Raw genomic sequence first — 113,919 nt, 5'->3', positions numbered from 1 at the left:
ATTCTAATTTTTCGAGTTTCATGTATTACACTTGTCTATGCACACTCCACATTTTTTTCTCACACTTTCATCAATTTTACTCCCTATTGTCCTTTACTATGGGAATATTAATAAAACTAGGAAACACAATAGACCATATACAGTATCAAGTTTTGGTTTAATTCCACGGTGATTAATCACTATTTGGATGCAAATTCGCTTTCACTATTGTCATGTAATTATCTGGCTTGTGATACTCTCGATAGCCAATTCATAATTTATTAAAGGAAAAAAAAAACCGAGGTAACTCAAAAATCACTTTTCCACAGGTGTTATGTTGCTGAAACGCTCTTAGTGTAAAAGCATCACGCGTGCCTGTCGTTGCAGTTGAGCTACTGCATCATTTACGTGCTGGTTAGGCATGCAGTGTGAAACAGATTCATGTGGGATTCATGCACAGCTGCTCTTTGCATAGTGTGCTGAACTCACAGGAGAACTGAAGAGGAGACAGTGGCATCTGAAAATCTTTCCAGTTTGCTGAATTTGCATAATTTTCTACCTCACTTCTTCTGACTCCCACTCTCATACAAGTATTACCTCTACCTTTATTACTGCTAAAGGGATAAAGTAAAACCGTTAGGTTTATCATTTAGTTTAGCCATTTAGTTTGACAATTTTGTTGTTCTGCCTCTGAAGTAATTGCTTCTGTGCCTTTAAGACTGCTATTTAATCAGCTCTCAGCTATGACAGATTCACAGTACAATCTGCTCGGAAATGTGCCACACAATCCGTTAAGATCAGTAATGTAAAAAAGTAAAAGTAAAAAGCAAATTTCAGCTGCTTGGTTCCAATCTTAGGAACCTTCAGAAGAATACGCAGAGCTGTAGGTGCTACACATAGCAAGGAACGGCACAGCATTTTCCAACTTTTCACAATTTTACTTGTCAATTCAGTTTTTTTTAAGAATAACAGTATCTTTCCTAATCCAAATGTGACTGTGGGTGGGCCAAGTTTCCAGACATCAAAGTTGACGTGGAATTGTGGACGGTTGTATGTTAATGTATTTTAATAGGTTTCTGACATCAGAAATAAATGAATAAATAGAGTTGATTGTTTTTGGAGTGAATCGGCCATTACGATGAAGTTTTGAGTTCATAAAATCACAGTATGAGTTCAGTAAAATCACCATAAGTGAGGATTGATGGATTCGACACATACACAGTGAGCCTTACTTTTCAGTTGCACTTACACGGATGTCCATGTGGACATGAAAACTGAGCGGATATTAATGGCGAAAATATACTCAAATTAAATAAAGAAAACATCTAAATGGTAGTTGGACAAGCCCACTGTTTCTAATTTAATATTTTTTACACCGCCTGCTGTGGAGGCGTGCCTTGTAAGAAAAATGGAAACAGATTGCAACTTGGCAGGCGCAAACAACAACAACAACCGCAGCAGCATCTGTAGCCCGGGGCCTCATCTGTCCAACTGAATACGGTTGCTTTTTATTCATCCTTCCGCTGTCTTCCATTTCTTCTCTTCTGCCACCTCACCTTTCAGCCCTTCATGTCACGGAGCTCTTCCTGACTGACGTCTCTCCTCAGGACGGCTGACACCAAACAGGAGCTAGATTCTCTTCCCGAGGCAGTCGAGAGGAGCTCGGCTCATCCTGCTGCGGCATATCTCCAATTACATTACAGATGCAGTTTAGAGAAAGAATACTGAGCGCACAGGCTTTTACACAAACTTTTCACTACAGAATGCAGCCATTAGCAACCAATGGAAGAAAAAGATGAAACTTGAAAATGGTAAAGTTTGATGTTTATTTACTCTTGTTTTCCACAAATGAAAAGAAAGTACTCATGCTGAATCATCACAGGAAAGAAAATAAAGGCTCAGTTCAAGTCCATATACCAGTACCAACCTCGCTCTCCTTCAGAACATTAGATGAATAATAGCACTCTATGAAGTTTGGAATGCAGTAAAAAAGTCTAAGCTTTAGTCATGTCCTCCTCCACATTAATGTTTTGTATAAGTGTGAGATTTGTGTGGGCATATCAGTGTGTGTACATTTGTGTATGAGCAAATGTGTTTGTAAGGTCTACACGACCTAGTCCTCGGCTGTTTTAATGACCTGGAACAATGTGACGTTGTAGAGGACTTGATGTCCGTTGTTCCAAGTGTAGAGCACTCTTTCTCGGGGGTTGTAGTCCATCATGGAGATGTGGGAGTATTGGTTATGGAAGGGGATGTCTGTGTACTCATAGGTTGAGGTGTTGGTGTAATATGCGAAGTAGATCTTAGCACCAGCCAGATGGGAGTTGGTGACGTAGAGTGTGCCACAGATCATGAACGACTCGCCGGCACTCCGTTTGGGGAAGCCTGTGTCCCACGTCTGAAGCACTTCCAGGCTTTGAGGCTCCAGGCGGCTAATGACGATGTTTCCAGCATTGGGAATGGTGGTGTAGACGGCCCACAGCCCGTTCTCGTCGGCCATGAGGTCGATGTCGGATGATCCGCCCCAGGAGTAGGGGAAGGTGTTGTTGTAGCCTGCGCCGCTAAGGCTGCGCTGCACCAGGACGCTTCGAGATCGGAAGTGGTACTTGATGAGGATGTTACTCTGGTATTTATTGTAGTAGAGGGAGCCGTTGTAGACCACGTGGCCCGTACCGGCCCAAGGGTGAGGGAGGAGATGCTGCACGAAATTCTGGCCCTTCATGAAGTCATTCATTGTGCGGTACTCCAGCACACGACGTCCCTTAAAGTAACCATCCATTGACCACACCTGAGACAGAATAAAATATACAAATGTAAAATGCATGATGGTTAAAATGTATATCCTTCAGTGTTATTATATGCAGTAATTAAAATTTTATTATATGAGTGTAACTAAAATACATTTTCATGACTCCAAAACTACTTTAAAATAAAACAAATTGATACATGGTATACTATAAGACTTGAAACCTTTACAACCTGCTTGAATTAAACATGAAAGTGCCAGTAAATAACAACACGTTTTTTTTTTCATGCTGTTAAACATATTTTTAAACACTACCTCAGCACTGCTTAGCACATTAACTTTGGCAGCCCTAAAACAGAAATTAAAAACAGAAATAAAATTTTAATTAAAATAAAATGAAGAAGTTTTATTTTGTTAACAAACATGCATTCATTACTACTTCCATGAGCTTATTGTGTCTGCCTTAAATTAATACATTGTTTAAATTAATACATTATTAGCTAACTATGTGATTTGTATATGTACATTTCTGAAATACATAAGTGGGACATGGATTTTCTGCTTTGAAACCATATGTATTGTGAAAAGCGCTATACAAAAAAAGTTGAAAACTAATTTAAAAAGGTTATATAATTTAATAACGCAACTACGAAAAACGTTTTACACAAACTCTTAATTTTAAGGAATTTCCAGGTCAATCCATGTTCCATGACAAAGAACTCCTTTGTACTAAAGCACCGATGTTCTTGTTTCCAAGATGCACAAGATGCTCTTTGGATTATTTGCAAATTATGCTGGAGGATAATCAGGTTTATCCTGGATAAACTTGTGGCGTTCATGCAGCTGGTGACATTAAAGCTAAAAGGGGATATATGAGATATTAAGACATATGAATTACAAATAATCAAATTGCAAAAGCATTTTCACAAGTGGTCCCAGACTTATGGTATGTATAAGAATGAACCAGGTTAGAAATGAAAGCTGAGGTTTGTGTGCAGAGAATGGAGTAGAGAAATCATATACCTGGATGAAAGTACAGCACATCAAAAGAGACGCCATCTCCTGACTTACTTTTGAGAGAGTGAAAGCAGAGCCTTTCTTCCTGTGTAACCAGCAGTGACTGTCACTGTGCACAGTCAGTGTGCGTGTGTGTGTGTGTGTGTGTGTGTGTTGTCAAATCTATTGATCTGCTCTCTGTGTGGGAGTGGAGAGGCTGTATGTGCTCTGCACTCGGCTGCAGCAGTTGTTCCCTGCCCTTTTCCACTCCACATTCACAGGAAATCAATCCTGTTAGCAGTTCTCCATCTCTCTCTGCCTCTCTTCTCCTTCCTCGCCATCACTGTATGAGCCTGAAGTATCTATCAGGCACACAATAGCCATGCTGTGCCCCCATCTTCACCAAGCCATGCTCCGGGCACTCTTTATTAACACATCGTAATGAAACTTCAGACAGTCAGCTTATTTAGGAGGGTTATTATGTTCTTTCTCCTGCATAATGAAGCCCCTCTGAGGATTTAACGCTCCCCTGCTATCTTTTGCCTCCTCTCCTCCTTCCTCCCTCCCTCTTGCATTCTCCCTCCCTGCCTCTTCCCCCATTTCTCATTCCTAAGAGAGATGCTGTGCATTTTTATTTTTAGGCTACTGTGGGGCTGTGTGGTGACTGGAGAGGAGGAGAGCAGGTGACTTATGGACAGGCAGGATAATTGGAACATTAAGTATAGCATTTCCTTTGTGGGCTCAACGAGTCCCTGTAGATCAGCGAGTGGAGCCGTGGTCACACTGTGGTCGGCCCGTCTCCGCCTCTGTGTTCTCTTCTAAATAAAATGCCATATGTTGTGCTTTGGATGCTGGTGTCTGCATCTTTAAGCTTGACCAGCAACGCCGTGTGTGACTTGGTGAATCTAAGGATTGGTGAATGCTCAGGGGATGCCTGCTTGATTTATATGACCATTAGTTCCACTGCTGTGATGTATTTGTCACTTTACATGATTGTTGATTGATATTTGGCGAGTGATGCGATCATTAAAGTCAAAGACAAAGGACTGTATCATTGGAGATGAACTTTCAGCTTTCAGTATCAATTTAGATGCCCCCATGGAAGAGAATAATTGATGATCGTTGCCTGTTGTCCTCTCTCCACGTCAGTCGTTTTATAGTGGACATTTAAAAAGACTGAAGGCTTCATGGACAGAAAAAACAATAGCTAGAAGGATCAATAGATAAAGAGATAGAACAATTGATGAAATGATAAGATAGAAATAAATTAGGTAAGAATAAATATTTTCCCAGAATTTACTATTGAATGTTTTGAATTCCTGTCATTCAAATTAAAAAGAGCCCATTTGTTTAATTTGTCAACCCTATTCTCCACCAACATTGTCAGGGTCATCACCAAAACTATGGGTTGGCCCACTCGCATCTGGACCCAATGTGTAGATCACACCTTAGAGCTTTTTCAGCCGTGCTCTTAGGGACTCACTGTCCTAGGCCCAGTTGTTCAAAAAGTTGAATCTGGATCTGAATTTGGAAATCCCATGTTTTGCTATCCGGAATCAGGCAATCCATCTTACTTTTGTGCCAGTTTATAAAGCAAAATTGGATTTGATCACTCTGATCCATATGCACACTTTTTCAGATGACCAAATCTGGATTACTAGTGCTCTACGGTGCCCATAAAGGGACATGGTGATAAAAAAACATATAAAACAGGGGAAAAAAATATTTAAATGCTTTTGTGTTCTTTCTGAAAAGATTTGCATAGCGTTCATCTGAGAAAGTCCGCATACGCTCGCAAACAACTTTTAACTTAACTGGTTCATCTCTTATGATTATGCCAATGTAGTTTACAAACAGTGATTAAAAAAAACACTTTTTAATTCAATATAATATTTTTGCTTGATATTCACAGCTGTTTGGAGATTATTTTATGGCACCAAAATCTCTTTTTTACTTTACTGTAGGCTACCAAAAGGATTAATAGGTAGTCTAATGTCTACTTCTAATTTATTACTTTAACAGTTAAACTAATCAAGAGCAAAATAAAACGTGGGTCTATATATTACATGATACAAATGTATTTTTTGACAAGTTTTAAAGTTATTACATTTTTGTACATTTAAGTAGGTATCCCAATCTTACTAAAATGTTTTGAAAAACACAAACTGATAATTTAATCCAGAACAAAACCAAGATTGGATTTTGTGATCCATTTTGTGAATGGATTTTGAACAATCCATTTTCGAGATTTGATCCAATCCGATTGCTGAAATTCGTTCAGATTACTTTTGAACAACTGGGCCCTGGAGATTTTAGCTCCAAACCCTAATCAAACACCTGAACCAGCTAATCAAGCTCTTTGGAATCGCTTGTAAAGGAAGAGTTCGAAAATCTGTAGTGTTGGTGTGCCTCCAGGAACAGGGTTTGGGAAACAAGACTTTAAGGCAGAGGTCTTCAACCTTAGAGGAACAGGACGACTCTGGCTGCTAGTAATTCCTGGCAGTGATTGGTGTTTGCCTAAAGAAGTTGTTAATATCCAATGGAGTTATTAATATGGGGACTGTGGCTCTGACAGGAGATGTGAGGATTGAGGGAAGAATGGAGTGAGAGTATGAGCATAATAGAGAAGGAAAGAGAGGGAGGGAGAAAAATGGTGGAAGAAACATCCATCAGTGACTCAGCTCTCACTGCTGAGGAGCAGCTTCACTGTACCAAAACACTGACTCAGTCACAGTGTGTGTGTGTGTGTGTGTGTCTATGGGGAGAGGCGGCTTATAGCAGTGGCAGTGATAGAGTGTTGCGGTACGGTCGTTCTTACCCTATTATCGGAGCTGGGGATCATTGTGTCAGTCATCCAGGAGCCGAACCTTGACCCTGAGGCGCGAACTGTGATGGGGTTACTAACGCCAGTTAGCTTCCCGCAACCTGGCGATAGAACACAGGGGACACCATAAATGACGGCTTCAACGAAATTCAGATGCACCAGTCAGCATTAAATTGCCAAAAGCGACTTTTACGGAGCAGAACGAATATCCGTTAGATCATCGTTTTAGATTTTCTTGTGAAGTCATCAGTTTCACCCTGAATAGAACATGAGCTTGTCTCATCATGCATCTGAAAGCCAATTACTCTTTCAGCCAAATGAACTTTGGACGTTTCGGTGCAAGGCTTGCTAGCTGGCTGTTTTTAAAGTTCCAACGTTAAATTGCTTATCTAATTGGACAGCAAGCACATTTTCACTTAATTGGGTCTAATGTGGTCTCCCCGACCATCAGACATGTCTAGTTTACTTTTGCTTTTTCAATTTAAAAGCAAATTACGGCAGCTGCTCTAAAATAACCCCGCAAATAATCATTCCAAACGAGTCCTGCACTGAGAATCCAATAAGTAAAAATTCTTTCCATTTTCTTGTTTGTCGCAGGTCACATACTGTTAGTCCACAGTCAATAGCTGCCTATTCCTGGTTATTAAAATCAGCTCAAACCCACTTCTACCAGACGTCTTACCAAGTTTCTGCATGCAGGAGTGCAGGCGAGTCTCCAGCAGTAGCACTCGCTGCCTGAGCTCCTCGTAGTCGTAGGCTCCCATCTCCTCTTGGATGGCCATGAGTACCAGGGACAGATTCCTCACCTCCTCCCTCAGCCGCAGGATCATTCTTGCATCCGCCTTGTATTGCTCCAGCACTGGCAGCAGGGGAAGCAGCTGAGTAACCTTGTCCTTTAACTCCTGAGGGAGAAGGAAGGAGTGCAACGGTGGTTAGGAGTGAAAACGAAAGATGAGAAACGGTTAATCTCCCTCTCATAGAGGTCTGGGAATTTGCAGTCGGCTCTCATAAACTATTCAGCATGTTCATCTCCAACCTTTCATCTCGCATGACCGGTCTCCGGCCCCTGGATCCGAATGCATCCTCACACGAGAGCCGATTATTGATTGTGTGCATCTGCAATCTCTGACAATCTACCACTTGTCTGACGCAGCGACACAGGCCCACTCATCAGAGAACTGCCAGCTCTCTACCTCGGTGGGCGCTATGAAAGAACTAAAACTTGTGGGCTGATCTCAGCTCAGCGAGGGCCATCAGTTACGGCACCCAGGCGAACTGGTCGGCCTGGCATAGGCTTATAGGCTGAGGTGTATCAATAAAGGGGGTCTGAACAGCAGGTGTATCAATAAAGCATGCTCACCACAGGAGGGGCTGTTTCCTCCTTGTTAAAGTTTATCGTAAATCTGGTGATGGAGCTGCTCTCAGCCCTGCAGCGCCACATCATAAATCTCATTTTCCTTTTCCGAGACACAAAAATTTAGTCTCGTTAATCTCCCACCCTGCCATAGGCGACTTTGAGCTCTCAACATTCATCAGCAGCCTCGCCGAAATAAAGCCGGGCTTTGAGACACCCACTCTTTGAAATAGTGCTTTTAACACGGGCACATCTCGCAAATATTTCACAGCGCCAGCAGTGAAGAAGGGAGGAAAAAAGGATTATGGCGCTTTGAACATGTACTGATAGATGAGGAATGATTTCTGGAAAATTTTGGAATAATTTTCTACGCAGCGTTTGGTGAGATGACTCAGACCGCAGCAGAGCGGGGTGGATGGGTAAGTGGTGGTAGTGCCTTCTGAAATGATAGTGATACCTCTGGGAAAAGTGTCTGTGGCTTCCATCCCACTCTTTTCAGCAGACGGCTACATGTTACTCATCTTAAAGCTCTTACGGTCCTCTGTATATCGTTAACGAGTCCTTCACTATTCTGAGATCATACAGAGCTACAAGCACACTATCATATTTAAAAGATGCAAGAATAAAGCAGTCTGAATCTTAGCCTTTAGAAGAGCAGCTGCTAGCTAAAAAGAACAGAAAAACATAGCCTTTTGTATGCACATACACACACTTATTACTGAAGCTCCATGTTCATTTGAGGTGAGTTTGAATTCTCTCAGAGGACCTTTGGTATGTCTCAGTTAAACACAACAATCAAGTTGTATTGAAGGTTAGTGCCAGTGTCTATGACACGTAGGGGCAGAGGCGCCAGAATGAGTTTTAGAGAAGGGTGGCTGAAGGTAGGCGGGTTGTGATGTCAATATAAAGATACTGAGGCTGTGAATACTAATTAGTGTGCACTAATGTTGCTCAATCTCCAGTCATGTTACCAAATGAATATTAATGCTAAACTTAGCCTTGGTTGATCCCAGCACACACAGGACATCCCCCTAATGATCCTATGGTTTCCATTTGTTAATTTTTTGGGAACCAAATAAGAACATTCTGGGAACGTTCTTTTTAGGTTCTTTTTTTTTTGTAATTAAAATTAAACCTTACCAGAATGGTGCAAGGTTTTTTTTCTTCTTCTTTTCTATGTAATAACCTAAAGATAATTTATACCAAACATTCTATAATGGTTAATTATTTGTAGGTTTAATTTTTTAGGCAAACCTAAAAAGAATGTTATTTCCAAAAATAAATCTTTCCTGGCTAACCCAAAACAAACCAAAGAAACGCATTTTTTAGGGAATGTTCTGAGAACATTGTTACCAGAACATTTTGGGAACCAAAAATTGTTAGCTGGGATTTGCTTGGTGTGTTAGATATTTCACATAGTTTTGACATTCATATCCAGTATGAAGGCAGTTTTACATGTCAGATTATTATTTTTAAATATTTCTTAATTAATATACTCAGTATGTGTATCAAGTATCACATTTGAATGGAACTATTTCAAATGTCATCTACACAGTTAATGTCTCGACCTTTTCTGATTGACTGATTGACCTTTTCTAGAGAAAAATAAATATACCATATATTATTTTATGCTACGAATACTACAAATACATTTACATATTTACGTAATTACCATAATATAAATACCCTGCATTTGTACTTTTAGTATAATAAATCTATATAATTTGTCTGCTATATTGGAACTGCTACTTTTGTACTTAACGCACTTAAGTTATTCAGAAAAAGTGCTGAGGTTCAACTAGTTCTCTACTCAACTAGCAAGTCTCAAGCGATATGTCAGTAAATATGTTAATAGATTTGTACTATACTTAGTATGAAATAAATATATTCTACATAAATCTGAGCTTACTTTCCAGTTTTTCTTTTTTGACTCAATCTGCATCATATTTTAATATCACTGACGTGGATCTGAACTAAACATGGAGGCGTTGTGAGAAGAAACACACCTGAAAACTCTTGGGGTTGAGGCTGCGTGGATTTTCAGAGGCAGTCTTCAGTTTGCCGTCCACTGTTTTCATGAGGTTCTCTGTGTCTCTCACGTACTGCAGGTCTCTGTACGTCCTCAGATCTAGCACCTCCATGGATTGAGTGATATTCTGAACCTGTTAAATACAACAAAACACAAAGTCAAAACAGTGTGATGCATCAGGGAATGTTTTTTGAGGGCACAACAGCGTGACGCCTTCAATTTGTTGTAGTTCAAATCAGCCTTCCTACATATTCAGACCTCCCGCCGAGCATCTTGCCCACATCAACAGACTGGGCGACGGGAGCGTGACTGTTGATCAGCAGCACACACACACACACACACACACACACAACTCGCTCCTATAAACTCCTACATACTCCCAGAGGCCACATACAAACACACACACAGAAAGATTCACACAACCTCCTCCTGGCTGCACTTAAGAGAATCAAACAGGATATGGATTGTATGCTGGTATTCTCCTCATGTCTTCACTGATGTGCACGAGGGGCCTTGTCTAATGAGCTGATCTGCATAGCTGTCAGACCCAATGGTCACACTTAGAGCTGAGGATTGTGGATGTTTGGATTTGGGCAAGGGTTAGGTGGGATCACATATTCACTGTGCATTCACTTATTGTTTGTCATGCATGTCGCTGAAAGCTTAGGAGGGCTGAGCATACTCACACTCTCACACACACACACACACACACACAAGAGGCTGGGTGGTGGTAGTTTAATTCTGTACACATCTCTTTCAGAGAGGGACTGACCCAGGTGTCCTCATTAGTCTGCGTTTTATTAAGCAGGAGCATTAGTGCCTCACAGCTGCTGCTGGCATAGCCACACACACATTTTATTGTCTGAGCGGTTGAGTTATGTTGGAGTACGGCTGTAGACAAGGTGTTTAGACCCTGACAGTGGGGCAAGGCAGGATTTAAGGTAGAGTTTGGGGCAAGATTTAAAGGGATAGTTCACCCAAAAAATGAAAAATCTGTCTCATGTCGTTCCAACGTTTTATGACTTCCTTTCTTCTGCAGAACGCAAACGAAGATATTTTGAAGATATTTCTGTCCTATGAAGGTCAATGAAGAGATCATGATTCATTTGATGAACAGATCGATCCTTAAAGGACAATTCCGGTGAAAAATGAACCTAGGGGTAATTAACACATGGTTACCGAGTCGATCGTTTTCTGGGATGCGTTTTCATGATAATCGAATGTAAAGAGTTTTATCTCTAAAAATAGATTAGCTTATAATGCTAGTATATGGGGCATATAATAGGTAAAAGTAAATCGCTAGTTAATACCACTAACAAAGCTCAAAATAGCCTCACATTAACACGGTAGCATAATGAGCGTCCCTACATGCAAACCGAAGCATTGAGAACTTTGTAAGTGTACAGACAGTTTAATAAGAAGATACTTTATAAAGACAGTACATTACGCATAAACAGGCAGGAGCCATCTTGGAAAACAGTCTCGACTAGTCGAGCCACGAACGTTGTGCTAAGTGAGCTGGTCGATAGGAATTATGTTTGTGAAATCTAACGTAGCACGGCGTTCGTGGCTCGACTAGTCGATTTACTTTAACCTATTATATGCCCCATATACTAGCGTTATAAGCTTATCTGTTTTTGGAGATAAAACTCTTTACATTCGATTATCATGAAAACGTATCCCAGTGAACGATCGACTCGGTAACCATGTGTTAATTACCCTAGGTTCATTTTTCACCGGAATTGTCCTTCAATTCACTCTCGAATCAAATCAAAACATTCATCAACTTGCATGTACACTGACTACATCAAATATCATGATGATTAAGAACCAATGAGGCTTGATGTTAGATGACTTTGAGGTTTATATTTTATGTAGTTTACGTTTGTTTTAATCAATGTTGTGATTTGATAGTGAATAAAGGCTTAAATGTTGATCTGTTCATCATGCAAATAGATTGTATCACATTAGAAGACAATATAGGGTACAACGAGGCTAAAGGCGCACTAGGGTAAAAGGCCCCTTTGACTTTTTTTTTCTTTTAAACCACTTGATGGCACAAACAATCAGCTCAGCACTTTTCTTAACAACCAATTTTTTATGATACACGTGGAAATTTGGCTGATCCTACACGGGATCGCGAACAGCAACACAAAGTTGATATGAGATTTTCTCTATTTAAAGTATTTAATCTGATTTTAAGCTATTTATGTAGCAAATAAGAATCATTAAAAAAAAATACTATATTTTGAGACAAAGTTCTTGTTAATAATTTTCAGTTTTGTTCAAGGTAATTAAAGCAACAATTTTTCTAAATTTTTCATTTTTATTTTGGGGTAAAAGGTGCATCTGCTGTTGGGGTGAAAGGCACAATAATTATTAAAATGATAGTAAATAACTGGCTGACTTTTCCATTTGTTGAGATGACATAGATGCAGATGGTAAATATCATATATTAAAGGGGTGGTTGAGTATGATTTCACTTTTCTATCTTTAGTTAGTGTGTAATGTTGCTGTTTGAGCATAAACAACATCTGCAAAGTTACAACGCTCAAAGTTCAAAGCAAAGGAAGATATTTGCTTTTAAAGAAAAGAACTACAACAAAAGGCTGGTAGGGACTACACGACATTCCTCCCGGGTCAGGCCCCGTTTACACGTACATGGTTATTTTGAAAAATGGAGACATTTCCCTTCGTTTGTGCCCTTCGTTTACACGCAAACGGAGAATTCTCCCCTGAAAACGTTTCTTTCTAAAAACTCCGGCCAGAGTGGAGATTTTGGAAAACTTCGTTTGCATGTATTTTCGGGATTCTGATTTGCTAACGTGGGCTTGAGCTTCTCGTTACACTGCCACCTACAGGTTTGGCATGCTCTTGACGGCATATGCTCGGGTTCGTGTAACGAACACTTTTCTGAAAACTGACAGGTGTGCATGATGTTATTTTTGAAAACGGAGAGGGGTGAAATGTCCGTATATGAAAAAAGCTGTCCACGTGTAAACGTAGCCTTAGTGACATCACCAACCCTAACATGTACATAAACCCCGCCACCCGTGAACACGCAGTCCATGTTGAGAAGAGGAAACGTTGTTGTAGTCGAGCACATTTGTGAGTCAGCTCAAACTTTAGCATCCGTCTTTTCACATGCAATAGAAAGTCACTCTGTGCATCTCACAACAGTTCCTATATGAGCGATTTATAGATTATCATGACAGAATATCCTAATTGAAGATAGTTAACTCCACATCAGCAACATAAATTCATCAACTAACCACTCAGAGATGTCCTGTTGCATTCTACATGTTGTCACTTCTTCTTGAGTCTCTCCATCATCTTTGTCTGACTCCGTTTTAACATTAACCCTCTGGAGTCTAAGGTGTTTTTGGGGTCCTTGAGATGTTTTGACATGACCTGATATTTGTATTTTTTTCAGTTGCTTATAAACATATTAATGGCAAAGGTGTAATTACACTCTATTTAGCACGAACATGACTATCATAATATGTGAGCAACATGTATGTACATGTTTGCATTTTTGAGAGAATATTATTTATGCGTGGTTATTCAAAAAACTCAAACTTAAATGTTCTGATATAAGACCACAAACGACAAACTTCACATATTCCCACAATACTTTTGACTAATGGATCTTGTCGGCTAGAGTATTTACTTCAAAATGATCTGAAAATCATCCGGGCTAATCGTTCACATTAAACAATAGATTGATTTAAATTTTGTAAGACACTTTTTGTTTGGAAAGGCAATATGCAGGTGGGCGTGAATGATCCAACAAGGTCATGAATAATGTCCTCATTCACACCTGGCTTGCAAATTGTATAATATCCAAGGTAAACATTTCTAGTAATTGTGCAGTTAATTCTCATTCGTATTTTCAGAAAGTTTTGGATTATGTAGGCTATCCTCTCCCCAAATTTGTCACTAATAAAACACAAAAATAATTTAAAGAGAAGGCTTATATTGACCTTTTAAGATTTTGTTTGCACCTTGGAAATTAGGTTTTGATGTGGCAGTACAAACTTTATAATCTATCCAAAACGAAATGTTGTCTTTCATATTTCGTCTGTAACATATCGTCTTTTATAATATAGCCTATATTAGGGCATAAATGTTAATTTGCAGTTTAAAATGTTGCTTATACAAAAACATTTTATTTCAACGTATTCAGTCGATTTTTACTCATCTCAGTAGGCAATAGATATTTCATTCACACACACAGACACGCGCGAGCTGTAACGTTAGTAAACAAACGCATGCACATGCGCCGTGCATTCATTCAAACAGAAACGCGATTCAAATTTAAACAGTCTTTTGCGGATTACAGACACCAGTTCATATCGCGATTAGAACAAAGCACTTACTGATGATCTGCAGCTGGACCCGTTGTTCGGCTACTCCAGCACGTTTGAGGTAAAATTTCCAGGATAATTACGATATTATTAGCAGAGCTTTTCCTCACAGCGAGTGTTTTCCAGCTGTTGTGGGCGTTGACTGGTTTGCATGTGTTGCTCCAGATTATCTGTGTTTGAATAGCGCGCGCTCTCGATGGGCGTGTCACATTAGCGGAGTAATGAGGTGCCAGAACGATAATGAGCACAGCTGATCTCTCGCTCTTTTTATATAGATTACATAAACAGAGAATATTTCTTTTAGTTTTGAATTAGATAATTTAAAACTACACACTTAAATGATTATAGAGATATATATCTCATGTCTGAGTGAATAGTATTCGCTGAGTTTTGTTTGAGTTTAGAGAAGTGCTTCAGAAAAAAAGTTCACGGAGACGGAGAGGCATAAAGCACTCCCTGTTTACTTTCTTTATTTTACAAAAGCACAATGTTTTATTTCGATTGTAAGTGGACACATAAAAAAGTAGACATTTAACAGCTTATTTTTTCATATTTCTTAAGTCTGTATGACCAAAACCGACGGAGTATTTTAGGTCTATTTTGCTGCTATGTAAAAAAAAAACGAGCAAAACGCGCCCACGCGTTTGCCGACCTCAGGGGGTTAAAGGTAGAACAGTTTCTGTCATTTTAGTGTGTCTGCGTGAGGTAATCGCAGCTGCTAACACACACAAGCTCTTGAAACCCCGCCCTCTGCAGCAGCTCATTTGCATTTAAAGGGCCAGGCACAAAATGGTGCGTTTTTGCAAACCCTCAAAAAGTGACAAATTTAACATGCTATATAAAAATATCTGTGGAGTATTTTGAGCTAAAACTTCACACACACACTCTGGGTGACATCAGAGATTTATTTTACATCTTGTGAAAAGGGCATTTTACCACCCCTTTAAGTTGAATGTCCACCTTAGAGATAACCACCATATTTATAACGAAATATATATAATAATCATATCATATAATAAACTAAAATATATTTATTGTTACAAAGCTATATTAAGTTATTATGAGATCTCATTCAATGGTTTCAGAATCTTTACTTTTTAAAATAATTTTGTTTCTGTAGCCTATTTTTAAAATGAACAAAAATGGTTTTATTTATCAAAATAAACCGTAAATAGTACATACTTTGCTAAAGTGATTGTTTTGAACAAGTATTAACTTATATATTATTAAAAACATTATTTTAGCTAAAGTATTTATATAAATAATTTGTGCCTTTCCCCGTGTGGCGCTCACCTTGCCACCTCATACATTCGAAAGATTTTAATCAAACAAACCACTTTTATAATATATATTCACACAAAGTCTGTTGCTCCATCAATTTTCAATACGAACATAAATATTTTATTTCTCTAATCATACACTCTGGGAGTAATAAAAAGCAAATTTTTCTCAAGGTGTGCTTTTAGCCCTGTTGTACACTACACTAGTTGTATGAATTCATTTCAAGCTACCTTCATTTCCTTTTTGAAACTTAAAAATGTTGGACCCCAATGACTTTCATAATATAGAAACATTCCCTGAAACATTTGTCAAAATTTCTTTTTTTTTCAAACACAGTCTAAGAAAGAGTTTAGAATGACAGGACGGTCAATAAATAATGACAGAATTTTCATTTTTAGGTGAACCATTAGAGTCACAGTATATTGAGGTCGATTGGCATTGGTGTGAGTCATGTGCCTCATTGACTCACTTTGTCTGGAGTCGCAAATTTGCCTTCTCAGGAATCCCTCTCCGAACGGTTTCATGTTCATCCTCTATTACTCTCTATCTGTCCCTCTCTTCATCTCTGCCTCCATCAGCTGTGCTCATTAACTAGTCAAACAGCTGCTTCCTATTGTAGTGTGATTCCAAAGCTCTCTCTGAGTCAGTGAGTGTAATGTTGATGGGGACGTGCGGTTCTTAATGGGCTGCTGTTCACAGATGAGGCTGGAAACCACTGAGGGGTTGGTGAGGAAGGAGGAAATGAGGGCCGGTCAGCTGGCTGAGAGTCCAACACTCTATTTATGCAGACGCTTTGCATTTAACTGCCAATCAATTGAACCGCGCATGTCAACAGACTCAATATCCAACCGTCTCTCTGTAGCAAAACACACTCTCTCTCTCTCTCTCTCTCTCTCTCTCTCTCTCTCTCTCTCTCTCTCACTCTCTCTCTCTCTCTCTCTCTCTCTCTCTCTCTCACTCTCTCTCTCTCTCTTCTCTCTCTCTCACTCTCTCTCTCTCTCTCTCTCTCTCTCTCTCTCTCTCTCTCACTCTCTCTCTCTCTCTCTCTCTCTCTCTCTCTCTCTCTCTCTCTCTCTCTCTCTCTCTCTCTCTCTCTCGATTTCTTTTTATATTGCAATTTCTCAGCCTCACCAACTATTTAAACAGTATTATAACAATCTGGCTATTGGGTTCCACCAAATAGACCAGCAAAAAAAACACCATTAGCCAAGTTAAACCATTCATTTACCAAACCATCATGGAAATTCATGCTGATCCAAGGTGGTCTTTTTTGGAGTGCTTTCCATTTTCCCTTCTCTTTCTTTCTTTCTCTTTTTCTTCACACAAGTTCAGTAGGTGAACTATTTAAGGCGAACTACATAGTTCTGGTAGTTACATAGTAGGTGAACTATGAAATAGAAATAGTGGCCAGTCAAGCATAGTTAGATGGTATTTTTCTCTCAATGCCGGATTCAGCCAATGTAATTTTCTTGTTATTTTCACCTGGGATGTTTCCATGACGACGCAGCACGGCGTCCATCAGCTGAATAGCTGTTGTTAGGACATACAATGTCTTATTATTGCTGTTAACATATAACTGTTGCAAATAAATACATTTTATACAAAAACGTTTTTATAATATGCTTTATTTATCTGTGTGAGTGTTACAATTTTACAAATGGCTGTCTCATCATTGGACCCTACATTACCTAACATTTCTTACCTATGAAACGTATTCAAACATAACATTACAAACATTTGTACAATGTTACTGATGTAGCCTATAGCCTGCATCAGTAACATTGTACAAATTTGTATTTCCATTTGCACATGCTGTATCTTACCCCTATTTTAGTTTTCAGCTCTTTGTTAACTCTAATACATTTTGTATATTGTATACAAAGTTGTAGGCTTTGTCATAAACATGTCATCTCTATATGTAAAAAAATCAGTAAAAAATAAAATTAAAAATAGATATTGATTTCTAATATCAAATTATTGCTAATAAGTATGTCCCATCCGGGTTCGTCACTTATTGGGGTCCCTGGAAAGATTTCCGCTGTGTTCTGTGCTATTTGCACCGCGTTTCTGTATTTGATTGTGTTGTGAGTATTTTGAGCACACATGTGTTGTGAAACCGATGAAGATGTTTTCTTAATTTGCGGGTGTTTTTCTGTTTGCATGTGTTTTCTGCATTTGCGGCGCGTCGAACTCTCTCGCCCACCGTACGGATGACCTACTACTTCTGGTGAGATTCTGAAGTGTGCATACGATTGACACTTTAATATCCCATGAGGCCACAGGAGAGGTTTTCTGAATGGCAGTGAAGCGAAGTAATTGACGCAGGTAGGTCACGTGATAATGACATCACGTTGAATGTACAGTAGTACGTCCGTATTACATTCGTACTACACACATTCATACCATATAAAACATACTTTTTTAGTAGTCGTTAAGTAATTAATTATTCAAAATAAGTACCTAGTCAAGAGAGTATGCGATTTTGGATGCAGCCAATGTCACGTGTGTACCTTACTTCTATTCACCGCTGATTCCTGATGGTTTAGAACAGTGGTTCCCAACCTTTTTTTGTCTGAGACCCCCTTTTTCGCAAGAAAATATTTTAGGGCCCCCTTCACATTTAATGATATTATCGCTCTTGTAAGCTTGCAGCAAGGATGATCAAATATGTTGTTTTCAAACAAACGGTATGTTTAGTGTAACCAGATATGTTTATGCACAAATAATAGCCTATAATATTGAAAATACAATAACAGAAACATCAGTAGGCCCTTTGTAATTTAAAAACGTAAGCCTAGGAGTATAGCCTATAAACTGGCCCTATTTTAAATGCAATAACAAAAATATTCACACTGGTCAAGTCAAGTCAAGTCAAGTCATCTTCATTTATATAGCGCTTTTAACAATGTAGATTGTTTCAAAGCGGCTTTACAGTGATAAACGTATAATTTAAGGTAACAGATTGTTTTGGCTGGTGTGTAATAAAAAATAAAAAAGAATATAGGCTATTACCAAATGACTGCTGTCTGGGACCTCAATACTTGCATGTTATTTGTGAGGCTTTATTTTTGACGCCTTTTGGCGCTATAGCGAGCGATAATAAACTTGCGTTTATTAACAGAATAATGCGTCTTTCGGAAGAACATTGTAGCCGGAACTACTTCTCTCTGTGTACGTCTATGACGAGTCACGCTACTGGGCTACTCCGCAGCGGCAGCGATCCGAACCAGTGTAAAATAGTCCCAATGTAAACACTTATGATAGGAGTACCAGTGGCTCAGGATAAGACAAAAACACGGATTGGAAAATGGATTCATGATGAACTCGCACATTATATAAATTTTGTAAATTTTTAACAGAAAAAAGTTAAGGACTTTTATTGCTCATTGGTCAAAACTTTTCAAAATACGACGCGACCCCCCACAGAGCACGCTGAGGCCCCCTTGGGAACCGATGGTTTAGAAGACATTACTCTGAGCCGCCCCCTGTTGTTTCAAAGAGTAGTACAATGGCGAGCGTGTCAAGTATAAATGCCTCGTCCGTTTGTGGAGGAGCGCACGCAGTCAGCGGAGGCCAGGCGAAAGTAAAAAAGGCTTAAGCCCACTTGATGTCTAGAACACATGTAAAACTTAGATAGATTGTGCTTAATATGGTATTTTGTGTTCAACAGATAAAATAAATATATGATACCGACTTCGAAATACATTCTATCTTCATTTACTTACAAATGATGACACATTTTTGTTCTCCTTTAAACAGGGTCTCTGTGTGTGAATCTCAGGCTTTTAGTAAAGCCTGTGCATTGAGTGCTCCATTTCCTGATTTAGGGGGTACTTTATTTTTTTCAGCTGTTCTTTGCCTGGTCCCCATCTAATGAGTATGATTAGGAAAAAATAAAAACCTCCTAACGGCTCAGCAGAATGAATCCAATTTCACAGCAGTATTTAGGACGTGTCCTCTTTTAGGCGGTTGTTTTGCATCATGTACTTTCACAAACTTTCTCTAATGGGCTACAGTATTATATCATGTTTGGGGTCCATGTTTAATGACTGTGTAATATGTACAAAACATTACTCTGCTAGGATTTGCTCTTGACAAGTGCGTGTCATTTAGGTCATTGTGCATGTAACAGGCTATTGTCACCTTCTCCATTAGTTGACGGAGCTGTCTGCTACGTGGGTCTCGATTACACATGTTCTGTGCTGGAGCCACAACGGTGCAGATACATTTCCCGTCTGCGTCCTGTGCCGAGCTGTAGATCTGCCAGCCCTCCTCTGGGCTCGGATACAGGGCCTGCATAGAGAAAGAGATGGAGAGATGAAAAAAAGAGATAGAGAAGGATGCATGGAGAGAGAGAGTAAAATGCATGAGCAAAATAGAATGTGGCATCTGTGAGAGGAGGAGGTTTTGATCAGCTTAGACACTTGGAGGAAATAGAGCCGCTTTGGATCGATAAAGCTGCTTTTTCATCGGGGGTGGAGTCAGGAGATGGATGTCTTGAAACAGTGTACATGCTCAAACGTACACACACACACACACACACACACACACACACACACACACACACACACACACACACACACACCTAAAACATCGCTTAATATAAGCTGTTTTCCTCATTGGGACCGAAAAAAGTCCCCACAAGGATTTCAGATATTGCCTTTAGGGATGCACCGATCACGTTTTCCGATTTTTTTACAAGGATTGGCCCATTCCGTTTCTGATTGCCCTTTTTTTTTTAAGTAAATGTATTTGTTGTTTATTTGCTCTATTTCAAGCCAAAATAACAAACAATATCTGTAGCCATTTCAAAGTAAAAGGCACCAACTTCCAATGGAAAATTGCAATCCAAACAAAGATGCTACACACATGTAGCATGAGCGATTGTTTTTGATTTAAACAGGATTGTGTAAGAATGACTTTATATTTTTCTGACTTTAGCGTTGACAGATTATGCTACATAAAACACACTTGCACAAAACAAAAACAGAATGAAAATTCACTCTCTGCCAGTAGGTGGCGCTTATGTTACAACAGCAATTTCGCTTTCCTGGTTAGCGCTGTACACAAAGCAGCGCTGCGCTTATAAACTACTTTATACGGAGGTAAGAAAGTAAATGCCATCAAACCTTTCACAGTTCCCTTCAGAGATACATTCATATAAATCCCAAAACCAATTCAATGTTTATATTTTTCTTCCTATGTTTCATGCATCGCAAACAGTGAGCTTGTTGTGCCTGGTACAGTATTTTCTCTTCTGGCGCATCTCTGTTCTCCTCTTTGTGACCGTCATACGGCATGTCCAGTCTCTGGTCGTGTTAACGTCTTAACAATATTTCCACACAAGTGACATTTTGGGAAATGATTGCAATGCAATATAGGTAATATAGTAATATAGGTTAAACAAGAACACACACAAATGACACGCATTTGTTTTTTTGTTTTTTTCATAGTGGGGACTTTCCATTTACTCCTATTGCTTGTATACTGAGTTATTTTGATTATATACTGTATATTTTCAAATCAAAACTCACACAAACCTTTCTGCTTTTTCATTGATTAAATAGTAAATGTTCAATCCACAACATTTGTGGCATAATTTTGATGACCAAAAGGACCTCGTCCATAGTTTCCTTGGCAACAGCAAACAGACATCAAGGTTATATAGAGGTATTTGAGCTGTAAAGGGGCTTAAACACCTTTTATGGTTTATGGTGTATTGTTAACTTTTCCACACATTTGTAAAATTGAATATACACAATAAGAAAGCTTTTTTTTTTTTACACTAAAATCATGTTAAGCCATTGTTTATCTCCTGTGGCTATTGAAATGGAGAGAATTTTATTCTTTACTGAAAATTAACATTTTGGCACAAATGCTTTTAATTTAGCTGATCTTGACTAAACCAGGAATATTCTTATAAGACACTATTTGGTATGTTAATGAAGGTGGTTTTCAGGTTTTACTATCCCTAAAGACTAAAAGAAGAATAAAACTAGATTGGAAAAGAACAATTGATTGTCAATAAAAAGGGATAGCGTTCACAAGAAAAAGGAGTGGCAATAAAATGTCTCCTTCTGCTCTAACCTTCCCATTTTCATTCTTTCTTACCCTCTACGGTGTTTTTCAATCTCTCTCTCTCTCTCTCTCTCTCTCTCTCCACACACACTTCCCCGATCAGATTAAATGACCGAGAGGACAGAGAGACTATGTGATTGGAGAGTAAAGCAGCAGCCGCCCCATGAGCTCACTGTCACTTCCCGTCACATCCTGCCAATCCCTGCCACTCTTCTCTCCTTCACATTTTCACTCCCTCCGCATCCTTTTCTTCCACACTCTGTCCTCTCCTCACCTTCCCGTCTGTCCCTTCTTTCCTGTGTCTTCGGCTCTGTTTGTCCCCGAGCAATCTCTCTCGCTCGCTTACTCAATTTATTTCAAATTACAGCAATTCGACTCAATAATGCTTTATTAGACTGCCAGGCAAATGTAATTTCACAAAATCAAAAGGAATTGATTTGTAAATGTAGGTGTGGAGGCAATAAAAAATACAGGTTCCACACAAGCAAATAATCACAATGAGTGTTATTCATTCAAGTCAAATGTATGTGTATATCTCCTTTCCCAATACATATTGTTTCAAAGCAGCTTTACAGATGGTCATGCTGTTATGTCTCAATAATGCTATAACATAGACAGAGTTTTAGGGCTAGGCGATATGATGATTTATATTGCGATACTATGAGTGATCCTTCAGGTTTAGATCTTGTTATATTTTATTTATAGTGTTGTCTAATATATCAGTGCCTACAGTAAGTTACTTGGGCAAGCGTATGAGCGCTCAAAGGCAATGAAGAGATTTAAATGCTGGTTGGCTTTGTTCTAAGTGAGAGTAAGCAATTCTCAAAAAGCTTTAATGAAAATACGATTAGTTGTCGCTGGTGAAAAGTCCGAAATGTTCTCCTGAAGTAAAACCGTATGCTATCCTTGTGCTCGGCTCCTTTGACAAACAACTCTGATTATATCAAGCCATCTCAATTTCTGTTTTGACAGTCAGATTTGTTTCATTCGCCAATTTCTTTGACTTCTCTCCTAGTCAAGTAACATGCACATTTTTGATCCCTTTGAAGATCTGGGGTGATTCGTTGTGGAGTTGCAATTCATTTGAACCGTCTAATGATGCTTGTCTTTTCAATTTGATCAGTTTGTTGAGTCTGAAGATGCCGGCGAAAAATGTATTGTTGTTTTGATTAATTCTGGCTTGAGAATATTTCTCTCTGTGCATCTGTTTCCCCAATTTATCCTCCATCTCCGTCTCTCCCCTTGAGCACATTTTCGTTTAGGTAGCATGGGCTCCCTATTTTCGGTAACAACCTCTCTTTTTTTCCTCTCTCTCAAAAGAAAAATAAAAGAAACAAACAAAACACACCAACACAATGAAATGACATTAAAGATTATGGCCCCTATTTTAACGTTCTGAAACGCAAGTGTCAAAGCGCAAAGCGCAAGTAACTTTGTGGGCGGGTCTTGGGCGCTGTTGCTATTATACCGGCGGGATAAATGCCTCTTGCGCCCGGCGCAAATCTAAAATGTGTTGTTCTGAAGTAGCTTCATTACTCATAGGTGTGGTTTGGGCGTAACGTGAAATAAACCAATCAGAGCGTCCTCTCACATTCCCTTTAAGAGCCGGCGCGCTTGTTATGAAGTTTTATGTAACAAAGTTTGGGAGGAGCATGTTCAGGTAATCATCCAATCAGCACAAGAAGGAGCCAGTATAAATAAAGCCTTTCCTTACCTCCTGTCTCATGACTAATTTCTCAGCATCCCACCTCCACCCCTTCACCCCACATTCGGCTGGGTCCGTTCATAGATACCTATGATCTCTAAAGTTATGGGGGGAGTACTCTGGGGTCGGGCCGAATTCTGAGCTCGGAGCCCTCCCCCCGGACAGCAAGCCAAATACGCATTATAATATTACATCAGATTTCATTAACATGTAAACTCGTGAACCAACGCGGATTGCTATTATAACGGCGGATTTGCCAGCGCACGCCAGGAGCGATTCACAGTTGAGGAGACCGACGTTCTCGTCAGGGCCGTGTTTCACATCTTCACGGACACAACAATGATTTCCCTCGTGTGTGAATATTTTTCCTTGTAATAATGTATGATTTGCAAAAATGAAAACTGCTGCGTCTGTTTAAATTAGAGAATCAAAGTGTATGCGGGTTTACACGCTACATTATGGCCAAGCACGCGCTCTTAAAATACCATATGACTAACGCGCAACGCGCCACTGTCTTTAGACTGGGTTGTTCCTGGTCAGTGGCGGAATTGCTTTCTAAAACTGCAAAATAGCACCAGAGAACTTTTGTGGCGGAACACGCCTCCTCTTTTCGCTGAACCGCCCCCGCGAGCGCATGTTAATTCCCTAATTTACCGACGTGCGTCTGTGGCGGGAAAAGTCCGCTGTGCGCGGGTGCAAAATAGGAATGATACATGCGTCGGTGTACAAAGTCAATTGCGCTGGGTGCAAAATAGGCCCTATAGGTCTAAAAATACACCAAACTGATTTTTCTTCACCCAGTAGATTAGGACACATATAAAATCTCCTATCTCATTCCAGTGAAGGTGCCTGCAAAGCCTGAAGGCATGAGACAGTTCCTTGTGGTTCAGATTCACACTCAGATTCGACACGGTTGGTCTTAGCTCAGTCATTTGCCTCATTCCTTCTGTTCATCTAACCTCTTGCTTGTTGATTTGCATAAGAATGCCACATTTATTATATTATGAGCAATTGTTATAAACTGTTATAAATGTCTCTCTGGGCATAGTGCTATTTTCCTGTCCAGTCTGGCTTTCAGCAGCTGTCAAATCTAGCAGGGTCCTCGCTTCCATTAGCAGTGACTTTCTGTGCTTCGTGTCACTGTCATCAAACACTTGCTGAAACTGCTCTGCCATCCAGGCTGGAATTTTCCCAGGTGAGCTGATGCAGAAATCCAACCGTGTCTGCGAGATCAGCACGGACAGGTCTTACTCCGAGACGGCGTGCGCTGACACTACGCTCTGTGACCGCTCATAGCCGACACGAGACCTGCCCGAGCGTCCTGAAAGAAAGCGCTATTGCTTGAGTCTTCGATTCCCAGCCCACTGTATTACCACCCTAACATTCCATCATCATTCTCATTCCCATCCCGACGGACCTGCGGCTTAGTGTCTGAGCACGTCAGATACGGTTAGCGTCGAGCTCCGACTCAATCTATACGCCAATCTGCCACCCGCAGTCCCTCAAGAGGATAAAACTGTCGCATCAATCATCAGCGCGGTACATGCACCTCACATGCTAAACATCAGCATGGCACGTGTGCCCATCCGACGGGTGGAATATATAAGCCGCATAAATATGCTTTCTGTTCATTAATGTTGCATAAATGTTGAGTTTTAATTTAAGAACTGATTAGAATCACCCCTGGACTCATTACCACCCACCAATTCATTCTGCTGTAATTTCCTCTCATCTACGGCTAATGGCAGAGTAGAGTACGGGGGGGCGCACACACACACACACACACACACACACACACATATCCATATCACTTACAGATGTGTGAAGCATCTCGCCCTTAGTCTGACGACCCCATCCCATCCAGCATCTGTATGTGGGTGCATGTTAAGGAATAGGCCAGTTATTTATGAACAAACAGGTCAGATGTAATGAGCAACGGTTTAATTAGAAACGGTTGAGCTGCCATCCGTGAACGTCAGGGTGAGTGTATCTGCATGCTTCTGTTTTTTTTACCTCTCATTTGCATTTAACACTCGGCAAACGATCAAATTACTCCGTCTGTAGTGCGCAGTCTATTTGCCGGCATTTAAGACGACACACGAGTGAATTAATTATCAGTGAAGTTGCTGATCATTCGTTTCTAATACTGTATCTTAACCAGGTGCGACACGATGAAGCAGAGAGCAATGAATGGTGCGTCTTCTATGTTTATTTTAGTTGTTGTTCTAACTTGCTGTGATCATGGTGAAGAGCAGGACATTTCATTTGGTTTCAATGTCTGTCGCATTGAGCAGGGTAACCCTGTCTGCAGTGAAATCACAATGCTCCAAAATCCATCTACACATAACTGTAGATTAAACTCTTTCCCCGACAAACACAGAATTTTCCGGGAATCCGTGTTTTAGGTGGTATGCGGTAGGGGGTGCTGTGGCACATCTTCTGAAAGAGTACTAAATCTCCTGATCAAAACACATATGAAGAACATGTAGAAACAACCAACATATGAATCAAAACAGCTTAATATTAATAAATGAAATGTCGGCCCAGGACGAGCTATTGGACTGTGCAAGCATTGGAGGTGTTAATGGACTCAAACTACTCCATCTATGTTTTGGTCATCGTTCTGAATCCGATCTAGATGTAGTCTATAACAAAAACGTGATTTTTCTCAGCGTTTTTCTCAAAATGTTGCTTTTTTAAATATAATATTTTTCATTCAAATTATAATTGTTTTGTTTAAAAGCAGAGGGTCTATTCTTTCTTTTGATATAGGCTATTGAATGTCAGATATTCATACAACAAAATATTCTGGGGGACATAAATTATTTGTGAAAATGATCAAAAACGCTGGGGGGTGGTTAAAGATGGGCTCAGTCATTTATTTATTTTTTATTTTTACACAAAGATATTAATAATAGTTTTGAAAAGAATGTTTAAAATCATGTACTCTTATAAGAGATGAAGATGCCAGTCATGTCTGAAGCCTAATAAAAGCCATTTTATTCTACGTTGAGCGGGTCGCTTCAAGGGGGCGGCCATTTTGAATCGCATGACTCACTGGGTGCATCTCAATCAGCTCCCTAGCTTCCAAGGTAGTGAATAAGTATATTGTGTACATGAATTCAGGCACTGGTAAGGACCCTCACATTGGGACACTTGCTGTTTCTATCCAAAGGTGCAAATTTAACTTGTGCGCTAAATGGGAATATCGCATAAAACATTTGCCAATAAAGCACCGTTTCCATATATATATATATATATATATATATATATATATATATATATATATGTATATATATATGTCTGTGTGTGTGTGTGTGTGTGTGTGTGTGTGTGTGTGTGTGTGTGTGTGTGTGTGTGTATGTGTAAATATATATATAAGAAAAATGGAAGTTGTTGCAGTAGGAGAAGCCACTGTATATTATAGTTTTTGTATATAATAAATTACTTGCACCGAAATGCAATAAACACGATTATGTTATCTTATCGGAGACGGATGCCTGCTGTTCGGGAACACAGTCATGTAAGACAGTTCTGGGAGGTAATTATACCAAACCACTTTGACGACAGACTTTTTTTAGGCTTTTCAGAACGACCAAAAACAGCATTTCAGATGCTTTGCAACAAAATTGGTCCGCTGGTTGGTCCAGTTATGCCGTCCCATTGCGTCAACATGACTTTGGGAGCATGACTGAGGGGCATTGAGGAATTTATTTGGTAAATGTGCATCCTTATAGTTTATGCACATGCTTTCTTTTCGGTTAAAAAAGGTATCCGAATGAATTGAGAAAGCGCAACATTTTTTATGCACATTTTTAGAATTTATGCGCATCTTGCATTTCAAGTTTGTTTTATTTAAATAGAACATTTAAAAACAGCAAACACAGCTGACCAAAGTGTTGAACAACAAAAAAACGAAGAAACACAGGGCAAACCACACATTAATGACAGAAACTCACAGTGAATTGAAAGCCAAGAAAAAAAAAAAAAAGGTTTTTAAGAGACGATTTAAAAACAGTTAAGGACTGTGCCGATCTGATATATACGCCGGAAGACTGTTCCACAGCCTAGGGCCGGCAATGGCAAAGGCTCTATCTCCTCTATGCTTTAATCACGATCTGGGGACAGAGAGAAGTGTCTTATCACCGGACCTCAGATTTCGTGTGGGATTGTATACTGTAGATAGAGCAGCTCAGCATTTCCATTCAGCGTTTTTTTTTTTTTTTTTTGCAATATCCCAAAATAGGCACATAAAAATAGGTGGATAAAAACATAGCTACTGATGACTATTTCTGGTGACATGACAACGTCCTCTTTGTACAACACCACTACTGGTATTTATGGACAACAGCAAAACTGATCGTAACTGACTGTATTTTTTGCAATGCTATTTTAAGTTCATTATACTTTATTGTAACATAACCCTTCAACATATCAGCTGTAAATGAAATCTAAATGAATGTATGAAATAAAATTAAATATCCGTTTTCTTTTTTTCTCTACGTGTCATGATATGTATTGAGTTGGTTTGTGTGATTTATGTTCTATGCTTCAGAATTTCCGTTAAGGGAGCATAGTTCACACTGTGAGCCTTAATGCTCAATTCTGATTCTTTGTTCAGATACGATTTTTTTGTATTGCTGTTCACTTTTTTGTTGCAAAATGTTGGCAAGAACTGATAAGAATGTAAAATGTGTACCTTGAAATGCAATGTAAGTCGCTTTGGATAAAAGCAGGAACCAAATGCAGAAATGTAAATGTATAGTAAATGCAATATCAAATTCCAGTACGAATAGATGGTCCTGGACTGACCCTCATGCGCAAAATAAGGATTAAAAGACGTCACGCAGCATGTTGTCATACATAAGTAAACACGGAGGACATTAAAGTAGCATGAGCGCAGAATTGTGACGAATGTTGCTGAGTGACGTCAAAGTCGTAGGAATTCCGAAATGGCTGTTCAGACTGAGGTCGCATTGCAAATATGGAAGTGGCACAAATCGGTATTGTAAAAGATCAGATTCCATGTGGTTCACACTCTCATGAGAAAAACAGATTTGAGCAACAACAACAAAAATCGAATTTAGGCTACATTTACCTGCTGTCTGAACCCTGGTTTTCACAAAGCATTGTGGGACATTTTAGGGAATGAATGTTTCAGTGCACTGGAAGGATTTTGCGATTGAGACAGCCCTTAAAATGTCCGACTCCCTGATCAGTGCCCTGAATACTGAACTAAGGAGCTGATAATGACGCACCTACTTACACCCCTATTGGATGCTTTCCAATTAATCATGGCTGACAGCAACTGTTTGCTTTTGAAATGGAGCCTGAAATTTCATAATTACAATTTTTGTGCACATGAATGACCGAGCAAAGTTGTATTTACAAGTGGAGAAACTCAGAATTCGAAATGATGCACGAGTCGCTGAGTTGTGAGGTTCAAAAGGGACGTATCGGTTTGAAACATTGCAGAGACACTGATCTATAATATTCATAATTCATATATTTATTTATTTATTTATATATAAATATCATATTTTGATACCTTGTATTAAGACGTGATTTTCATAATTTTTAATCCAGCTAGTTGGGTTTATTGTTCACAATATATTTCTGAAGTTTTGGTTTAGGCTACTTCCATGTTTTTTCCCGACTTGAAAGTGTGATGTCGTAATAATGAATCCCTGACTCAGCAGGCAGCATTAGAGCATTGCTACAATGGCATCAGTAATGAAAACATTTCACAATCAACATAAACATAAGCACAACATAAAAAAAATGATCATCACGTATCTTATGAGTTTTGGTTACTTTCTCACCTGATGGGAGATCAGAAATCAAATTGGCACATTTCACTCAATAGAGATGATGTCATTGCTGAATAGTGTATTTGGCACACGCACACACACACACACACACACACACACACACACACACACACACACACACACACACACACACACACACACACACACACACACACACACACACACACACACACACACACACACACCCTTCCCTATTTTTTTAATTACTCGATTTTTATGCCAAATTTACAAATGAGGACAGTTGATGAGGTTTTTTGAGATGTTGTCAGGTTCGGTCACTTCTGGTCACACACACACACACACACACACACACACACACACACACACACACACACACACACACACACACACAAAAATGTCAAGGCATAGAAAAGAGCACAGTGATCACTTCACCAAGAGATCCTGAGCAACAGACCAAAGAAGGATATAACCTGATGTGAGGGCAATAGATAACGAGATCCCGCAGCAACTGTTTGTGTGAGCGGAAGGGAAAACAGAGAGAGAAAGAGTGACAGCAGCGAGAGAAAGCAGAGAGCTGCTGAGGGGGAAGATGCCGAGGTCTAATTTCAGACTCAGAGTGGCAGTTTCTTACTCAGCCGAACCGCTGCCAAAGCCTGACACCAGCTCCATTACCTCACCGTGAGCCCCACAAGCTTTCCCGCACCGCTCGACCTTTACAAGCCTCGATCCCGCAGTCTGATCTTAAGTCCTGGCTTGGTTGGAAACCATCACACACATCCCACACACTCCCAGCTACCCAGGTATCAACGTCCTATTGAGAAAACGGAAGGTGATCAATAGGCGCTGAGAGCAGGAAGTTAGGGTCAACTCCTCTCTCTGGGTTTCCTCTCACTCGGTGTCGCCACTTCTGCTTGTGCTCACCAGTTAGCCTTTACTTTGAGGCCGCCATTAACACACTACGGAAAGGATTAACCAATTACAGTGGCACGCTTGGCCCCCATGGTGTCTGTGGAATTGAACTTAAGGCGGTTTTCATTAGACTGATCTCTGAGTTTGGCATTTTAAAGTCTGGACATAAATGAGATTGTAAATCTGTAAGGTCTATTTCATGGAAGCGACAGGAAGTCCATTACAGATTTCATAAGAAGCGTGTGTTATGACCAGTTGTTTTCAACAGAAAGACCTTTATTGGTGCTATGTGAACCTGAGTTTCCTCGGTAACAAGGAGAGAGAAAATTGTCTTATTTTTCTCCTTAGATGTCCTTTGGTGTGTTTTCGTGCTCACGACCCTTATTTTTTCTAATTCTCGCTCTCTCTTTTTCATCAACATAAGGCGTTGCACTCAGCTTTGTGATTATATCACCCAGAAGCCCAAAATTGACAATATTTGACCCAAAGTCTCTACTCTAAACATGGATGTGAGATGTGCCATGGCTCTGAGTGCTGCTTCTATCAAAACATACGTCCATGACACTCATGAACAGCTTTAAAGATCAAGCATCCTTGTAAAGCACAGAATCTGATGCAAATGAACATGCATGTCCTGCATGCACACGGTTACCAATGTTCCCTCACAAACTCTAAGACACAAAACTAGAGCAGGATAAAACTGGGGAACGAGATATTATTCTGTTTGTCCCCTGAGAGCATTTAGATGCTCAATTTCCTTCAGGCATTCTTAAAGAGTGCCCTGCTTTTGACTCGGAAAATAAAGGATTCAGCAAGCAATTTTGAGCATGGTATTGATAATCTGACAGAGAAGTTTGAAGTGCTTCCTCTCCTACTTCTTCAGATCTGCAAAGGTGCCATTCAAGGGACTGACGAGATCTTGCTTCACCAGTTTCTTAATATATTAATATTCATGTGAAGGTTTCTCCCAATCTTTCAGCTTGTCGTCAAAGACATCAGAGTGTTGAACAGCACGTTTCTGGGGTGGAACTATGAGGCTTATATTACACGGAGAGCTAGCATTCCCATTCATCTGAATGGTAGTTCCTGAGCTGCCATCTTATGGGATCACGGATCTTTTTAAGCCAATCAACTGAACTGTAAAAACCATGTAAATAATCACTCTGAGGCTCCAGCAAAATTGTGTCATGACTGCACTGATTGGCTAATGCACCACAACAACACACATAGCCCCAAAACATTCACTAGCAGCTATCCTGAGCTGTGACTCAAAGGCAGCAGCCTGGAAAAATATAAACTAGGAAAAAAACAGTTTAAGCTCCATTTTATGCTTTAAAGAGCGTTCAAAATCCTAACTGTCGACTGGGAAAACATTGACTATATGCATATATGCCTGTAAAAAAATATTTTTTTTAAATAATGAAGAAAAAATGCATGGTTAATTTTTAATGACCGCGGATGGAGAAACATGCTTTTCACAGTCAGATGGCGTAGTAACAGACTCTACCAGCAGGGGGTAAAGAGGGTAATCAGCGACATGTGGACAGACTAAGGTGAGTCTGATTGGATGTGTTTTCTGAGGCTGTAAATCTCAACATTGTCATCTGTGGGTGTGTGTAGCCAATGTGCCTCAACCTCACGTTCTCATTTAGAGATCCCTGGTGGGCAGCAGCAGCTGAGCAGAGCTGTGTTTTGGTGCTTTCATAACAGACAGCCGCTCCAAAAAAATAATTCCAATGCTCCATGTTTCCAATTCCCACAGAGTCAGTAGAGTTTAGTAGAGCGTTGTATCTGTTGCTCATTTATGCATGTCGGTCTCCATGACGTTCTTTTATTATTTTGGTCCCATGAAAACAAGAAACGGCGGCTGATATCAGTCACATGGGCATGTGGCTTTGTTAAGTGTTTGTGTTCATTACACGTTTGTTGCAGATTGTCCTACGGCTTCTCACTCGCATCTCATTTATTTTTCATAATCGAGGAGACAGTGTTAGACTCACCCTTGAACCAGCGATATTCATTACACACATTCGCCCACACATGCACATGCAAAAAAATAGTTACCCATCCTTCATTGCGGTACTGAGACAATCCTGTACAATTGCTCTTATGCAGCTTTGCACTTTACTGTGCATGTAAAGGTTGTTTCCTTACCTACAGTACATAACAATAAACTTCCTGACATCTATTGTCACTATCAGAAATACTTTTTCTCCTTAACTTTCAAATTTTACATTTTTATTTATTTATATACAGGAGCACATTTAAAAAGCATTTTTAAATATTACTATCTCAGATTTTCTTTCATTAACCTGAAGAAAATTATTAGACAGCCAGACTTTGACCCCATTCAGACAGGCCAACATGTACTTCAAAAGACAGATCATTTCCAGCTTTAAGACGTGAATATAACTGTGCCATCTGCATATATATGATAAGACATGTCACAGCGATGACAGATGGATCTCAGCGGGCACATATACAATAAAAACAGCATAGGACCCAGAATAGATCCTTGAGGAATACCATATTTTAAGGGAATAAAGTGTTTGCAAAATGAACAGAGAATGTTCTATCCTAGATATGAACAAAACCATTTTAGAGCTGCCGCACAAATGCCTACCTCACCAGACGTTCTCAGAGAGAATCGAATGATCAACTGTGTTGAATCCAACTGGGATCCAACTTCATTAAGACAACCGCCAGCCCAGAATCAACCGCTATCAGTAAATCAATCGCAACTGTGGTCTCTGTGCTGTGACCAGCTCTAAATCCAGATTGGAATTCATCCAGAATATCATTCCCTTCAATTTTTTGAATTTTAAAATACTTTCTCTTAGGTAAACTGTAAGCAAGTCATTAGTAGAACTTGTGACTCTGTTGTGCTTTAAATTTTTGATTGTCTTATCATATCAGCTGCATATGGAGTGAGTTTGGGGTGAGTCTACCTGTTTGAATAATGGGATAGGATCAGGGTTGGCAGTTCGGATGTTTGGAAAAAGCGTTTAAATTTTTTTTTGGTATTACGAGTAGCACAAAAATGACACACTCCACCTTTAAGTGTAGTGTTGATCTTTACACGTGACAAGTTCACATGAATAAGCAGTTGAACTGAGAAGGGCAAAAGAACAAGTGAAGCGGAGTGTGATTGTTGCTCAGAGCTGATGGAGTACGCCGTACTTAACATGTTACTGTGACATAATGGTGGACTGGACAGCCATGCAGGTCCAGATGATCATGGCAGAAGGGAAGACAGGTTGCTTTGAAGAGAAGCAAGGATATCCCTGCGGCCTGCTACGAGTCCATCAGTCACTCTGCTTCACAGACCACACCTCCATTCTGCAGCTCATTTCGCATGATCATCACCTCATCTCAAGAACAGAGGGATGCATCTCTCTTCCTGACTGAGAGCAAGCTGCTTTTGAGATTAGATTTTGAGTCTTTGCAAAGCCAGATCGCTTTGGATGGGTTCACACTTATCACAGAGAATAAATTAGTCCCCGGCATGAGAGTAACATCTGTCTAATGCCTCAAATCTAAAAATGAAGGCCTTTGCTTTGGGGGAAAGATTGTTTTTACGTATGCTAATTTCCCCTTGGTTTTTCCTTGAGGTGAAGTGAGGCAATGTTTTAAAGTGATTGCTTGAAATGAGATACGTGGGAGTTAACGAATGCTAATGTGTTTTGGGTAATGATGACTACCGATAGGGAAGCTTCAATGGGTGCCACTTTAGCTAAATAAATAAATGTTCTGAATAATTTTGGCTCATTTTCCAATAGTTTCCAGTATTACTTGATATAGGCGTTATCACATTTTTGGAGCTTGCATCCAACCTGAGCTTCAGATTTTCAGGATTGAATAGAGAACGCCTTTTAAATCCCAATTCAGTTTCAAATTCGATTCAAATTTCAGTAGCAAACAAGATGCAGACTTGCAATTCAAATTTCAATATAAGAAAGGAAAAAGGAAAGGAAATTCCAAGAAATTCATACCCAGCAAACATTGACTTAAATTGAGCTGGAAAGTTTTGAAAAAAGTCAAACAAAAAAATAAGTTTAAAGGTAGAACAATAGATTATTTTACCAGAGAACACTTCATTTACCAGAATTGCAGTTCAGTAAATTCCTCTTCCTGTCATTCTAGTTCAATTAAAGAACCTTTTACATGACAATGTTTTCAACTAAATATGGAACATTTTCTATGCGTTTTGGCCTTTTAATTTCAAAGTGCAAGTTTTTTTGAAAACCATACCGTTATCGTCATTGTGTAAACTACAAAAATGCTAATTTGTGAAAATGGTGACGTCATGTGTTTGCGTATTACGTGTTCAGTCTATAGGCTTGTAGTGGACATTGCCAACTCCGACTTGGCATTCGTTTTCGCGGATCCGTGTGAATGGGGATCGTTTTGACAGTGTTGTCGTCTGTATGCGAAAAACTCAAAGGATTTTTGTTTTGTTTTTAGCACATCGTTGTCATTTAAATGTATCCTTAAATTTATACTCATGAGTTGAAAGGGAGCCAGTTCTTCAATTCTGAACCTCACCTAATCCTGATAGGCTCTCATTTACCCACATACCAAGTGACTATACTGTATCTATGACCTGTCTTATAGCAAGACCATTGGGCAGACATGAGCACATGACTGGATGAGTAATCAGACTTGATATAAAGCAGAGTTGGTGTTGACTGTAGAGCTCTGTACATGGTAAACATCTCTGTAGGAAAGCAGCTTTTAGCTTGTGATAAGTAGTCACAGTTATCCAAAGCGAGTGTGAATGTGTTAGACAAAGCTGTGATAGACAGTTTCTGCAGACTCCATGGAAATCAGCGTAGGCATTCTGACCGACCCAAACGACCCCTACAGCGTCTCCTCTCTCATCCAGATGGAGTGTCATCCATGGCCATAAGCTGTGCCGAGTAGAGCTTTTATTGAGGGGCAGATGCTCAGATACTACACAGATACCCCAGGCAGTCTCTCAACTTTAATGATCCAGAAAACGGGGGATCACATCTCACTCTCAATCCACCTACTCGCACCTGGTCCCATTTTTCAATACCCAACATTTAGAAAACACATAAGCATGCATAAGTTTGGCAAACTCACAGATGCAAGATAATTACTCACACACTGACAGAATTGTGAAGGTTTAAATTTCAGCCTTGAAAAAGGCTTGAAAATATTTCAGAAGCACCTTGTTATATCCTAAGGTTGTTAAGTAAGCGTAACTTAACAACCTTAGGATATAACAAGGTGCTTAGCTCTAGAGTCTTACTTAGATTTTTATCTTCTCTTTCTGTGTTTTTACTTTAAATGTGGCAGCCTTGATGCTGCCAAAGGCCCGTCCTCTCTCACACAAGGCACTTAATTCAGTTATGGACAGAGACAAAGTGCACAGTTCTCACAAAGAAGTACAGTGGATTTGATTAAAAAACAGGGAGCGAGGGGGTGGGAAAAAGAGAATTGTGCCTCTTCAGAAGAAAAAAGTTGGCTCAGAAGCTACAAAAGTCTAGCCTCATGTCTCAGAACCATCAGCTCCGGCAGACGAGCCGCTGCCTCACAGAAACAATCCTGCCTCCCTTTCCTAATTTGACCTGAACATCAGTCATGAGGCACTTAACTCTTCTCTCCCTGCCAAGTGAGGATATCCTCGCAGGAGTCATGAATCTCGCCGGGTATAACTTCCTCGTCTATCATCTCCCACTGAGAATCACTCATCCACAGCAGCCATCAATTCCTCTGTAACCAACCCCCAAAGCCAGACACGCATTCAATTTACCTGCCTCTCACCCTGAAAATCCCTCTAAAAGCCTGTCTGGCAAATCTCTTGAGGATCGTAACCACAGAGGAGTGTAACTGCTCTTTAACACGAAGGTCCTGACTCTTTGGCTTATTCGGATGAGCAAACAGACACATAAAGAGATAAACAGACAGGACAAGAGTAGAAAAGCGGAGGGTTACGCACACTGACGATCCTTTCCGAGGTGCCTGCGCGGGAGATGGTGGTTCCGTTAAGCCCCACCAGCGAGGGCAGTGTCTGGGACATCCAATTGGTGACCATGGCCATGGTGCTGAGCACCGCGCCAATCTTCAGGAGCGGAACGCTCATGTCGTCCCCCCGGCCGGCCGCCTGGCCCTAGTGCCCCCCACGCTCCCTGGAGCCGGGGTCCAGATGCAGCGCGAGTGCAGACACGAACCTGATGCGTCCTCCTCCCTCTTCCTCCAGCCAAGGGACGTGTACACGAGTCTCAAAACCAGCTCACACGCACCAGCTGCTCAGATCCGACAGCATCACAGCGATGCACAACATGCGTTATTCTTCAGCTGGAGAGCGACTGCCAGTGCCTGATTCACACTCCCTCTCCCTCCCTGCCTTCTTCTCTCTCTCGCTCTCTCTCTCTCTCCTCGCGCTCATTCAAGATGCCGCGCTGCGCATTGGCTGCATCTACCTCTCTCTTTCTCTTCCCTCCCCTCCCCTGCCTCTCTCCAGCCTTGTTTCACATCCATCCCTCTGTCTTCCTCCTCTCTGGCTCCTCTGCGCCTCTTGATCCCTCTCTTTTGTGAGCGCAAAAAAATCAGAGAGGCAGGGGAGTTGCGCAGCCCCAGATCTTTGCGCAACAATCAGCTGTTTGAAGCCGTCACCGTTTGAAGGGTTTGTCTTCCCTCACAACTGCACAGAGGCGGCTCACAGCTCGAGCTAAATTAGGATCTCTCGCCATGAGTGCATTGTTTATATGTGTGTGAAGAAGAGGAGCTTTACTCCCGGAGTGTTTAATGAGGAAGAGGACGAGGCGTTCCAGTCGGCGGCTTTCCCCTGACAGCTCATCCATCACGTGTGCAGCTGACACTCCCTTAATCAAAGAGTAATGGGAAATCTGAATGCGGACGGGTATGGCTCTGGTGCTCGGCACTAACCAGAGCTGACTGCAGTCCATCAGCAGCCCAGCCATGCAGGCCACTTTCACTCTCTCTCGCTCCCATCATCCCCAGCCTAAAGCTTAAAGCCACATAAGTCACATAATTAAACAGATGAGCCGCGTGGCGGCTGTTTAACCTTGAGCGATGGCCTGTTGGAGAACTGTGTCATTCAAGCCTTAAGTAGTATGCCTACTAAGTATGCACAGAGTCTCGGTTGTTACTTACAAAAAACAAACAAATGGCTTGTTTTATCCTCACTAGTGTACCTCAGGTGTTTTTTCTCAGACATGTTGAGAGTGACTTTTGAATTGCAGAAGTATAACGACAACCAATGAAAAGTGACAGCTGCCTGAGACTGTGTGTGGTCTCAACTCACCTGATGCATCTGTACATTTTCCTGAGTTGAACTAGCTCAACACTGCCATCATGTGTTTGTGTATGAGTACTGCATCTACAGTGACATAGCCCATTAAAGATACGCTATTGTGTGTGTTTTTAGTGTTTACCAGTAAATACTTTTTTGAGCACCTCTGTGCCATGAGTTTGGAGTGGGACTACCTTGCAGATGGAAGTATTTGGCGTACCTGACTGAAAACAGTCACAAGTTTTGCAATTCTGTTTAGCACAGTAATTACACACCGCCACTTTAAGGTTTGCCTGATCAGGTGTAATGCAGCATAACTTAGATACAAATGTACGTATCTTACGCCCTCTGTGGAATATACAATTATAACTAGTCACAGCCTGTTGGATGCTAGGCTTCCAGAGCTATCTGTTTTGTTTGCTTTTGTGTCACATCAATAGAAATCCAAAGGTTACACTGAACAGCATGACCTGATTTCTCAGTGAAATAAATCACACTAAAATGGATTTTCAATGGCAAACCACCATTTAGAGAGACTGAGATGATTCAGTTTAAATTAAGTTACAGTTATGTTTTGCCTTAGCAACAATCCATTTTATACATTTTTTTTTTAAAAAGGTGAAAATGATGTCATCATTTACTTGCAGTGTTTTTCCATTCCTATATGACTTTCTATCTTCTGAAGTGGGACATGGATAAGGTTAGGGACAGGTTTGGTTACTGTAGGCTTAAGGGTGGGTTAATGGGGATGGCAAAGGTACAACAATTTGAGACACTTAACATATTAGTATATAAATTGGGAGCTGGAAGAGCATGTTAGCAATGCCAAGGTCATTGGGTATGATTGTCACAGGAAACCCATACTGATAAAATATACAGCCGGAAAGAACAGAACGTTTCTTTGGATAAAAGCATCTGCCAAATGCATCAATGTAAAAATCGGTAAAATTGATCTGCAACTGTTATGACATAAATCTAACACCTCACCCACAGCTTTCACAAGCTTTGCAATCACGCAAAGAGAGAGCAAGCAACACCGTTTCATTTAAATGACCCCAAAAACAATGCTTCTCTCTGTAGGTTTTTTAAGTAGGACGGATCATTTTCACCCACTTGAATACGCTAACCTCACAAACTGAAGGTTTTCACCACAGTGAAAACACTGAGATGCTGACAGTTCATCTGAGGCTATTTAGAAATGGAAATAAATTGAGTAGCTATCCAAATACTGTCAGATGTACTTAGCACTTGCTGTATTCTCCATTGCCACAGAATATTACTCTGGGCCTCAGCTTGATAGCCTCATAAAAATGTATCAGAGTGAGAATTGATTTTTGGAAAGAGGACAAACGACCTTCTGATTCTTCTAATCATTAAAGTAAACACAAAATGGTCCTTCTCAGTAACGAATACATTTTATGAGACCATTTGTGATAATGAGGTTTTACATTATAAAGTAGTTTGTATCTGTGCCGATGTCCACTAGAGGATGCTGTAGTTCAACAGATTGCCACTTCAACAGGTAAGGCCCCATCTCTAGTAGAGAAGCCCCATGGCAAGGAGACAAAATGCTTTTGTTCAGAGCAATCAGGATCATGACTTTGCCTAAATGAGATCAAAGGAAGACTCAACAAGGGTTACGGTCACGAAATGGTGAAATTTCCGTTCTTTTTGAAACATGAGTCTAAATGGAAAGTTAGACAACTACATTCTTTAACTGTGTTGCAGTTACAAGCCAAATGTGAAATAGTTAGGTATGTGCTGATGACAACTAGTCATAACTGGTAAATATTTATGTGGTGGACGGGGGAATAAAACAAACAACAACAATAATAAAAAAAAGCCCTGAACTGTCCAAAAATGAAATCAGAATGTTTTTGACAGATTTGTGAGGACAAAAGCATTTAGTGTCTCGAAATGGCCAGTATTTTAAAATAGTAATTAAACCTCAAAGACAATACAAAGTCTTAATAATTCTTCTAAACCAGAATCAGTCAATACATCTACTATTATAATGAAATTCAAGCTATATATACATTGAAGTAGCTTTTATAAACGTGCCTTAGAAAAAAACATTACTGGGAGACACATGGCACGGACAAATTTTAAGATATGTCAGTGCAAGTTGCTTTCAGTTAAATCAGCTCAAACATGCATTTTAGGCTTTGTCTACATAAATCCGGATACATTGGAAAACGGCGTTTTCGTTTAAAAACGTTTTCGTCCACACTAGCGTTTTCATGCGTTTTACAAAAGTTTCTCATCCACACTAAAACGTCGGAAAATGCTAAATTCACCTTGCTGCGCATGCTAAACCCTCACAAAAGCTATCAGAGATGATACAGACGGGAAAATATATACCGGTAATAAAGTTATCGTGCAATTCTTCTGGCTGGATCATTTTATTTAGCAAAATATCTCACCATTTACTGATGCGTCCAGGTCGTACAATATGCGTCACATGACTAAAGATGCGTCATCGTTTTTAAATACCTATATCTGTTTTCACAGTCCACACTACAACGTGAAAACGGGGTTTTCAAATTTATCCACTTTTTGGAGAGCATTTAAAAAAAAAAAACGTTCATAAAAACGCTGTTTCAGAGTGGACGGAAGGCCAAAATGGAGAGAAAAATATGCATTTTCAAACGAAAAAGTATTAGTGTGGACAAGGCCTAGTCTGCGACTAGCTTAAGCCTCGTCTGTGAAACTGAGGTTAGGTGTTTAAATAAGGAAATGTACTAGCAGGGCTATGCTAACCAGTTAAACACCGACCAATTGATTTATATACAAATATTCTTCAATCCGCTCCTGTTTGCTGTTGTATGCACAGAACAATTTGAGGGTTAATTTAACAATGCAGTTGTCAATCCCAAGATCTGCATGGTTGTGTATTTTGTGCTGCAGTCATAAGCTTCTGTTGAGTTTCTTCCCTTCTTGCCCCGCAGGCCTCTCAGTCTGCTATTTCTGTCCACGGCGCTCACATCCTCATTAATGATCTTACTCATATTCACACACACACACACACGTCTTCGGAATGCATTTGCACAACAACACAGGCAGTCACACACAGCACACATATACACACAAACCCGTTCAGACTCAGGATGGCGTGTTTATCGAGCACTCAATGCTAAACATCCATTTAAAGTCTGACCGTGGTGCTTGCCTTCAGGGCTTCTGGTTTAAAGGGCATTTTTAATCAGTTCACACAATTTAAATGAACTTCAACTGCAGAGTGCAGCGCTTCTGGCGGTCTGCAGGTGGCAGTAAAGATCTAGAGTTTCCCAAACGGCCTCAGAACCTCTCCAAGGACACGGATTTACTATTCAAGAACCTGTGCCATAATAAATGTGTCTGCTCGGCGTGTCCAAGACCATAGTCCCTGTCTTGTAAGCGTTTTCCTACACCTGCACATGCACACAGAATTCAACCCACAACACATCAAATATTCACCACTCTCAGTTTTGCAGGCAACAAACTTCACAAAGCATTGTTTTCTACATCAACAAGCCAGCCCTGAACTCGTTCTAAAGGGATAGTTCACCCAAAATTGAATATTCGGTCATCATTTACTCTCATATCATTAAAACCTGTATAACAATCTTCCTTCTAGGAGGTTATTTGATGTTTTCAGAAGAAGTTGTTGTACGGTGCTTGCTTGACATAGTCCACATTCAGTTCCATTATATAGAAAATTACTCTTTAAAAATGGGTGCTATCTGTTTCATGGAAGAAAGGACGTCATACAGGTTTGGAACAAAATTAGGGTGAGAGAATTTAGATTTGTTGATGAATTGAACCCTGATCACAGTAGATTTCACTTCGCACAATTGCAATGCATCTACATGCAGCTCAGGTTTGTACCGCAGCTGTCGCATACAGATCAGTACGGATTGTAAACGCTTCGTTCATGTGGGATTTTACAGCAGATCCCGCTATACCGTGGACGCTCGACATGCAACGTCCATCTCACTTTCCCTTCTGCCAGCACTTAACTCCTGCCCAAATCCCGCTAAATAATGCAGCCCGCCACCGCCAGCGCTGGATCCTGCAGCGTCACAGCACCCTGAACACATCAACTCCCATTATGTGTTCTGAGAAATATTAGTGCTGTGATGTAGGCCTGTTACACATTTATCCATGTGCTACAAACAGACAGTGACAGTGCTGAATGAGGGATGACTGAGGCCACTGGCTGGTTAAACGTGTCTCCCTGTGTTATGCCAACGTTACCTTCCCCATGATAAATGTCTAAAATGGCAGTATTATTGAGCTGGTGCTCAGCAGGGAACAGGATGTTCTGCGAGATGAAGCACTTTGGTTACAGAAGAGGTTTTGAGAGCTCATGCTGTAGGGATGCAAGTGTGTAATTTCCTTTCATGAGTGATGGGTGAGAGTATAAGCTTAAAGTTGAAGTGTGTCATTTTTTTTTAAGTTAATATAGTTTCTGCTATTGTAGGTTAATGTACAGTGTCAACTATAAGTATTTCAGTTTCAACTTTTTTCTTTTTTTTATACTTTAACTGTATTTGTTATACACTGCCTGGTCAAAAGAGGTTACCGTTTGGATTTAAATGCGTGAGAGTCTGGGTCATTATTGAAGTGATTATTGTGTTTCTAACATGGTATATGTTTGGCATCAGTTCTTCTAACTCTAATTGATGGAGTGTGTAGCTTTTCTTAAACGACCATGTATAAGGAAGACACATCATGGCCATATTCCAGGATGACAATGATTCATCAGGATCAAAGTGTGAAAGAATGGTTGGGAGGAAGCTTGAAGAATCATTTTCACACATGAATCGGCACCTCTTGAGTCCAGATCTTAAATTCACTGAAAGTCTTTGGCATGTGCCGGAGGAGACTATACAGAGTGCTGGACTCTTGCATTGACAATACAAGATCTTGGCCAAAATTTGATGCACCTCTTGATGGAAATAAATGTTGTGATGTTATTTCCATCAATTCCAATTCCAAAGAGGTGCATACATTTTTGTATCTTGTATTTAAGTAGAATTTTACTTGAATTTACACAAACTGGACACAAAAAGTGGAGCACTTTTATGATGGATGGATGTACTTTTTTCATGGATGTAGTGTAGTATCAGGGTGTTTATTAATATAACTCCGATTGTAGTCATATACACCTAGGATGGCTTGAGAGTGAGTAAATCATGGGGTGATTTTCATTTTAAAGTGAAGTACTCCTTTAATTCTGGTTCATTTGTCTACTGAAAACGCATGGTCAAGTTGAGTGCACTGCATTGTGGGATACAACATTCCCCGCAGTGTGCTCTGTGGGAGACTGCAAATGCAGTAGGTCAGCTAAGTATATATGCATACAGAAGATTAGCATGGTTTGCACATTACGCATATTGTATACACGGCAAAATAATATGGTAGCATGCTGTTCCGAATATAGCCAGTCGTTATTTTTGCAATTTCCCTTGTTGCCATGAGAGGCAGAGAAATGATTTTACCTTTAAGGAGTATAAAAACAGCACTATTATTCATCTAAGATGTTTTTTTCCCCGACGTCACATACAGTACATGCAAGCACCAGCTCACACATGCACACAGCGGTTTGGACAGAACACAACTGTAAACAAAGTCCAGCAGTCTCCTCTTCTCACATCCTTTGCCAATACGGCTCAACACTGCAGTTGTGAGGGGACACGGAGACACAAAGCCACAGCAATAGTATCCTGGCCTGCTCTATTTATGACCGGTCCCTCTTTATGCCACGATGTGTCAATGGACACAGAGACAAAGAGTTCTGTACACCGGAGCAGTGGCATGGTAGCCGAATGCTTCACTTTCTCTCTAGGTGAGAATAAGACTGCTTTGCCTCCCTATTGAGTTAATGATGCCATACACATTCATCTCACAACCGATTACAATGATCACCGTTCGCATTTTCCGCGCCTCGATGACCCAATTACACCCACAGCCACGGAGATTAATTCTGTGAATAACATTCCCCGTGAATACTGACTCGACACGCTGACCCTTTCCGCTGCTCTGAACTAATCAAACATTCGTTCTGTGGTGGGAACTGAAAAAAAATCCCCTCCGCTCTTGTAATTTGACTAATTACTGACAGAAAATTGGGTGTCTTAAGCCTGAGTGAGAGGAAGCCGAGGCCACGAGAAGGCCTGTTAATTGAGGTTACCCCACACGGTTATGTGTGTCGCCTAAATGCCTGTCTGCCGCGCTTCTGGCTTTGGCCTTGACGCTGTCTTTGAGAATAATTGGCTTTTCAATTTGAAGCTGAATGAAATCTACTCCCCATTTGAGCTGGTCTTATTCTTTTTAAATAAATTGAGCTATGTTTTAAAATGGAGGTAAACCCTTAACCTGTAAATGGTTGAGAGTTGATTTCACTGTATGTTTAGGCTTGCTAGGTATAGCTCACTGAAACATGGTGGGATTGTATTGTACTGTCAACATATTGGTACTTTTGGTAGTCCAACTCAAAACCTGGGGGAAAACCACTGAGTGTCTTTAAAAATAACAATTGGTGTAATATTGTTATATTCCCACCTGGCTGCAAGCTTTTCGAACCATTCTTTGGGGTCCATTTGTGCCTGAATAAGCCAGATCTGCCACATAGTAAGTGGATCCCCTTATATAGATATTATGCACCAGAGAAACAAGCGCATATTTCTATGGCATTGTTGGTGAAGTGAATTTACTTGATCACAAGCATTGTAATATTGGAAGCAGATGTCATAACAAATGTCTGTAGACCTGGAAGATTTTGTATTTATAGGATTCATAGATTTATAGGATTTATATATTTAGGGATGACAGAATGTTCCAAGCTAACAAACTTGTACACATTCATGTCACATTATTTAAATTTTTTTGCACTGACATACTGTACGCCTTTGTGATAAGGGAACTGAGATCTTACCGAATGCTTGTCACAAACCAAACACCATATGTCCTCTGTATTCAAACTGTGTTATGAACCATTAGACTAAGGACAAAGCACTGGCAAGCTATTACTAATACGCAACCTGTGACACCTGTACTAATAAGATTCTGGATATATAAAATGACCCAGTGGGGTTTTTATTCAATGCCTATGCTCATTTTTTTTCAGTTAATCGGTCAAACTAAGCACTTGTGCTGCATTAGCCTGGGATTTGTTGCTAATGGGGCTCAAAATGTTATTTTCAGGAGCTGCGCTTACATGGACCCTTATAATCAGATTATTAGCAGTCCAAAAAAAATGTAAACTTGTAACCACGTCAATCGGAATAAATTGGACATATTTGTGAATGTCGTTCTCAAGTTACCAGAATGATAACTTGCTTGAGGGGATTGCTTCGAGCAATGCAGAGGAAAATGTTTCTAGTAAGTTGTCATGCGAGTCATCATCATTAAAGCCAACATCCACCTCATGACGTGCAAAGTTTGCCAGTGGTTGTCCTCCCATTGTTTCATCCATAATGTTGAATCACAGTTAAGACGACGGCTTGCAAATCCATGTCGAGAGAATGCATGTATACGACATAGCACACATAAATCAGATTACATAGTGTTCATTTAAATAGTAATCGATCATGTGATACATTAGTTAACATGGAGGGTTTCTTATACCGTGGTGCAAGATTGCTTACAGCAAACACAGAACCTAAGTATTTAAAAGTAAAGCAGCAAGTAGTGATGCTCCGATTGATCGGCCGCCGATCATGATCGGCCGATATTGGCTAAAAATTGCTTGATCGGCGAACCCCAAAAGCGCCGATCAAAAAAGCCGATCATGTGACGTAAATTACTCGCGACTTTTTTCCACCTGCATGCGCGGCGCACGGGCACACAACAGCAGACCCGAGCTTGCCAGTGGCAACATTAGTTCCCATTCGCCGTCATTCGACGTAACGTCTCCGTTCCCTACTCAGGGAACGAGGGTTACATCCGTAACCGAGACGTTCTCCTTCTCCCGTCTGGAAACGCTGGCCGCAGAAAGTCATTACAAAGTAGCAAAAAAGTAGTCGTAGCCTACAAAGCGGAGCTGTAGAGCAGGGGTCTCCAACACGGCGCTCGCGAGCTGCCAGTAGCTCGTGGCCTGACTGGAGGGAGCTCGCCAAGGGGCCGTTCACATATCGCATCTTTTGCACGCTCAAGTTTGTTATTTCAAATGTAGGCGTGCGGCTCATTATAGAAGTGATGCGGCCGTTTTTTCCACGCGCAGCGAGATGAAGAAATATTAACTTCAGAATTCCGCAAAAGCGACTAAAACTTCTTTGTCATTGTGGAGAGCGCAGTGCATGGTTGCATAGCAACGACAGACGCCACGGGAAAATTGGACCGCATTTTACTATTAATAATAATTAAACAGAGCAATTCCAATAGTGTCCTCGCACAATATTAATAATAAGCTAATGTGCATTGTAAATGTCAGTAATTTATCTTTTTTTTCCCCGTCACTACACTGGGGCGTTAGGACCCACACAGACCACAGGGTGAGCGCCCCCTGCTGGCCTCACTAACACCTCTTCCAGCAGCAACCTGGTTTTCTCAGGAGGTCTCCCATCCAGGTACTAACCAGGCTCAGCCCCGCTTAGCTTCAGTGGGCAACCAGTCTTGGGCTACAGGGTGATATGGCTGCTGGCTGTCATGATAGATGATGTCATTGTTTGCAGATTTCATTATGAACTCATCGGCCAGCGCCATCCAGAGTTTCATGACTGAACTGTCACTGTGATTATGTTCTCTAAAAATGTGCGCATTTATTAAAACATAGCTTCATCATGCAGTGGATCTACTGAAATAAGCACGGTTAAACTTATGTAACAAAAGCCTGTTGTGAATTCAGTAGATCATTTACATAATTTTTTTATTTTATAAAATTTTTTACCTGAAACGCATCTCTGTGATATTTATGTGACTGATATTTGATTATGTTAAATAAAGATAATGGGTTATTGAAAAATTAAGCCTGGGTTATTGTTCACACAAGAAAAAAAATTAGATAAAAACAGAGACTCAAATATTAAATGGCGATTAACACTAGAAGTGCCAGAATTCCATAACTACTAGAACTGCCACAAGCGGTCATTTTTATGGCTAGATTCCAAACTCTATATCCTAAATAATAAATACCCATTTGAGAGATTAATGCATTTATTGTATTAGGATATCGTTTAAAAACAAAACAACACCAAACTGTACATTTAAACAAGTTTAATTATACATTTATAAATAATAATATCATTAGTAGCCTACCGTAATTATCGAATATTCACAACAGATAAGCTATATTTCCATATCCATTCAACATAACTCAGAACAAGAACAACTAAAAGTATCTTATTTAATTCTGAAACATTTTATTTTAATATAATAACAGAGAAAATAGTCTAATAACTTGCATATAATAGAGAATGTCTACGTAAATAGATAACGTAGTCAGGTATTATTAGCCTATTTCTGATCAACAAATTAAATTTAATATACTTTTTGTTTGTAGAAATTAGCATATATGCAAACACTCAGGACCGCTACTGACCTTTCTGTTGACAGTGAGAGAGACAAAGGTCAATCGGGGGAAATGTAACAAAAGAATACCGCGAAATTAGGTGCGGTCAATATGACCGTCTATGGCCAAAATAGGTAAATATGTTCATTCGTTTTTTGCCTTGTGTGTAATTTATATGAAAAAAAAAACATTTTAAATGAAAATACAGACCCTTTAAGGAAAAGTCAGGTACCAGCACGATTTTATTTATTTTTTCAATAAAGTTATTGCAGAAATAAAATTCAAATTAAACGGTCAAAATGACCACCATGGCCATTCTAGTGTTAAAATGGCTGTTGTGATTTTTGCAGTGAAGAAAAAGATGGCATGTAACACTCAAGAGACTGAAAAGGATATATTTCTGACCGGTGAACTCAATTCTCTACCTGCTATGGTGGCCATGACCCATGTTCTGAAACGGAAACATTCAGACTCTTACACCCAACCGCACAACTTAATTTACCCACTCAACATCCATTTTTAGTCATGGAACAACATTACTAGAAACCAATTATAGTCCAAACCCTTTCCCTAATCCTAACCTCCACCAAGAGGACAGTGATTGGTTGATAATAATGAATATTCAAGTTCCTAACTGCAGTTCTAAGCCTACAAGTATTGTTTTTTAATAGGAATATTGATCCTAAAAAGCAAACATGTTGACACGCCCTACCTGGTTAAACCCCATTAAACTGGCAACCACCCCCCAATTTACGTTTGCATTTATGTTTTAGCAGATGCTTTCTTACCGAAGCGGCATTCAGTTAAATGAACCAGTACAGTTAATAGCAATTAGCGCGACAGGTAACTGAAATTACACAAAGCTTGTAAGCTCTGTTCAAACCTTCAGATGTGTTATCCACAAAGCAGCTGGAATCCACAAAGCCCCAGGATCAGATGGTGTACACAGCAGAAATCCTTGTGCTGAACTGCTCAACTTACTTACACTTGCTGTGCCAGTCCTCACTGGACCAAAGGGTCTGACTGCTGTAGAAAACCTCCTGTCTCACTCTCAAACAAGAACAGGCCTCACAATCCTACTGACTACCTAGCTCTATAGCTTTCTAAACAGGTTCTAGAAGAGGTAAAGGCTTAGATTCTGTCAATCGCTCATTTAATAAACAAAGATCGTCCTCACAACTTGCCATAGACGCAGCATTGTTTGTTTCCCTTTGAATTTCATTCCTATCCATTTCTGCCAAGAACTGCATCCAAACAATACCATAGCCAGGAAATGCACCAGAATCCCTGATGTGCCCTTCCAAAGCCACCTCACATATAAGCGGAGGCAGGCACAAATACCTACAGCATTATTGGTTACAGTGTTGTGAAGAGTTAGTCCCCTGTACAGTGCTGTCTGCATCAAAAAATAATAAAAACAATAATACCATGTAAGTCCCTGTCAAGGAAAGTTTGTCCACTTGCCAACTATACATGTACTGTATTTGCAAAGCCTGCTGGCAACTATTTCCGACATACAGGACCAACTCCTATCTATCTGAATGGGGAAGCACTGAAATCTTAAAAACTATACTGGCCACACTTACATATTTCAAATCAGAAATAAATCTGACATGAAATGTCCAGGGCCCGGTTCCCCAAAACGCTCTTATCGCTAAATAGTTCTTAACCTATTCCTTAACCTCTCTCTTAACTTTATGGCACGATTCCCGACACGTTCGTACGCTAAGTATATCTTCTGTAAGTCACACTGTCGTAAGTTTGGTCTGGACCATTCGTAAGCTCTCTCTTAGCGCTGTTTGAGCTCAAGACGCTAGTCGCCGCCACTGTGCAGCAGTCTTTAGAAACCAGCGCAGCGCAGTACAAGTCAAACTATGGTATGTTGACAATGTTGTGGCTCAACAATGATTTTATGTTATGGACATTTTAAGACTAATAATAAAATATGTTTGCAATGGATACAGGCCTATTTATGAAGTTGACTTTATTTGGTATCAGAACTAATATGATGGTAATTAGCCAAGGCTATTTCGTAATGTCATTAAAGCGTTTAAATTGGCAATCACTTTTGATAATTAAAATCTGCCAAACAATTTGACTCTAAATGGCTCAGATCTATAAATGGGTAAGCATGGTGGTGTCCAGTAAGTGATCAACTATGGCAGCGATCCAACGTGTCCTTGTATTGAATCAAATGTTTTATTGAAAACATTAACCAATGGCGATCAATACCGCATTAAACAGAAGTAACTGCAGCTGCTTGCCAATCAATTCTGATTGTAAAGTACCTTACCATTAATATAAAAGTGTATTATATGATTTTTAGAAGTCGTTAAACCCATGTCAAGAAGCGGCACAAGTGGCACAACGGGATAAGGAGGGTGGATGATTAGCGAGGGATACCCGGTTCGTCTACCCGTCACAACATGTGAACATATTATTGACAATTTGATAATTTAATTAATAGTCTATATTTTACTGATAACTTAAACTATGTTAAAATAAATGTTACTGGAACCATTTGAGGAATGTTTCATTTGCATAGAACGTGTTGTCTTTCTTAACGCCGTAATGCACCTTCGCGTGAAGTGGAAAATCGATTCCTGAGCAATCGATGCCAACTAAATCAGCACCTTCACTTGGGACAGTGCCTTTGTAAAGTCGAACGTAAGAGGCAGCGTGTTAAGAAGCTTCCTAAGGGACACTTCGGGGAACACACTTAGGAACATTATCGGGGAACCGGGCCCAGATGTATGTTAGGTTGGTCATGTAATGCTCATGTACAGTCCTAAGTGCAAATCTCTGGGTTCTAGGAACTGGGAACTGGAAGCTTCTAACTGGCGCGATGACTTTACCAATTACCGATTGTCTCTTTTATTTAGAAGGTGGGACTTGCATTACTATAGAGCCACCATATTGCACGTTTCAGTTTATCCCATTCATAGCAATATGAGTGCATCATTTTGGTATATAGCCATTGCTAATACACTCTCAGGAAAAATGGTACAAAAGCTGTCACTGGGACAATACCCCCAAAATATTCTAAATATATAAAGATTCTAATATTTACAATTTATGTACTAATATGTACATTTTTGGTACCAATATGTACCTTTATGTGACTAATATGCACTCTTTAGGCACAAATATGTACATTGTAATAGGGTGCCACCTCAGTGACCGCTTTTGTACCTTTTGTTTTTGAGAGTGTATGTATAAAATGCACTTGAACATCATTACATGAAAAAACAAAACAAATACAGAGTATAGTTAAAAGCTAGAAGGCTAATCGGCTAACAGTATGCTAAGCTAACTAAAAACAAAAATCTATTTTTCAAAAAATCAAGTAATTTTCAGGCCATGAATAGAGTAACCATTAAACCAGGTATTTTTGAGCCAATGGAATTATTTTGGGGTCCTAGGTGGACTCAAATCAATAGGTGTACTGATTTTTGGCAATTGGGGCAGCACCTGCACTGCATTTGTTGCTCTACCAATGACTACTATTCCACATTTATCAATAGGCATTGTTATAAATACGTACTACTCACAGCTTGCTATAACATCAGTTGCTTGGCAGTCAATACATTTGTATAAAATCATGAATTTTTCTCATAATACCACTGTTTTGAAGCACGGTAAATTGTACCTAGAAAATGTAATTAAATGCAAAACAGACACACACATTTTAATAATAAACACCCAAATATAGCTTAATGATACTATATCTGCTAGGACTGACATATGTTGGTCACAGGTAAACAGTTTTTAAGCCTTTATAGCAGAGGGGGAAAAACATGCATCTATTTATTCTGGTTTTGTAAACCATGTCTGGATAAGTGTGTGTGATTTAGAAAAATGGGTCAGTGGCCTCTAGCATTCTATAGATGGAAAAAAAATGTTCACTCCAGGACATCAAACACGAGGACATCAATGGGCCATACAGATTGTGTGCCAATCCCTGTCTCCCGGGGACCGTTTTTCCCTCAGACCGTGCAGGGACTACAGTACATGTATTCACTCTCAAGTGCCCCAAGTGTGAAAGACTAGTGACATTTCAGGAATTAGCCATAAACTGCCACCGTTTTCTGTGGTAAAAGATAATAAAAGTGCTCGTATTACACTAATTACTAATTAGATTAGCCATGTTTTAGAGCTAAAAGGAGGCGAGCAGCTGGCACAGAAAGACCGTACTGGACCTCAGCAGACAAAAGCAAATGATTTGAGTGCTCTTTAAAGCAAGGCAAAATAAATAGATAAATCCCACTAATTAAACCGCCGTTGTTTATATTATGCTACTGTGAGAGTGCAAATGGGCATTAAGAGACCGAAAGGTGTTTGGAAGTGAGGGTCAATGCAGATTTAGAGATGCCTCTGGTGTGCAACACATGAGTGAACTTTCTTCCAGAGATTGCTTCTCTGCAGGTTATGAATGTGAATGTAGACTGTATAATTTAATGAGGAGGCTGCTGTAATTACTCGAACAGCTACGGACGTATAAATCACAACACATCCCAAGACCAGCGCCTTAATGGGAAATGTTCTTGAAGGGGAAAAAAAAAGGATTGCACATTTAATGCAGTGTAGAGTAAACTTCTATCATTTCAAAATGAATAATGTGTCCAGAGGCGGCCGTTTCTACACATATTTGTGTGTTTAGTTTGGCATTTACAGACATGTTTACTGCTACACAAGGCTTCCTTTCTGAGAAATAATTCCGGTTACCTTTAGACTAGCATGTTCTGCCGAACAGAAAATGATGGTGACTAATGAGAACATGAGTGAAATACATTAACCTGCCAGTTTTTCAGTTGTGGGCGTAAAAAAAAAAGGTGATAAAGTGATCATTTTGATAAGATGAATTTCTACAGGCAGACAGGGAGGTTACTAAACTGTTTCCATTCACTTCATTTGTCCTACTAATCTCATGGCTACTGTAGGACTCTTTTGGTCCGTGTCCCACCGGTGGCATTCAGTAATTGTGTGTACAGCCCATTGATCCGTTTCGTGATTGGGCAAACAAAAGGAAGTTGGGGAAAGTACAGGAAAAAATAAAGCAGGCAAACAAGAGGGCTGATTTTTAATGTAATGAAGAGGATAGTTTGCACAGTCATCAAAACGTGACATGCAGGATCTTTGTTCTGTGCATGATCATATTCAGTATTTGCTTGTGGGCCAATGATATGGGCCAAAGTTTTATTTTTTATTTGATGGTTTGTTCTTGTTTTGTGTGACCAGCAGTCGTCCGCGAGGGGCTGCTGGCTTATACTTTCGTTTTGTATTTGTTTTATTTTATGACTAAAGTCTTTAAATATTCACCTTCATCCTTCTTCCCATAACATATATCCTCGTTACAAACATTTATACCATTTTTAAGAAAAAAATTTAAAACATTAAAAATGCTATGTTGTGTCCACATATTCAGCCTTTTTGGGTAAGGGTGGGACAATTAATGTCCGGAATATTAGGCTTTGACATGTATGTGTCATTTCCCACTATGTTCCTCGGGTTTACTTCGGAGGGTTTGGGTAAAAGTGATATTTACCTTTTGAAGATTTTTCTGGTCGCCTGCAAAAAAGCTGTCACTAAATGTTGGCACAAGAGAAACCCTCCGTATGTGGATCTTTTTTCATGCATTGTCAGTCAGATATGTTCTATGCAACAAATGACTCTCTCCCTTCGGTTACAGAAGGGCAAATAATGGGAATGGGATTGTTACAAAAAATAAATAAAAATTACCACATCTTTACAATTTCTACTTGTATCACATACTGTAGTTGCTGACTCCTTGTAAAAAAATTGCATGTAACGGTTGTTGTTGTTGTTTTTTTTATTTTTTTTATTCTTTTCCCTTTTTTCCTTTGATGTGTACTAAAAAAACTGTAGAAAAAAAACTGTTTAAATTCTATGTGATGCTGTGTCATCTGAGCACATTATAATCATTATTAAAAATAATAAAGTTTTTAGATATATTTAAGGTAAAAGGATGAATTATTAATTTGTCTGTTAAGTGATGGAGGAATCACACCATGACATCACCTGAACTAGCCTGATTTAACCTTGTTATAAAAAGTAAAATTATCAGATTTTTCAAATGCCAGGCAAATTCTCCTGTAGCTTTTCATTCTATTCAGTGTATTAGCAGCGCATTTAGGTGAAGAGCCATGGCCCATAACAATGAGATCCTGGCTTTGCTTCCATAGCATGCTATCACATTGCTAATCCATTCAGAATAACGCTGGGAATGTGAAATGAGTCCTTTCCAAAGACAAATTTCTCATTATTAATATGTTACACTTCATTCCATTTTTCCTCATTAAAAAATGCCTGTTTGCAAACCCTCTCAGAGTCATATGGTAATTTGAAGCGTCAAGTAAACTGGAAGCACTGGCATGGTACATTCGTTAGCTATGTTAGTCTATTACCAACCTCAGTCAAACCTGCATGGGATTCGCTTCTGTGAATCGGTGAGAGGATTACGAAGTGCCGTATCTGTTCCGTTTATTCTGCTTTATGTGAAATAAACTTGAAAATTATGTGGATTTACTGAATATATTTATCAAAAAGCCTTTAGGAATTACCGGAAAACAAACTATTTCTGTACTGCACAATTAAAGAGATAGTTTGCCAGAAAATAAACTACTATTTAGTTTTTTACTAGTTATTATTTACTCCCCTCATGTGTTTAAATTTGTTGTTCTTTTCATTCATTTGAAGTGATTATCTGTTGATGAAAGTCCTGGCCATTCTTTTCCATACAATAAAAGCAAAGTGGCCTTTGACCAGGGTTATCGTTAACTAGACTAAAAAAGTGGTACCACTTTATTTTGATGGTCCACTTTAGACATTCTACGAACTATAAGTAACTATGTCAACTCTACAGTGTAAACTGTCATTAACACTTTATTTTGATGGTCCCCCAACAGACATTTTACTGCCTGTAAGTAACTTATAGGGGTCATGAATTGAGAAATAAAAATTTCCTTGAACTTTTGACATATAAGAGGTCATTGTACCATAAAAATATAATGTAAGTTTCAGAACTTCCTCGTTAGTCCAAAAACAGGATTCTGTCACATTATTGTTATAGTGCAACAAAAGACTGCCCCTCTGCAGAAGAAAATCAACTCCTACTTCTATCATTGCCTCTTTAGCCCCCCCACATCATGTCATGTGATAGTAAATACAAGACAGACGCAAACACAGGATTACTCCAGCAACAAAACCATAGAGATGCCTCTAAGAATCCACAAGAAGTTTTGAAGTTGTGAAAAAACAGTCCTTGTGATCCTAACATTAAGAAAGCATGGATGAATTATTTTTAACAAAGTTCCAGTCAGATTGCGTCATTGTTCGTTTGTTCGCTTCATTTGACTGCAGACTCATTTTTAAACAAGTCACAGTTCGACGCAGGCTTTTCAGAGAGACGCCTTGACGCCTACATTGTGGCGCCAACGTTTTCTGTTACTTGTGTCGCCGGAAGTCACCAGCCATTGAAAATGAATTGGATCATGTTTCGTTGTCACTGCGTGTCGCTGGCTGTGTGAACGGGGCTTGATTAACTGAAAAAAGATTTTCCCAACATATTCTCCCACACAAAGTGTATGGGTTGAATGGACCACTTCTATGATATTTAAAAGGTATTTTTTGTAATTGTGGCAGCCCCAGTGTCCATTGATTTGTGTTGTATGGAAAAGAGCACCATGGATATTACGCAAGCCCTGTGTGTTTCTCAGAACAGTGAAAATCTTAAACAATATGAGTTGGAGTGAATGACATTTTTCAGGTAGACTGTTCCTTTAGCTCAGCGGTTTTCAAAGTGTGGGGTGCAGGGGGAGCGGGAGATCAGCAGAATAAAATTTAAAAAAATTATTAAAAAAACAGCCGTTACAATAGTGTTCAGGTGCGTAAACAGCAGTTGGCACTCTGCCTTTATAAAGCAGCACCGAACGCCAATTCCACTGAATCGTTCTTCTTCAGATTGTTGACTTGTCACTGTGCTCGCCATAGAAAAGCACCGCTTCAGCGGACAGAATCACAAGCTGCTATTGTGAACAGCTTCCGGTGAGAAGAATTACAAAAAAGTTTGAGAACCACTGCTTTAGCTTTATCTAAAAACCAGACATGTATAGTCCCTGCACGTGACCGTAGCATTTCAAGAGGACAACGACAGTTTAAACTTGTACGCCGTCCTAACGCCGTGGACGTAAGACAACCTAAAGAAATGAAGACAGGCAGAGGATCCGTCCTGCCACTCATATTTATTAACGCTTTCTAGAGAGCTCGAGCATCAGCCCAACTGCAACCATCGACTCCCCGGCGATCCTAACAAGACAAATATGTACGTCAGGCTGCGAGGACCTCTCTGTCTCTGTTCCTGTCAAACTCTGCTTCTCCTTTCTCCTCTCCCACGGCTGCACGAGGCAGATTGCAGGAGCGAGGTGTGTGGAGAGCGAGAGGAGAATTCTGAGGGCGTCTGAGTGGCCGGGGGGGCTCCTCCTGCGGCAGACATATTCGCCCCCCCCAAGTCTGGCAGAGTGCTGACATATCTGTCCTTGCTTGCTACAAGCTCAGAATTAAGATGGCAGCATGTGAGGCAGAGAGCAGGCATGCTGCTAGCGGTTTCCAGTATCTTGTGCAATTTCTGCAAGAAATCATCTGTGTTTTTCTCGTCCATCATACAGTGTAATGGCTCGAATGCTGTCATTTTTTAAAATCTAATCTCTCCCTCTGTCTCTCTGTGTCAGTGTTGTCTCTCCTTCACTGCTCTTCTTGCACCTCTGGATGGTCGTGAAGCCATATCGCTCAAAGAACGTGGCAATCGGCTGGAGACAATGCTCCGAAGCTCGGTCTCAGAGAAATGTCACTAGCATCATAGTCGCCTCATTCATCAAATCAGAGGATCCTTATCACACTCGATTACGCTCTCTATCCCTCCCCATGGAGGTTTTCTTTGGGAGATGAGGGATGTCTCCAAAGAATGGGAAAAACAACACACCGAATTCATCTAAAATAATCTAGATTATTGAAAAGCAATACAGTCCAACATTAACACCAATATGGGTGAAAGGGAACCTCCACATCACAATGATTGGCAGTTCACCTCGTAAATATAGGATAACCTCACTTATAATGCTAACAGCTGGCCCAGAAATGAACTTGAATAGATACAACTGGTGGAAATGTATGGACTAGTTACAAAGTAAACAACTTTCCCTATTTCACTTTTCTTTAAACAGGAATGAACATGAGATGTCTTAATATGATGATCTGTGAGGTAGAAGTTTGTGGCACTTAGCTTGCTTTAATTAAAGCTGCGTGCGACCTTTATGACACCTGCATGTTTACAGAGGATTTGTTGACTAATTAACTGAAATTAAGGTTAAAAAAAAGTAGCTAATCAACGGTAAGTTAAAAAAGATACCTGAAATATTGTTGTTATTGTACCATAATTTTGGTACACAGAATTTGTACCAAAATTTTAACCACAGAATTTGAAGTGACTTGGTTTAAATAGGTTGTTTATTAATATACCAATACAAAATATTATTTTATTTTATTTTATTAAAAGTATCCTATATTGTAGAATTGGTTAATTATTGTTAGTTTAAGATTTGGAAAGGCATGAATAGTGACTTAAAAACAAATAATGGAATCTACTGAATAGGAAAAAAAGTTGTTAGACTGATTTGTTTAGATAAGCACAAATAAAAAAAAAAACGATATTTGAATCTAAATCACATAGTAATGGTCTGTGTAAGCAATATGACTAAACTTAATGAATGAAAATTTGCACATGTGATCTGAAATTCAAATCTGATTGTTCTTTAATTGTGCACCAGGGTTGCCAGATCTTCGTAGCAAAACCAGCCTAAAGGCCAATCAAAAATTGCCCAAAACAAGTTCAACAATTACCATATTAAAATATCAAAACTTAACACTAAAATACATGTTTGTCAGACACTGTTATGCGTTATACACAATTTCACATTCTGTGTTCATAAAAAAGCTCAAAGGCCCCTCCCTTACAAAACTCACCATCAAGCACAGTTTTATCACTGGTTATGTACAATATTTCAATAGAGGCATTTCCATCAAAGACAGTTTATGCAATATCTTTTCTTAAACCTTTTGTTACCTGCGGCAACTGTTTAAAAATAGCCCAATTCCGAGGGAAAACAGAAACTTGAAGAAACAGAAACAAGAAACTTGGCAACCATGCTGTGCATGTGTCAGAAATCTGTCAAGAATAACATTAAACTTAGATACTATATCATACTTTTTTCTTCACTTTTTTAAATGTCTATGTTAATATTTTAAACCTTCCGAGTTGGATACAATAAAGTTTCTGTGTCTCAAGCAGAGCCAGGCATGCATGCATGTTTAACTTGTGAATGAATCAATGTTTTAGAACAATACCTAAAGTGTATAAATCATGACTTAAAATCTGCTTTATTGTCATTTGCAGGATGTTTAAACACTCTTTCTGGAGTCCCTTTATAGATTTGTGCACATGCAAGCTTTAATAAATGATATAAAGAAGTTTTGGTCTAAAACGACTGTTACTAATCAGTTGAGTGAATGATTCAAAATGACTCTCTCACGCCATAAATAACTATTTGCCACCTACTAATCTGAATGAATCTTTTTGGTGAACGTATTCAAAACAAAAACAAAAAAGTTTTTATTTAGGATAAAGGTTGCATATGAAAAGCAATTAAAATATGAATTATACAAGGCCAATATTCTATGTGGAATCTATTAATGAATATACAGGTACATCTGGTTCAAACCCCACCACAGATAACCTTGTTACTGAAATAGATACTGATTGAAACTAACTACACATTGTGTTTATTAAACATATGCCTTTTACCTGGAAATAATTCTGTGACACACACACCACTGTCTTTGGTTTCCTCTTGGTATGGTCTTTCCTACAGTAAGTAGACACATTCTCTTGCTATTGTTGAGCCATTGTGGTGCATGTATTGATTTAATGCTATAATTCTAATTAAACTCAATCTGTAAGGAGTGCCAGTCGTGTTCAGCAGGAGAAAATCAAAGTGACAGAGTGATAGGAGTCTAATTATTGCTCTGATCTTTATAAGGAGGTTTAAGATAATAACCCCAGAGGCACTTTCTTTACAACTTCCTCCATTATTTTTTTCCTCTTTCTCTCTTTCTCTTCACTGACATTTATTTTTTCCAGCATTCCCTCAGCAGGATTATGGATTCAGCACGTCTGCACACTCTTCCACTGCTCAGCACTGAAATTAACTGATTTGTCTTGCATTCCAACATTGTGTGTAAAACAGAACAAAATCACATTGTATGAGCCGAAGAGAAGCAGCAGCAGAAATGAGAGCTTGTGTTGAAATTTAAGGAGGTGTTGCTATAAATTGGTTTAACAGACTTCTAAAATATGCCAAGTTCAGGCACTTGAACTTCATTCTTTTTAACTGGATTATTTACACTATGGCAGGAAAGTCTATGGGATATCAAGAGCTAAAGTTAGACATTGCTCAGTGTGTGGTTGAGACTTGACTAGTAAAGGTGTCAAATTAAAATCTGTTAATTAAATTGTGATATCATGCTGATTTCTATAATTTCATCATGGAAGTGGGACAAACTCAATACCACAGAATTCATCAAATCCATTGTTAATATTTAGTGAGATTTTTTTTTGAAAAATAAACCATTAAATAGCACTTTCTGGAGAGTTTTGTGCAAAGAAATTTCTCAGTAAGACTCAATTTCTCCATTTCTTTGCACAAAACTCTCCAGAAAGTGGACTCATCATGTAAGTTACATGATATGTGAAAAACTGCAAGGTTAAGAGTATATACTTTGCATTGTTGTAGTTTCAACAGGTATTAGGACATTTTAGCATTTACATTACTGTTAATCAGTCATCACTTGATTACACATTTTTCTACTTCACATTAAAGATGTGATTGGGCCAGCCCAGTGTCAATCAAGAAAATAACCAATGGGACGCTGATCTATGTGTTTCATGCGGTGTCAGAAAAAAAACTACGCTGACTTTTTTTTTACCAATGCATTACACCGGCACTAACCCAGCGCCGCCAATTAGGCAAAACAAAACAAAACGAATGGCCCGCCGATGTACGAGTTTTATGGGCCGTTAAGAAGAAAAAAAAAGAAAAAAGAAGAGAGTATGAGATGTATCAGCCCAAAAAGCACGTCGGCCCACCGGGAATCTCCCGGTAGTCCCGATGGCATTCGCCTATATGCCTGGACGTCACACTTTAAATTCTAGCCTACCTGTTGCCTTTCACCATCCACTTATTTAGCTGCTGTCGCATCAATTTACATGGCATCTCTTTTTCCCTCTTTCTTTTTCTATTTTAGCCCCCGAAAGCTTTTTTTCTTTATCCATCTTTTCGACGACAACTCACTTATAGCCTAGGCTACAGTACCTGCTCGCTCAGCGCTCACGGCGCCCACGCCCGTTCGCGATATTATTAGAGGGGACCCTTCTATGTCAAAAGATGTATAACATTGAGGAAATGCAGAAATGATTTAGAAACGCACAACTGCAGCTACATATAGAATTTCTTTTTTTTTTAACCATCGCTTTGGTGCATGGTGCAGCGCCCCTATGCACCGCTATGCGCATACCCAGAAGGGTCCTAAAACTGCGGTCCTAAAACTGGGGTCCTAAAACTGCAGCCTCCGGTTGTGCAGGAATATACTACTGGAGGCTTATGTGCCGGGACTGAGCCCGGAGAGCCCCGGCCCAATTTAACCACTGGTTATACATAAGTTAACAAACTAATAATGAACTGCACTTCAACAGCATTTATAAATCTTTGTTCATTTTGAACATTTACCAATGCATTATTAAAATCAAAAGTTGTACAGGTAATTATTAACATAGTTAATGCACTGTGTAATAACATGAACAAACAATGAAAAGCTGCATTTCTATTTCTATTAATGTTAACAAAGATTAACAAATACAGTAACAAATGTATCGTTTGTGGTAAGTCCATGTTAGTTTATACTTTAACAAATGTTAAATGAAACCTTATTGTAAAGTGTTACCCTTACGAAGATTCATGCTGTTGTTTTCCCACCAAAGTGATGTCACTTCCTAGGCTAGAGGATGATGTCTTAAAGGATCTGTCTTGATATTTAAAGGGATATTCAATAAACGAACTGCACAAAAAGTGATATTGGAAAAACCTATTAATAAATTGTCTGTTATACAAATTTAGAAGTTTAGATGTTAATTGCAGCAACTCAAAATAGCATCAGTTCAAACCAAAGTGGTGAATTACTGTCTTTAGACTGGGTTTTTCCTGGTCATTGGCGTAATTGCTTTCTAAAACTGCAAAATAGCACCAGCGAAATTTTGTGCCGGAACACGCCTCGTCTTTTCGCCGAACCGCCCCGCAAGCGCAAGTTCATTCCCTAATTTACCGACGTGCGTCTGCTGTGCGCGGGTGCAAAATAGGAATGATACATGCGTCGGTGTACAAAGTCAATTGCGCTGGGTGCAAGATAGGGCCCATGGAGTTAGATTCAGTCTCTCTAAACCCCTCCTTTCCGAGAGGCTACTCTGCTCTGATTGGTCAGACGGCCCAGTCTGTTGTGATTGGTCCACCGCTTACAGCGCGCGTAGGAAACAAAACGCACATTACCATATCTGAATTTCAGCTCCGGAAGCTCCCTCAGGACTTGATACACATTGATATGGACAGTAATGACGGCATTGGTTTTTCCGTATCAATTCTAGCGCAAGTCCTCACGCTTTGGAATTTCATGCAAAGTGGATTAGAGGCACTGAAAACAGCGTCTTCTCGACCTGTCGTCAACATGAACCAAACTCTTCCAGGCCTCAGCTACAACTACAGTGTTCGAGGCCGGGTCAAAATAGTCACTGTTCGCAGGCAGCCAATGAGGACCATAGGCAGCATTATGTAAATTTGTTACATAGGTTTGTAACTGGAGGTGAGACTGTAATTGCTGACGACTCGTTTCTCGTTTCATAACTTTATTTATAATGTACTTTGATCTTTAAAACTTTCCAGACCTTTTACATTCTCAAACAGCTATATTGCATGAAAGGTCATATCCAAAAAGCATTTTAGCGGCACATTATAATCACTCACTGTGATACTATAATAAAAACTATGATTTCTGTTACAGATTTCTATATCGATAAATTATATTGCCATTAGACACGGCTGGTCAGAAGTCTGACTGCTTGCGGGAAGACACTGTTCTTAAATCTGAATGTTCGGGTTTAAATACTTTGGGCCGTTATCTATTTGTTGCTATCTCTAAGTTTAGCATTGACTTGATCTGGAAAGTATGCATTTTAAATTATTATTGAGAGTTTAATGTGCTTTTTTTGTGTGTTTTCCTGGGGTTGATCACGCTCATCTACATATATGTTTCTACATATAGATACTGCATGTGCAGATTTTGTGAAAGTGCTTTGTAAAGTGCATGAAAGTGTCTGCTAACTTCATAAATCAAGTAACACATATTTCCCAGGGTGACTTATAAAACTGACTTCACCCCTTTAATACAGCGGTGACCCTGAGGCAACAGTTCACTTAAAGCTCACCAAGTAATCACAGGTACTACAGATACAACTGTCACAGGCTTTCAGTCCAAGAACTGCTTTAAAGAGCGCAGTTTTCTTTCCTGGGTTGATGTATTTCCTCTCTATATGTCATTGCGTTTATTATGTATGACAACATTAGTTCTGTATGGCTGACAAAAACGGTGAACCACCAAATACCTCCTCCACCTCAATCTTTATTTGAGAAGATCCAAACAGATATATAAATATATGTATTTTCCAGAAGATCTAGGGATCACGCTTATTCGTTAATTTGTTATCATCCAAACGTATATTACCACCCTAAATTCAAGGTGTCCACTAATGGACAAATGTAATAATATTCAAATAAATAAACACAAATAAAAAACTTTTCATTAAAAGTTTTGATGAAAAAAGAAATATTTTTCCGTTGTGCTTTAATAATTCATGTATCGGCTGGTTCAATAAGCAGCACATTAGCATTTAGATGGCCTCTCCAATTTTGATTTCATATGATTTCATTTTGATTTAAAGTTACTTATGATAGTGTCATTCTATTAAAAATGTATATCTGACAGCAAAGCAGGAAGATGTTTAGGGTTGGAGAAGGTGCTGAAATATTCTGAGGTGGATGGGTGAGTGTTTTTCCTTCATTTATTCTCGTAAAGAGATAGCAACTGTGCAACTGAAAAGAAATTATGCAACCTCCACTTTATATAAATGTTTAGTGAACGTTCAGTTAATTTAAGGAAATAGTAATCTCTTAGATAAATATTCCTTCCAGACTCAAGGACAAACATTTCTTGAGTGTATTAAAAACACAGAACAGAACATGAGGTTATTGAGAATATTTTTATTTTGAACCAAATCACGGTTGCACTTTATTTTACAGTACCCAGTGTGCTTAAGAAAGTGCTGGTTAATATAAGATAACTACATGGGTTAATGTTAGATAAGTAGACTATAATAAGTTGGGGGAAAGGACTGTGCAATAAAGTGCTACTCAAATCACAATATCTTAAAGACAATAAAAAAAATAAAAATAAATCATAATAAATCAAAAGACAGAGCAGAAAAAAGACTAAAAGCTCAGTTCCTCTCATGCCACCATCAGATATTTTAAGTTTATTAAATCAAAAGACAAATTAATCAAAATGAACCTATTTTGACTGATCACTATTTTGAATAATTTCAAAAAATCCACTTTAGAAATAAAACGAATAGAGTTCCACTAGTCATGTGATCTCAACTTGCCCACCTTTTGAGGCAACCATAGCTTTTATTAGCTATACTGATATGATAGTCTTCATCTCATACGGATTATCATGAGTTTTTAATGGAATATTTATTATGTGCAGAAATGATACACTGTAAAATATATATATATATATATATATATATATATATATATATATATATTATTATATATTATTATATATATATATATATGCCACAAATATATATCCCCTGTGTTTTGATCAGGAGATTCAGTACTCTTTCAGAAGATTTGTAATAGCGCCCCCTACCGTATAACAGTGAAAACATGGATTGCCAGAAATTTCCGTCAATGGCGGGGAAGCATTGTGTCATACGACAGAAAAATAGTAAAAAAAAATTTTAAATAAACACTTCTCCAAGCTGATATGCGATGGGAAAATGGTAGCCTGGGAAAACCCTGACGAACTTCCTGCAAATTTGAGATTTGCTCTGCAAGTCCGTCTGGCCAAGAGCCCATTTAAGCCCATTTCCAATTTTTTCCAAATCGAGGCACCAATCACAAACATTGAGGCGGGCTTTACACGATGACGATCGCTCTGATTGGTTTTAGGTCTATCCAATTGCACCCAGAGGCATTTGAGCGATGTCCGTCGGTGACGCCCCTTTGGAAATGCGCTGTGAACGAACCTTAACCCCAGACACGCTCTCAGTTACAACTGAGAAGGGTCTGGTGTCAACCAAGCTAGGAAAATGGATGAGTTCGGAAAAGGCGTACTTCAGCTTTGGTCGGTCCTGTAAAAAGCATTCCACAACACCGATCCAGTTATCAGCTGAATTTCTTCTATACATTTGTCTGGCTCAATCAGATTATATAGTGTAAACAAGGTGCTCTGCCAACAAGGCAGGCTTTTGCACTTTGTGTAAATAGACAATGTTAAAAAAAATTAGTTGAAATGACTTGTACAGCCGGTTTGATCATAAGGCAGCAACTTAAGTTTTTAAGCTGAATTAGGTGGAATTTGATTTACAGTGTAGACATGTCCAGCTTTTTTCCTGCTTCTGCTCACTTGTGCTGGCATCAGCAGACTTGATTCTCAAACATACAGTATAACGTCTGTGCATGTCATGTGCTCTACGTCAGTCCCGAGGGTAAGTATCAGAGCGAGTAGGTTGAGCTGCTGTGTGGAAACAGGAGAGGCTTGTTATCTTTGAGAATATCAAATGAGGACTGACAGTGCTCCTCTTTCTTGGTTCTAGAAAAACCATTCCCCCAGTACAGGTAGTCACTGTTGTGTAGCTTATTCTACTTCTGTGTCGACTTTCAAGCACCGCCACAGAGAGATGTGGAAAGGGAGGAACATTTCCTTATCAATGCCCAGTCTAAGAGTTTTCCAGAGCTCCGGCACCCGGAGTGGCCAGCGTATCTCTTTGACTGTCTGTCTTACAGAAGAACAAGCATGTAGATGAAAAAAGAGTCTCCTCTCTCTACCGCTGCCTCTATGGCATTTACATCTCTTGCTTTCAAATCTCTCTCTCTCTCACTCTCTCTCTTTGACAGGTTATCTTTCTGCAGGAGATGCTGCATTGTCACACCTAAGGGTGACGAGAGGGAAAATATGCTCTGGAAAAAATAACAAACAGGGAAAAGGGGGAGACTAAAAAGACATGGAATGGGTTGCTAGTATAAAGAAAATAAAATCTGTTTAATATCTCAATTGTTTCTCTCACAGACCAAAGGCCCTTTTTCATGAAGCACAAGCGGAATGATTTTCTGTGTAAATCGTTTATAAATCCATTCTCGCGTAAATGTTCCCACTGAACTGACACTTTTACGTATGAGTGGTTTTGCGTATGATTTACATAAAAATTATTCTGCTTGTGTTTCATGAATAATCCCATTGAGATTAAATGGAGATCTTTTTTTCTCTCTCCCTACAATAAAGGCACTGTCTCCTCTAAAGTTTCAGAAGATCTCAACAATGTCTCCGAACTGTGCTCAGCTCTGGAGCTGACATTTCTTATGAAATTCTTCCCGCATCAAATGATCTCTAAACTATGACATCCACTATAAAGCAATTCATCCGAAAATGTTAATTCTGACATCATTTACTCACATAAATGATGTGAGTAATTTCATCCTTGGAACACAAAAGAAGACATTTTGAGTAATGTACTGTTTTTTTTCCCCTTGCAATTACGATGAATGGCGACGGGTCACAAAATGACCATAAAAGTGGTCTATACAACTTGTAGATTGTCTTCAGAATCCTTATTATCTGCATTCATTTTATAGCTTTATACTCCTAATGTAAGTCAATAACTGCCTCTGTTTCTATTTTCCTTTCTCCAATGAAATTTTTGAAGAAAAAATCCAATACATGGTTGATATCGCATGAAATATAACGGAGAACTCCAGACTGCGAACTTGTGAGCAATAACATTTTCTTCTGAGGGCAAACTCAGGCATCTTCACTGCAAGAACTAATGCACATATCTGATATATTGATACAGCCTATCCATATCCAGCATTTTGTCCTGTCAGTTTATATTCACTTAACATATAACAGTAGCTCAAAGAGTAGAGAATAGCGTTTACAATGCAAAAGTCATGGGTTTGATTCTCAGGGAATTAATAAACTGATCAAGTCAATGCAATGTATGCTGGATAAAAGCGTCTGACAAATGCATGAATAGAAATATTACCAACTGTGTTTACATTTATACCCTTCCTCCAGCAATGCAAATTCCCTAAAATGAATTGACGGGTCGCAGAAGTCCAGCATAAAAAAAAAAGTTTGGGGTCAGTATAATTTTCTGTTTACGGTTTGAAAGAAAATAATACTATACGGGCAGTTGTGGCCTGTTGGTTAGAGAGACAGACTGGTAACCCGAAGGTTGCAGGTTCAATTCTCAATACCGGCAGGCAGGAAGTTACTGAAGTGCCCTTGAGCATGGCTTCTAACCCCCAATCGCTCCCCGGGCGCTGCAGCGAATTGCTGCCCACTGCTCCGGGTGTGTGTGTTCATGACTCACTAATGTGTGTGCACCAACCTGGATGGGTTGGTTAGGCGCTGTGTAATATCATTGCGCCTGCTGCACACGGCAGCACAGTTCCTTGATTATTACGCAGGAATGAGAGTATAGTTTCTAGTCATATTGGCCTAGAAAATCGCAACTTTTCATTTCCTGTCGGTCTTATTACACGATGTAACTACAGAAGAGTCAAGTTAAAAAAAAAAAAAAAAAAAAAACTTTTTTTATTCTTCTATAAAAAAAGTATAAAATAATTTTTTTTTTAGAGAGATGCTAATGGTCTAATCAGATTCAATGATCTATCCTAAGCTATGCTAAAAGTGCTACCGCCAGAACCGGAGATCGGCTGAATGGATTAGAAAACGGTAAAACTCAACTGTTTAACTCTAGGGGAGTTGGAAAATGAGTGTTTCTTTAAAGCCTTTATGTTTAATGTATTATAAAGATATTCATAATGTATGTTATAATGCATTGTATCTTTTCATAAATAATTGTAACCAAAGTCAAAATGCATTATAATATTTGGAGATTCCTTGTTACATCTTGAATTGGTGATTTAATGCATTATACTTTCTAAAGGTGAGTCACGATCTGTGTGTTTAGTTTCGTTTTCATTGACTTTTTAGTTTGCATTCATCAGTCACCTGGTTCCTATGTTTCAATTGTTCCAATGTTTCCCGCCAATCGTTAGGTGTCATGGACACTTCTTAATCATCACAGCTGTTTGTCATTGTCTCATTGCCACCATGTATTTAAGTTCCTCTTTTTATTCAGTTGTTGTCTGGAATTGTTTGTGTGTAGACACACTGTTATGTTGCTTTCTCGCTTTTGCATTACCTAAGTTTGTTTTATTAAAGAACCTTTTGCTTGTAGAAACCTGTTTAAACCTTTTTCTTCAACTTCATCTGAACTAACCATGACAAGGTGTGCAACAGTGAATAGATAAGTTTTATAATGTAGGACAGAATTATTCAATACAATACATTATAAGGTGCATTATCAGGGATAAACTTGTATAATGCATTATATATAGTATATAATCCATATATAGTATAATGCATATATATATATATATATATATATATATATAAAGCTTTAAGTATCATTCAAGTACCGTTCATTCAAGAGGAATTTATTTTTATTGTAATACTGTTTTTACTCTATTATTGATCAAATAAATGTGGCCTTGTTGAGTATAAGAGACTTCATTCAAAAACAATTCAAAATCTTATCGACCCAAAAAAAATGTTGTTTTACACACAGGAATTACAGTACCATCCATTCTCTAACCTTAACAGAAAAGTCATTGTTAGACGAGATCACATCGGTCACATAAAAATTGTGAAAACTTCTGAATCAGATGACCAGATATCATATCCTATGTATCCCAAGTATCCTATTTTAAAAGTAGCCCAAATCCGATAATATAATAAAATAAAATAATAAAATCTTGTATCTGTTTTTGCTCTTTACACACAAAAAAACACACGAAACTGTATGAAATGTTTAACTTCTGCATTCAGAGTTCACTCTTGAATAGTGTCACTTTTGCAGTCGATGTGCTCTAAATATAACATTTTAATTTATTGTGAACAGATGGCCACATTTATTCGTAGAAAGGAACATAATGCAGACTGACACAAATGAGACACCAAAGAGACTGCAGATTTAAAACACAGTGTCAATCTATTTAGTACTGTCATGCCTTGTTGCTAAGAGTTTTGAGAGCAAATTATAGTGTGCATTGTTCTGTTACCAAATTGATAAGAAGACTGCTTTATTTTAAGACCAACCTGTTGCATAGATACCACTGCGATTGATCGTGAGATTGTGAATTCTTTCCACCACAACAAAGGAGCCTTTTACGTAAAAAATATTATTATGCCTATGCATCCCACCCCACATGTATGTGAAGCATGTAGTCAGGTGACACACACCGAGCCCATTCCCATCAGCACAAAGAGTTTAATATCACACGCAGAGGCTTGAGGGTCTGTGTGCAACAGCCATATTTATATTCCAATCTTCTTCACTGAAAACCCAGATCGCAGAGCTCATAAAAGATTCATTCGGTGGTGGAAAGCAAGGTCGCAGAGGAAAGCGGTCAGAAGGTAGTTACTACAACACACCAACATCAGACAAAGGCAAAGCGACCGTGCGATCACACCGGCAAGCAGCCTTACCGTCCCATTATTGCGATAACCTTTTTGACTGACCGCGGCTGACCCGGCCCCCAGCCGATATATATGTTGTCTCGTTAGGGTGTGTCACGAGGTAGTGTGTGAGGCTGCGTACAGTATTACTAGGGCAGAGCAGGACGGGTCCTCTTACGGGCTGCTCTCGCGGCTGTCAGAAAAATGTCACATTCGCTTAGATTCACAAGGCCGCAGAGCCGAGGGAGCCCGGCAGACCTGATACCGCATGCCTGATATTCACGCCACCAAGCAGACAGAGCCGTAGCCCGACACAAAGAGAGGCAGAAAACCATGACACGCTGCTTGAACAGGATGCTCTGTTAATCTGCCGCTTGGGTGACGGAACAGATTCGGCAGAACTAAAAGAAGAATTTCATGTACCAGCTGTACTAAACGTAATTTAATAATGTCAACCTGAGCACGCCGGGGTGAAATTTCGCACGGTCCCGTGGCTTTTTTATTTTGGCCATTAAAGGGAAGTGACAGATATTTGGGAGCGGATTGAGTTGTGACGCTTCAATGTTACAGCCTTCTGCTGCAAAGATGAGCCTCGGGGTCTCGCCTGGGGAACGACATGCAAACAGACCCGTCTCTAAAGTGTCATCTAAGGACGTGTGGTCTGGTGATCCATTAGGCCGCAAGACAGTCCTATACGCACTTTTTGACATTCACAACGGCACCTAGAGGCCTATAAAAGCTCAGCCAAGACACCTGGTGTGGTCAGCTTAGGCCACCGTTCCCCCGAGCCAGCTGAAGTGTGGTGTCACACCAGGACAAACATGCTTTCACGTAGAAACATTAGGAACATTTTTACTGTTTATTTCTTTTGGTCTGATCTGATCCAGCGCCCAAAGGGTGATTTTTCGCAAATTTAGCCAAACGCACAGCTGCAATGCCGCTACACCTGTAAAGGATACATCAAGCAGATGTTCGAATGTTCATAAACAGCACTAACAGCTTCTGAGTGCCTTTTACTTTTTAGGTTTGCCGCTTCTTACCCCACAAATGGAAACATAAACATCACGAGGAAAAACTCTGTAATTAACAATAATTAGTAAAGGAAAAATACTGAATCCATTAGTTAAATGTCGCATTTGACAATATTGTACACAGAATGGGAAGTTTCAATCTGATTAGCTGGCTTTGTTTTTTTGTTGTTGGTTTTCCCCAAATGTTTTTATTTGGCCAACAGCAAGCAAAGCTGTGTAGTCAGTTCCAATGAAAAACAAAACACTAAATTTGCCAGATCTTGTAAGGTTCATTGCAATAAATCTACGTTTTACAGCAAAAAATATATATATACATTTATTTATTTTTGGGTGGTACTTTGTAGCAAGTTGCAACAATAATATATAAAATATATACAACTGAAAAAACAAACCGATTGATATGATTATATAGAGCACGCCATAGGTTGAATTCAGTTTTTTTTTTCGAGTCATGTCAATGGCAAAAAGTCACTATAATGTTTGAAAAAAAGATTAATTCTCATGTTACGCAGCACGTTTGAGCTTCTGCAAGAACCAATGAGGTTTGTTCATATGTTACGCAGCACGTTTGAGCTTCAGCAAGAACCAATGAGGTTCATTCTCATGTTACGCAGCAAGTTTGAGCTTCTGTAAAAACCAATGAGGTTCATTCTCATGTTACGCAGCACGTTTGAGCTTCTGCAAGAACCAATGAGGTTCATTCTCATGTTACGCAGCAAGTTTGAGCTTCTGCAAGAACCAATGAGGTTCATTCTCATGTTACGCAGCACATTTGAGCTTCAGCAAGAACGAATGAGGTTTGTTTTCATGCACCAAGCAGGTTCGGTTGAGCTTCTGTTTATTTTTCGCTGATCAATTTTTAAATGTGAATAAAAGCCCAAATTCAATCTGTTCATCATATAAAGTGATCGAGTCTCTTCAGAAAATTTGGACTAAATTGCTTTACAATGCTTTATTGCAATATTCAAATTGCTTTATAGTTTTACAATCTCTTTATGCACCTTTTAAAGCATCAAAGTGGTAGTTGCGTAGCTGTCAATGGAGGAAAATATTTTCAGAAAGCTCTCAGATTTCATAAAAAAAGATCTTCATTTTTGATCTGAAGATGAACGGAAGTCTTACGGGTTTGGAACTACACGAGGGTGAGTAATTAGTGACAGAATTTTCATTTTTGGGTGAACTATCCTTTTAATAGTATTTTCATCCCATGACTGGGGACAGAAACATGTGCAAAGCCTCACGAGGATACAGCCAGAGAAGCATCCATATACATACTGGGAATAAGCTGCAAAGTGAATTTGTAGGCCAACCTAAACGCAAAATTTCCAATGAACTGCCATTTTTTAAATGGGCTTTTAAAATAGTGTTTTTTATTTATGAATATATTAATAAAAATGCTTGAGGTCTGTAATAAAGTAGCAACTTACATATAACTTACATTTTTAAAGTGCACTATTGTTTCAAAATTCACATTTAAAGTATGACTGGTGTAATTTATGTCGTAGAACAAAACTTTAAAGTACATACTATGAACAACAGACCTTTTTTTATTCATAAATCCAAAAACACTATGCTAAAAACCGCTAACATAATGTAGTTTTGCAGCTACAAACTAAACAGCTCTGTGTCGATAGCCAGGCCCTGTGTGTTTGTGAGGACCCACAGAAGTGTCAACACATATTGTGAGCCTCCTCTTATGTGGATAAATAAAAAAATATTGATAGCAGCAGGTATTCGCACTGCTGTCTTGCGAGGGGCACAAGCAAGAATCTAATCTCACACTTCTCTTGTTTCTCTTTCCAGCAGACAACACACAAACACCACAACGGTCACACAGCAGTAGCATCTCTGCTCACACCGGACATGCAAATTCATGGACGAGTGCGCATGCCATGCATTCTGGCCACATTCGACCCCTCCGCTGTGCCACACACAATACAGGCTCATCAGTGGGTCCTAATCAGCCACCTCTCACAGTGTAGGCTGGGCTTTTCAATCGCCTCATCTAGCCCTGCATCCGCACACGCTCCCTGATTGTAATGCACTACAATTGAATGTTAATGGGAACACTTGAAGGTGGGCGAAGGGAGGGGGCTTATTCATTTCTCATTGCTTGTTAGCCGCCTGTGACATTATTATGATGTCAACTATAGTATCATTATAAGCAGGCGCCCACGCATGTTTCGCATATGAAAATATTAACATTAATTTATCTGTCCACCTGCCATTGTGATCGTTGCGTGGCTCAGGTGTGAACCACATACATATGCAAAAACGCACACACTCATGGGACAAGAGAAAGGTTATGTTGCATTAGTTAGTAGTTTTTTATATTTATATAGTAAAGTTGCATAAGGTGGCCATTTTCAGAAATGAAAACCCTTGACATTACTAACATCTGATTATGAATTACAAGGGGGTCATTTTAGTTGTGTGTATTTTGACCATGGTAAATGAATTTGCTATGGTACTGTATATCATACTCTGCTTGACTTCTCTAAATGAAATTCATCAACACACGTAGATGTATATAAGAGTTAGAGTATCTTGTAGCACTAATACTTGCCATGTCACAATGGCAAACTCTATAGGCCTACGTTCTAAATAATCAGAATAAATTAATGAATTAATCTTCAAATGACTTATTCACAGTTCTAAATCAGTTAACTACAGAGAAGCTAACACTGGTAATTACGAGGTATTTTTAACCATTTATTTATATACTATCTTATGTCTTCGCTGTGCCCCTGTTAGTATAGCATCTTGACAGGCCTCGTTAATAGTTTTGAAATGTCTTCTGTTTTTCATTCTTTTTTTCTAAAACTGAAAAATTTCACACTGTATGCGTTTTAAAAAACAAGCTTGTACAATATCTAGAATATTCTGTGTTGTTTCAGTTTGTGGGCCGTTTTGCAGTCACAGTAAAAAAACAGGGACATTTCCAGGGACCGCTTACCAAAAAAAATGGGAACTGTAACCAGAAAAAGGGAACATCTGGTCAACCTATGATAGAGGATAATGGGCAAATTTAGCCAGGATTACACCCCTAACCTTTCTGAGAAACAATGACCACAGAGAGTCATGACAGGTTAACATCTCATAAAGAACAGTGCCTTTTATAATATAATGTCCCCATCATTATTTTGGGGCATTAAGGCTCAGGTACAGTATACTTCATTTTCGGTGTTCCACTTCATCTCGCACACAATTGAGCGTGCAAGCCTTTCAAAGTATTCTCCTTTGACCAGGAGCCAGGATAGGCGCGTTCGCCGTGTGCATGCTATCTCGTTGGCCCTTTCTTTTCAAGTGCTCAAATCACTCGCAAATGCGATGTTGTCTGCGCGTGTCTGGCTGCATGTGAATAGTGTCCGCAGACATTAGGAATTAGCCTACGTCACGCAGACAGTCCGCAAGCTGGAGTGGAACACAGACCACCAAGTGAACAAAACCCTCTGCTGGCCTCAATAGAGGGTATGCATTGACGTCACTTTCCCGCCGGAACACGCCCCCCTCAGCCGGACTGAGTGGCAAAAGAGCAGCTGCGTGACTGGATTTAATAGGGGAATCTCTATAGTGTTCCTTACAACTTACCAAAGATCCAGCGATCCATTGATATTGACTTGCAGCCAGGAATCCTGTTTCCTGACATTTATATGTGCCTAATTTTGAATTTGCCTGTGAACGCTTTATATAAATACAATATAGGTAGGTCTAAATCCGGGTGATCACTTACATCAATGTTATATATATATCATCATAGGCCTAAAACTTGTATCAGTGTTTATTTAAGAATCCAATTATGCAGAATATACGATGGTCAATATATAATTGATGAGTTAATATACAATATATAACAATACAATATATAGGGTATGATTTTACCGTTAAATTCAGCATACTGACACAAAATAATAATCCACCTTTCGCTGCTTGGAGTCCAGTTGTTTCTATGAATTGCAGCGATCCATTTGCTTCTCTGTTTTGTAGCTTTCGGCAGTCTGTAAAAATATACCTCAGATTTCTTGTCAAATCTAGTTGTAAAGTCAATCGCAAAGCTCTTTCCTGTTTAAGATGTGTTTTGTGTGTTTTTCGCAGCATTTACGCTGAAAACCAATGCTGCTACTCAGTCTTTTTGCCACTCAGTGGGCGTAACCCAGTCACTCCGGCCGATGGTGACGTCACGCACATACCCTGAATAGCACCTCTTCCACCAGCAATCTTAGCTTTCCCCAAGAGCTCTCCCGTCCGTAGACCCCAGACTCAACTGTGCTTAGCTTCAGTGGGAAACCATGCAGGAGCTTGAGGGTGACAGCCTGTGGTGTTAGTGAAATGGAGAGCAGCTGTTGGTCTGCTGGCAGCTCTTGTCCGTGCTATGAGTTCTGGTGGAGAGATTTATGCCGCTGGTCCTGGGCCTTTTCATTTATCTAATTCCCTGTTTGGAAGTCGGACCGATGGCTGGCAGAGCACATCCTGTCCGACCTTCCTGCATGTCCTTGATCTCAAAGGCGACTGAAGCTTTGTAACACGTCACTGCCCCCTTTTGACCGCCGTCCAAGAGCACCGTCACCGCTCGTGATATTTATTAGGCTCTCAACAGCCAAAATCCACTATGAGGCCATTTTCATTGCCAAGCTAACTTTAGAAAGGAGGCCTAATAGGTTCACGCACATTATCTCACATCTGATCAAATGGGTGTATAATAGGCCTTTTAGCTGGTGGGCAAGACGAACTGACTTGGACTGCACCATTCATAATTCAGAGAATGGGCTTTCACAGCAAAGCTTTCTTTAGCCTGGATGTGCACCGAAAGTAGTGATAGTCTCCAGGTAGCTTCCCGTATCCTGGTCGCATTGGTCCAGTGCCACGTAAGCACTCCATCCTGACCAAATCTGTCTGGATCATGATGCCAGCAATTGCTTATTAGAATAGATCCTGCTTGGACACTATTTCACAAGCCCACAATATAGGCAAAAATAAAAAATCATGTTTTGACCAGCTGTGAATTAAAAGACACCTATTCATACGGTTCATGGGAAGCTCCGTTTGACCCCCGCGTGACTAATAACTCTTACAAGAAGTGCAGGAATTCCATCTGGCAGCAGCTTAACTGACATTATTCATTTTATCTCGTATTTCCCTCTTAATAAAATCTCAAAACTGCGGCAGTCGGTTTCTACTGAGCTTATTATTAAATGACTGCATTCGACCGAGTTTCTAGCGAACAGCAGGTCTAAAGCACATAATTTCACTTTACTCCAGCTGGGGGGCTTTCCACTGTGGGTGCTTCTCTATTTCTCAAAGGCTTGCGCATTCAAACATTATTATTAAACAATTGCAGCCATTTGCTTCTGATGTACGTCTCTGGTGTATTTACGAAACGAAGTGTGAAAAAAATGGGTTGCAAAAAGATTTTAATCAACTTAAATTGATTTCGTCTCACAGTCGCAACCAATTAGCTCCTCTCCCCAGCTGAGGGTTTGATATAAGCCTTAAGCCTTGATGTATTGTCAAAAGCCCCTGATCTTTTGGAATATAGTATGTTTCACTTCACAAATAAAATAGGTTGTATAACATTTGCTGCTGGCTGTGGTGAATTACTGTTTATCTTACACACACATATTCCACTAAACGCAACTTTTGTGTCGGGTATTTAAATAGTCAGCTGTTAAATAGTACCTCTTTCTACCAGCAGGTGGGACTGTTGTCAGACGACAAGCTTAAAAAAAAATGTCACTGAATCGTCATCATTCATTATTAGAAGAGCGTAATAATAACTGTTCTCCGAAACTGAGAAGTTCTAACGACTAACTAAGCTTAATAATTGTTCACACAACATTATACAATGTGTGTAGTTTTGGTGAAATAAAATTACCGTCTGAAATCAATAAAATGTGCATCCTATTTATTTAAATACATGTACGTTATAGATATGGCCTTGGCCAGTTATGAGGTCACATAGAACCCGGATCTTTTCCGAGGTGTATATAGTTGATTGCAGTAATACAGATACAGCAGTTATGACTTTATGAACTTCTTTACTTACAAGATTGATATCAGGGAGAAAATTATAACTATGCAACCGTCTACTTCAGTATCGCATCAGGCAGGGCATTTTAGTCTCCTTGAGGAAATATTGTATTAATTAATTGATACAGAAGAGAAATAATTTTCTAAATTCGTTAAATCATCTAAATCGACAACATGTATGTTAGACCCTATATTCACTAAGCTATTGAAATAGATGCTTCCAGAGGTCATAGATCCTCTTCTTAATATCATTAATTAATCTTTGTCATTAGGATACGTACCAAAAACTTTTAAGCTGGCGATTAAACCGCTTGTTAAAAAAACGCAACTTGATCTTACAGAATTAGCCAACGACAAGCCGATCTTGAATCTACCTTTTCAGTCAAAGATACTAGAAAAGGCAGTATCCTCACAACTATGTTCCTTTTTAGAAAGAAATGGTATCTGTGAGGATTTTCAGTCAGGATTTAGACCGTACCATAGTACTGAGACAGCTCTCATTAGAGTCACAAATCATTTGCTCTTCTTATCATCTGATCGTGTCTGTATCTCTTTGTTATATGTGTTACTCGATCTTAGTGCTGCATTTGATACTATTGACCACAACATTCTTTTAAATAGACTCGAAAATGATGTTGGCATTAGTGGAATTGCATTAGCATGGTTTAAATCATACTTATCTGACCGTTATCAGTTTGTAGCAGTAAATGAAGAGATGTCTTATCGATCACAAGTTCAGTATGGAGTACCACAAGGCTCAGTGCTAGGACCTTTGCCGTTCACTCTGTACATGCTACCCTTAGGAGATATTAGGAAGCATGGCATTAGTTTTCACTGTTATGGTTATGATACTCAGCTCTATATTTCTTCACGCCCTGACGAAACTTACTAATTCACAAAATGAACAAAATATTCCGGGAAGCAGAAATACTCTGTCAGTTCAAATCTAGACAAAAACACATCTCTTTGACCTAGCATACACATAACACATTATGGACTTCTATAATTCAATGTGTTAGGCTGCATAGATTAGGTCAGCCGGAACCGGGAACACTTCCCATAAATCCTGATGTACTTGTTACATCATAAGAAGGATGGCGTCTATGCCAATATTAGTCACTCTGTTTATCCCGAGGTTTACCGCAGTCCGCCGGATCCAGGCTGTATCCAGATCTGATGAAGGACCTGCGCCTGGACACGACAACAACGCAGTCTTAAAATCTCTCCCCTGTGAAGGCCTCCTTCCCTTTACCTCTGTACAGATAAAATGTTGCCAGAATTATTCCGGTTCACGTGGCTATGCGGAAGCGATAAATAATTATTTATTATACATTTTTAAGGCCAGACAAGTAGTTTGTTGAGGGTTGGTTTGTAAGGAAGGACTACACACCTGCTCACATATATATTCAAATGCACATACCTAGACTAAGCTCATTATGCGCATGTGCACAGCGTCTGTGTTTTTTCGTGGGTTTGCGTTTTTGAGGTTTGCACAGAGATAACGTTTTTTTTTACGTTTCAAGGCTTGCACCTTGGAATCTATTTCAGGGTTTGTGGTCTTGAGCCACCAGGCACTGTTTTGTGCGGATGAGCGGGCCTGAGCGCGTTGAGTGTTTTCTGTTAGAACGGTGTCGTGTTAGCGGCCCCTAAGTTAATAACTAATGATCTTTGCAATGGATGTGAATCAATCAATCAAAACGAACTTTAGCTGGACAATAACTTTATTCTAGAGCTGCTGTAAAGCCAAAACAATCTCTGTTACTGTAATTTCCTATTATCAGTGTAAAGCTGCTTTGAAACAATATATATTGTTAAAAGTGCTATATAAAATGGTGACTTGACTAGACTTGACTAAAGCTGTCAAATAATTGCATAATATAGTATTAACTATTAACTTTACTTTAGTGTTGCAAGAATATTCTACAGCACCAAGCTGTTCTCATCTGAGCCTCAGTGGTCTGTCACCGCTCATCAATGTCAAAATATTGAGATGACCAATCAAATCATAGTAGGCAGGTATTGTGTTCACAGAAGCTGCTGAGCACGAATTCCACGAGTGGTGCAGGTATGACATCACTTTGTAGGCCAAAATGCGGAAGTGAGTTAGCATTTTAGCACTTTCGGTTCCATCGTCCCAACGTTTTTTGAATGGGGTTTTTGGTTAAATGGCTGAAATAAGGTATGTGCTAAACACAATTTCAAGACACTTTTACGTTTTATTCTACAACATAAAATACACAACTGGTGATTTAAAAAAAAAAAGATGTTACGTGTCTTGAAAAAAGTGGTTGCTAACAAGTGGCTATATGGCTATATGTGACCTCACTCTGTGATTATAAAACCCTGCCTACGGCCCTGGTTATGGATGATCAACAAGAGGAAGAGACAGACAGAAGTGAGAGAAATGAAAACATTAAGAATATTAATAAAATAAACGAAGCAGACAACAAGCAGTCAGACAGACTGGTCAAGAAGAAGAGTGATGGTTATAACCAATACAGATAACTAGAGTGCTGGGAATCATTGTTTTTTGTTCATTTTGTTCAGTGTGTTCTGGTGGTTGTTATCAGGGGCTAAGCCCCTTATCTTTTCTGACCCTAGCAACGGCCCACTGTGTGCGTGTGTGTGTTTCCGAGGCTGCATGCGAGTGTGCGTGTGTGTGCACGAGTCGAGTGCGAGTGTGTGTGAGCGTTATTGTAACTTAAGTAGGCTACACGTGACGGTTTCATGCGCTTTTAGTATTTACTAGCGTTTGTTCTAAATGCTCCTGTCATCTGCTGTGTTCAGACTTAAGTTGTGTTTGATGTTTGCTACATTCAGAAGAACTTTCTTGGAGCAGATAAAATAAAAAGGGAGTTCATACTGTACAGTATAACTCAAATACAGTTCATTGTATTGTGCATGTAATCATAACAGGTCAGCAGATTAAACAAAAATAAATGACTGAAGTAGTACTTAAATATTTAACAAATTAAATAATTTTGTTTGCAAATTGCTCATTGTTATTTGTGTTGTAGGCAAAAGTTGTGTTTGGAAATTCTGCCCTTGCAGCACCTGTTAGCAGAAACAAACAAAGATGTTTCAGTTCGTACCACATATTTTCTTTGGTTTGCACAAAAATAGTCTCATCTAAAAATAATTGTATCCTTCTCAGATTGGAAATACATGGTAAGACTTGTGTCTTTCGCTGCAATGAGTTTCTAGACTCTAAAGGTTTCCTTCTGACAAATCTGCCAAATCTACAACACAGATTCCCAAATGTGCACTCTAGCGAGTTCGGTTGTTTTGCAAAAATACAGCAAAACCGATTGTTGTTGAGTGTGATGGCATTGGCTTTATGGCGTGTTCAAAAAATAAATCAAGCATATAGCGGTCAACTTCTGGTTCAACCAATGGTAGGATGTTGGGGCAGGCAAATGGGGGGGTCAAGGTTTAGCTAAAGTGTTCAGTTCACTTAAAAAAAAAATAGCTAACCCGTTGCCTTAAAATGATTAAGTATATAAATGTAATGCTTAATTCCACATTACTTAACTTTTTTGATTAAGAATGGAGTTTATTTACTTAATAATTTTAAGGCAACTGGTTTCCTGAAACTTTTTAAGTTAAGTCAACTGATGACTTTTTGTATTCATTGACGAATAGGCATGTGCAGTAATATTAAAAAGTGAGGATTCAATGCATCGTGATATCGAATCCAATCCAATTGTTGACATGATAATCGAATTGAATTGTGAGACCAGTGACGATTCACACCCCTACCTCCCATAGTTTTTGAAAAACCACAAAATTATCATTTCATTCATAGACGGCTTCAAATGGAAGCACTCTGCCTTCCAGCTGAAAGGAGATATCCGATGCTCTCCTGACAGCTCTGTGATGCCATTAAAGCAAGGAATGATCAGACACATCCATTGGGCCCCTTGAGCTGCATATCTGAGCTAGCGTGTTTGCCTCTAAAGCACTGGCTAATTACATTTGATGAAGATGTTGATTGCGAGCAGATTTGTGGCTAATGTCTGTCATTGCGTGGCTGCGGTATCGGGGCTCGTCGCTGTCATCGTATACAGTATGTGATTTACACTTAAACGCATAGATTTAATAACATTTTAAAATAAACGAATTCAAGTTTCTTTAAGACGCACGCTTTCTTCTGTGTGTTAGCGCTTTACACTGCGCTAATGATAGCAGTCAATAGATCCATTCCCAACTGTGAGCAGTCACTCCAAACTAATTAAGAAGATGAGACCCCAATAAACGTGCATCTGTTGATACAGACTGAACACACACAATGACCATGAATTATACAATGCGCTACGTGCTTGGGGGGGAAAAGGCAAAAATGTAATTTACATGTGCATCCAGTGTAACAAAGGTGTGTGCACAGATTCGAGGAAATGATTATTGAGTGAATCATCGCAGAGCCGAGCACAAAACGAGCTTTTAATTCGTTAAACTGTTATTGTTGCTAATTTGCATTCTGCTTTAAACTCTACATTTTCCCTGAGCCTAATTAAACCCGGTTTCATCCAGTTTTATGGCCTTAATAGAATTTCATCCTCTGTTTGTGCTCATTTAAGGACTCAATGCACAGACACATAGACATTCACACGGATGCATAGACGTGTACACAGTGTGAAGTGTGCTAAGTGAATGCAAGCGATGCAACCCCATCGTAAAAAGGGAATTGCCAAGGTCAAGTAGGCGTCCATCTGTATCACTGGTTGTCATGGCCCCAGGGCATTATGGGTACTCAACAAACACACGTCGTGAGCGAACAAGTGCATCTGTCTCATTAAAACATGTTGCATATTTCATGAGAGTGTTCATATGTGTGTTTGATGGTTTTAATGTTCGTATGGTTACTTTTTTTTTGTGAGTCCATGTATGTTGATGTTTCTTTGCTTCCCATGTGAAGTATTCCTAGCAGGATAGAGACACACCAGAAGAATTCATCAATTTTTTATGTCTACATTGCTACATCAGGGAGATGGGTGTTGCCATTTCTTCTCTTCTCCATTTAATATTTAATGCAAACACTTACAACAAATTGTCCCCTAGGGCCAATTATGAGGAGTTTGTGGTGAAGAAACGGAAATATACATTCCTACGCATGCCTACAGGACTCTCATATCTTTTGCTGATGCGTTCTCATTTACATATCCTAATGTATGTCTGGAACAGAACTACTGGCAAATTTGCAAACTGTGCACACATCTTGTACCGTATCATTTCCTTTCCTCTAATATTAAAATCATTCGCTGACTGCTTAACATACTGTTTTATAGAGCGCACAGGTTACATCTAATCAAATGCATCATCTCCAGTCTCTAATTATGCCACATAGCAGGATGTCACATGCTCTCGGGTTTATTCGAATTATTTTTTACTTACAAAAACATTAACATGTTATTTAAATAGAGTGCAATAATGAAAATAGTTCTTAAATCATTATTATTATTATTATTTATTTTTTTCAAATTCCTTCTTCTACAACTTATCTTCTAAAACCTAATCCATAATAATATGTGTAAATTGGTGTCAAGTATAAAGAGTGCCGATATTACATCCTAGCTCAGTGACTGGGCGTGTTGTATCAACAGAAAACATGGACATTTTAAATTTGGTGCATGAACGTATTGTGGTAATCAAGATTTACTTGTTCTGAATAATTATTACCTAACTCATCCATCTTACCACCTTCATTTCATTTGAAACAACTTAATTAAATGGTTAACATACAGGAAACATGTAAGGCCATATACAAAGTATCAAATAAAAAGATAGGCTAGCAACGTGTGTGTGTGTGTGTGTGTGTGTGTGTGTGTGTGTGTGTGTGTGTGTGTGTGTGTGTGTGTGTGTGTGTGTGTGTGTGTGTGTGTGTGTGTTAGTCACTCTTACAATTGTAACAAATGGCAGAAGTAAACTGTTCAGTAAACTGCCCTTTCTGTTCAGTCAGATGAATCCAGTTTTGTCATTTGCATGGTTTCAAAGTAAATTATAACACAAAATCGTACTGTCTCACATCAAAACTAAAACTGTGGCCTACAGCATCTCCAGTCACCACTAAAGAGAGGAGGTCATGTATTTTATTGATGTCACCCCTGTCACTGCCTCAGTTAAATGAATGGTGTTAACTAATCATGTTTCCAGCACTCCCCAGTCTCCCCTACTATTGCGCTTTATTGCAGAATAAAACTTCAAATTAAATATTGACTAATTCCACTGCTAGTTAAACCAGCTTTTATAAAGTTGCCTCATGTTGTGGCGACAGGAGTAATAATTAACCTAAAAACAAAGAACAGCAGCAGAAAGGCTACTTCAGCCAATCACAAACGCAATCGGCTGATTGGCTGATCGCTGTCCATGGTCCTGACCAATCGGGCCATAGTTTTCAATCGCGTGAAATCGCGTCTTTTACACAATAAGTAGGCTATTCCACACACACAAAAAAACCCGATTGATAGTTGATAGCTGCCATCTAAATGACAACGACTAAAAGAACGGAAGTTTTGGCGAGTCTATAAAAAAAATTCACACTTTTTCACGAAAATTCGCGAAATTTCTCATGTCTGATTTGGCTTGCATATTTCCGGGTCAGATAATGTGCTGTCCTTCAGTTCAATTCACATCTGTCACATCAGCTCTCGTCATCCAGCGCGAGGAAATCTTACACTAGAGGGGAACCAACGGAAAACAGCTCGTACAAGTGCTCCTGTAACAATACGAACTGCGCTTCAACAAACACAAGTCTGCTTGTGATTCATTGCGCAACTTTTCAGTCCTCGAGCTGTCCTCCTCTTCATCGAGTTCCCAGATTCTTAGAAAATGTTCCCCGCGTGCCGAGACGCTCACTTGAGATGAATCCAAACAATTCAACAGTGATTCAACCATTAACCTCCAATGAGCAAATTAGAGCTTATCTGAAAACTGATCATCAAAATAAGCCATCTCGCAACAATGCGTATTTACACACAACACAGGCTGTGATGACGAATACGAGCAGTGTTTCGCATGCTACGAAGGCGTCTTACCTCGCAGGGTATAGTGGATAACATTAGCAGCAGGAACATGGTACTGAAGAGATGCATTCCTCTCGAAATGACAGCGTTCCGACCACCACCAGCACTTTTGGTGTTTCAGAGCTCGCCTGCTTTCCTCGCGGTCCGCGCAGGATTCTGTCAGCGTTCTGTCGAGCGCGCGCGACGATCCATCCACATCACAGGAGGCACGCGCTGGGGTTTATTCCGCTCACGGAGGCAGATTACCCCCACTGTGCACGGCACAACGAGCCGCCTTGTGTTTTATGATTAGTACCCTGTCTTTCGCTTGTGACCGCCACCAAGAGGTCAGAGTTGTAAACGGGCTCGGGAAATGAAGTATAATAGCAGTTCCCCTCTCAGCAGGCTTTTTTTGAAGTGGGATGGACTGACCGAGCTCCAGTTGCAGAGGTTGGAAGGTGACTAATGTGCTTGCGATGCTCCGACACTAGGAGCAGCACACTTTGATGCTCTGGGAACGGATTCAAAAGAAATGCATGCCCTGCTCAAGATGAAGCTCAGTGTGTGTGTGTGTGTGTGTGTGTGTGTGTGTGTGTGTGTGTGAGAGAGAGAGAGAGAGAGAGAGAGAGAGAGAGAGAGAGAGAGAGAGAGAGAGAGAGAGAGAGAGAGAGAGAGAGAGAGAGAGAGAGAGAGAGAGGAGCTCTTTCGGTTGCACAAACAATGCATTTTTTGAGATGGGGATGAATGACATGCATGTCCCCAGGAGAGCTGTGACATTATGATACGGGCGTTTTGATGATTGGATTAGACTTTGAGCAGCGTATTAGTGGCTCTTTGCATGTGAAAGAGAGTTGCGTCTCTAAGTAAGGGATAATGCACATATCTGACGGTTATTATTGCAAAATAAACCCCGATAGAGTCTCGCATCACCCTGAAGGAGTTTATTTTGTGATAATGGCCACAGCTTACAGCATTATCCCACTTATTACACGGCTACTAAACAACTAAATAAATAAATGGACATCAAATTTTAATTTGAGGTGAAATTGTTTTGTTTTGTTGTAGAGGCCATGGAGACACTGATGAAATATTTAGGAAATGTAGCCTAGGTTTTCTGGATGAGCGTTCAGTACAGTGTTTCCACGGGCAGTGGCATGTTTCAGAAATAGTTGGCTTTTATTTTTAATCAATTGTATTTATAATGTCTTATTATTCTAATTGTATTCACTGATTAAATATAAGACATTTCTCAGGCAATAAATGCGTCGGTCTGGTCTTGGTCTCAACACACACAAAACTTGGTCTTGACAAGTTTCGACAAAAAATATGAAGCAGCACAACTGTTGTCAACATTGATAATACCAAGAAATGTTTCTTGAGCATCAGCATATTAATGATTTGTGAAGGATCATGTGACACTGAAGAGTATAGTATTGGTGAGCACAAGAAACTTCTTTCAAAAACATTTAAAAATCGTACCAAATATAGTGATTTTTGTTCAAATTATACTAAGGACAGCACATTTATGGAAGGCCACTTCTGCCACTTGACGAGACAAAAATCATGCTTTTGTAAATCATAATTAAATAAAGTCATAATTATGAGATAAAAAGTCAAAATTGTGATGTTTTTCCCCCATAATACTTTACAATTAGGGTGCACTAATATGTATTAATTCATGCCTAACTAATGTACAGTTAATAATGAGTTAATGTATGACACATGAAGAAACAATCCATTCATTCACTATTACCACACCAGCAACTAATAAAGAGTCGATCTGATTCATAGATTAAGTAAAATATCATACAACTCATAATTTTCTTTGCATTAGTTAAGCATGAATGAATGCATATTAGTGCACCCGTACTGTAAACTGTTAAAAAATTTTTCCTCTTACATAATGTGCCTGAAATATGCCAAATACAGCGATTTTTTGTTAAAATGATGTTTGGTGGTGCAGAATTTGTTGCAGCTGCTTATTGTATACCTTCACGTCAATTGCACCAATGTTACACACACTGCAGTGTTGTTAGAGTTTCTACACAGTAAGACTATGCATTCCTTTTGTGGAAAATAAATAAATGAGAATAACAAATGTTGAGAGACAGACGGCAAGCAGGAGGGGAAGCAGAACCTCTGGTTGTTGGTGGAGTTTGTGGATTGTCCTGGGTTTTGACGGGGTGGATTATGTTATTTTGCCTGCAAGCAATATGAACATGCATTAATAAACAAAGATGCCTGAGCTCACACTCCTGAATCAAATGCCTGCCACTGCATTATTTAGGAATTTTGAAGAAATATGATAAACTTATAATGGCCACAGTAGGCCTACCTGTTGACTGCTCGTGTGAAGGTCGCAGGCATTATCAGTGGATCTTTAGTTGTAATAGGAAATGCCAGTATGGCAAAACTGCACTGCAAAGATTGAGTCTCTTTACTGTTGTTAAGTAGTGATATTAGCGCATATTATTTAAGAAGCTGCAGAAAATGTGGCTCTTTTTTTCTCGTTTTTCAGTGCCACTTTTCATTGATGCATCAGATAACACAAATGAGTTTGCTATATCCATCTGCATTCTTAAATATGCATGACAAAAGCAATTTTATTTTGCTTTTACACACACACACACACACACACACACACACACACACACACACACACACACACACACACACACACACACAGAAGTGGACAGAAAAAGTTCTGTTTTCTGAGGCATAGAGCCAAATCAAGAGTTCATTCTTTCCCTCTCTCTCTCTCTCTCTCTCTCTCTCTCTCTCTCTCTCTCTCTCTCTCTCTCTCTCTCTGTCAGTTTTTGCACACTTGGCTGCACACTATGAAGAGGACATGAAGTTAAAGTGTCTATATTTTCCCCACTATCTCTCTCTCTGTCTCCTTCACGGTGGCAGATAGTCTCTTTATATACTGAATGCTGCAGGGCACAGTGTCTAGAGTTTGGTGTGTGTGTGTGTGTGTGTGTGTGTGTGTGTGTGTGTGTGTGTGTGTGTGTGTGTGTGTGTGTGTGTGTGTGTGTGTGTGTGTGTGTGTGTGTGTGTGTGTGTGTGTGTGTGTGTGTGTGTGTGTGTGTGTGTGTGTGTGAGTAAAAGCAAAATACAATTGCTTTTGTCATGCATATTTAAGAATGCAGATGTGTGTTCTATGCACATATTCAGTAGGAAGCTTCACGTCTGCATAAGCAGTTATTGTTCCTGTAAAAGCCGGCTATTCGGCCCAACTTCCGTTTTCCGATCAGCCGGTGAAGGACACGCGTGTTCAAGTCTTTCCAGCGTCTCAAAGTAATTTGGTTAAATAAGACACATGTTCTCATATGCAATTATCTCTTTTTAATCTGACTCCATAAAATTTTTCCTTCAATGTGAAATAAGGTTATGTTTACACTTAAAATAGTTACAACATGGATGTAATGAAATGATAATTTAAACCGTTAATTGTGCCCAGCATAAATGTAAAATGTTACCTGAGAAAGAGAAAGAGAGAGAGAGAAAGAGAGAGAGAGAGAGAGAGAAAGAGAGAGAGAGAAAGAGAGAGAGTTAAAGGCAGAGTGTCCCTAAGAAGGGACCCAGCACAACCAGCGCATCCAAAGGAAAGAGACAGAACAACCGTTACAATCTTCTTTTGTCATTTTCCCCGACCATGTGACTAACGCCCAGGTGTGAGATATTCAAAACTGACCAATCAGATGATCACAACTTCCCCATTATCCACCACCTCTGGCCTACAGGCCTAAATCACTCTCAGCACTGCTGTGCTGAAAATGTCCGAGTGAAAAGCAAATGTCTTTGTTCTTTTGAAATAATCTTGGATTATTTCCAAACCTTACATTCCTAACAGCAAAATAACCATTGAAAGGCAAAATCTTAATTATTTTTTAAATGTGTGTGTGTGTGTCCATGACGTGGAAGATGGTGAGAACTAGTTATCCAACATCATGCTGCCTTCAGAGGGATATGTAGTGGTTTTAAGGAGGACTGAACAGTGGAAACAGGAACAGATCGATACCTGTTCATTTCAAAGACTGTGCATTGATTTTGGGCCCATCCTGATGTGGTGGGAAAGATGCATTGGAGTCTGAAAGATGTCTGAGCTGCTGTGTACCCCTCGTGTGCGAGTCTCAGAACCATCAGCATTCTTCCGGTCACTTCCACTTTCTCAAGCAAATGTCAAGCACTGTCAGTGAAGCCCAGCATGTGCTTATATTTCAGCATACTAACGACATAGCACATTTATAGAAGGCCACTTCTGCCACAGAAAGAAAGAATCATGCTTTTGTAAATCATAATTATTCAATAAATTATGAAATGCGAGATACAATTCCAATCTGTTACATAAAAACTCGAAATTATTAAAATTAAGAATTATCGAAAAAGTCATAATTGTGATGTTTTTCCCCGGTAATACGTGTTAATTCATGCCTAACTAATGTACTGTTAATAATTAGTTAATGTATGAGACATGAAGAAACAAACTATTCATTAATGATTACCACATCAGCAACTAATGAGATCTGATTAATAGATTAAGCAAAATATAATAATTATCTATGCATTAGTTAAGCATTAATTAACTAATTAAAAACCTGTAAACTACCATTTTTTCTCTTATATATATGTGCCTGAAATGGGCTTCTAGAGTCTTAGAACCAGAGCCATTTTCTTTTGTACAATGAAAAGACTTTTCAGAACATTTGTGAATAATTTGTGATGTTGAGCCAGGGTTATTTTAGTTACAAAAAAATTATATTATATTTTATAATTATCTTTATTTTTAATTTAATTTTTAGTAATTTTGTTGTGGTTTTGTCATTTTCTGTATTTTTATTCCATACGGTTTCTTAAGCCCTGAAGTATGTTTAGTACATTTTTCTTTAAATGATTGCAACCAATTAGAATGTTTGAAAAAGTATTAAAGAACAGTCCAATAAGGTTTGGGAGTCACTATCATGCACCATTTGAAGGTGGGACGTCCTTTTCTGACACATGGTCACATGGTGTGAGAAGAAAACAAGATTATTTGCTTTAGTAATCTTATTTAAAATGACATGAACCGTGCATAAAAAATATGTGTGTGTGTATGAAGGTGTAGAGAAGCCTTTTGGCAGGTTGTATGAAGTTTTTTTTTATTTTGCATGTTCACAAATTCAGTTTTTCTTTTTGTTGCCTCAGGGCAACGTTGTGCGATAAGAGGGAATTTTCAAGGATGTCTTGGACAATACCTCTCAATGGCAAATAATGTGTTACAAGAAGGGAAGATGAGGGGTTCCTGGGAGCACAGGAACACCCAAAGTGACACCAATGTGCAGCTTCCACCTGGAAGATGCTACGGGAGCCATATTGCACCAGAACGCCCACCACACACCAGCTTACTGGTGGAGAGGAGACGTTGAGGTCAGGACTGGTGCGCACTGCGCAGTCATGTTGGAACAGGAAAGGGGTCATCTACAAACTGTTCCCACAAAGTTGGGAGCATGAAATTGTCCAAAATGTCTTGGTATGCTGAAGCATTAAAGGGGTGGTTGAGTATGATTTCACTTTTCTAACTTTAGTTAGTGTGTAATGTTGCTGTTTGAGCATAAACAACATCTGCAAAGTTACAACGCTCAAAGTTCAAAGCAAAGGAAGATATTTGCTTTTAAAGAAAAGGACTACAACAAACAACTGGTAGGGACTACACGACATTCCTCCGAGGGTTAGTGACATCAGCAACCCTAAAATGTACATAAGCCCCGCCCCCACAGTCCATGTTGAGAAGAGGAAAAGTTGTTGTATAAGAGTACATTTGTGAGTCAGCTCAAACTTTAGCATCCATCTTTTCACATGCAATAGAAAGTCACTCTGTGCATCTCACAACAGTTCCTATATGAGCGATTTATAGATTATCATGACAGAATATGCTAATTGAAGATAGTTAACTCCACATCAGCAACATAAATTCATCAACTAACCATTCAGAGACGTCCTGTTGCATTCTACGTGTTGTCACTTCTTCTTGAGCCTCTCCATCTTTGTCTGACTCCGTTTTAACATTAAAGGCAGAACAGTTTCTGTCATTTTAGTGTGTCTGTGTGAGGTAATCGCAGCTGCTAACACACATGAGCTCTTGAAACCCCGCCCTCTGTAGCAGCTCATTTGCATTTAAAGGGCCGGCGTGCTTTACACAACTGCATCCCACGCTTTGCATTGCTCTTGGTGATGTAAGGCTTGGATGCAGATGCTCAGCCATGGAAACCCATTCCATGAAGCTCTCTAGGCACTGTCCTTGCGCTAATCTGAAGGCCACATGAAGTCTGGAGGTCTGTAGCTATTGACTCTATGTAAAGTTGGCAACTTCTGTGCGCCTCAGCATGCGCTGACCACACTCTGTTCAAATTTTTCAATAAATCAATAAAATGTTCCCAAATGAGCCAAGAAATTATGTGGAATCATTTTTATCATGATGTGCCATCAAAATGACGAAGTTGATGAAGAAAATACAGTTTTCAAATATGATTGGAGTCGGACAGAGATCCAGCACAAAGCCGTTCTGTTTGATTTGTAACGAGACAGTGACTTGTGAAGAGAAATGTCAAACGCCACTATGGGGCTGTTTACACCTGACCACTTAATGCATTTTCTGTGATCGGATCTATCCAATCGTGAAAATACCTAACTGCCCTTTGAAACGCATTTGAGACGGATTTAAATCCGATTGCTCAAACGACATCAGGAGGAGGTCTGGTTTTCCAGACGAAAGTGTAAATGCATGTGGTTGTTGAAACCACATATGTAAATTTCACACCTCACAAAAATGCTAAAAAATAAACGTGTGAGAGCTTGTTATAGGCTATATGTCATGTTATAGCCAGACGCTAGTGCAACACGCATCGCCGCAGCTGAGAATATCTATTCATCAAGCCAACGTGCAAACTATCGCAAATCAAAGTGAAAATAAGTCGCAGACGCTTAACACACAATCATCTTCATTAAAAGTAGAGAACCGAAATGATCTTACCAGGGCTCTCTTATTGCGGTCTTTGATTTTGAAAAATAAAAATAAAATGCTGACACTTAAACTAAGTGTTTTGCCACTTTTGCACTTGTTATTACTGTATTTTTTTATGCAAAAGGCACTTTATTAAAAAAATTTAATTGTGTTGATTTGTTATGCATGTTTAACAGGTTAAAAACAAGTTTTGTAATAACCAATTATTTCCGGACCTTTGACATTGATGAAAATTCAGATTTGGACCTTTGAATCTCAATAGACTTTGAGAATCCCTGCTATAAAATATAGTAAAAAGTAAATACTTTATTTGAATTATAAAAAGTGTTAATAACAAAATCATTAATTAAATATTCCTACAAAATATTATAATAAAACTTGTTTGGCCAACATTTGCTGTAAAAACATTTTGCAAAACTCTGTTGAGAGCGGTACACTAACAAAACAAATCATAGCATTTCTTTTATTCATCATCTTCCCAGCATCAGAAAACAGAAGGCTGTGAGGTCAGAAGCCGGAGATATCCAGCAGGATTATCAAACATCCGACTCTGAGTGGAACACCGCATGCGTTCAGAACAGCTCACAGTTATTTCCCTCTCAGCGTCACTGATATTGAGACGGCTGGTCATTGCTCAGTCCCATCTGCAAGCCACAGTGATACTTTTTTTGGGCCATAAAAAGCAGGTCACATGTTCAGCCACTGCCCTTCTATGGGGCAAGAAGTGTATAAGGAGTGGTTTGTTGCCATAGCAATGTCCATTACAGTCCCAGTAGGAGAAGGTGTGAGAGGCAGATTGCTCGTCGGCCAAGACAGACGGAATCAAACATGGCGTTTCACACCCTCCCATGGGCGGTTGCACATTTAGTACCGGCTCGTAACCAAGGCAACTGGGGCAAGGGCGAAGAAAGTTCAGAAGTATTGAGATGCAGCGCACCGATGCGTTGTTTGTATATGTCCATGAACTATGAGTAAACAACACGTATCTGCACTTAGATAAGGCTTGTTGTGGGTTCACTGCTGCTCGCTGATTGATTGTTTGAAGAAAGGACTCCACAAGATTGTTTTAATCACATCCATCAGTAAAATCACAGAGCTTCCATCTAGACACCACGGGCTTATATTCAGTCTTGTTGGGGTTTGTTCGATAACCTGTATTTGTGTCTAATTGGATGCAGAAAGAAGAAGAATGGGATACGAGAAAATGCACATAACTCCCTGTTTTCGCTGCCAACCGAAACCTGCAGTTATTTGCTGTCGGCAATTCTCTCGGTGTCGTTTTTTTTCTGCTCCATTGAAACAGAAGACATTTCATGTTTTTCTTCTTCCATGAATTTTAATTTCAAAATGGGCTTCCTGTGTTTTCAACAACCCGGAGAATGTCGTTTTAATGCACGCTGATGCCAAAATCAGACTGGAGGTCTTTTGACAGTCGGCCCCCCATGTCAAAGTTACAATGGCGGTGATTGCGCCCTCGTTTCTCAAACGCAGGGTAACAGTAATAGCCGTCTGAAGACGTATGGTCATAAAGAGCATTCTGCTGTGAAATTACATGCTTTTCTTTTTTCTTTAAGGGAATTGTTCATGCAAATATGACAACTGATTCCATAAAGGGCTATTAGGGTTGGCATGGCAACGGCATTTGTAAACCAAGGGCCGTAGCGCCACTAACACACTCTCCAGATTACGACATCACTCCCTCTCTGGCGTCGCAAGAACTGATTCATAGGCAGACGGGGTAAACAACAGAACTGTGAAAGAGAGACTAAATTTCCTTGTTTTTTCATTCAGCTTTGCCCGGAAGTGAAGCCGAGTCCTCTGAGGTTTTCTCTGAATCGGGTATGCTTTCCAATGGCGGTTCCCACCGAGTCTGTGTGTATGAGCAGACAGAGAGAAAGGGGCTGGGGGATAAAAGAATAGTTTTACATAATTAAGCAGATAGTAGCGATTACAGGAGCTTAGCCGCAGAGCACTAAACTCCACGCACTTGGGCTCATTATGAAGTTAAATACTCCAAACTGTCACTGATGGTTTAATTACAGCCCTGCCACGGAACAATCGCTTCAAACCCGTCGGCACAATCCGCAAACCTGCCCCCGAAACACACAGCGTCGGCCCGGAAAGAAGCCGAATTTCCCTCTTTACACCCCAGAGATGAAGGGAGAGTAATTAAACAGTCATTATGATGCACTTCCCCATGCTCTCTGATGGAGGAATTCCTCCGCTCTCACTTTCAGCTGTTCTGCAGACTCGGGGAGTAATGCCACACTTAAGGGTGTTTCTCCCAACCCAGGTGAGAAAAAGTAACTCAAAACTAATGTAACACGTTACTCTCCATTAAAAGTAACACAATTAGTAACTTTTTTGTTAGTTACAATATTGTAACACATTACTTATATATGTAACTTTCCCCAACACTGCAAATTAATAGTGATTAATATCAAAGTTGCAATAAGTAATTTAAGAGAAACACTGTTGATATTTGAAACCGACACCCAAACAAACACACCCCTCCCTCCATTGCTCCACCCCCAAAATAACAAACACGCTATACAAGACAGGCAACGATTAACAGCTGCCAATGGATGAATCAGCTGTGATTCAACAACAACAACAACAACATATACTGTATAACAACATATTTATAGCAAAACCAATGTTACTCATGTATCGAGCAGAAACAAAGCAAACTTCATGTTTTCTGGCCTTCCCACTCTTTAAGGTCTCTCCAGCACTAGAAAGCTTTTTTAACGCGGGTCCTAATAGCTCTTAACCCCTCCTTTTTTACTATTCCTTTTCCTCTTTTGTAATACCTCAGCCATCCTTCTTTTCTACAGTCTTTCAACAAATGTGCCGCTTGCTCACTCCCAACATCATGAGTCTATATGGCCCTATTGCTGATTGGCTACAAAAGAGTTGTGGTGTTCAGTCCAATCCACTTTGTCGTGTCCCAGCACACACAGAACAGACATCTATTAAATATTCACAAATTGTTTGTCTGGGTGTTGATTTAAATTTACTTACTCAGAAATCACTTACTACACCTTTAACAACATATTGGGGAGCATCAAAATAAAGAGTTATCAGATATTAAGCAGACAGTTTACTAATAATGAGAGTTAACAGACATATAGTTGCAAAGTTACTTATAGTTAGTAGAATGTCTAAAGTGGACCATCGAAATAAAGTGTTACCGAATATTTATTTGGAAAATGTGTAATCATAATGTCAAGCTCTAAGCAGTTGCAACTTCAAAACCATAAAATGAACAGATGCGCCCTGTAGAACACTGCCATACATTAAAATAATGAACAAACTACTTATCTACTCATACACAACAGCTTCTGTTTCTGTGAGATTTTCTTTAGAGTTAATCACTTTATTCCTGTAGTTCACTAATTAAAAAAGTTTGAATATAAATGTACATTTATAATTGTAATCCCAACATATCCATAGCCCTGCTTGGCACGCAATCATTCTCACGTTTTCTTTTTTTCATTCTATCTTCCTTTCTATATTTAAGAGTGAATCCTGAACAGTCACCTCTGGCCAAGAAGCCACAATGGTCTGATTGAACCCTTGGCTCTGGCATCATCTCTCTCTCTCTCTCACTTTCTCTTTCTTGCTCATCCTATCTTTCTCTCAGCGGCCCTGCAGGTATCAGTGTGTAGAATGAAGCGTCAGCAAATCTCAGTGCTTGTTGTCTGAAGACCAGTGGTGTCTGTTATTCCCTCTGGCATTACTGAACCAATGCAGTGCAGCTGGACACAGACCAGGTTGGATGTGGATCTGAGTGATCAACACACGATGCACCACTAAAATCACATCTCTCACTCCCAAAAAGACACCAAAAGGTTTTAATACACAACCCACCTCCCCTCCCCTTAAGGGCTTCATTAGATAAAAGGAAAACAGCTCTTTTTCAGCGCTGCAGTGCAATTATTCAGTGTAGTCAAGCATGTCTGGGTGTGACAAAGCAATTTGCCTTTTCAGTTTGCTGTTCCTGATACAGATACGAGTTTGAGAAATCAGCGAGAGGAAGAGAAAGAGGGAAAGAGCGAGTGCATCGGTTCAGTGCCCTCAGTGCAGCGGGCTATCAGCTGTTATTTACCTTGCGAATGGAGCGCTGTGTGGTTCTGTGACTGCTGATCAACCTTCTGCTCACTGTAGGGTTAAAGGAAAGGCTCATCCAGTGGAGGACATCCAGGCTGCTTCTCTTTGAATCAAGGTTAGTTTTAAAGCTCAGAGCAGCAGGAGGCTCAAAGTGCAGGAAAATTATTCTTTCGCTGCCCGTGTGTTCGTCGTGAGTGAGGGGAGCGTTCATGACCACTGACTTCATATTTATCTTCTCTTACCTGCACTCTTCCAGGAAAATCGATAGTGAGGGATTTAGGCCTATGGTGGAGAAGGGGAGGGCTGAGATGGAGGACCACAGGACTTATTTCCACTCACACTGTCCCTCTTTCATCAAATGCCTGGATTGAGATCAGCAGAAGGCGTCAACCGACACTGAAAAATAGAGGCTGCAAAAGAAGATTTGTAGCATTATGGCAGAAGAGTTTAGCCTGGTTGACACCAGGCCCTTCTCAGTTGTAACTGAGAGTGGGTCTGGGGAAGGTTCATTCACAGCCCATTTCCAAAGGGGCGTCACCAACGGACGTCGCTCAAATGCCTCTGGGCGCAATTTAGATAGACCTAAAACCAATCAGAGTGATTGTCATTGTGTAAAGCCCGCCTCAACGTTTGTGATTGGTGCCTCGATTTGGAAAAATTGGGAATGGGCTTGAATGGGCTCTTGGCCAGAGGGACTTGCAGAGCAAATCTAAAATTGGCAGGAAGTTCGTCAGGGTTTTCCCAGGCTAACAAGAGTTCTAACTGGTAGAAAATTACAGTTTTTTCCAACTGCTTACACTCAAAATCTTTTCAAGTAACACGATTTTTGAAACCTCTCACTCAAAGTGCAAAACTACACATCAAATCTCCAAAACCATAAGCCATTTCTCAGCCTTTGACTCAGTTTTCAATAGCATAAAACACTTTGTTCAAAACACTACACACAATTATCTTACTAAAACACAAAAATCTAACAGTAAGTGACTTGCTTTCCTTTTCCAAACACAACCAATCAAAATGCTACACTTATTCACCAGGCCACACACACACACTCCTCACATGTGCAAACACTACAGTAATTGCTGATCACTAACCAATCTCTGCTTTACTGTAGTATAGACCAAACAGGTAAAAGGTCAGATTACCTGATTTGAACAATATTCCTTCTAAATAATATTTTTTTGGTTTACATATGTTTATGGTTTTGTTGTATGCTACTGTAAACAACAGTAATGTTAAATATTTTCTGTTTCTACATTGTATTGGTGTTTCCAGTGTAGATACACAAGGTTTACAGTGTACTTGTTGTTACCCCTATCAGTATGAAGGACTAAAAATGACAGAAGTAAAAATAAATAAATAAAAGTAGAAATAAATAAATATATAAATAAATGTATAAATACATATAGAAATGCATAAATACGTAAATTACAGTTTTTACCAACTGCTTACACACAAAATATTTTCATGTCACACGATTTTTGAAACCTCTCACTCAAAATGCAAAACTACACACCAAATCTCCAAAACCATAAGCTATTTCTCAGCCTTTGACTCAGTTTTCAATTGCATAAAACACTTTTTTCAAAACACTACACACAATTCTCCACCTAAAACACAAAAATCTAATGGGAAGTGACTTGCTTTCCTTTTCCAAACACAACCAATCAAAATGCTTCACTTATTCACCAGGCCACACACACACTCCTCACATGTGCAAACACTACAGAAATTGCTGATCACACAATCGCTGCTTTACTGTAGTATAGGCCTATGAATACAGTAGGTCACAGGTCAGATTACCTGTTTTGAACAATGGATTCCTGGGACCCCCCATGACCCCACACACACAACAATTGTGTTCTTTACTGTATTCTAGAATATTTTTTTGATTTACATATGTTTACGGTTTTGCTGTATGCTACTGTAAACAACAGTAATGTTAAATATTTTCTGTTTCTACATTGCATTGGTGTTCCAGTGTAGATAATTCATAAGGTTTACAGTGTACTTGTTACCCCTCTCAGCAGATTACTTTCACTGTAGAACGTTACATTGAAATGTAGATATAAGCCTATGAAAGACTAAAGAGCTTTAGATTTAGAACAACAGTGTTTGCATGATATATCCAAAAATGTACTATTATGAAAGAAGTGTTTGCCATTTGATGCAAATGCTTCATTCTGACTTGTGTTTATGGCATTTTGAATGCAGTGTTGCATTTTGAAGGAGATGTGAGGCAATTTGCATTTTGTGTGTGCAGTTTTGGGAATTGTGTGTAGAGTTTTGAAAAAAGGAGACATAGTTTTGAAAACGTGTGTAAGCAGTTGGAAAAAACTGTAATAAATACATGCAAAAATACAGAAATAGCCATTTATATTACCAAAATGTATTTATTTTCACTATTATTTATGCATTTATTTATTTATTTCTACTTTTATTTATTTATTTAGTCATTTTTAGTCCTTCATATATCAGCAGATTACTTTCACTAACATTGAAATGTATATATAAGGCTATGAAAGACCAAAGAGCTTTAGATTTAGAACAGCAGTGTTTGCATGATATATCCAGAAATGTACTATTATGAAAGAAGTGTTTGACATTTGATGCGAATGCTTCATTCTGACGTGTGTTTATGGCATTTTGAATGCAGTGTTACATTTTGAAGGAGATGTGAGGCAATTTGCATTTTGTGTGTGCAGTTTTGGGAATTGTGTGTAGAGTTTTGAAAAAAGGAGACATAGTTTTGAAAACGTGTGTAAGCAGTTGGAAAAAACTGTAAAAGCATTTATTTGAAATAGAAATGTTGCCATATAAATTAATTTACTGTCACTATTGATCAATTTAACGCATCCTTACTGCCCCTTAAGTTTTGACAGGAATTGCCCATTCAGAAAGGTTCTGAGATAAAACAGTGTCTATAATATGGTTATTTGTTCCAGATATTGTAACCCCCTTGAGTGGCCATATATGCTAAATAGTTGGGGTTTTTTATTCTCACAGGTAGAACCCACATGAATCTGCATCTGAAATGCTGTTGTCATGGAGACTAGTTACTGTCATGTGGACCGGCCGGTGGGGACTGTTGTTGGGATCAATAGGCGATCTGAAGACAGAATGCTTTCTTTCATTCCAGACCGAGTGTCAGCGTGTGGCTCTCTCTACCCCTCAATTGTGATAGAGGAACGAGGAAGAGACCATTTTAGCTCTCACAACAGCTGAACTAGAGGAGGGAAGACATGTGAGTGAGTGAGCTCTCCTGTTTTAGCAAAATTGGCTAAAATTGGTCCCCTTGAAGAGCAAGTCAAAGAGATATGTGAAGGCACTAAAGTGTTTTTTCTTTCTCTTTTTTCGTTTTTGGTGCAGGGCGATCTTCTGCCTATTTCTCGTAGTGATATGTATTCACTGTAGACTGTTTCATAAACTGCTCACGGGAGCTTCAAAAGCCAAGAGATTTATGTCTGTCAGCGTGTGTAGAATGTGCTGTCTTCTGCTAGCTGTGTGCATGTGTGTGTGTGTGTGTGTGTGTGTGCGCGTGTGTGTGCGTGTGCGTGTGCGTGTGTGTGTGTGTGTGTGTGTGTGTGTGTAAGAGACAGAAGTGTTCCAGTCTGGGGAAGGTACTGACCACTCTAATTATCCTCTATTTTCTTCAAACATGGCGGAGCTTTTGTGCGCCTGTCTCCTGAGATTCGCTCCCCCTTCTCATTTTCTTTGAGATTCAATTCCACTTCATCCCTCTCTGTCTTCTACATATAAAACACCTTCTTCAATTATTCCGCTGACGTTCATATCTGTATTATTTGACGGCCAGGTCCGGTCAAAGGGGCCGCTCGCCTCAGTCTTCTGTCAGTGACTACAATCAATCTGAGAAAAAGGCCTATATTCTGAGGACCTGTGTGTGACAGAGAGATAGCGAGGGTTAACAGAAGTATAAGCTGAAAAAGTACGAGAGTGAAGGAAAAGAGAGAGGGGTTTTTTTTCCCCCCAAAGTCATTGGGTGGCACCCTTGCATAAACGGCCATCTTTACGCACTATGAATCTTGGCGGCTCATATTGTGTTGGGCTGTATAGTTCTGAAATAAAACTGAAAGTGTGTGAGTGTGTGTGTGTGTGTGTGTGTGTGTGTGTGTGTGTGTGTGTGTGTGTGTGTGCGTGTGTGTGTGTGTGTGTGTGTGTGTGTGTGTGTGTGTGTGTGTGTGTGTGTCCTTTTAATCATTTAATAATTTGTGGTCAATGTTGAATACATATTTCAATGTCCCACCAACATATAACTATTTTGTAATTTATGGTTGTTATTGAAAAGAAATATAGGCCTATATATAATTTATATAATAGAAATATAATTTATTTTAATTTAATTAATTAATTAATTATTATACAATTCATATATGAAATAAATATATATATTTACTCACTCATTCATGCTTTTTTATTATTTTATTTTACAATAATTACCATAAGTTCTAAAATGGTTATATGGGAGAAGGACATCAAGATGAATTTACCAACAATGACAAATTGTTAAAGGGTTGGGTTCTAAAGGTCAATGAGAATTAAAAATATATATTAATTGAATTTATTATTTATTACTATACATTATAAAATGATCATATGGGAATGGTTATTGTTTGTTTGTTTGTTTGTTTATTTATTTTGTTTTTATAGTAATGACCACAAATTATTAAATGGGAGTATTTTTTTTTACCAACGGTTTTACAATTTTTTTCCAAACTCAGTTGTTGAGAAATCTAATTAACATAGAAATTAATTTGGTAATTATGGTAATTAGCACAACAGAACCCAAAGTTCAGCAATAAACTGCTCAATAGTCTGGTTTCAGACAGATTTACTGAATAGAAAACGCAGTTTGTGTGAATGTTATAACTTGAGATCAGAGGCTCGCTCCATTATTTTATATGGCCTATATAGAGTTAAGTACGCTGCATATGGCAAAACACAGCTACTCTGTTTACTGTACACCTACTGTATGCTGCTTCTATACAGCATGGCTCACATAAGCAGGAGATATGGGCTCCGAAATAAACATGCACGCTTACGTGTGCGGTGTGAAAAAGGCCCTAGGGATCAAATTGAGCTGTAATTACGCTGTGGATGTCTCAGTCAATAAACCAACAATAGAAAATTTCTGTCAGCGCCGTTCATGCGAAGACCTCTCTTGGTTCTTTCTTCATGCCTGAGGTCTAAGTGTGTGTGCTGTTCCCTAACACTCTGAGACGTGTGGGCTTGGGCATGAATAAACGAACACTCGAGTCTCAGAGAGCATTTTTCCAGAGTGAGGGGTACTGCACACTAGACTGAGGTGAGTAGATGCCAATCGCTGAGAATGAAAGCTGAAGGACTGAGTCCATCTCATTCCAGGGTCAGTTCAGAGTCAAGAAGCCTGGATCCACCTCAGGAGATGCCACAGGTTAGGGAGATGAAGGGATTGCGAACAGATTGTGTGTGTATTGTCTATGGGAGTTTACGCGTTGAGTGTGTGTTGGCAGTTCCAGTCTGTTGGCTGACAGGCTTCCTGTTAATGAGCAGCTGTCTAGCATCACTATTCATGAGACCTGGCTGTCACACCTCACACTCAGAGCCACAACATATGAACCCCCTGGCTCTTATTACTGGAGCGCTTCAGCAACACACACACCTGTACTCTACCTCAGAGAGTACCCCATTAGACGCATACTTTTGCTACCGTTCAAAAGACCCAGTTTCTCACCTGAAGAATCAAGAATTCTACATGATCAAAATAGACCATATATTAAGTTTATAGACATTTTTGCTCTTGTTCCAAATCCATTATAAGGTATATTAATAAGTGCTTTAAAAGCACTAAGTGTGCTCTGAAGGGTAAGCATAGATATGTTGCCTTCTTAGATGGCTTGAACAAATACACTGCAGTGAGATCAGATGATCATTCCAGAAGTTGAGACGCTGCCTATGTAGTGCGTTTCGAATTAGTCATTTATACGTTTCCACAGTTAGGATGCTGCCTGAGAAAGCAGTCGCCAATGTAGTCAGTAGACAGCCGGTTATGGAACTATTCTAAAACTATGGAATAGTTTTTACACTATTAAAATGCAAATGGCCCATCTTCAAAATCTTGTTGTGATAACAAATATTGCTCTTTTTTGGGGGGCTGTGACAAACATCTAATTTATGTTGGTTAAGGATGCTTTGCCCACGGAAAACGCAAAGTAGTTATAGTCCAGGCATTGCGAGAAAATCCTTAATAGCTTTTTTTCAGGTTGTGTGTTACATCGTCATTTCGTCATTCGTGCCTTGAAAACAGTTTTCACATTCTTGATAGGCCTATACACAGGTATGCAAACTTTATTTTGATGACCTCATGACTATATATGGTTTTGCACACCACTGTATACCGGTAATCATTAATGGGGTCATTATGCCATGTTAACCATCCTCAAATAACATGACATCCAACACGCCGAGAGCATTGCACACACTGATGCTGATAAAAACCAGCACTGCGTCTGACATTCCTCTCAGGAGCTCTGCGCTTTCATCTTGAGAAGCAGAAGAGCTCCAGGGACTAAAGCAATGTTTTCTGATGTCCATGAGGGGACAGATGCAAGTCTGCGTCACACCCCACAGGACAACCAGTGTGTATCCGCGTCTGTGTGTGCGAGAGATGTGTGGCAAGATGAAATGAGAGAACACACAGCGCTGTGTTAATGGGCTGAGTGCAGGCTCTGCTAGTATATGCAGGCTCATATTCAACAACAGCTGTACGTTTGGGTAAATATGACGGCTTTCTTCTCCCGTGAGGGGGTTTGACGTCACAGCGGCTTTGTATCCAGGCAGACCGTTAAAGAACACCACACTCACAACTTCCCGGAAATTCTGTCAAATTCAACTGATGACGGCTTCGAAACTCCTGAAGTGTTTCCAATTTTGTGTGCCATGTGCATCAGACGTTCAACCACGGTCTGAGGCTGAGACTAGTCAGCTGCAGGTGGTATTAGGGGGCGGGGCATTCATATTCTAGAGTGCATCTGATTGGACAAAAATCTGTGTAGTGTAGGATGAGTCATCAATATTTTTGGTCTGTTTTACTGGAAGATAAAGACTGCTAAAAGGGAATTTTGTAAGAAGCAGAAGATGTAACGCTGACGCAAATGTATGTAATAAAAGACAAAAAAAGAAGAAAAAGGCCCTGACCATGACATAGTGGTCACAAATTCAAGAATTCGTTCCCTGTTTTAGTTCAATCGTAGCCACAACAAGGAAACTATTTCTCACAACATGGCCACAAAATTCATACGTCATGGGCATGATGACAACACAGAAAAATACTTTGCATTGGACATCTCAAAACAAGTTATTTCAAATACTTTTTCTGTTTTTCCAGTCATAAAAGTGCCGTATAAAAAGCAATATTGGTAAATAAATGAACCAGTGTTTTTCCCTGACAGCTTTTGACACTCCATCACCACTGAAATAAGTTGCTTCCAAATCAATGTACTGAATAGACACACATAAGTGCTTTAAAGACAGAATGAGAGCAATACAGGAAGGGATAAAGACAAAGTGGTCCATCATGCTTTCTTAGGAACAGTCACAGCTATACTAAGAACAAGTTATTTTATTGAGGGGCAACATATAATGGATACTCATTCTATATTTCTAGCAACTGGACTTTTTTGTATTCATCTTTGAAGACAGTGTGTACTGCTTGCCTGTGCAAAAATTGCCACAGCAGTACTTAAGTATTGTTGTTGGTTGCTAGGGCATTGCTATGTGGTTTCTAGGGTATTGCTATGATGCTCTGGGTCAGTGCTTGCCGGTCCAAGTCACAAGATGCCACCCAACTGTCAAAACTGTTTTGGTCCCTAGATCCTTTTTTCAGGTGAACACCATGTCCAGTTTCTTAAAACAGTAAAAGCACATCTGTCCTCAACAGACCGCATGTTTTCAGATACCATTTTGTGCATGGAGTTCAAATCCCTAGCCATAAATATCAACAGGTATAATTGAGTTACAGTCAGTAATATGAACCCTTCTTACACTAATCCAGCTAAATTCATGTAGATTCTTCAATGTGCATTCTTTTCCCAAACAAAGTTGGGTAAAATTTGATTTCACATTCAATCTACCGCTCACTGCTGCCTGGTAATAATGATGCATTACTGTAGTCATTTAGGCCAGTGTCTCTTAAGGGCCTCACTGGAATAATCCTACAAATTACATTTTCAACTTGCTGGAGCTGCCGCAGCACTCGGTTGCATACGCAGACTATCTATTTAGAGCTCTACATTTGCAGTAATTAGTGCCAAAAAATCCTTCATGTTTCTGTGGTTAAAACATTGCTTTTCTGCAAGATTTCAGCTCTCTGTTAACAATATGACAAGAAATTATCTTCTTGCCTCAGGGAAACATTCTGCAGTGGAGGGTCAACGGTTATGAATTGTATTTTTTAATACATCCCAGCACCGCGTGCTGCACTTCTGTAGTTGGCGACACAATTAACATGATCAGTGGAAGTGACATCGACATGCTGTGGAGCCGTGAGTCGTGACTGAAGCTAAAGAAATGCACAGATTTGGATTGATTTGTGGCCTGTTTTGCAGAAAATTCTGTCCGTCATGTTCTGCTGTAGTGGCGATTACAGCTCAGATCTCTCTGATTACGAGACTTAGCGCATGTAAAATGAAAATCAAAGGGAGGACTGCGGGTAGTTTAACTTCTCCTCTCGAGATCAGAGGTAGCCTAGCTCTGCTAAGACATAATCAAGCCACAAAGTCTCTCTCTCTCTCTCTCTCTCTCTCTCTCTCTCTCCATTTAAAGATTTATGGCGAGTGTCCCTGCTCTCCTGAAAAGCTACTATGTCTGATTCTTTCTGATAGAGAACCAACCATGTCAGCATTCATTCTGGGCTAAATTGCTGGGTTTGATGCAAGATGGAGGTAAATTGGAAGGTACTTTGAGGCAAAAGAAGAATGCAGAGCTATTCTGAACTCTGTAGAAAATGGCTTTCCGATGTATCTATGCCATATGTGTTCACTTCTGATACAGTACGAAGGAAAGTGTCAGCTTGAAGCGGCAAGAGCGCTGTCCGAGATACTGAACACAGCTACAGTTCATTATGGCAATTGTTGTAATCATTAAATATTCTGCAGTTGCTGACAGAGAAGCTGTCAGTTTGTATTTTCATTCATGTTCCTGTCAGAAACGTTTATTTTCTTCTAACTTGATTCACACACAAAGTCCTGCTTACCCTTCTGGCAAAGTGGAGACCTGTACTAGAAATCTAGAAAAACACTATAATCAGTTAGCCATTGGTCACTTTTATATTACCAAAATAGATGTGTAATAAGGATGTTACTAAGATACGGAGATTCAAAAACAGACTATTTTTTCCCCTTTCCTTTCCTTTCCTTTCCTTTCCTTTCCTTTCCTTTCCTTTCCTTTCATTTCATTTCATTTCCTTTCCTTTCAAACTTTGATTCATGCCACATTCACTCTGTTGTTTTTATGGAACCCATTCAATATGACTACGTAATAATATTAATATTGATTGTTATTATTTTCATTCAATTATAAAAATACTCACATGCTCTCTGAGTAGGTACTTGTTTTAAATAAGTAATTACTTCGCGACCGCTAAAAAAAACGCATGTTCTATATGACTGTGTGTAATATGAATGTAATCTGGATGTACTTCTACATTCGCCATCTTGTCTTTATCATGTGACCTACCAGCGGCAGTTACGTCGTTTCAAATTCATTCATAAATCCTTTCCCGTGGTCTTATGGGATATTAAAGTGTCTATCACATGCACATTTCAGAATCACGCTCGGAATTATCCACGTATTTTTTTGTTTTATGAGTACTGTTTTTAGGAGTAGCCTACTGTGAATTCAGTTACTACTCTGGTCACATGTTTTTTTTTTGCCTAGTAGAAGGGAAGTATGCGATTTCGGATGCAGCCAGCAGTGTCTGCAATTTTCATCAAAAGGTGAGAAGTTAGCATCCTTGATATAAATTCTCTACATGTCTTCTTCTCCCATTAGACTCTGTGATGAAACTGCTTTTATCCACTGGTATGACAGGAGTCTTCATCTCATGTGAGCGCACATCATTTTAAACTTTTTTTTTTTTTTTTTTAGAAGTAGGCTAGCCTATTAATCATTTTCTTCAGGGTTACAACTTTTATTGTCATCATCAAAAAACCTTAGGGCTCTTTTAAATACAGCAAGTTACCAAGTTGACCAATACTATACTTTTCTGGCAAGTGTACATTTTACACTATCCAAGAAAACAGAGATCAAATTGGCTTATTTGGGAAAAGGAGAGGCCTAGCTTGTGCAAAATAGCCCTGTGTTCATATAAGCACCATTATTTTACCCAACCTCATATTTCACCTCCACAGACATGCGTTATGCCACTTTTGACAAATATATATTTACCACAGCTTTATTTTATTATTACCATTAGTAACTACAGTATTGCTACTAATGGTATATTTTTTTTTTTTGTAAGAGTCATAATTAACTTTTTTTAACATGTCTTTTTTTTTTACTGGTCTGAGTGAGATTTGGACAACACACTTAACCCTTAAATGCATGAATGTTTTTCCAATCATTATTACATATTCGGGTCTTTAGCTACCCAGATCTCTAACACGATGGTGTTTAAGAGGTCATGAACTGGCTTTTTATTTTATTTTTTATAATATTGTTGTCTGAGGTCAACTTAAGACGTTCACTTGGTTTTTACATTAAAAAAGTAATAGGCTATGTTCTACTTTTGAGCCTAGCTTTTTATGGGCGTGCTGCATGAAGACTTGGAAGTAAACACCCATTGCTATGATTGGGCTCCAATCCAAGGTTCCAAAAGCCAGCTGTGTGCCCTGTGATGTTAAATTCAGTGCGTCTTTTTGACAAGCTACATTCTTCATAGTTGGACCCTTCTGTGACTGGTTAGACACGTACACATAATCATTAGATATCAAACGATTTATAACAGTGCAATACTATCAGATTTAAAAAATAATAATGCAATTTATATATATATTTTTTTTTTTGTATTATCAATATATATATATATATATATATATATATATATATATATATATATATATATATATATATATATATATATATATATATATATATTATTTTTTTTACTCACATAAGTGTTTTTGCACCATTCCTGTCGGATCCAATATAGAAGGCATTGCATAGGTTTTTTTTATCTTAATCGGTCTGCAAATCCAGTCTCGACCAGTGTCTTGTTAACAAAACAATCCGCGGTGAAATCAAGGAACAAACACGCAATGTTTTGTTAGCTGGAACTCATTAAAAATAAAGTTTTACCACGCATATTGGAATTCGAAGGAATCTTATGCAGCGACTGTGTTCTTCCACAACCAGGCACTGCACAATATTTCGTAAACGGCATGTTTATTGCTTGGTAGCCCAATCCGGTTTAGCAATGATCACCTTGTAGGCCTATTGAGGGTTGTCACGTTCTGGGCGCTAACCCGGATGCGGGGCCATTATGGAGGCACTCGGATGTAAACAACAGCATGGATTGCACTGACAAACTAAAGTTAATATGTGGTAAAGATCCAAACAAGCTAGCTTCTCTAGCCCTTACTGCCATCTTCCTTCTATTTCTTATCCCGACATAGGCTAAGTTCAGATTGTCAGTCCAAAAAAGCACATGAAATCCTATTTTGAAACCGGTGCAGACAAGAGCGTGAAAAAAAAGCTGTACATAACAGCCTCCGCAGGCTCAAGAGTCTAGACGCAGTAGTTCAGCGCGGTGGCTACATTTTTCCATGTTGTAAAATTTAAATGAGACAACATCTCTATTGCAAATGCAAACCCCTCCATCAACGCAACGTCATTGCCATATTGCCAAAGAACTTCATGGACACACAAATCGGATCTGAACAGTTGCGATACACATTATGGACATTCCAATCGGAAACAAATATAATGGGATTTGGACTGACAGTGTGAATGTAGCCATAGTTAACTGTGTCAACATTTTAGTCATAGTCAACGCTATTTACACATGTGGCTGGTCAGTCCCTCCAAAATGGCTGACTTCCGGATTGATGACGTGTAGTGAAAACCCTCTAAATGTAGCTAGCAGCCATATCACCCTGTAGCCCAAGAGCGGTTGCCCACTGAAGCTAAGCAGGGCTGAGCCTGGTTAGTACCTGGATGGGAGACTCCTGGGAAATCCAGGTTGCTGCTGGTAGAGGTGTTAGTGAGGCCAGCAGGGGGCGCTCACCCTGTGGTCTGTGTGGGTCCTAACACCCCCAGTGTAGTGACATGGACACTATACTGACAAAGAGCGCAGTCCTTCGGATGAGACGTTAAACCGAGGTCCTGACTCTCTGTGGTCAATTAAAAAAGAGTAGGGGTGTAACCCCGGCATCCTGGCCAAATTTGCCCCTTGGCCTCTGTCCATCATGGCCTCCTAATCATCCCCATATACAGATTGGCTTCATCACGGTCTCCTCTCCACCAGTAAGCTGGTGTGTGGTGGGCGTTCTGGCGCAATATGGCTGCCGTCGCATCATCCAAGTGGATGCTGCACATTGGTGGTGGTTGAGGAGAAATTTCCACAAAAATTAATGAGAAAACAGGCATTCTTTTACAATTTTATTGTTTTATTATGAATTGATTGAAGAATACTAAGAAAGTTCATGTATAAAAAAATGAATGAGGAGGAGGGTAGTGAATGATGTCCCGGGTCACTAAAGACCCGAGGTATGCGTTTTAAGGGTTAAAATGGGTGGTTTAATGCTGCCACTCAGAGAAGATGGATCGCCCTTCGTGCTGAAGACTATGTTAAGTGAAAATGACACGGCGACGCGACGCCACACTGCGAAGAGGGGGAGTCAGACAAGCGGCCGGGCCTTTCCGTCTCAGAGATAATAATCTGACACTGTCCCTGTCAGCGGCCCGTCCACAGAGTTTACTGCAGCGCTGCTAATTCCAGCTCCACCTTCCTTCCTCTGTTCGGCTCAGTCAATGTTTGCTTTATAGATAATCACTTCAGATGGCCCAAAGTCAGAGAAATCATTTCTCTCCTCCAAAGACAAGAGAACACAGAATGAAGAAGACTGCGCACACAGATGAGCAAACATGCGTGTTTTTGTTTTCAGTTTGACTACTGAGAATCAAGTATGGAAATGACTTGAGGAATAGCGCGTTTTCGTCATTTTGACAGATGGGTCGAGGCCTTCCACAGTAGCAACAGTAGCTCTGAATATAAATAAGCATTGCTCTTCAGTGTCAGGAATATAATATATACGGGTCTCACACAATTGTGTGAAACAACAGTGAAAGCTCTTCTATTATTGATGGTGCGGAGTACACATTGGTGTCTGTGGTTCTGGGAGGTGATGTTTGACAAAAAGTTCTCTGTTGTGTCTGGGATCACACACAATTGACCCTTTGCAAATATACCCCATACCACACACACGCACACACACGCACGTACACACACTATGTTCTCACAAAGTGAAAAATACATTGCTGAGCACATGTTGACACTGACAATATGCCGACAGACAAGACAGAGCACGTTACTTTAGGTATGGAAGTCTCAGCCTTCAAATTGTGTCATTTTATAAATAAATTTAAACAAATACCGTTTTGTGACTCTTTAAAGCAGAGCTATGCATTTTCGGGAATTTCTTCGCTGTATTCTCGCTTTTTGTTTGCATGTTTCTCTATAGAGCTCCCCCTACAGCTTCGGAATAGATATTTGACAACGAAAAAACTCGTTGGCGACTCTCAGATACCAGAGGCTAGTAGATCAACGACATCAAAGCAGACGGGACATTCTTTAAAACGTCTTCTTCATTCGGGTTCGAACAGCGTGAGGGAACGCAATAATGACAGAATTTTTGCAGGGTTTTTTTTTGCCGTAAAACAATTTGTTACATCGCGAGACCTGATATCACGCGATACTTCCTGACACTGAGCCCAAAGTTCAAAGGGTGGTTTTTCCGCTCACAGGCACCAGGGGGAAGCGAGACGGCCACCATTCAACCCGAAAAAAGTCATATAACCATTCCAATGACTCCGAAGCTGTTCAGTTAAGGTGAATTAAGCTAAAAAAAAACTGCATATCCCGTTTAATGTGTCACGACAGATCTCTGTTGGCCTCAGATCAAGCGGCAAGTGAACCGATCATCTCTTTAGTATTAGTTATTACACGAAAAAACATGAATGAACATCAGAAGTTGTGTTTTTTCAACTGCAGAAAGACTTCAATACTCCCCATTGTTCAAGTCCACCAATGCTTATCTATGGAAGTTTGTTTCCGCCACAGAATATAACATTTTAAAAGATATTTGTGACTTTTTATGACTTTATTTCTCAGAATTGCGTGTTATAAAGTCAGAATTGCAAGAAGAAGAAAAAACGCAAAACTCACTTTATATCTCGCAATTCTGACTTTATAACAAGCAATTGCGAGTTTATATCAGTGTATGGAGTTTCACCAAAGCATAGCAATGGGAAACCATGTTTCTATGGTACTGTATTTTTTTTTTTTTTTTTGGTCAGTTGCATATAAAACTGAACCTCTTTGTCCAGAGGACAGAGATGACAGAGATACTGGAATAAAGACCTTTGTCTGGTCCATTGTCACTCTCTCCTATGTCTTATATAATATAATAAAATAAATAACAGATCTCCTGGCAAAATAACTGGTGTTCGGTTCTGTGAATTAAACAACAAAAAGGGAAAATTTGGTCAGAATTGTGAGATAAAAAGTCGCAATACCTTTTTTTTCATTTTTCATTATGTGGCAGAAACAAGCTTCCTAGTATGGAATTAATATATTAACTCTCCCGTCTTGTTTTTTTGTTGGACAAAATTGCAGATTCGGACTCAAGATTGGTCAGATCGCCTGTCAATCAAATTCCCAGCAAAGGGTGAATTCGGGACTCAACAATAAGAATTTGTAGCTGGTCATATTTGTGTTTGCCCTGCCAATTTTTTGACCATCAGAACAAAAACAAAAACAAAAAAATTATATAAAAATTGATAACACTTTATTTCAATAGTCCACTTTAGACATTCTATCTTTGTAAGTAACTTTGCAACTACTGTACATGTCAACTAACTCTCATTAATTTGCAACTACATGTCAACAAACTCTCATTAGAGTATTACTGGTAGGGATAGAGTTAGTTAGTTGACATGCATTTGCAAAGTTACTTATAGTTAGCAGAATGTCCAACAGGGACCAACAAAATAAAGTGTTACCAAAAATACATTCAAATCTCAGAGAAAAAAATGCATTTTATTTGATTTTATCTATCATTTTTTATAGCAATTTATTTTATTCGCATTGTGTTTGGTGTGGGCTTCCTGCATGTCATTGACTGTCCTGCCCAACACCCCAAAATGCTGCTCATCCCCATTGTTGAACCCTGTAAACTCAGAAGTCTTCCCTCACTCCATCTCTCTCATTAACCTGAATGTCTGTTTAATACATTCATTTTCTCTGTGTGATGACGACACGTTCAGCCCTATTAGAATCAATGTCACGCTGAAAGGTAGAAGCGGGGGACTGAGAAATTGAGTGAACATAAAGCAAGAGAGAGTGTAAAATGTGTGCAAGAAGAGGGTGGGGGTGAAGAAAAAGATGAGGAGAGGCTCATTACTGCTCCGTAAGAGCTGTGGAGGCTGAAGCACATTAGCTGAGCTGGTATAAGGGGAATCTCCATTCACTCTGCCTCTGCATCTATCAGATCCCAGCACATCACAGAGAGGCCAGAGGATAAAAGCACGGCTCAGATGTAGAGATATAGGTAAGAGACGTGCTGAATATCCAGAGGTCTCCGAACATCAGCAGTGTAGAAATCGCATGCCACCCCACTGATAAGAGATCAGTGTAAGGCACTGGCCAGCTATCAGCCTGTGTGGAAACACGTACGTGTGTGTGTGGCTGGAACGAGCCGCATGCCGAGATCCACCTCCACTTCATCACTATTCTCCAGCAGCCGCGGGGAGTGACCTTTTGCAGGCAGAGAGCTTAAGATAGTTAAAATTTGATTGGATTGAGGGAAGCTAAAAGAGGAGAAAATAGAGCCTTTTTTCTTTCATTGATGCTAACCTTGAGGAGTGTCCCAGAGAGGACGACTGGAGTTTTTCCCTATGAGGCAAAGAGAATGGGAGACCAGAGGCCTCATTTATGAAATGTTGAGTAGAAGCCATCCTACATTTGATTAAGTATCAGTTCTTAAATGTGCGTAAGTGTGATTCAGAGAACGAACATATGTTCAAAAAATCTCTTCCAAATTCATACATCGCAAATGTTCTTGAAATTGTGCGCAGATGATTGGGTTCAACTTTCAGATCTCCGCTTTGTAAACGTCCCATAATTAATGTCATTAACATATTAAAAGAGCACCAGTCAACATCCAAATGCTTTAAAGGAACACTCCACTATATTTTGGAAATATGCTCATTTTCCAACTCCCCTAGATTTGAACAGTTTTACAGTTTTACCGTTTTCGAATCGATTCAGCCGATCTCCGGGTCTGGCGGTAGCACTTTTAGCATAGCTTAGCATAGATCATTGAATCTGATTAGACCGTTAGCATCTCTCTCAAAAAAATAACCAAAGAGTTTCAATATTTTTCCTATTTAAAACTTGACTCTTCTGTAGTTACATTGTGTACTAAGATCGACAGAAAATGAAAAGTTGCGATACTTTTAGAAAAGAAAAGAACTATACTCTCATTCATGCGTAATAATCAAGGAACTGCTAGCCGTACCAGCAGGAGCAATGATGTTACAAACTTAGTGCCGGTCACGTTGGAAGTTACCGAGCTGGGGACTATTTTCAGGCGCTCGGTAATATCATTGGCCGAATATCATATTGGCCTAGAAAATCATAACTTTTTATTTTCTTAATACACAATGTAACTACAGAAGAGTCAAGTTTTAAATAGGAAAAATATTGAAAACCTTTTTTTGAGAGAGATGCTAACGGTCTAATCAGATTCAATGATCTATGCTAAGCTATGCTAAAAGTGCTACCGTCAGACCCGGAGATCGGCTGAATGGATTCGAAAACGGTAAAACTCAACTGTTTAACTCTAGGGGAGTTGGAAAATGAGCCTATATTTCCTTTAAAGAATTGCTTATATTTCTAAATACCTTCAGTAGTCCGATTCTCTGCCACAAGGAAAAGTGCGTACGTCTGCTTAGACACTGATATGGCGCTAAACACTTTTCCATGTCAAAGACCGTTTTTATAAATATGAATGTTGGTATTGGCCTCCATAGGGCCTCATTTATAAAACCTGCGTATGCTCGAAGTTCAAATCTGTGAGTATGCACATTTTATTAATGTGGCCCCAGAAGTCGTTTTGCTGCATGTGAATGATATATAAATAAATGTGAGTTTATTAGGTTGGTGAATCGCATAAAACATGTCCATTTCACCTCAAAATAAAAATAATAAAACATGATAGTTTGTTTGTTTTCTTTTTCATAAATAAAGCATCATTTTATAGTATTAATATTTTCACATTGTGAAGTATTTTTCAGGAAAACTGTAGTATGTCATAGTTTTGTTTCTTTCTTTTACACTACAGTAATAATTGTATCCAAAATGTATAAATAGATAAATGAATGTAAATGAATGTAATATTTATTTAAACATTTCTAATAATTTGTTATTACATCACAAAAGAGAAGAAAATATGGCAACATATGTTTGATGCCGACTTTAAAAACCGTTTAAACTGATGTTGCTAGATATAAACGCGGTGGATTTTAAATCGCAATCTCTTAATTTGAACAAGTAAAAATAAAAGTTTTTTGATCATAAAATCAACAATGTTGCTCACAGTCATGTCACTTCTCCTGTGAGCTCAAAAAGGTGATGAGAGTGTATGATATTGATAACTTTTATTGCTTGTCAAACTGCAGTGTTACAACTGACCCCATGTTACAACACTCCCCGGTCTACCGCTATGTTCTATACGGATGTAATCCAGATGTACGACATCGTCAGACTTTCCAGTGTCATCTGTCATTTGTGTTGCTTCACTGCCATTCACAAATTCTGTCCCATCATGGGAGAGTAAAGTGTCACTAAATGCACACTTCAGAGTCTCGCCAGAACATATACATAGTTCTGTCATGACAACTATCTGAGTGTTTGGCCTGGGGAAATAGATCTACTACGCTGCTTTTAATGCCGCTGCTGCAGAGCAAGTACAGGACTTGCCAATACTGCCAATACATACATGACCCGCTGCTGTGAGCAAGTAAGACATGCTGCTGCTGTACAATATAGCGTACATGAATTACCCAGATCTACACAGGTGGAGCTGGGGAAGGTGGAGGGTTTCTGAAAGCATGCTGCACTGCTAAGGCAAATGCTACCCATGTATTTGAAGGTTGAGCAGCGATCTCATTGGCTACAGATACAGCAGTGCCCTATAGATAATGATGTAATTACGAGCAGGTTGAGTTAGGACCTATTAACCTTTCTGTAGCCTTCTCCACCAATAAGTTGTGCATTGTGTTATGACGTTCGTTTGGAACGCAGCGGCACACAAAATCAAGTTAGCGTAGCTAGAAGCGTTTGAACCCACGTACTTGCGTAGTGCGTTTCAAACCTCACAAATGACAGAGGGTGCTTCTCAAACGGAAGGCTGCACATCTCGTCATCAGTCGCCGCTGAAGGCCGTCTCAATTTGAAGGACGCTTGAAAGGATGATCCTTAAAGGATGCATCAAGTGTCTCCTTCGAGTCCTTCAATCACCCACGTATTGCACACAGTCTCATTCACGAAAAAAGATCTAACAGAAAACAATTCAGAACTGAGCATATATGAGTGAGTTCATTATGAAGTGTAAGACAAAAACAATGTTTTCGGGGGTGAAGGCATACATGTTCTCTTTTGTTTTGGTGTAAGTTAATTGCTTACAGTCACCGGGAGACCACAGACGCTTGTCATTCACTGTATAGAAAGATTTTTATAGAGACATCAGATCCAATATTAGAGAAAAAGCCTCTCACGTGTTATTTGCAATCGGAGGTGAGAGATTGCATTTCACTTCTGAACAACAGTTGTAGTTCAAATGCGATAATAAGGTGCTCTAGGAGATGCGCTTGTTGTGCAAACAACACGAAGGCAATTTATTCACTTTCAAGAGGTGAGCGGGTATCTCTTCCTGGTTGCAGAATGCTTCGTTTGTGTGCTTATAAATAATTGCAGAGGTTGAGAGGAGAAAAGAACAGCGCATTAGCAAAACACACGGCAGACACAGGGAAAGACGCGGGGCTGGGCTGCCAATTCCCTCCCCTATTTCATTGTGTCCCTCCGCAGATATGCTTAATTCTCCTTGGCTCACTTTTTAATCCAGAGCCATTTCATTATTTACGCACACACGTACACACAAAGGGCTGTTTGCTTCCCCTTGTGCTTCCTCTCCTGGGGAAGGAAACAAAAGTTAATTGAAATAAATGAACTGGGGAGTGAATCAGAGTTGATTACATCTGCGAGGTAGGAAGTGATGTTGATTACAAGCGCAGAAGAGCGAGAGAATGTCGCTGCGGTTAATGAAGAGACAAGTTTGTCTGTTGCCGTTAGAGAAGACATCACAGCGCCTCTGATCCTCTCCAAAAAGACACTCGCCTCAGAACCCCAAAATTGCTTGCGCTCCCAAGACAATGAAAAGGTCTCCTTAAAAGAAAAGCCGTTTTTAATTCGCTCATCACTTTTTCACAATACAACTGTCAGGCATCGGATTAGTATTATCATTCATACTTTAGAATAACTGTACACTATGTAAAATTAGTAGCACAGACACTGTACACAGGAGGGTTCAGAGGTCAGGATGGGCAGGACTGAAGTCAGTATAGGAATAACAAGGATACTAGTGATAGATAGCAACAAGGACAATTCATCTGTCAATATTTAGCCATTTTGGGATTGTCCCATTAACAAACCCCTTGTTCCACTTTTAAATCTAACAACCAGGTTAACCTTTTTTTGGCTTTATTTATTTTTGCAAACTGTAAACAAAATGTAAATATATTGTGTAATTTATTTGGCATTGGCAGATCTGGCAGTTTGCTTAGTCCGCTTTTTTGTCTTGTTTTCCATGTACAAATATCGAACCAATCTTAAATCGAGATACTTGACAAGCAAAATGACATAAGAAGTCTTGTTTACTGAAAACTGATTATCGAATTTAAGCCAGTTTATGCTGAAAACAAGAAAAAATATCCGACAATCGGGTCAGAAAAATAAACTTAATTCTAACACTGCAGAAAATATTTTCTTACTCAATGTTTTTGTCTATAGGTTTCCAGTACAAATAGCTAAAAATATCGAAACATTCTTAAATCGAGATATATTTACTTGAGAAGCAAAATTATTTAAGATATTAGGTTGTTTTCTAAAGAAATAATCAAAATTAAGTGAGTTTTTGCATAAAAGAAGAACAAATATCTGCCAATGGGGTCAGGAAAAGAAACTTAATTCAAAAACTGCAAAATGTATTTTCTTACTCAATGTTTTTGTCTTGTTTTCCAGGACAAATGGCTAAAAATATCGAGAATAAAATATTGAGTTTTTACTTAAAAAAAGAACAAATATCTGCCAATGTGTCATAAAAATACATTTGAATCTAGTTATAAAAAAGCTTATTTTTCTGACCTCGTCGGCAGTTTTTATTTTCTTGTTTTATGCAAAAACTCACTTATTCTTGGATTATCTTTCTTCTCAAGTAAATGTATCTTGATTTAAGTATGTTTAGATATTGGTACTGGAAACCAAGACAACAATACTAAGTAATAAAATCTTTTATTTGCAGTGATGGGAAAGCATGATTATTATTTTTACCCCATTGGCCTTTTTTTCTTGTAAGAAAGTGAATTTTTCTGTACAT

The 113,919-nt window shown here is 39.3% G+C and overlaps 1 protein-coding gene across 2 annotated transcripts; it reads right to left on the bottom strand.

The window, feature by feature from the left end:
• Positions 1-1,783: 1,783 nt before the first annotated feature.
• olfm2a (olfactomedin 2a) lies at positions 1,784-82,376 on the bottom strand. 2 transcript variants are annotated; one of them, XM_079608288.1, is made up of 6 exons: positions 81,910-82,376; positions 19,720-19,869; positions 9,906-10,061; positions 7,228-7,447; positions 6,540-6,646; positions 1,784-2,767 (listed from the first exon to the last, which is right to left on the bottom strand). In XM_079608288.1, exons 1-6 carry the CDS (start codon positions 81,964-81,966, stop codon positions 2,093-2,095), a joined length of 1,365 nt encoding a protein of 454 aa, XP_079464414.1. In that variant the 5' UTR covers positions 81,967-82,376; the 3' UTR covers positions 1,784-2,092. The 2 variants fall into 2 exon arrangements, with proteins under 2 accessions (XP_079464414.1, XP_079464413.1); XM_079608287.1 differs by lacking the exon at positions 81,910-82,376 and adding an exon at positions 36,026-36,764.
• Positions 82,377-113,919: the final 31,543 nt, after the last annotated feature.

This window comes from Phoxinus phoxinus, assembly GCF_949152265.1.
Source record: "Phoxinus phoxinus genome assembly, chromosome: 1".
NCBI classification, from domain to species: domain Eukaryota; kingdom Metazoa; phylum Chordata; class Actinopteri; order Cypriniformes; family Leuciscidae; genus Phoxinus; species Phoxinus phoxinus.
This window is presented reverse-complemented; position numbering and strand designations above follow the sequence as displayed.

Coding starts and splice junctions, on each gene's coding strand:
- olfm2a (XM_079608287.1), bottom strand. CDS start 36,169: ATGAGCGTTCCGCTCCTGAAGATTGGCGCGGTGCTCAGCACCATGGCC. Junction 19,870..36,025: donor CCTCGGAAAGGATCGTCAGT/GTGCGTAACCCT, acceptor TTCTCTATGCAG/GCCCTGTATCCGAGCCCAGA. Junction 6,647..7,227: donor CTCCTGCATGCAGAAACTTG/GTAAGACGTCTG, acceptor TTCTATCGCCAG/GTTGCGGGAAGCTAACTGGC.